We start from the raw sequence: 116667 nt of genomic DNA, 5'->3' as shown, positions 1-116667 counted from the left end.
CACTGCTTTCCCAGGCCACAAGCAGGGAGCTGGATGGGAAGTGGAGCTTCCGGGATTAGAACCGGCACCCATATGGGATCCTGGCGCGTTTAAGGTGAGGACTTTAACCTCTAGGCCACCGCACCAGGCCCAGAAGTCTTTTTAAGGAAACTGTCTTGGAGAAGCTTTGCTGTGAAGAAGATCATTTTTTTTTTTTTTTTTCAAGTGAATATGGGATCTGCAGGACCTCTACTGCGAGGTAGGGGCCTGAGGGAAAAGTGCTGTGGAGCCAAATGACCCAGAGCTAGGACCATGGAAACGCATGTAGTGGAATGAGGGTGTCCTGTCTGGGCAAGGGGATACCATATGTTACATTCATCAGGTGCTAAGCCCCGCGTGCTGGCTTAGTACCTGAAGTCCTTGCTTTGCATGCACCAGGATCCCATATGGGTGCTGGTTCTAATCCCAGCTGCTCCACTTCCCTTCCAGCTCCCTGCTTGTGGTCTGGGAAAGCAGTCGAGGACAACCCAAAGCCTTGATACCCTGCACCCGCGAGGGAGAATTGGAGGAGGTTCCTGGCTCCTAGCTTCAGATTGGCACAGCACCAGCCATTGCGGTCACTTGGGGAGTGAATCATCGGACAGGAGATCTTCCTCTCTGTCTCTCTTCTGTATATATCTGACTTTCCAATAAAAATAAAATAAAATAAAAAAGCTACATTCATTAGGTTTTGCTGTGGTTCTAGGCACTCATGGCCCTAGAGTCAGTCTAGGAATGTGGACCGGAGGAGGGCTCTAGGAGAGGAGCTGAACAGCGTGACAGCACTGGAAGCTCAGTTTGGGCACCAGGAATGAAAGGCTTGAGTACCCTGTGTGTGCCTAGCTCATGCCAGCTCACTCCTCAATTAATGACATCACACAGGAGTGATGAGACATGGGACTTCCAGATGGATCACCTGCTTGGGACCCGTGGTCATCATCTTCTCTATTCTGTGGACATGAGAAGCAAAACATCCACAGAAGCCTCCCAGGCAAGCATGGTTCCTGGGATCCTGGTCTCGGGGAGAGTGATTGGGATGATATCTTAGTCACTGGAACAGATGCACACCGCAGATCCAACTGGAATATTCCCACAGGCCAGAGTGTTGGCACATTCATCCTGGAAAGTGCTGAAGACACACTCTCACATTTCTTTTTCTTTTTTTAAAGACTTATTTATTTATTTGAAAGGCAGTGTGTGTGTGTGTAAGAGAGATGGAGTGATGTCTTCCATTCTCTGGTTCACTCCTCAAATCACTTGTCAGCCTCCAAGAGTTCATGATCTTTAGGAGTTCTTGGGATCTCTCTCCGAATTTTCACCCCTCCCATTTATCCCTTCCAGCTGGTGCTCAGAACCATTTCTGGAATCTTGGAGAGATGTATTTTTCCATACGCTTTATTCCTACAGTGCATCTGTAGTTTGAGTTAAAATAAGTTTCTGCCCTTATCACTGATGCTGCCGCGGTTGGGAATTTCTCCCCTTATCACAGCGGTGGCCCCTGAGTCTTCTTAACCTGACTGGCTGACAGGAAATTGTTAAAGCTTCACTACTGTGGCTGATAGAAGTGTCACGTGCATTTGTTGAAACTTATTTCAAAGCATCGCGTGGTTGTAAATTTCATTAAAAAGCTCAAGCTCCTAAACAAGTACAGAACTTAGTGGATGATATGCCTGCCAGAGTGTTTCGTGATGGAGTGTTCTAATGTTTGCCACTTACTTTGAAATGCATCAAAAGTAGAATGAATTTATAGCTATTCACTTCTGACTGTGAAGAAAAGAATTCAAACATTCTGTGTGTGGGATGGGTGGGAAGGGACAGAAACTGTCGATCAAAGGATGTACATTTATTTGAAAGGCAGTCACAGAGGAAGAGGAAGAGACAGAGAAGGAGATTTTTTCCATTTGCTGGTTTACTTCCCAAGTGACTACAATGGCTAGGGCTGGGCGAGCATGAAACTAGGAGCCTGAAACTCCATCCAGATCTCCCAAGCACTTGTGCCATCCTCTTGCTGTTTTTCCAGGCACATTAACAGGGAGCTGCATCAGAAGTGAAGTAGTTGGGACTCAAACTTGTACTGTGATAAGGGATGCTGGCATCAGAAGTGGTGGCTTGGACCCGGCACGATGGCTCAGTGGCTAAATCCTCATCCTGTATACCCGGGATCCCACATGGGCACCAGTTCATGTGCTGCCTGCTCCACTCCCCTTCCAGCTCCCTGCTTGTGCCCTGGGGAAGCAGAAGGAGGATGGCCCAAAGCCTTGGGACCCTGCAACTGTGTGGGAGACCCAGAAGAAGCTTGTGGCTCCTAGCTTCAGATCAGATAAGCTCCAGCTGTTGTGGCCACTTAGGAACTGAATGTGTAGATGGAAGATCTTTCTCTCTGCCTGTCCTTCTCTCTGTAAATCTTTCTTTTCAATAAAAACAAGTAAATCTTAAAAAAAAGAAATGGAGCCTTAACCACTGTATCACAATACTGACTCCAGTTCTATTTTTGATATCTAAACTTTTAAGATCTATTGCATAACATGGTGACAATTGTTTATAACAATTTATTTCTTTTTTGTTTTTGTTTATAGCAATTTAACATGTATTTCAAAAATTGTAAAGGTAATAGATTTCAAATGTTTGCACCATGAAAAACTAATAAGTATGTGAGGCAATGTTAATCAGTTTGATTTGATCATTCCATAATATATACATTCATCAAAACACTACATTGTATCTATAAATACATACAATTGTTATTTGCCAATTAATAAGCAAATAAACCTCTGGAGCACATATTAGCAGATTGACTTCACTTATTGGCTGACTTGTATTATCTCTTACTAAAACATTTATTTATTTATTTTCATGCCATTTTAAAGTTGGAGAGACGGCAGTGGGGTGCTCTTCCACATGTTGGTTCATTCTCCAAATGTCTGGAACTGCCAGAGATGGACCAGGATGAAACCAGGAACCCAGAACTCCATATAGGCCTACCTTGTTGGTGGCTGGAACCCATGTCATTAAGTTATCACCTGCTATCTCCTAGCAGGAAACTGAATGAGAAGTGGAGGGGCCAAGACTTGAACCAGGGATGCAGGTGCCCTAAAACCTTTACCTGATTTTTAGAAAGCAATAGTTATCAAATATTTTCCTCTTTCCGAAGAAGTACATGTGTTCAGAGACAAACACTCTGTGTTAAAGTTTCATTAGTCTTATTTTGTATTTATTCAAAAAGCGGGGGGATAAGAGAGATCTCTTCCATTTGCTGGTTCACTCAGCAAATGCCCCAAACAGCCAAGACTGGGTCAGGGCCAGAGCTGGGAGCTGGGAACACAATCCAGGTTTCTGCCGGACAGTGGCAGGAATCCAGCAACCTGAGCCATCCCTTGCTGCCTCTCAGGGCCTGCATTAGCAGGAAGCTGGAGTCAGGAGCTCTGATGTGAGAGGCAGGTGTCTCAACCACTAAACACCTGCTCGTAGACTCTGGATAAACATTGTGCATGTGAACCTGTGTCATGGTGCATTAATTTGAGATTGGTTTTATTCTTCCGTGCCTGGCTTTTTATTTTATTCATCTATCCTACTGAAAGCTTGTTATCAAATCTTTTCTCTTGCCACAAAGGTTTTAGTGCAAACCTCTTCCTCAAGGCGGGAGTGGGAGCTGCAGAGAGTGATGTTCCAGAGCACAGAGACAGGTGGCTGTACTGGCTGTGGCCCCAGGAGTGGAGCTGGCTCACTTTTATCAGAGCGTGTGACTTCTCTGCAGTTTCCTTCTTGCCATTTGAGCCATCAGGGATGGAGGAAGGGAGGCTCTGACTTTGGTCTAGAGACAAAACGGGAAGTACTTCTGCCAAAAGCATTTAATAGCTTAGAACAGAGTTCCATTAGCCCTTCTTGAAATGGGGCTTCTGTATGTAAGGATGTCTGGAGAATGGAAATGTAAACACAGAATCAGGCGGCTGAGCAGTAATGTGATTTTCAGCTCTTATCAGTGGACTCCATTGTCTTTGAGATGCTATTAAAAATGCATGCAGGATGTGAGGCAGATAAGTCCTATCAAAATTCAAGTTGGTCCCAAGTGACAGTGGCACTCAGCTTCTCTGGCCCTTCTGCCTCTGGCACTCAGAGCCTATGGCATCAGAGACTGCCCCTATGCTGCTGATGATTGCTGCTCCTTGAGGGGCACCTGCTGTGTGCCAGGCACCATGCCTTACATAAAAAGACACGTTGTTTTCACCTCACAACAACCAAGTGAAGGAACTTGCTAGTATCAGTCGCATTTTACAGATTAACAAGCTGAGAGAAGTGAAAGGACATGCTTAACACCAGTATGTGGTCTAGCGAGGATTTGAACCCAGGCAGGCTGGTTCCACAATCTATGCTGTTCAACACCAGGTTCCACTTACAGCCCTTCTGGGGTGTGTGTGTGTTTCAAACATGGAATTCTAGAAATCTTGGCTATTTGGTTTCCCACCTCTTAACAGATTATGAAGTGGGATTACAAGAAGCAAGTCTGTCCTCACATCTAGAAGACCTAGTGGTGCACAGGGTGATCCTCCGCCTAAGGACCAGCATCCCATAGGGACATTGGTTCATGTCCTGGCTGCTCCACTCCCCATCCAGCTTCCGGCCTAGGAAATCAGCGGAGGATGACCCAGGACCTTGGGACCCTGCACCCATTTGGAAAAGATGGAAGAAGTTCCTGGTTTCCAGCTTTGGATCAGCTCAGCTCTGGCCATTGAGGCTGTTTGGGGAGTGAATCAGCAGATGGAGACCTCTCCCTGTTTTTGTCCTCTCTGTAAAATCTGCCTTTGAAATCAAGATAAACAAATATTGGGGCGGGGGGGGGTGGCTTGGCAGCCAGCAGTGACAGAGGAGTTGTGAAATCTGTCAACACAGGTAAGCTGGGGCCTTGCAGGGTGTCAACCCTGCACATTTCAGATGTAGGAGCTGCCACACCGCAACATGGGCATCAGGAAGGATCAGGACTTAGGAAGACAACTGTGGGAGGCACATCAACTGTCCTCAGCACTCAATTTCCATTGTTCTCTAGGCCGTAAGACAACATGAGCCATAGCTGCTGTGTCTGTCTGACTCATGGGTGTGGCCATGTGACTTTGTGAGCGAGAACCGAAGTGAGAGGCACTGGCTTGCATGCGCTCTGTCCTTCTGGCTCTCCCTCTTTACCAGCTGCAATGTGGTCCTAGGAATCAGAGAGGGGTAACACCCAGGATGGCAGAGCTGCGGGATGGGAAGGGCTCAGGACTCTGGTCCTGTGGGAGCCTTGAGCTATTTATTCTTGTGACGCCACGTGTGAGAGAAATACACTTTCATGTTTCAGCCGCTTTAAATCTCTGTGTGGGGACTTAAAGAATTTCACAGGTACATGGAATCAATGGCTAGGCACATCAGGGGCCAGTGTTGTAATGTATCAAGTCAAGTTGCACCTGCAACATTGGGCATCCCATTTGGGTGCTGGTTTGCTTCATTTCCCAGCTGTTTCATTTCTATTGCAACTCCCCGCTAATGCTCCCAGGAAGGCAGGGGAGGATGGCCCAAGTATGTGGGCTCCTGCATCCATGTGGGAGACTGGAAAAAATACTCCTGGTTCCTGGCTTTGGCCCTGTGCAGTCTTAGTTGTTGTGGCTACCTGGGGATGAACAAGTGGATGGAAGATCTTTCTCTCTTTTTGTCTCTCTGTAACTTTGACTTTCAAGGAAATAAATATATATATAAAGGAATATGCACATTTCCCCGAGCTTTTTGAAGCCCCTCTTACCAGAGCAACCAAATGCACAAGCTGGTGAATGCATCCCAGGACATAAGAGAGTGGTTGTTTTGTTAGCAATGAAATATTAAAAAACAAAAAATTGGACAGATTTCAGTGACAAATAGATCTTGAGGCTTCACAGGGGCACCTTCATTTGGAGGTATCCATGGGACATTCCTTAATGATGGCAGAGGTAGGAGGAGGGGTACTTGAGATGGGGAAGCACAGGAATTCAACTCAGTTGCACAGGTGTCTATGGAAAGGCCACCGTGCACCAGGCAAGGCTGAGGAGCGTGCCCTCCGGAGCTCCCAGTCATGGGGCGTGGGGAGCAGTCCTCACTGGTGGAGACCAGGATTCCACAACATGGGTCAGGAAAATGGGGAAGTTAGAGAGGGAGTCTCTCTCTCTCTCACACACACAAACACACACACACACACACACACACACACACACACACACACACACAAATCTTCCATCTACTGGTACACTCCTCAAATGGCTGCAACAACCAGGGCTGGACCAGCTGAAGCCAGGGAGCTGGAACTCCATCTGGGTCTCCCACATGGGTGGCAAAAGCCCAAATAGTTGGGGCCCGCTACTGCTGCCTTCCCTGGCACACTGGCAGGGAGCTGGATGGGAAACATAGCAGCGGGAACTTGAACTTCACGCTGTTGTGATATGGGATGTTAGTGTCATGGTTGTGTTGCTTAAGGGAGGAGCATCGGTATTTTAGGGCAGCTGGAGCTGGAAGGCACAGGTGCAGGATCTTCCTTCTTGAGAACTAGAGACCCATGAAATACACTTGCTGAGCTTGCCCATTTCCTTCTTGCTCTAGGTTCTGGTGAATTCCAGAGTGGTCGTGTGCTCTATGGCACATGGGTTGGATCTGTCATCCAGGAATCAGAACCATCAGCTGATAGTGTCTCCTCTGCTACCTTCCGAAACCGTAGAGGTGGAGGTGGAGGAACAGTGGGGCCTGAAGTAAAATGAAGCAAGCAAAAGCCCTGGGCTCCACCCCTGGCCAGTGACAGACAGGTGGGCTTGTAACGGGCACGTTATCCAATGCAGGTATCAGTGCAGAGATGCTGTTCTCCTCACCCAAGCTGGCTGTGTGCAGTGATGAATGGGAGGCATTAGAGGGCACGTGGCCGACTGAGGGAAAGAAGCCAGGAATTAATTCCTGGGGTCCCGTCTCACAGAAATACGATGCCTAAAGGACACTTGGCAGGTACCCCCCCCCCCCATACAGTGGTGACTCAGGATGAGTTCAGGTTTGGGGAACTGGAGTAAAAGGGACAGAACACAGAGGAGAGGAGAGACCAGGCAGAGGAGAGTGTCAGGAGAGCTTTCTATTCCTGAAATGTGGTTGATGCTGGCTTCCTGGGGTCCCCCCACCAACTTTATGCCTTATTCCTGTAGTCTTCACAATGAAGATGTGGGACTGCTTTTGGCTGAGCCGTACCTCGAAGACAAAATCCAGCAGTGTGTGGTTATGGGCTTAAAAAAATAGTGTCTGAAATTACAGCTTAAGGAAAATTTCTTTCAGATTGTGTACATACACATAGATACACACATCTATATACATGGAAGAGGACACTTAAAAGGTTTATGGAAAGGGCTTGTGTTGTGTTGTAACAGGTTAAGACATTGCCTGTAGCACTGGCATCCTTGATGAGTGCTAGTTCAAGTCCTGGCTGCTCTACTTCACATCCAGCTCCCTGTTAATGCATCTAGAAAGAACAGTCGAACATGGTCCAACTGCCTGGACCCCTTCCAACCACATGGGAGACCTGGAAGAAGCTTCTGGTTCCTGGATTCAGCCTTGCTGAGCCCTGGCCATTGTGGCCATTTGGGGAGTGAACCAGTGGATGGAAAACTTTGTGTCTCTCCTTCTCTGTAACTTCACCTTTCAAATAAATAAGTAAATAAGGAACCAGAATGGGTTGAAGACCAGTTAAGAAAGGCTGCTGCTCCTGCCGGGGCAAGAGAGGAAAGGAGCGGTGCTGGCCCATGGACCTGCTGGTATGCGCGAAACCTGACACCAGGAGGGGGTCTGATGGAGGAATCTGAACAGTTTCTCTGACAGGACACAAACCCTACAAATAAGCACAGGAAGCATGGAGGTAAACAACCCAGAAGAGGCTATTTAAGGTGTCCCACTGGCATACATTTGGCTCGGGTTGGAGGCGGACCAGGCTGAGTCAGCTCGCATCATCCACTGGCAAGTCCGAGCGCTGGAGCTGTGTGGGGGCCTGGCCAGGTTAGGTTGCGATAAAAATAGCACATAACACAAAATGCCAAGGCGAGGCTGCCTGTGCCGGTTAGGAACGCAGCACCCAACAAGCACACTTCCCACTGGTTTAGGTGAGAGCTGAGTGTGTGAGGGGCAGAACCAGAATGGACTGCGATACTCATTGGTTCCAGTGGAGGTCGGGGCTGAGAATAGAACCAACCCAGCAGTTGCAACCACCAGCTGATTGGGGTGATAGACTATAGTGGGCACTGTGCTTACTAGTACATGTAGGAACCTGGTCTGGGAACACCTCAAAGTTTCTTTGGGGACTCCCTTAATCAGAATGGAGGAATCAGAACATTAACCAAGAAAAGATGGAAGATGGAGTAGATCAATCAACCACCTCAGCTATATGTTGGCAGCGAAATACTGGACAAGGGGAGACTCTGTGATAGACTATGTCAATCAGTGGACTCTGCACCAGCCTCATCGTACCTGGAGTGTTGCTGATGATATGCTGGAGCTTCTAATTGATTGGGATGACACTCTGCTGGCTCTGTCTTTAAACCAGAGAGGGCCTCTCTAAGAGGCCGTTGAACTTGACTGGACAATAGGATGCCGGACTCTATGTATGGTATATGCTTGCAATGAGGGAATCCCAACGGAACTTGAGCTGTGGTTATGCATCAAGATGGAGGAATCCACCATGGGGGGAGGGTTTGGAGTGGAGGGGGAAGAATCCTAGTACCTAAGGAATTGTGTCACGTAATACAATGTAATTAATGAATAAAGGGGAAAAAAAGATTTATTTTATTTTTATTGGAAAGGCAGATTACAGAGAGGAGAGACAGACAGGAAGATCCTCCGTCCGATGGTTCACTCCCCAAGTGAGCGCAATGACTGGAGCCAAGCCAATCCGAAGTCAAGAGCTCTTCCAGGTCTCCCACACAGGTGCAGGGTCCCAAGGTTTTGGGCCGTCCTCGACTGCTTTCCCAGGCCACAAGCAGGGAGCTGGATGTGAAGCAGAGCAGCTGGGATTAGAACCAGCGCCCATATGGGATCCCAGTGTGTTCAGGGCAAGGACTTTAACCACCACACTATCACGCCGGGTCCCAAATAAATAAGTAAACTTAAAAAAAGATGATAAAATAGAATAACAGTGAAAAGTTTGGAGGTTTGCAGAAGCAAAATTTGAATTGCAAATGAGGAGACCTCTACCAAGTGAAGTAGCACTGTCCCATTTATCCTAACAGATAAATAAGTTGAGGCATACATATTTTATATCCTGAACTGAGCACCCGAATTTTTAATCTCTCCCTGGCCAAATTAAAAAAAAAAACTGTGGAATTTCTTCCTGATGTTTTTGGGAGAACTAAATCAATAACCCAGTCTGCAGAGTTCTGATCCTGGGCCCTGTCTGTCCCTCCTTCATTTTCCATGCCCTTCCCCTGTGCCACTTTCTTCCCACGTTCATTTCTCTCATACTTTATTACTTACATTTCTGCCATGTAAAGATTTGTCATGGGAGTAACTGGTGGTGACAGGTGCACACAGGTGAATGCGCCAGGTAGATTTCCCCAGCAATATGGACTTTAGAATTTATTTACTTATTTTAATATAAAAACAAAACAGCCCACACCTGCTATCTTAACGACCTTAAAATCTGCGCTGATAGTGTTGTGCAGCCATCTCCACCAATTCTCTCCAGAAATCGTTCCTTAACCCAAACTCAATGAAGCTCGGTACCCCCTCAGCAGCCCCACCCTGCTCCCTGCCACCTGCACCTCTCAGCATTCCACCTCCTCTGGCTGTGAATTTGACCATTCCGGCTTCCTCACACACAGGTCTGGAGCTTGGGCTGTGAAAACAGCCTGGCTGTGACTCTGAGCGCCACACGCCCTGCGCCTCCTGTTTCTCTGCATTTGCCATGAGCGTGTGGCGTGTGAACACAGCCCCCAGCCCATTCTGGCAACTTGAAGAGTGTTGGCACGCGTGTTCCCTGGTTTTCCGACATCTGTGCGACACTCTGTGGTGTAATCCCTGCTTGGGTGTGGGACCTCGGTCTTCAAGTGTGAATCTGCACAGTTACCACTACAGCCAGCCGTGGCTTCCTTCTGCTTACGGAACCATCAACGGAAGCTACGTGGGCGGGTGCGTAAGAGTTCACACCTTCACTTGCTCAGCAGGAGTTCTCTCTAACTAAGCTGGCTTTATATCCAGAAGGGTGTCTGTTTTAACAAATGTGTTCCCGTGTTCAGTGCCGCCTCCTTCTCTCCATTCTCCTGCCCCTGCGTTTAGGTCTTATTTAGCTGAGTGAGGGAACTCCCATCTGGAATTTTGAAGGCCTCTGGAGAAAGGCAACAACAACATGTGGCTTAGGTAAGGGTCTTTCTGGAGGGTGAAAAAGCAGAACAGGAATTAGTTAAGGTGGAAGTGTGCTGGGGGAGCGTATCTGGGACCAAGTGTCCAGAACACAAGAGTGTGGAGGAAGTGGGCAGGGCGGGCAGCAGGTGCCTGGCCCTCCCCAAAGCCTGGCACTGAGCCCGACAGCTCTGCCATTACACATGGGCACTGCAAGGGTCTCAGGAGGGAGAGGAGACTTATGTGGATGTCATCTCTCAGCTCGGACAGCTGCATGCACCACTCACTTCCCCATGAGTGTGTGGGAGGAAGGAGCTGCTGAGGGCTCCCAGAAGTCAATGGATTGAATCCTTTCCCTCGACACCTCATAGCCTCCCCAGACTAGAGCTATGCATCCACACCCTGCACCTGCGACTCTGTTATCTGCCACCTGTGTGGAGGGAGTGTGTCCTGCCCCATGTTGGTCGGCTTAGTGAAGTGGCAGTGTGACAATGTCCTATGTTGCTTTGCGTGATCTCACCTGCTTTTGTCTGGTGCCACCTGATACAGGAAGAACAGGCCTCTGGGAGCTGCTGATTGGGGGAGGTGAGGAATCCGATTCCCGGAAGCAGATCTGAGCTGGGAATGTACCCCGGAGCCAGGTCCAGCTGACTTTCAGAGCCATCCGTGAGAAAACCCCCGTGTCGCAGGCCACTGTTGTAGGCAGCTTGTCTGGCAAAATGATTGTGGCATTCATCCTCTACTCACAAAGACAAAAATGCAGAGGGTTAAGTGAAGCCAATGGCTGATGTGTGAGTCGAAAGGAAGTGGTGGTAGGATCTGAGCACAGGGCAGGTTGAGAGGGATCTCTAAGAAGAACAAGATAGAGATAATGGGGGAGGGGAAGGAATAGTGCAGCAGCTCCCCCATTTGCTGGAGGGGGATGGGAGGAGGAGAGACACGCACATGCACATTGGGGAGCCCTGGGCCGCTCTGATGTCTCTGCTCAGTGCTCCTAGTGAGAAGAGACCTTTAATTGTTAGCAGAGTCCGGACTTCTCATTTCTGGGTCACCTGGGCTTGTGGTCACGTTCTATCAATGCTACAATGACAGAAAGCTGACGCCAAGGAGATCTAAGAACTGAACTCCACGGAGTGATGTTGGCACCATGAGCTGGGATGCTCCCTGCAGCATCTCTTATAGTCATTCTGCAGGGAGTCAGTGCTCCACAATAGAAACTGGAGGGGCTGTGCTAGAGTGTGGTAGGCTTTGCCAGGCCCCTGTGACCCTGGGGGAGTTGCTTAGCCTAAGGTTTGGAAACACTGGAGATCCAGGGAAGTTAGGAGGAGCAAGAGAAAGGGGCATCTGGCACAAGAGCTGACCCAAAGGGAAGCCCTCTGTGAATTAAATCAACAGCTGTGCTGCCCTTGATGCTGTTCAGCAGGAAATGGATATGCCATGCTTTTCCAAGACTAGAAATTCACTGAAATGTAGGAGGCTTTCCATGTGGGTGGTACCACCAAGCCTGGACACTCCTTGACAACACCCTGAGCAGAAGAAATTAGTCTCCTCATCTTTGGGACTTCAGCCCACACGAGCCAACCTGCTGGCCTTGATTTTCCTTTTCCTTAGGGAAGTCTGTTTTCTTGTAGAGAAAGGTGCAGACTGACTTGAAGGAGCAGCCAGCAGAGCCCAGCGGGAGCTGTGTCTCACCAGCAGCTCGGGCTGTGCACACACACGAACGTTCATGAGAAACAGAATTAAAAAGTAAGTTCAGGAGGGAGTGTTAAGGCACAACACATACAGCCACCATGTGGGAAGCCTGCATTTTATATCAGAGTGCTGGAGGTGAGTCCTGCCTCTGCTTTCAATCCAACCTTTTGCTAACATGCCTGGGAGGCAGCAGGTGATAACCCAGGTGCTTAGATTCTTGGCATCCACGTAGGAGACCCATGTGGAGTTCCTGGTTGCTGACTTCAGTTCTGGGTGTTGTGAGGCACTTGAGGAGTGAAACAATGGATGGAAGATATTTTCTCCCTCTGTCACTTTTCACTTATAAGTTTCACTGTGGTGCCGCAAACTCCGAAATCTGCACATAGCTTTTTCCACTATATGCATTTGCCATGAGCTTTGGAAGACCTCATGCATACACACATTTCAATATATATATTGTTTTGCACCAAAATAAACTTATCTTTTGGTTTCATGTTCCATGAACTTGCTGAAGTCTTTGTACTACTTTTTAGTTGACTCTCACCCCACCGCACGGGTGGGAGCCCCCTTGCTGTGCCTGTGGTTGTGAGATGGAGCGGGTGACCTCCATTCCCATCAGTAGAGGTGCTTTCAGCCAGACGGAGCTTGCCTTTCTCTTCCCAGTCTTCTGTAGAGGTTTGCTCCAGTTCTGCTTTGCCCTCTTCTGCTCCAAAGGAAAATTTCTGAGAGCCATGGGCTCCCTGCCCAGCCATTTCTGCCTTTTCCCTTGAGTCGGTGTACGCTTCCCCATGTGCTCACTAAAGCCAGCCCTTCTGGAGGCTCTCTGAGTGTCCCTGGTCCTGGTTCAAGCCCCAAGTGGAGAGACAGGACTCAGTAACCTCTTAGTGCAATGCAGGGTGAGCAGGGGTAATGGGTGACCCAGTGTAGGGTCTCTCCCACAGATTCCTCTAGTACCCGTTGCCGGAGGGGGTGATCCTACTGCCCACCATCCAGCCTCCCGGAGCACAAGAGACACACAGACGCAACAGGGGTTCCGTCTGAGCAGTTCTTCTTCTTCTTCTTTTTTTTTTTTTTTTGAAAGATTTATCTATTTTATCACAAAGTCAGATATACAGAGAGGAGGAGAGACAGAGAGGAAGATCTTCTGTCCAATGATTCACTCCCCAAGTGACTGCAACGGCTGGTGCTGTGCCGATCCGAAGCCGGGAACCAGGAACCTCTTCTGGGTCTCCCACGTGGGTGCAGGGCCCCAATGCATTGGGCCGTCCTCGACTGCTTTCCCAGGCCAGGGAGCTGGAGGGGAAGTGGAGCTGCCAGGATTAGAACTGGTGCCCATATGGGATCCCGGGGCGTGTTCAAGGCGAGGACTTTATCTGCTAGGTCATGCCGCTGGGCCCCGACTGAGCAGTTCTGATTTATTTGGGAAGTACAAATTCTTATATAGAGTAACGAACAGCCTCAGGCCAGGAATTCCAGGAGGGGAGAAAGTAGGAGCCAGTTGTCATCAGCATGATTGAGAAAGCCACCTCCCATAGGCCAGGGGTAGGTGAGCAAAATGGCCCTGGCCAATCAGTCTTTCTTTGAAACAAACGTCCAGGGCTCTCTCCTTGGCCGCCATCTTGCTTGCCACGTGTAACCAGTGACCTTGACTGTTAGTTGCCATCTTGTTGACTTAGTGACCTCTTCATCCTTTGAGCCCCATAACCCAGGTTCTTCTTGAAAGACTTTCCGCTCTTCAACATTGTGCAGAAATGAAAATCAGTTCTATGGCTTCCCCTCCTCACCCCTGCCTCAGGAGAACAGGCCACGTGCTGTTTAGTGCCTCTCGTTTCATGTTTGACCTTGTACTTCATTAGATAGCAGTCTTATAGGGAAATGCTCTTCATGACAAAACCACAGAGCTACCCGGACTTTTACATACAATTTATTATTTATTTTATTTGACAACCAAAGTGAGAGAGAGAAACAGTTTCCACCTGCCGGTTCCCTCCCTGAATGCTTGCAATGGCTGGAGGCTGGGTCAACTGAAAGCCAGGAGCTAGGGATTCAACCTAAATTTCCCACATGGGTCACAGGAACCAAACTACTTGTGTGCTGTCACTTGCTGCCACCAAGGGTCTACCTTAGTAGGAAACTGGAATTGGGAGTGGAGGTGGCATCCCAACATGGGCATCCTCATAGGCGGTGAACTGTTAGGTCAAATGTCCATTTCCGGTTATTGTCATTCTAAGTGATTGACAAGAAGTTACTCATTAATCACAACTTTGTGCAGTGTCTGTTACTATTACCCCTTCTTCTCCTCACCCCCCATTTACAGATGGGGAAACTGAGGCTCCTAAAGGCTGAAGCACTTGCCTTGGATGTATTGCCAGTAAGCAGGAGTGGCAAGTTCTACACTCAGGGTGAGCAGGCTCTGAAGCCTGCACTTGCACCTGCTACGTCATGATGCTTATCTTCACAGTATTAGCTGGCTTGAAGGCCAAAGCTACATTTCCTGACCTATTTTTTCTTTTTCTGGGAAAGTAACATGCACTCAGTAACCTCCAGAGATGTGGCAGCCTCTCCTGAACTTGCAGGAAGAGCCTAGCCTCCGCTGGCGATTGTTCTCAAGGGACGCTTTCTTAGCACCCCTTTGGATCCACCTAGGAGTCCAGATAACCATGATAGGCCACAGGAAGAGGCCTTTCCACATCTTAATCGTGGGCCGGCCTTTGCCCCTCTCAGCCAGCTTGAAGCCAATCTTACCCATTTCCCGCCTCCCCACCAGCTCTTTCCTCTTCAGCTCCCAGGCAATCTCATGGGCAATTACATCTGTTTTCCAAGACTTGGTGTCCTCAGGCTGCAAGTCTTCAAGTTGCCTTGGCCTGCTTTGTTTTCTCAGCTTCTCACAGGCAGCAGATGCCCATGGGCCTGGATGAGCCCTTCCTCTGCAGACAGCAGCCTTCCCTGCTGGTCTTTCTCCCTTAGCAAACTCAGCTCCATGGCAGCTCCGGGCTTCACGCTCCACCTGCCAGGTGACTGATGGGGAAGATGAAAGGGACCCATCACGCAGATGCAGGGTGGGGTTTTGGAAAAGCCACAAGGGGTGGGGCATTACTCCGGGCAGCATCTGGGAGGAAGCAGTTACAGGGCCCGGGTGTGCAGAGGGCTCCTGCAGGTGCTGTGACCTTAAGGACAGAGGCAAGACAACAGAGACCCTGGAGGAAGTGCCTGTCGTCACATGCCTTCCCCCTCTGCTTCGTCTGAGAGCTGGAGGGGGTTGCAGCCCCTGTGAGGCAGCCTCCCACACCTAGAACAGGATGGGGGATGATGGGGGGTGGGCCTGGAAGGTTCAGGAGTCCCTACCACTTTCACCTTGCCAATCTCTGATGCCAATCTCTGGCTCTGATATTCAAGGAATATCCAGCCACCTCACCTGAAACAATCTGCTCCCTTCCCGCTGTAGAGAATGGGCCTTTCACTCACATCCACAGGTGTGTGTGTGTGTGTGTGTGTGTGTGCGTGAGCGCGCCATAGACTGTGTGGTGGGCTATTTTTAAACCTTCACCCTGTAGTTCTGTGACTTTGAAGTTCAAATCCAAAGGGACTTTTGGGCTCCCAGGGAAGGGCATCCTCCCAGGCCCCTGCTTGGCAGTCCAGTCACCTTGGATGGGACTTGGAAGTAGCCTGGCAGGTACCGAGAGGACATATAGCTCTTCCTGTGGCTCAGGGCTCATATGAACAAGGCTCTGTGGCATTTCGGAGGGTCCACGCCTGGAGCCCACAGAGACTAGGAATGGGCTCCAGCTTTGTCAGCTACTTGTTGAGCCTAGACCCTCTTCCAGAAGTCTATTTTCCTTGTTAGTATGGGGGGATGACTCTAGGGGGCTGGTATTGTGGTACATCAGGTGAAGTTGCTGCCTGTGATGCTGGCATCTCGTACCTGAGGGCTGGTTGGCATCCCTGCTGCTTCACTTCCAACCTAGTTCCCTGCTAATACACCTGGGAAAACAGTGGAAAACGGTCCCTGTCCTTGGGCTACACCTTCCCATGTGGGAGACCTGGATGGAGTTCCTGGCTTCTGGCTTTAGCCTGGACAAGCCCTGGCTGTGGAGGACATTTGGGGAGAGAACTGGTACATGCCAGATCTCTCTCTCTCTCTCTCTCTCTCTCTCTCTCTCTGTCTTCCAAATACAAATTTAAAAATGCTGGAAACCGTGGGGATGATTCTAATAGCACTTTCTTGTGCAGTAGCTAAGACAGGTAATAGATGGGAAGGGATCGTGTTCTGCTTCCCCAGGAACCCCTGCACCCAGCACAGCGCCAGGGACACAGAAGGTGCTTGGTGTCTCCTGACTTGAACTGAGGGTAAGGCCCTTTGCAGAGCTGGGGCTGCTGCTGGTGGTTAATTCTGAGGCCGCTGAGCTGCGAGGCCCCCATCTTTGCTCGGTCTCTCCACCTGCCGGGCAGTTGTAGTCAGTCATTCACTCAACACCGCCTCCCAGCGGCCTCCTCGAGGTCCAGTGGTGTCAGTCTGGAGGCTGCAGCAGAAAACCAGGGATCGCGCTGAAGTTCCCATGTCTGGGCCTACACTGCCCCCTGGCGTGGTTTTATGGGATGAACCATTAAATGCAATCTGCTAGGCGACCTTTCCTTGACATTGGCTTGTTTGCAGGGCTGTGAGGGGACTTTGTGTGTTTAAGACTCCATTCTCTGTCCTCATCCTAGTGTAGCTTGCAGCTCTTGAGGCTTAGCAAACACAGCGATTTTCTATCAACATCTTGGGTCCCTCGGCTATCCAATGATGCCATCCTTCCAAGCTCAAGTTTCCCTCTGTGGCAGGCACTTTTTGAGGAACAGGCTAGAGTTTGTTTGCTACATTACCCCACCTCAGCTGTCTGGGCACCTCATTTTTATGACTTCTCCAGCTGCTCTCCATAGTCAAGGGTCACTGGAGGCTTTCCAGGCACCAATGAACCGGAACCAGCTGTCCCTAGCCATTGCCCCAGCAGCCCTGCAGTCCACCTGCTTGCCTCAGCCTGCCTCCCTGTCAGTCACTCTTTCCCAGAGCCAAATCTCCATGCTTGAGTGCAAAGTGTGGTCCTCCAGGGAAGAGCAGGAGTACTGGGGGGCTCAAGTCCAGGTCACCTTCCTTGAACTTTGCCCTGGAACCTGTTAGAAAGGCCTACCTTTTCACAGTTAAGCTGAATCACATGAAACTGCTGATATGCAATCTTGTTGGACTTTCAAAACAACCGTTTCATGTGCTTAGCAGTCACTGTTTAATTAGTACTTAATTAGCATGTAATTCTTCCTACCGAACCCCTGCATGTGCTAAGGTGATCTGGAGTCCCAAGTTTCCTGGGCTGCTCGGATCCAGGAGAGCCAGGCTCTGGGCATGTCAGGATCTGGGACTGATGAGGAAGTAGGGCCCTGCAGCTGGAGAGGTCTGGGACCACTCCCCCCGCTTTCCTATGCAGGTGTCACAGTGACCTCCAAATTGGGTTTGGGTTGAGGTCCACAGCCAGGGTCTCTGGTGAGGGAGACCTGGAGAAGCTTCTTTTCTCTGGAGTTCACCTTTCTGATGCTGTGACAGGTTTCTGGCCATTTCACAGGCTTTGTGGGGGTTGCATGCCATCATCCCCCACTCTCGTCTCTGTGGTCAAACACAGATGGTGGGCTGCTGAGCATGGAAAGCCCCAGGTACTTGCAGGCTGCACAGGAAGCTCTGTGATCCTAAATACCCCTTAGAGGGCTCCATGCCCACCCAGCCTCAGGAGTGCAGGCCTCTAAGACTTGTCCAAGGGATGAGCATTTACAACCCTGCAGCCTGGGATGCTGACCTCCTGCGTCAGAGTGCCTGGTCTAAGCCCTGCCTCCAGAGCTTTCTGATCATGAATATGCACCCTGAGAGACAGCAGGTGATAGCTCCACATTCACCTGAGAGGCTCAGATTGAGCTCCAAGATCCTTGGCTTCAGACTGGCACAGCCATGACTCTTGTGGCCATTTGGAGAGTGAGCCAGCAGGTGGGAGCTCACTTACTGTCTGTCTGTCTCTACTGTTCAAATATAACTAACTAACTAAATGGAAGGAAAAAAAAATTGCCCAAGGGTGGAGAACAAATTGGCCTGGGAGGCTTAAAGCTGCAGAGGACCAGAGGTTTATGACCCAGAGATGAAAGAACTCACTGGAAATGATAGTGTCCATTCCAGAATTTGCCCTCTTGCCTTGCAGTCACTTGGCCAACAGTCAGGGTCTTAACACTTTGGAGCCTGGGGAATGAAGAGGACCTGACTTTTAATCATTCATCCTTTCATCCATCCATCTGTCCATCCATTTGTCCACCTGCCCATCCACTCAATTATCCTCTCATGGAAACAAGTGTGTATTGAGTGCCTCTGTGTGCCAGACACTGTGTTAGGCGCTTACCCCAGAACAGTGAACAAAGGCAAAAACCACATGTCTTCCTGTCATTGCAAGCATCCTGTGTCAAGCCAGTGATAGCTGTGCTGTTGCCCAGCCAACAGTTCTGTGATTAAAGCTATTATCACTTCCATCACAGGAGAATTATGCAGAGAAAATGTGCATGTTTTGAAAAGATAACTGTAATCAGAGGAAATGCTCTGGATAAATTATTGAAAAGCCCAATACAAAATTGGGTGTGTAGTTAGATCTTGATTACACTAACATGCAAGTGAGTTGAAACAGAACAGGATGGAAACAGCCTTAAGGAAAGTGGCAAGTTGTAGTCTGCAAGATGCCCCATCTCCCAGGCCCTTCCTACAATCCGACCCTGGTCCTCCCGTGGGGAAGTGGGGCCTAGACGCCAGCTCCCTCAAGTGGAGACTTCAGAGGCAGTGCTGTTTCCACCTGCTGTTTCTGGGACGCTTGTGTTTGCACAGTCAACCCCAGTCATCTGAGATCTGGGGAAGCTGCAGCCCCCACCTGCTGCCTTAGCAGGATGAATCTCACACAGGAACAGTCTAGCCCAGCCAATACTCAAAATGCAGAGAATCATGGGTGTTGCTGTTGGAGCTACAGGGTCTGGGGTGGACTTGTTACACAGCAACACCCAGACACCTAAAACAAGTGCTTGATCTCTGGATTATCGTGGGATTATGTGTAGGAACAGTATTTTCAGTATTCCCCAGGATTTCCACAATGCTCATTTGCTATCTGTAATTTTTTAAAAAGTTTTATTTATTTCATTGGAAAGGCTGTACAATTATTTTAAATTAAAAAAGTAAGACACTTTTTTTTTGGTCACTTCACCAAGGGTGAAACTCAGTCTAATTATGAATTCAGGGACTTTGTTACAGGTGTAAGGATCTTATTAGCAAGGCTCAGGAAGTCACTGAAGATGTAGAGGATTTGAAAGATGCATCCCAGCTCTCCAGGTGACCTTGGGTAGGCCCTTGCTCAAAGTCAGCTTTCTATTTTGAAAAATGCAGCAGGCTGCTCGAGGAAGGTAACATCACCAGGGCGCCTGGCCCAGAAATGCCACACTGGAAGTAGCAGCTGAATCCTGTCCCATCAAGGCAGGTTATAAAACGGCACCTGCAAGCTTCGTGAAACGCATTCTTAGCTACTGGAGGCTCTGGGTCTAGCAATGAAAATTGCCTGCACAAGCATCCTAATTCTTAAAACAAACAAACAAACAAACAAACAGAACATTTAAGCTGCTTTTCAAGCGGTATTTGCACGAACACGGCAGGAACGCCTCTAGGGAGACTCCACCCTGCACTGACTGCCCAGGAGGCGCCCGAGGACGGTGCAATGAGTCCAGCCAGGTCGGGCAGGAGGCGGGCGCCCCGGACACCCCACCCCCCAAGCCCGGAGCTGGTGTCCCGGCAACCGCCGAACGCGTCTTGGCAACAGAGGCGGCTGGCGGGGGCAGCGGGGTGGCTGTGGCTGTCGGCACCTGGCATCAGGGCACCTGGCAGTGGTGCGTTGACCCGGGCGTGGCCCCTGGACATCACCTGGGGACCCAAGCGGGCCGAGGTGGAGAGCGCGGGGCCGCAGACCCGAGCGGGGAGGCCAGCCCGGCCTTGGCCTTGGCTGGGCGTGTGGATTGTCAGAGCTGGTTCTGACCGGCGCCTTGCCCACAGGGGTCTTTTTGTTTGTGTCTGCATTGCTTCCAACGTTTCACAGCAACACGTGCGGAGATGACACCACGGTCCCTGGAGACCTCCCATGGAGCTGCCAGCTCCTCTTGCGGCGGAGAGCTGGAGAAGATTCCAGAGTACAGGGACGCCGACAACACCAAGGAAAAGAGGAGATACAGTTGAGTTCCAAGAAAATGAGGCGGCCTGGGTGTGGATTTGGCGGGGGGAGCCTTGGTTTCGGATACACAGCAAGAACAGCTTGAAGCACAGTTTGTGTCTGTTAGCCCATTTGCGACCACACTCAGGACCACGTGGGATGTCTGTCCCAGAGGAGGTGGGAGCAGCGTCCTGCCCTGTCCAGTGCTTGCTTAACAACCTGGGAGGCTGGAATTTGACAGGAGTCTGCATTTGCAGAGCCACTTCTTTCCCGTCCCTTCCTGTCCCTTCTTATCCTTTTCTCATTGGCTCAGCTGTGAGTAGACTTGTTGCACTGTTTGTTAGATGGGCAGCCTGGGTAGAAATTATGAACACTCTAAGGAGAAAAAATTTTTTAAAGATTTATTTATTTATTTAAAGATTTATTTATTTTCACTGCAAAGTCAGATATACAGAGAGAAGGAGAGACAGAGGGCAAGATCTTCTGTCCAATGATTCACTCCCCAAGTGAGCTGCTACGGCCAGTGCTAACCCGATCCGAAGCCAGGAGCCCAGAGCTTCTCCTGGATCTCCCACGCGGGCGCAGGGTCCCAAGGCTTTGGGCCGTCCTCAACTGCTTTTTCAGGCCACAAGCAGGGAGCTGGATGGGAAGTGGAGCTGCCGGGATTAGAACCAGTGCCCACATGGGATCCCGGCGCATTCAAGGTGAGGATTTTAGCCACTAGGCTACCATGCTGGGCCCTAAGGAAAAACATTTTTAAATATTTATTTATTTTTATTGAAAAAGCAGATTTACAGGGAGAAGGAGAAACAGAGAAGCATCTCCCATCTGCTGGTTCTTTCCCTAAATGATTGCAATGGCTGAAGCTAAGTCAATCTGAAGCCAGGAAGCAGGAACTTTTTTCTGGGTCTGCCACACAGGTGTAACATCCCAAGACTTTAGGCTATCCTCGACTGCTTTCCCAGGCCACAAGCAGGGAGCTGGATGGGAAGTGGAGCTGCCGGGACACAAACCAGTGGCCAAAAGGGGTGCCTGGGCTTGAAGCAGGAGCCTTAGCCACTAAGGCAAGGGTCCCTAAGGCAACTGGACAAAGGTTGATAGCGCAAAAGGTGGAGTTTAAAATTTTGAAAAAACCATTTACTTGAGAGAGAGAGGGAGAGAGAGACACACACACACAGAGAAGCAGTGGCTTCATGCAGTGTCTGCAATGGCTGGAACTGAATGAAGCTGAAGCTGGGGGCTGGGAACTCCACCCGCGGCTTCCACGTGGGTGGCAGGGACCAATCCCTAGAGCTCTCTTCCCTACCTCTCTGCATTAGCAGGACTCTGGAGTCCAGGGCTGAGCCAGGATCACACCTAAGCACACTGGTATGGGACACAGCTGTCTTAGCCTCCAGGCCAAGCATTGCCCAGTCACAACTGGCACTTCTGGTTGAGGAGGCGGCTTGGTGCCCATCTGCCCATGGGGTAGTGTCACAGAGCAGAACCGCTACAGTCTCCCAGGGTGCCTCAGAGTGATTGGTGGTTTCCTGTTGCAGGTGGGTGGTCTGTGGGCCTCCGCAAGGGATTGTGGAATGTCCCATTTTTGTCCTGAAGGTTCTTAGCTTTGCTCCTGGTCTTCTGTAATGCACGTATATATGATCTTCGCAGGGTAAAGAGAGGAGGTGGGGATAATTCACGCTGGGCTATCAGCTGGGGCCAGAGAAGCTGGGGGAGTTGGAGTCTTTTAAGCCTCTTTGTGGGTCAGCAGGGAGCACGAGGTTCTGTGCTTGTAACTTGAAGCCCCAAGATCTTTCTACAGTTTCCACTTTGATCTTCAGTCAAGGATAAAATTTCTTTTTTTTTTTGTTTTTTTAAGGCTTATTTACTTTTATTGGAAAGGCCGATTTACAGAGAGAAAAGGAAAGAGCTGCATTGTGTTCCAGACTTCCAACCTCCTGCCTCAGGCTCTTACGGGCATTTAGGGAGTGAGTCAGTGCAGAGAGCTCATGCTCTGGCTGCCTACCTACCGGGCTCATATATATATATATATATATATATATATACACATATATATAAAAGGAAATGTAGTAGTTATGCTGAAGGTTTATTTATTTATTGGTAACAGAGATTGAGAAAGAAAGAGAAGTCTTCAACCCACTGTTTAAATCGTCAAATGTTGCAACAGCCAAGCTAAAGCCAGGAGCTAGGAACACAGTCTGGGTCTCCCACACCAGTGTCAGAGACCCTGCTGTGGAGCCATCACCTGTTGACCTGGAGAGTTCATTAGGGAGAAGCTGGAATGGGAGGCAGAACCCAAAACTAGGACAGGGACGTGGGGATGTGGGTGTCCCAAGTGATACCGGTGTCTTCCTTCCTTCCTTTTCTCTCTTTCTTTTTTCTTTCCTCCCTCCTTCCCCCCTCTTGTTCTCTCACTTTTGTTGTTTCTTTCCCTTTTTTAAAAAGCTTTTTAAAAAGAATTATTTATTTTTTATTGCAAAGTCAGATATACAGAGAGGAGGAGAGACAGAGAGGAAGATCTTTGGTCCAATGATTCACTCCCCAAGTGAGCCGCAATGGCCAGAGCTGAGCCGGCCAACACCAGGAGCCAGGAGCTTCTTCCAGGTCTCCCACATGGGTGCAGGGTCCTAAGGCTTTGGGTCGTCCTCGATTGCTTTCCCAGGTCACAAGCAGGGAGCTGGATGGGAAGCGGGGCCTCTGGGATTAGAATCAGTGCCCATATGGGATCCTGGCACTTTTAAAGCGAGAACTTTAGCCTCTAGGCCATCGCGCTGGGCCCTCTCTCTCTTTTTAAAGATTGATTTTGGGGCCCAGCGCAATAGTGTAGTGGCTAGAGTCCTCGCCTTGAACGCGCCAGGATCCCATATGGGTGCTGGTTCTAATAAAATTAAGATTTATTTTATTTTTATACCTTGGGGCACTCAAGCACCTTCTGGGATGCTGAGCAGACCTACAGTCCGGAAATCAGTGTATTTAGGAAGATCCTCATGTAACCAAGAATGCAAGGAACATGCAAGAAATGCCATTTGGAACATTCCCTGGGATATGCAGTAGGCCCAGGCGCAGAGAGGGCCAACTGACTGTGGGAAGTGTGAGAGGCTGGGATGAACCTGAATCTAGGGAGGAGCAGGAAAGGAGCAGCTCTGGGAGAGCAGAGGATGGGTCCCCAACAGTTAAGGAGGAACCACCCCAATACTCAACCACAAAATATGTCAACAGCTATAATTCACATAACACCCCCTAAGCACAATGCAGGACAATTAAAAATCCATAATAAAATAGCAGCCAAAACACATCCATAGGTTTGGGAATTCAAGCCACTAAATAATTTAGATAAAAGAAGAAAGCATAATGGAAAACTTGAGGTACTGAATAATCAGTGAACTCAGTACCGTATATAAAAATTTCTGGGACTCGAGCACAACCATGGAGACGTGCAATTTAAGCACACACACTGCATTTCACGGAATATAAGACCCCCATCAGTGCCAATAGCAGCATTTTTTTGTACCACAAAGGACACAGGCTGCCAACTAAAATATGACACAGTGCTTTATCAATAGAATTTTATTTTACATTTATCATGAATATTCCATTAGCCTTTCTTAGATGCAGATTTTAATCTCTGATATGCATATATAAAATATAAGCAAAATGAATTGGTTAAGGCATTTTTGAACCTGTTCACACTTGAAAGCCTAGTGACTGAGTCGGGCATTTGGCCCAGTGGTTCAGATATCACTTGGGGGCTCCTCTCAGGCCAATTCAAGCTTCAGCTGCTCCGCTTCCTATCCAGCTCCCTGCTTATGGCCTGGGAAAGCAGCAGAGGATGGGACCCTGCACCCTTGTGGGAGATTCAGAAAAAGCTCCTGGCTCCTGGCTCCTGGCTTCAGATCAGCTCAGCTGCAGCCACTGCGGCCTTTTGGAGAGTGCCCCTCTACCTCTCTGGATAAAAGCTCCCTTTCTCTGTATCTATCCTCTTTCCTCTGTAAAGCTGCCTTTAAAATAAAAATAAAAGGGGCCTGGCGCGGTAGCCTAGAGGCTAAAATCCTCACCTTGCATGCACCGGGATCCCATATGGGTGCCAATTCGAATTCCGGCGGCCCCATTTCCCATCCAGCTCCCTGCCTGTGGCCTGGGAAAGCAGTCGAGGACGGCCTAAAACCTTAGGACCCTGCACCCGTGTGGGAGACCCAGAAGAGGCTGGCTCCTGGCTCCTGGCTTCGTTGCGGCCACTTGGGGAGTGAATCATCAGATGGAAAACCTTCCTGTCTGTCTCTCCTCGTTTCTGTATATCTTTCTAATAAAAATAAATCTTTAAAAAATAAAAGTAAAATTTAAAAAGAAAGAAAAAACAAATAGGAAGGAAGGAAGCAAAAGAAAGCAAGAGAGAGAACAATGCACATGCAGACATGCAAGTACTTGAGGCATCGCCTGCTGCTTTCCCAGGTGCGTTAGCTGGACCAGAAGTGGAGCAGTCAGAAGTTGAAGCAGTACTCATATGGGATGCCCTTGCAAGTGATAACTTCACCCAGTACGCCACAACAAAGGGAGGGTAGTATAAAGGAGGGAAAGGGAGGAACAGGGGAGGAGAGGGTAGAGGAAAGGGGAGACAAGAGGAGCCAGGAGCTGCTTCTGGGTGTGGGGGCCCAAGGACTTGAGCATCCTCTGCTGCTTTCCCAGGCCACAAGCAGGGAGCTGGATGGGAAGTGGAGCTGCCGGGATTAGAACTGGTGCCCGTATGGGATGCCAGCGCCACAGGTAGAGGATTAGTCTGACATGCCACTGTGCAGGCCCTGTAATTTTCTTTTAAAAATATTTATATTTATTTTATTATTATTATTTTTTAATTTAAAAGAGATACAGAAAGAAGGAGAAGTAGAGGGAGAGAGATCTTCCATTTGTTGGTTTACTCTGCAAATGGCTGCAATGGCCAGAGCTAAACCGATTTGAAGCCAGGAACCAGGCTCTATCTCCCATGTAGGTACAGGGGCCCAAGTACCATGTAGGTACTTCCTCTGCTGCTTTTCCAGGCTGTAAACAGGGAGCTGGATTAGAAGTGGAATAGTCAGGACGCAAACTGATACCCATATAGGATGCTGGTGCCACAGACGAAGCTTAGCTTACCATACCACAGTGCAGGTCCCTCTTGCAATTTTTTTATGCCCAGAAGTTAACATTGTGTGTACTGAGCTGCTGTGTTCTACAAAATTATACCCAAAGTAATGCAATATTCATGAGTGGAAAAGGCACCCATCTATGGAAAATTAAGGGAGAACAGATGGAGTAAGGGGATTATTCATGGTGGGTGGGGGTAATGGCTACATTTCTCTGATGGTGTAGGAGATTAACATTAATATCCCATATATACTTGACATTAAAAAATTATTAATTTATTTAAAAGGCAGAGTTAGAGAGTGAGAAAGAGAGAGAGAGAATTATTCTCCCTCCTCTGGTTCACTCCCCAGGTAGTTGCAAAGGTCAGTGCTGAGTCACGCCAAAGCCATGAGTCAAGAGTTTCATCCAGGTCTCCAAACTGGATGCACAGACCCAAGTTCTTGGACCATCCTGGAAGTTGGATTGGAAGTGGAGCAGCCAATGGCTTTACCTACTGTGCCACAATGCCAGCCTGGCTATTTCCAATCCTGCAGTTAAGTGATGGTATCTGTATGTTGCAGGTGCCAACCATGGTGATTTCCTGCAATTGAAGGAGAGCCATTCCAGCACCCCTTCATCTGGCAGGAAGGCTGGCCCCTCATCTTGTGTTGAAGCAGATCTGAGCGGCAGCGAGCCTCCAAGTCTCCGCAGAGTGGTTGCTCACCTAAAGTAAGTCAGAACCTGGGAATGGGCTGTTGCTTACGGGGAAAGTTCTGTCCAAGATGCCAAGAGTCTGAGAGGTGGCATGAGCTGCTGGGCAAGAACATGGGCTCTGGAACTAGACTATCAGGTTCCAGTCCCTGCCCTGCTACTGGTGCATGGACACATTCTTATCTAGAAAGAAGGGATGCTGTTATAGAACTGCTGTAAGGATTTCACGGGTTAGCATGTATAAGGTGACTAAAGACTCCCTGGCATACAAGAAGTGCTGTGCAAACGCTTGAGTGAAGCTAAACTTTGCATCTTTTGAATACATAGGCACATACAGAAGTGCCAAACCGTGCAAGAAAAGCAAAGGAAAGAATGATCATGCTCAGTCACAGTCGGGGTGACAGTCACCCTCACCGAAGGGACAGCCCTGGTTCCTGGGGGCTGGCCAGGGTGGTCAGTGCTTTGTTCATTGACCTGCATGTCGACTTTATTGTTATTTGTGAAACTTTATTTCTACATCTTTCTGTCTGTTTCTTCCACAACAAAAACTTCTCAAAATGTTTGCTATAATGAAAGCCATTTCGGTTTATTACAGAAAAATTAGAAATATAGTGTTAGAAGCCAGTCGCATTGATTGCTGGTTAGTTTCTCAGATGCCTACAACAGCCTGGGCTTAGGCAGCCCAATGGTGAGTAGCCTGGGATTCAATCAGGGTTCTTCCAAGTACCCGAGCCTTCACCTGCTGCCTCCCAGGGTGTGCATTAGCAGGGAGCTGGAACCAGAAGAAGAATAAGAACTTGACATGGGAAGTGGGTGTCCCAAGTGACGTCTTCATTGCTGTTCCTGTCCCCTTCTTCCTTGAAAGTATATGATTTTATCAGTCCTACCTACATTGTAGGGTTTTTAGCAGGGAGCAGCCTAGACAAGCAATACGCAGTTATTTTAACAATATTCAAGGATAGGGCCTGGTGAAGAAGCCTAATACTAAAGTCTTTGCCTTGCAGGCACTGGGATCCCATATGGATGCTGGTTCATATCCTGGCTGCTCCATTTCCCTTCCAGCTCCTGCTTGTGGCCTAGGAAAGCAGCCAAAAATTGCCCAAAGCCTTGGACCCTGCACCTGTTTGGGAGATCCAGAAGAGGCTCCTGGCTTCTGGCTTCGGATCGGCTCAGTTTCGGCCATTGTAGCCACTTGGGGAGTGAATCAACGGATGGAAGATCTTCCTCTCTGCCTCTCCTCCTCTCTATATATCTGACTTTCCAATAAAAATAATTTTAAAAAAAGTATTCAAGGATAATAGTGATACAGTAGTGTGAAAAACAAACAAAGAAAGAGCCGAAGATTTGATCTCAGGACTCTACTTGAAGACTCTGTCCAAGGCCATCTGTCAGGGCTAAACAACTTAAACCAGAAGTGATCGCTTTTTCTATTGACACCACAGCAGTTTGTTGGGGGACATTTTCAACTGCCAGCAAATTCAAGTTCAGTGCTAAATATAGTGATTCATTGCTGTCATCATTTTAGCTTAGATTGTTTAAAAGATTTCTTTCTTTTTTTTATAAAATGTTTGAAAAGATTTATTTTTATTGCAAAGTCAGTTATACCGAGAGGAGGAGAGATAGAGAGGAAGATCTGCCATCCATTGATTCACTCCCCAAGTGACCGCAATGGCTAGAGCTGAGCCGAGCCAAAGCCAGGAGCCAGGAGCTTTTTCCGGGTCTCTTGAGTGGGCACAGGGTGCCAAGACTTTGGATCATTCTTGACTGCTTTCCCAGGCCACAAGCAGGGAGCTGGAAAGGAAGCGGGGCCTCTGGGATTAGAACCAGTGCCCATATGGGATCCTGGCACCTTCAAGACAAGGACTTTAGCCGCTAGGCCATTGCACTGGTCCCTGTGGTTTCATTTTTGTACCCTAGAGTTGCTGGACGTGCTTGAATCAGCCGAGCTGAAGGATGCCCTGCTTGCAGCCAGGTCATGTGTGCCTCTGTGCCTCACCTGTTTCACTAGCAGAGCATCTCAGACACACATGGACATGTGCTCCAGTTTGCGCCCATATGGGACAGAGAGAAACGTCCATCTGCTAGTTCACTCCCCAGGTGGCTGCAACAACCATAGCTGAGCCAATCTGAAACCAGGAGTGATTAGCTTCCTCTGGGTCTCCCACGTGGGTACAGGGTTCTTAGGCTTTGGGCCATCCTTGACTGTTCTCCCAGGTCACAAACAGAGAGCTGGATGGGAAGTGGAGTAACTGGGATACGAACTAACACCCATATGGGATCCCAGTGCATGCAAGGGGAGGACTTCAGCCACTTATTGAGCTGGGCTCTCAGTTTGTTTTTGATTGTTTCTTCTTCTCCGTGTATGTCATGCTTTTTAAAATTTACTTGTGATGGTTTTATTAAATATGCACTAGTTCTGGTCGCAGACTTACTGAAATGTCACTCATGCATTGGAGTTCTCCAGAGAGAGATGCATTTAACGGGATATGTGTGAGAGAGGGTGTACATACTAGGGGACTTGGTTCCCATGGCCTCTGAGGCTGAGAAGCCCCTGGCAGGCTTTCTTGTCTGTAAGAGTCCCTGGGATGCTGCAGGTGTGGTTCATCTCAAGTCCTGAGGCCTCTGAGCTGTAGGGGTCCTCTTGGTTCCAGACTGAAGTCCTAAAAACCTGGGGTAGGGTGGGAGAGAGCTGGACCTCAAGTCCAAGGGCCAGAAGGGGAGGCTGTCCAGAGCCAGGAGAGCAGGGGAAGGACATGCCTGTTCTCTCAGCCTTTCTTGTTCTATTCAAGCCCCGGCCAGTGCACTGGTGTCTGCCCACACTGAGGGCTGATCCTGCCTACTTCTTTCACCGACTCTCATACCAATCTCTGGGGACAAGCTCCCTGACACAGAGAAAAACAATGCTTTCCCAGTTCTCAAGATGCCCCTTATATTGATGCTTGAAATCAACCGTGACACCATGTCATTCCCCACTGGAAGAGAACAACTCAGTTGCTTTAGTAGATTTGCAGAGTTGTGCAGCTTTTGGCACAACCAATTTCAGAATATTCTCCCCATCCTAAAAAGGATGCTGTACCTATGAGCACTTACCTCCTCCATCTGCCTCATTGCCCCCAGACCTCGACAGCAGTTATTCCATTCCTGTCTCTACAGACCTACATTTCACACAGAATATTAATCCGTGGTCTCTGGTGCCTGACTTCCTTCACTTAGCACAGTGCCTTCAAGGTTCATTCACGTGGTGACACATATCAGTATCTTGTTCCTGTCCTAAAAATTGTGAAACACATGTAAGCTGGTGCTTGCCATTCTGTCCATTATCTAGTATATGATTCAGAGCCATTAATCCTACAATCTTGTGCAACAGTCACCATGATCTGTCTTAACAACATTTTCACATCCTCACAAAAACTGCACCCATAAGCAGTAACTCATCCTGCTCTGCTCTCCCTGGTCTTTGGTAACCTGTGTGTATGAATTGACCCATTCTACCTATGTCACGTAAGTGGAATCTTCCAGCATTGGTCCTTTGGTGGCTGGCTTATTTCATTCATGCTATAGTATTTTCAGAACTTCATTTCTTTTGATGGCTGAATGCTTCCCCATTGTTTGCATAGACCACATTTTATTCATTCATTCATCTGCTGACAGATGGGTTGTTTCCACTTTGGGCTGTTGTGAATAATGCTGCAATGACCATTCATATCAGTCTGTGTTTTCGTTTTTTTGAGGGATATTCTGAGGGGTTGAAGTGCTAGGTTATGATGAGCTGTGTTAAACTTTTTGAGGAATCATCCCCATGATTTTTTTCTTTTTAAATATTTATTTTTAGTTAGAAAAGCAGATTTATAGAGAGAAGGAAGGACCGAGAGAGAAAGATGTTCTATCTGCTGGTTCATTCTCCAAATAGTGGTCAGAACTGAGCTGATCTGAAGTCAGGAGCCAGGAGCTTCTTCTAGGTCTCTCACCTGGGCTGTCCTCCACTGCTTTCCCAGGCCGCAAGCAGGGAACTGGATGGGAAGTGGCTCCCATAGGGAATGCGCGCACTTGAAGATGGAGGATTAAGCTGTTGGCCCATCTCAGTTTTTCTTTTTCTTTCTTTTATTTTCCATTTCAGTTTTTTAACATGCATCTTTTGAATGTATTTCAGTTCCCCCACATTGTGAATAAAGAAACAGTACACCTGGACATTTTTTGGATATATTTTATTTTTATTTGAAAGGTAGAATCACAGAGAAAAGGAGAGACAGATAGAGATCATTCATCCACTGGTTCACTCCTCAGATGACCACAATGGCTGAATCTGGGCCAGTTCGAAGCCAGGAGCCAGGAGCTTCCTCCAGGTCTCCCACATAAGCGCTGGGGCCCAGCACGTGGACCATCCTCTGCTGTTCTCCCAGGCCATTAGAAGGGAGGTAGATGGAAAGTGGAGTAGCCAGGACTCATATTGGTTTCCATATGGGATGCCAGCACTACAGGTGGAGGCTTAGCTTGCTATGCTACACTATGCTAGTTCCCCAGAGAGATTTTTGTGAAAGAAAATATCTATTTATTTATTTGGAAGGTGTTTAAGAAGAGAGAAGGTGAACAAGAGAGAGCGCATGTATAAGCTTCCATCCTCTGATTCACTCCCCAAACAGCAAATTGGCTGCAATGGCCGGAGCTAGGCCAAGTTGAAGCTAGGAGTCAGAACCCAGGAGTTTCTTCCAGGTCTTCCATAGGGTGACAGGAGCCCAGATTCTTGGGGAATCTTCTGCTGTTTTCCTAGGCACATTAGCAGGAAGCTGCATTGGAAGTAGAGTAGCTAGGACTTGAACTTGGTACTCATATGGGATGCTGGCATTGCTGGTGGCAGCTTTACCCACTATACTGCAACACCAGCCCTCTTTAGGAATTTTTATAGGGAAGTAGGTGCAGTGCCCAAAGGTGAGGGTGATTTTGGGATGAGACACGTTAGACCAGGTTCTGTCAGTCTGTGTCCGTGGAAGACTCCAAGCCTTATGCTTTCTTTCCAGTATTGCTGCAGCTTTGGATGGGAAATCCTCCTCCTCACTTTCTGACCACTCCTCTGAAGTCTCATTGTCTGAGGGCCAGCAGGATAACCCTCCTGAGGAATTGAGCCTGCTCAAGTTGCAGACAAGTGAGTAACACTGGGCCCTCCTCACAGGCTCCTGTGCCCCGGAGTCTTTATGGAAATCTACTATCCTGTTGGCCACCGTCTCTGAGGTCCTACAAATACCAGGCCCTGGACATGCTTCCTCTTTAATTCCTTTGCTGGGAAAGTGCCTTTATGTAAAAACCCGAGGAACACTGAATAAAACAGAGGAGCACATCTCAATGTTGTGAGTGCATTCTAAGACATGCATCCTCAATCCATCTCAGTGTTGTGTGAACATCCTAGAGTGCACTTACACCAGCTAAGATGGCTGCAGCATCACTAATCATATGGGGCCATTGTTGTGTATGTGGTCCCTTGTCAAGTGGACTGTTGTAATAAGGTACACGGCTATACAAGTGTGAAAATCACATGGAGGTCTAGTGTCACAACCCGCTCTCCAAGATTCTTTAATATCCTCCATGAATAACTTCTTTTCCCAGAATTTTGAAATGTACATGTGTATATTCAGATATTTAACTAGTCATTCATTTGGTCTGTGATAAGCCACACAGGTGATTATCATGCAGGGGTTGGGAGTATTTTTCCTACCGAGGACCATTTGGATGTTTGTAACATCATTCATGGGCTGTACAGAATTGTCAACTTAGAAATCAGCCTGCTAGATATTTACTGAATTGCAAGTCCCACATGCATTTGCCTTTGCAGGGCCAGACCAGATGATTCTATGGGCCCTGTATGGCTGGTGGTCTGATGTTCCCCATCCCTGTATGGATCTGGGAAATACCTGTTGCCTAGTGAGCTGGCAGCTGTTGCAATGCAGTGCAGCTCACACTTCTCAGCAGCTTGTATGATGCTGCACTACTGGTCATATCAGAGTATGGCCGATACAACTGTGTGCTGTAATGGGGACTCAACCATGGTAATAACTACCATGTCACTAGTTTATGTATTTATCATACCATCTATACTTTTGTCTACTTTTTAGTTTGTTTTAAGCGTATTTATTTATTTTTACTTGAAAGAATTACACAGAGATTTCTAACCACTGATTCACTCCCCAAGTCGCTGCAATGACCAAAGCTAGACTGGTCTGAAGCTGGGAGCCAGGAAGTTTTTCTGGGTCTCCCATGTGGGTACAAGTTCCCAAGCACTTGAGCCATCTCCCACTGTTTTCCCAGGCCACAGGCATGGAGCTGGATTGAAAGTGGAGCCACTGCAACTAGAACTGGTGCACATATGGGATGCTGGTGCCACAGGTGGGGAATTAGCCTGTTATGCCACCGTGATGGCCCCTAAACTTTTTTTTCAATATTTATTTATTTTTATTAGAAAAATTCTCTGAGAGGCAGAGAGAAAGATCTTCCATGTGCTGTTTCACGCCCCAAATGACTGCAGTGGCCTAAGCTGAGCCAATCTTTAGCCAGGAGCCAGGAGCCAAGAACCAGGGACCAGGAGCCTCTTCTGGGTCTCCCACGTGAATGTGTAGGGACCCAAGGACTGAACCCATCCTCTGCTGCTTTCCCAGGCCACAAGCAGGGTATGGATGTGAGGTAGAGCAACTGCGACTTGAACTAGTGCTCATATGAGATGCTGACACTTGAAGGTGGAGGATTAGTCTATTCAGTCACAGTGCCACCTCTGCCCCTAAACTTTAAAAAATATATATATGTTTATTATTTATTTGAAAGCAAAGTTACAGAGGGAGATAAAGGGAGAGAGAGGGAAAGCTCTTGCATCCATTGGTTCACTCCCCAAACAACTGTAATGTCCAGGGTTGGGCCAGGGTTAAACCAGTAAACAGGAACTCTATCCAGGTCTACTACCTGGGTGCAGGGGCCAAGCTCTTGGGCCATCTTTCACTGCTTTCCAAGGTGCATTAACAGGGAGCTGGATCGGAAGTGGAGCAGCAAGCACTTGGAGAAGCACGCATAGGAGCAGCACCTATATGCAATGCTGACATCACAAGTGGCAGCCCAACTCACTATCCCACCATGATGGTGCTTTTCATCATTATGTTAGAGTGCACTTCTACTTAAATGAAAAGGCCGTTTTCTGTAAAATAGTCAGCCATGTTACAGTGGCAGCAGCTTCATCCATCTCATGTGTACATCGAGAGGCCACATCATGAAGTAGGTGTTTTGTGTAGTGAGTTAAACTGCCAGTTGTGAAGCCAGCATCTCATATTGGAGTACTAGTTTGTGTTCTGACTGCTCCACTTCCAATCTAGCTTCCTACTGCAGCACCTGGGAAGACAGCAGATGAAGATGGCCTGGGTGCTTGGGACCCAGCTGGGGGAATGAGAGATCTGGAATGAGTTCTAGGCTCCTGACTTTGACCTGGTCCATCCCTGGCTGTTGCAGGCATTTGGGGAGTGAACCAATAGATGGGATCTCTCTCTCTCTGTTAACCATTCTGTGTTTCAAAAATCCTTCAAAACAAAAAGAAACCCACAATGATCCTGTACTATCTAGGTTTGTGAAAGTCACCTGTGATATTCACTTAGTGATGGAATGACCTATTAAAGGATTACTCAGAATATCCATGTTGTAAAGTGGTATGTGGCTGTGTTTATACATACATATACATTACATGTATTTGTATGTTTAACAATGTGCATTACATATATGTAATAAATGCATTGTAGTATATAAATTGTTCTTATTGTTCTTATTCAACAGTAAGTAGATCTACTTACTTTGATCTACTGGCCTAATATAGACCTACTCATTCCATAGAGAAGAAAACTGAGGTTTGGAGAGATTTAGTCACTTATACATGTAAGCATAGCCAGAAAGTTAAGAGGTAGGGTTAGAACACAAACTTGCTTACCTGTAATATCAGTTTCTTCTTGGCCACCCCAGATCTTGGGTGTTCCTCAAGCAAGCCTAGAGCTGCAAGAGGATTTTTTTTTCTTGTTTCAAATCACCTCTTTCAGGGTGGGTATTTAGCCAAGGGGTGCCCATGCCCACAGCCTGCACCTAAGTGCTAGGGTTCAAGTCCAGTCTCCAGCTCTTAATCCAGCTTCCTGTTACTATAGATGCTACAAAGCAGCAGGTGATAGTTCACGTTGTTAGGTTCCTGTTCACCATGGGGGGCCACCTGGAAGGAGTTTCCAGCTCCTGCTTTCAATTCTGACCCAGTCCCTGCCGTTTTAGATCTTTGGGAAATGGACCAGTGGCTAGGAGTGAGCTACCCCCCACCCTTTTTGGGCCTCTTCAATAATTAAATACAAATAAATAAATAAATAAATAACATCCTCACTAGCAATTTTACAGGGCAAGTGTCGAGGTCGGGAGAGGTGCAGAAGCTAGCCTGAGCTCTCACCGGCTGGCGTGCTTTGGTCCTTATCTCCGTGCATGTGTCCCCGCGTCATTGTCAGGCGTGTGTGTGCTCTGTCACTGCCGACACCAGGCTCCATCTGGTCAAGGGGCGTTCTGTTTTTGTGTTTTTTTCCACACAGTTCTCAGAGGGAAGGTTAAATCACAGTGCTTGTGAGATTTTTGTGAGCTTCCCAACCCATACTTCACTTCCACGTGTAACTTTGCTTTTGTTTTTGAAGGAGGTGCGTAAAAGGGTTACCCAGGCTGCTTGGACGGCTGCCCTCCCACGTTTTTCCTTTTGTGGAAGGTGGAGTTGTCCTACACGTGGCTAGAGTCCTGCTGCCAGATCCTGCTTGAGGCGGGGAGGGGGGCGGTTCTTGTCCGCATTGTGTCAGAGGCCGGAAGAGGTGCTCACGGGATTTCTGCTGTCTTCCAGAGGATGGGCAGCGTCCTGAATGGACATTCTACCCCAGGCTTAGCAGCAACATCCACACCTACCACGTGGGAAAGCAGTGCCGGTTCAACGGTGTCTTCCTCGGCAACAGGAGGTCATGCTCAGAGAGGAGAGTGGACAAGTGCCTGGGGAGAAAAAAATATGGTATAGCCAACTCACTCCTTACTCCTAGGTTCCAACTGTGTGGTGCCAGGTTCTGCAGCCCTCTGGGGTCCTCCCGTCTCCCTCATGTGGCCAAGAAGGCAAGAGAAAGAAGGGGCTTGCTTGGCAGCCTACACATTTGGCAGAGAACTCTTGGCATATGCTGATCCACATTGCCGCTTTTCTCTCAATTTCATAAAATGCTAATGTGACATTTATGTCATCAGATAAATTCTCTCAGATATTTATTAATAGAAGCCTTCATTCAAGTCTGAGGAAAATCACTTAATGTTTCCATTGGATGCCATCTGTCATCTACCTTGAAGTGTGTTTTATATTCCTCACTAGGAAAACATTCCCTCAACTTCAGCCTGAAATGCCTGTGGCTATTTTATGGTTTATTTTAATAAAACAAATGAGGGCCCAGCACAATGGCTTGTTTCTAAATCCTCACGTTGTAAGTCCTGGGATCCCAGATGAGCATCAGTTCCTATCCTGGCTGCTCCAGCTCCCTGCTTATGGCCTGGGAACGCTGTAGAAAATGGGACCCCTTTGTCCATGTAGCACAACCAAAGAATCTCCTGGCCCCTGGCTTCAGATCAGCTCAGCTTTGATGGTTGCGGCCACTTGGGGAGCGAACCAATAGATGGGAGATCTTTCTGTCTCTCCTTCTTTCTGTAAATCTGCCTTTCAAATAAGAAGGAATCTTTTTAAATTTTAGATGATGTTAACATAGTTGATCAGCGTGGGAAGGATCCAGGGTTAGGGAAAGTGGGTGTGATCACCCTGTCTAAATTCTCTGCCTCATCTTCCTGTTTCTGAGGGTAAGGGAGGGGATAAAGGGCAAAGTTGCACATAGACTCCCAATGCCCCAGTACCCAGGGGATGGGGAATGACCACTTGAGATCGACCCAGGGTCCCAAAGTGGCACAAGCTCTGAGGGTTCTGCCAAGGTGGTTTTGATAGTTCTGAAATGTTGTTAATCTCGCCAATCCAAGGATGAGGGAACACTTTCAGTGTCAATTAGCTGACATGGTCGACCTTAGTCTCCATTTGCCCAGATATTTGCTGTCATCATTTGACTGGGATAGTTAACTGATTTGTTCTGCCCTCCTTCCTCTGGCATGGTACAGATGTCCTCTACAGGCCTCAGTGGGCTGCCACATCCTCCGTGTGGATCTGGGCCAGCTATCTACTACTTTGTCTTTTCCACTGAGGAGGACCAGTTCTTGCAAGTAGTCCAAGGACCTCAGTCAGACGACCCAGGCCCCACTGATCCCCAACCTCAGGTCTCATGGACCTGGTACCCACCCTCAGGCAGGTCAAGGACTCCAGCCAGTTGATTAAAAAAAAGAAAGACAACTGAGATGAATAGCTGATTTGAGAGTTCAGACAATTAATGAAAAATGCATATTTTGAAAAAAAAACCACTATGCCTGGGTTTGGCAGTTTTGGTATCAAAATAAGCTGAACATTTTCATTTTTGTCATCTTTTTATTTGTTTATTTTCATTTTTCATTTTTTAATTTGGAGTCAGTGCCTGGTGATTTGGTTGCTGCTGTGGTCTTTCTGCTTTTTCCTTGTTGAGTAGTATGGCTAGGGGTACAGTAAGCCTGAGACTACAAAGTGGATTGAAATTATGTTTTTGTAAAAATTAAAGAAAAGAAAGGAAGGAGAAAGATTGCGAGAGGGAAGAGAAGGAAGGAAAGTATGGTTACCTTAGAATTGTACCAGTGAAATACATGACATTTCTTTAATAAAAATTAAATTTTGGGGAATCCTGTGCTGTGGTGTAGTATGCTAAACTTCCACCTATATCGCTGGCATCCCATATATTTGCCAGTTTGAGTCCTGGCCATTCCACTTTTTTCCCCAGCTTCCTGCTACTGTTCCTTGGAAAGCAGAAGGGGATAGCTGAAGTGTTTGGGCCCCTGCACCCACATGGGAGACTCAGAAGAAGTTTCTGGCTCCTGGCTTTGGATTGGCTCAGTTCTGGCCATTGCAGCCAGTTGGGGAGTGAATCAATGGATGGAAGAGCTTCCTCTCTGTCTCTCCTCTCTGTATATCTGACTTTCCAATAAAAGTCAAATAAATCTTTTTTTTTTTTTTAAAGAAAAATGTGGTCGATAATTTTTTTTTTTTTAAAGATTTATTTTTATTACAAAGTCAGATATACAGAGAGGAGGAGAGACAGAGAGGAAGCTCTTCCATCCGATGATTCACTCCCCAAGTGAGCCGCAATGGGCCGGTGCGTGCCGATCCGAAGCCAGGAACCTGGAACCTCTTCTGGGTCCCCCACGTGGGTGCAGGGTCCCAATGCATTGGGCCGTCCTCAACTGCTTTCCCAGGCCACAGGCAGGGAGCTGGATGGGAAGTGGAGCTGCCGGGATTAGACCCGGCGCCCATATGGGATCCCGGGGCGTTGAAGGCGAGGATTTAAGCCGCTAGGCCACGCCGCCGGGCCCGGTCGATAAATTTCTAATCATGCAAAGTTCGGGTGATTAGCATGTAATGAAACCTGATGGGCTCCTGCACTTCGTTTCAGTAACCATCAGCAGGGAGCTACTCATGGTTCATTGTTACCCCTCCCCTTAGGAACTATTTTAAAGTAGATTCCAAGCACTATTGTCATTTTATCTTCAAATATATCATGATACACTTCTAATGTAACATTACTTTTATTTAGATAAGCATAAGAGCACATCACGGTGCTATAGCTTTAAAACATTAACAAGCAGGGTATTGTTTGAGTTAGTAGCAGTCAAGACATCTGTGTGCTCTGTCAAGGGCCTGGGTTCCATCCCTGCCTCTCACTGCTGCTGCTGGCTTCACACTAAGGCAGACTCTGGGAGGCAGGCAGGCGCCTGGCATCTGTGTGGAAAACCTGGTTGACTTCCCAGCTTTTGGCTTTAGGCCAGACGAACTGTTATGGGTTTTCAGGAAGTGAAGCAGAGGATGGATCTCTCTGTCTCTTAAACATATTTTTTAAAATGAAAAAATTCACAATTTTTTTAGAGCATTAAAAATTCCAGTGGGTGTTTAAATGTCCTATCATCTCATAAGTGCCGTAATTCAATAAATTAGGCTCCAAATAGATTCTTCTCACTGAAATTAGTTACTGTGTCTAAGCATATATATTTTTCACATACAGGTTCCCCTCCCTGGTTTTTTTGTTTGTTTGTTTGTTTGGAGAAGCAGCCTGATTGTTATCCTGTAGGGTCTAACATGGCTGGGACTTTGTTGATTGTATTTCTTGATGCCATTGGTCAGGTTCCTCTTCCTAGGACTCACCTATGAACTGCAGTTGGATGCATAGGCTTGATTGGTTGTAGGTGATGTACACAGGGCTTTTTTTTTTTTTTTTTCTTTTAAGGCTTATTTATGCATTTGAAAGGTAGAGTTAGAGAAGGAAATATACACAACACAGAGAAAGACACAGAGATCTTCAGTTTGCTGGTTCACTCTCCAAAAGACTACAACAGCCAGGGCCCGGCGGCATGGCCTAGCGGTTAAAGTCCTCGCCTTGAACGCCCCGGGATCCCATATGGGCGCCGGTTCTTATCCTGGCAGCTCCGCTTCCCATCCAGCTCCCTGCTTGTGGCCTGGGAAAGCAGTCGAGGACGGCCCAATGCTTTGGGACCCTGCACCCACATTGGAGACCAGGAAGAGGTTCCTGGTTCCTGGCTTTGGATCGGCACAGCACCGGCCATTGCGCTCACTTGGGGAGTGAATCATCGGATGGAAGATCTTCCTCTCTGTCTCTCCTCCTCTCTGTATATCTGACTTTGTAATAAAATAAAGAAATCTTTTATATATATCTACAACAGCCAGAGTTGAACTGCCCAAAGTCAGGAGCCTCTTCTGGTTCTCCCAAGTGGGTGCAGGGGCCATCCTCCTTTGCTTTGCTAGGCACTTTAGCAGGGAGGTATATAGGAAGTAGAGCCCTTTGGGACTTGAACTGGTGTCCATATGGGATGCTGGTGCTGTAGGTGGTAACTTTGCCTGCTATGCCACAGCACCAGCTTCTACATTGGCTTCTTTAGACATCAAATGTGGTCTGTTCGCCATTCCTCCTGTTCTTGGTCTCAGTGGAGCACCTGTACTGTTAAGCTTGATACTGAACCCCTCCTGCTTTGTCACATCCTCACACTCTGCTTCTGTTATCTGTTGGAAAAGATGAAAAGGCAGGCTCAAGACCTGCCAGCCAGCTGGCATTTTGAATTGGAATGCAACAGGTTTATCACAGAAGAGTTAATCAAAATAAATGGAAAAAGGTGTGAGGGAAGAATCCCACATTCCACACTGGAGTGGCTGCGTTTGATTCCCAGAACGGCTCCTGATGTCAGCTTCCTGCTAATAGGCACCCTGGGAGGTCGCAGTCAAGGCTCTGGTGGTTGGCTCCCTGCCACCCAGGTGAGACGTTTGGCTTGAGTTCCCAGGTTCTGGGTTTGGCTCAGCCCAGTAAGGCCATTTGTGGGCATGTGGGGAGTGAACTAGTGGATGGGCACTCACTGTCGCTAACTCTGTTTCTCATTGTTGCTCACTGTGTGTCTCTGCCTCTCAAGGAAAAAACAAAAAGAATTGAGGGACATTGGTTCAGTCCTGATTTCAGGTAGTACTCTCACTGCTGGCATGTCTTGAGTGCCAGTTAATGTCCTCAGCCCAATCTCATGATGCCTCTGCAAAGTAGCCCTTTGGAAGAAACAGTTTAGAAATGAGGCTACTAAACCTTAGGAGGTAAAATAAATAGTTCAAAAAGCACAGAGCCAGAAATTGCTGAATTGCATTTGCACTTAGGTGTGATTAGCACCAAAGGCCAAACCCTTCTTTCCACTTCTTGCTGTCTCCCCACCTCCGAGCCCCACTTGTCAGTGCTTTGGTTTGGAATTCAGATGAGAGGATCATTCTGTCATGGCTGCATTGAGGCTGCCGCACCACGTGCTGGCTGTAGTTGAGTCAGTTTTCACTGCATGTAATGGTTAATAGGAAATTTAGGTACAGAGTCCCAGTTATTGAAAGATACAGGTAACAAATTAAATCTTCGAGTAACTCAAATTCCCAGCTTTTATGTGGATGGTTTTTTCATTTTAGTGAGGTTTGGATAGATAGCAGCTTATATGAGGATGTTTTCTGTTGCTGTAACAAAATACCCCAAATTGAGGGTTTTGTTTTATTGTTTAAAAAGACTTACTTATTTTTATTGGAAAGGCAGATTTACAGAGAGAAGGAGAGACAGATTTTCCATGTGCTGGTTCATTCCCCATGTAACTGCAACAGCTGGAGCTAAACTAATCCAAAGTCAAGAAGCAGGAGCCTCCTGCAGGTTTCTCATGTGGGTGCAGAGTCCCAAGCACTTGGGCCATCCTCCTCTGCTTTCCCAGGCAATAATCTGGGAGCTGGATGGGACATGGAGCAGCTGGAATACAACCTGGAGCCCATATCTTATGTTGATGCTTGAAGGTGGAGGGTTAGCCTGTTGAGTCACAGCACCAGCCCCCAAACTGAGGAATTCTTAAAGAAATTGATGTAGCTCACAGTTTTGGGAATTGAGGCACCCTGATCTGTTTGGCATTGTGGGTACTGTTGAATTAAGTCATATCCAAATAAGCCTTGAGGAATGGACATTTGATATACTGATTAAGACACTTCTTGGGGACTGCTGAATTTCATTTGACAGGCCTGGATTCGAGTCCTGGATTCATTTCTATTTCCAGATGATTGCTAATATGCATCCTGAGAGGTAGCAGGTGACAGCTCAAGTTGTTGAGTCCTTGCTACTGACATGGGAGACCCAGATTGAGTTCTTGGCTCCTGGCTTGGGCTTCATCCAGATCTGGCTGTTGTGGACATTTGGGGGAGTGAACCAGTAGATGAGAGATCTCTGTCTCTCTTCTTTTCAAAGAAAACAAAACATTTAAAAATATTTATCATTTTTTTTTATTGGAAAGGCAGATTCACAGAGAGAAGGAGAGACAGAGAGAAAAGGTCTTTTGTCCGCTGGTTCACTCCTCAAGTGTCTGCGATGACCAGAGTTGAGCTGATCGAAAAGCCAGGAGCCAGGAGGGAGAGTGCACTGTTGATTAGATTTGGGGCCAAGAAGGGGGTTGTGCCTCCAGCTGTGTGTTCTGGCTTCTGAGCTCAAGGGTGGTCACTCTCCTAATCCAGGCTTGTTCTCTGGGAGATGATGCATCAGATGTATGGGTTGAAATGACCATCCCCTGCCAGGCTGCTTCCTCTTGCACTCCTATGATTAGTCTCTTGTTCTCAGGGCATTGGTGGGGTGGAGCTGGGTGTTAGGACCTGGACTGAAGAAGCAGGCCGGGCTTGGCAGTAGACTTTCTCCTGACCACTCTTCACCGGGGAGGGACCTGCTCTTGCTGCTGCACAGCCCCCACTCTAAAAACAGGAGCAGGATGCTGGTCGCCTGATTTCCTCCTGGACCTGGTCAAAGCCCCAGGTACAGCTTACAGTCAACGTGTGCTAAAACTCAGGATGGAAATGCTTTTGAAGTCAGGGATCTTTCAAACCATTGCTAAGATTCTTCTGATTCACCTTATGTGTATTTTAAACATAGCACCCCATTTGAACCTACACCAATGTCCCAAGCAAAGGGTTTCGAGTGATTTTGTTTTCAAATGTTTCCCACAGATATTGATTCCAGAAATGGAATTCCCAAGTTGACTCCGGGGGATAACCCATACATGTACCCAGAACAGAGTAAAGACTTCCACAAAGCAGGATCAACTCTTCCACCAGTCAACTTTTCAATGTAAATGTCTTTGGTAGTATCCTGGAGTTATACAAGTAGCCTTAAAGGAATTATGTCTCTACTAGGTACAAAATTGAAGAAGCAGTAGGTCTCAACAAAGCATGATTGGAGAAAATTCCTTAAAAAGTTTGTCTTTAGTGAGTATGCACAGATGCATGTGTGTGGCTGAAATTATACACAGGATCTTAATTTAAAAAAAAAGCCATTGTTAATTTTGTACCTGTTTATCTCACCACAAATTTGAAGGCTTGAATTTTCATACCAAAGCAGATTGTTGGGTGGTGACTGTTATGTGGGCTGATGTAAACTTGGAGAGGAGAATAGGAGTATCGTTACAAGAAAAGTAGATGGTTTTTATATTTAAAATATGCTTTTAAGAGAGTAGCCAAATGACATGTAATGATTTGATTAAAAATGATGAAAGTAATAAGAGTAATGGCTATTAGAATTTTGAAGTCTGCTTGAAAATCAAAACCAGAAAATAGGACACTTTATTGCTCAAATAAGATATTGATCTTCATGCTGTAGAAGCCACACCAAGTTAATGATTGCCTTTTCTGTTTTTCAGAGTCCCTTATGTAAAGAAATTTGATACCTTTATTCCACTTGAGCCTCTTCCACAATTTCCCAAGTGAGTCCTCTCAGTATGTTTTATCAAGTATTCAATATTTTCTCTTGTCCTGAAGCCTATGGACAGACAACCAACACTTAGGGATCCTTTGAATCATGTGACTATGGATTCCAGCATTTGGAATGAAACAGATAAGACTGGGGACTATCAGCTGCCCTGTGCTAGGCTAGGTTGTACATGAAAAGAGAGTTTACATGGGGCAGAAAGATAGAGAAGCTAGGAGTTTGTTGGAAAAGTAAGGCACATAGTTAGAAGTGAGCATGTAGACTGTTGTTTGGATGTACACCTCCCACATTCAGATATATGGATTCCTGGCTCTTGCTCTGGACTCCAGCTTCCTGTTAATGCACACCCTGGGAGGCAGCAGTGACGAGTCAAATGATTCAAATTTTGTCCTTCTGCCACCCACATGGCAGCAAGTAGACACCTGCAGAGTGAAACAGCCTATGGGAGAGTAGCTCTCTCTCTGAAATGGACACATACTTATATAATTACATCCATGAATAGTAGTTTGGAGCAGCAGAAGACCAGCAGAACATGGCTGTAACTGAGGGAGAGCATCTTTCTTCTAACTTCATATTTAAATTTTTTTTAAGATTTATTTTTAAATTTTCTATTGGAAAGTCAGATATACAGAGGAGAGGAGAGACAGAGAGGAAGATCTTTCATCTGATGATTCACTCCCCAAGTGACTGAAACAGCTAGAGCTGAGCGGATCTGAAGCCAGGAGCCAGGAACTTTTTCTGGATCTCCCACAAGGGTGCAGGGTCCCAAGGTTTTGGACCGTCCTCGACTGCTTTCCCAGGCCACAGGCAGGGAGCTGGAAAGGAAGCTCAGAACATGAGCTGGTGCCCATACGGGATCCTGGTGCTGCAGGGCGAGGACTTTAGTTGCTAGGCTACCGTTCTGGCCTATTTGACTTCATACTTTTGCTCAGCTGTGTTCTGAACTTATTTACCAAAGCAATTACTGGCTAGAAAGAGACCCTCCCCTCCCTCTGTTCTTTCCTTTCTCTCTTGTAGACCAGCATGTTCCGTTCTGAGCCACTAATAGAAACTTGAGACCTTTCCTTAGGGAAGAGTCACCCTGGTGAGATCTTGTCTACTCAAATACTTCAGGAGACACACAAGTTCTGGTTTTCATTTCTGTTGCTGCATTTACCGCTTAACTGTTTTCTAGATTCATTGTTTTGTTCTGCAGCACTTAATTTGTTCACCTCACCTGATGACTTCTGTGCTCCCATTTTTAAGCTCTGGAAATTTCATTTGATTTTTTTTTGAACTAGAAACTTTTTTTTAATCAGTCAGTTTTACAGAGAGAAGGGAAGACAGAGAGAAAGATCTTCCTTCTGTTGGTTACTCCCCAAGTGGCTGCAACAGCAGGGAGCTGGATGGGAAGTAGAGTAGGCAGGATAAGAACCAGTGCCCATATGGCATCCTGGAGCATGCAAGATGAGGATTTAGCCACTAGGCTATTGTGCCAGGCCCCATTTTTCTAATCTTTTACTTCTTTCTTCACTGTTTTAGTGTTTCCTTTAAATACTTGAACTCATTGATGATAACTGTTTTAACATTTTTTGTTTGCTAACTATATTATGATCTCTCATTTTTGGATTTGTTTCAACTGACTGAATTTTCTCCTGATTGTGGGTCACATTTTCCTGCTTTTGAACATGTCTAGAAATTTCTATTTGGATACTGGAAATTATAATTTTATGCCACTAAGGGTCTACATTTTATTGTCCTCTTTCAAAAAATGAGTGTCAGGTTTTGTTGTAGCGGTGATCAAGTTATTTGCAGTTTGGTTTGAACTTTTTGAGGTTTGTTTTTAAGCTGTGTTGAAGAATTTTCAAAGTAGCCTTTACTCCAGAAAAGTTTAATCCTGCTACTGAAAGTGTGACCCTTTCGAGGTCTCCATCAAATGTCTTGAGTGACCAATAAGGAGTTCTCTCTTTAATTTGTGGGAACTCAAATGACTTTTAGCCCTTTGAAAACCCTGGAAATCATCCAGTTCTACTTTCCAGTCACCCTTTTGCCTGCTATTATTTTATATCTATATCTGATATAGTTGTATCCTATAAATGTGTCTCAGTATTCAACTAGGACTCAGCAGGAGTGTTATGCTGATTTCTGAAGTGTATTTTCTCTGTGGTTCTTTCTCCAGAACTCTGCCCTATAGCTTTAGCCCACTGAGACCACCTGGACTCTGGATTCTGCTCTTAAAATTTGGAAAGCACACTGTGTTCTGCCAGGGACAGCTCATCCCCACTGTATAGCCTTGAATGTGCTGAGGCTGGGTGACCACAGGGCTCTCTGCCTGCCTTTTCTCCAGGAAAATCCTGTGCTGTCTGTTGCCTTCTGTCTGAAGATGGTTGTGCCAGATGTTGTGAATTAGTCATGACAGTAAATCTCATCCATACTGCTCCTTGTGGCTGGAAGCCAGATTCCTGGCTGCCTATGAATAACAAATGTAGGTTTTCCTTTTCCCGAATTATTTACTGAATCCATTTTATTCATGTGCATTACTCTCATTAAAATAATTCACATCTTTATTTCTTTTGGAAATCACAGTAACAGCTGGAGAGGGAGAGAGATCCAGAGTACTAGATCATGCATGGTTCACAGAGCCCTGAGAGCAGGAGCCCTGGAAGACAGACTGCCCCTCCCCCCTGCAGTTGTGATGTTGCAGAATGAGCCCCCACCAGGGTGAGGTGTCTCAGAAGATAAGATGGGAGGCAGGGTAAGAAACATTCCAGCCTCTCTTTTCCACCTTTTAATCTTCTGCTGGTGCCTTCCCTTAGCCAAGCCCAACTCAAACCAAGAGGCAGGCAGCAAGCAGCCAAGGCTATGCCAGCTGCAGGGTCATATCCTCCTGGCAGAGAAGGGCAGAAAAGCAATCTGGGCAGGGCAAATGCTCAACTGACGGGACATGGGATTACGGGATAATGGGGATATGGGATAACGGGGATACGGGATAACGGGAATGGGGTCTTTTTTTTGGAAACGGGTCTCCCGGACTGGGGGACTTGTTACTTTTGGAGCTTGCAGAGCTTCATCCACCGACAGTGCTTATAAACTTAGCCTCGGTCAGGTTAACACTCAGTGCCCGCTTCTCCCCACAGCTTGCCTTTTTGTGTGAAGGAGAAGGCCAACAATCTGAAGAATGAGATAACAGAAGTTGAAGAGCTTGATAACTGGCAGCCGGCGGTGTCCTTAGTCCACAGTGTGTTTCCTTCTGGTGAGTTAAGGAATCTTCCAGAAATAGCAGAAATCCTGGACAAGTACAGGAAGACAGGACTTTGAAAGGCTTTGCGATACTGAGGAGAAGATGGGAGGCCTCTCTGGGGGTGGAGGTGTCATCTGTTTTGAGATGGTGCCCTGGGTAGAGGCTGTGCGTCCAAGCTCAAAATATGTTGAGAGAGAACTCTTGGTCTTGTGATGAAACGTACCTTCCTTCCTTTCTTTTTTTTTTTAAAGATATATTTAGTTTTATTGTAAAGTAAGATATATAGAAAGGAGGAGAGACAGAGAGGAAGATCTTCCGTCTGCTGATTCACTCTCCAAGTGGCTGCAATGGCTGGAGCTATGCCAGTCTGAAGCCAGGAGCCCAGAGCCTTTTCTTCTGGGTCTCCCACATGGGTGCAGGGTCCCAAGACTTTGGGCTGTCTGTGGCTGCTTTCCCAGGCCACAAGCAGGTAGCCAGATGGGAAGTGGGGATGCCAGGATTAGTACTAGCACTGATATGGGATCCCAGTGCATGCAAAGCGAGGACTTTAGCTGCTAGGCTACCACGCCAGGCCCAATGAAACACACCTTAACTCTGTGCCTCTACCCATAGGTACTTCAGACTTTCCAAGATAATTCTGAGCTTCAGCAGGAACTACAGGGATGTATTGACCACACTTGGCTGGCCTCCTGCAATCAATGGTTTTTGACAGTTTGATTATTAGTAATCAAAAGCTTGATTCAGATGAGGAATGCTGTGCTTTCTTTTTTTAGCGTTATATTTTGAAAAGATTTACGCTTACAGGAAAGTTGGGAGAAGACCCTATAGCACGCCTGTCCCTCACTTAGGTGTAGGTGTTAACATTGGTTCAGAGCTCTTCTTTATCTCACATCCTGTTATTTCATGGAACTGTTTGGGGGTGAGTGTTGGCTGCTGTAACCCTTTACTCTACAAACCTGCCTACATCAGGTGGGTCCCCCAAGATCAAGGGTATCCTCTAGCAACTGCAATATAACTATCAAATTCATGGAACTTAATATTGACACAATACTAACAATGTGTAGTTAGCCTGTGTTCAGTATTGTCCAGCTATATTTTGTTTCTAAGGTTGCCTTCAAATTCGCGGTCAAATGCAGATGCCCCGCAGATATTTGGGTCTGTTTGGGCTGCTGTAACAAACTATCATCAACTGAGTGTACTTTAAAAGAAGCTTATTTATTTAACTTTTGATCTGCTTGAAAAGCAGAGTGACACAGGGAAAGAGAGAGATCTTCCATCAGCTAGTTCACTCTCCAAACACCCAGAACCACTGGGGCTGGCCCAGGCTGAAGCCAGGAGCTGCTTGGGTTGTAGGGATCCAAGTGCTTGAACCATCAGCTGTTGCTTCCCAGGGTGTGCATTAACTGCAAGCTGGATCCAAAGCAGAGGCAAGAGTTGATCCCAGGTACTCTGATATGAGCTATGGGCATTTCAAATGGCAAAATAACCCATTGTGCCCCAATGCTCACCCCAATGTGTTGTCTTATTCACAATAGGAATTAATTTTTCATAGTCCTGGAGGTGTAAAAGCTCAAGCTCATTATGTATCAAATTTGGTGTTTTATTCTGACATCCATAGAGGGTGTCAAATTCTTGCTGTGTTTCACACAGTGAAAGGGAAAACAAGTTCTTTGGGCACTGATCTCACTCCTGGGAGGGGCTCTTTCATTTCCCAAATACCCACTGCAATCAGTGTTGGGCCACAATGAAGCAAGGAGCCTGGAGCTTTCTGGGTCCCCCAAGTGTGTGCACCTCCCAGGGTGCACATTAAGCAAAGTGAAGCCTCGAACCCAGGCAGTCTGTGATACAGGCATCCCAAGGAGCATCTTAACTGCTACACCAAACACATGCCCCTGGAATATTTTTTGTTTGTTTGTTTGTGCTATGTAGGATTCTTCATGATCCATCCATGAAGGTGTCTACAGTTGACATTTTATATATTTAAGTAGTAGACACACAAAGTTAACGTTTTGGAAGATTTGTCGGTAGCCTTCTCTGTTTTTTTTTTTTCTCTGAATGATTTTGCTTTACTTTCTTGCCTGGATTTTACTGGGAGTAGGTTTGGGCCTTGTGCCCTAGGGGCGGGAGAATTAGCACAATTGTATGGTGATGCTAACCCTGGGAGTGGTCAGGCACAGCTGCCAGTGGTGGACACTGTGTTCTCTGCTGGTTAGTCTGAAGACACAGATGAGTTCAGAATAAATCCTGAATCCTGAAGGGGAACATACAATCTGCCTGTTCAAGCGTAACTTGACAGTTCATATCAACTGGTTATACAATGCATGTCTTTAAGGGGGTACAATTCACATCCCGGAGGTGGTAGATTTTTCTTCTGGTATAATGTTCTGTTTAGAAAACATTAGTATTCTGTGACAATCTCCCCAGAGGTGGCAGTAAAATAGCTTAAGGGGCATCTTTCTCAAGTTGACATAAAATTGGCATGTGGCATAGAGGTAACCCTGCATTGGGAAGGAGAAACCATTATCATGGACTCTTGAGATATTAGCTCTGAAACGGCATTGAGAAAGGACTGGACTTGATAGAACTCTTGCTTACAAGTAACAGAAACTCAGTTCCAAATGTATGAAGCCTGAAAGAGAATCAACCACTGAAGGGTAATGAAGGTGGGACTCAGGAATGCACTGGGATCCAGGGACATACACGGTAGAGAGCTACCTCTGTTTCTCTACATGTTCCAATCTGCTCTTCCCAATGTACCTGAGACTGACTTTTTTCTCTTATGTACTTGATCTTATGTACAGATGGCAGTACATAACACCTGGGTGCCACATATGGGTCACCTGGCAGAGGTTCAGTGGTCAGCAGAAACTGATCTCTTTCAGTTTGCAGGGTCAACCTACCTGGAGACAAGACTTAATGGATTCAGCCCTGATCGGATCAATCAGATGGCTGGAGTATGTCTACATGTATGCATGTGTGTTTATGTATATGAGATCATAGCCATGGCAACATAATGGATATTGGTGGTGGAGGGGGCATGAGATAATAGCCACACATCATACAGGGGAGCACTGCAAAAAGAGGTCCTCCTAGAAAATGGCTATCTCCAGTCACGCCTCCAGCTGACAACAGAGAAAGGAGTCTAGATCTTGGATGGCCAACTCTGTGTGCTCTCCATAATTCTAGCTGGAGAGTGGAGTGGGGTTAGCTCAAGTTTAGTGTGTAAAGAGTCTAAAATGAAATAGTTCCTGCTAGACAGAAAGGAGAGCTTTTGTTGATGGGGGTGGGGATGGAGTTGAGCCATGTTTTAGAGGTAAAATTAAAAGAAAAAAGATACAGAATGGGGCAAGAAGGATGAGGAAGGATTGAGGATGGCTTTAAGTCACTGGGGACATGTGAGCTCTGATGAGCTGGCAGTCTGAGTTGACTGAAGAGAACAGCAGATGGGAAGAGAGGAGTCAGGACTTCTGCGTGATGACACTTTAGATGTCTGTCCCAACACAAGTTGATCACCTCATCAAACAAGCCACAGTCCCTGGAAACCCCTGCCAGTGTCACATGGGTGGCATCATTTCTGACAAGCAGAGACTCAGGTGTACACCATACCTCCTCTGAGGCTTTTTTTTTTTTTAAGATTTATTTATTTTATTACAAAGTCAGATATACAGAGAGGAGGAGAGACAGATAGGAAGATCTTCCATCCGATGATTCACTCCCCAAGTGAGCCGCAATGGCCTGTGAGCGCTGATCCAAAGCCAGGAACCTGGAACCTCTTCCGGGTCTCCCATGCGGGTGCAGGGTCTCAAAGCTTTGGGCTGTCCTCGTCTGCTTTCCCAGGCCACAAGCAGGGAGCTGGATGGGAACAGGGCTGCCGGGATTAGAACCGGCACCCATATGGGATCCCGGGGCTTTCAAGGTGAGGACTTTAGCCGCTAGGCCACGCCGCCGGGCCCTCCTCTGAGGCTTTTGTACTTTGGTGGATGTGCCCTCTAAAATGACACACATCAGAAAGCTCGACTTCATTAACTATTTCAAAGTGTAAATGGAAAGAACTACTGTATATTACAAGTTGGTTGTTACCTCTTTTCTAACTGTTGTTGAATATATTGTCAGAAAAATGGGCTGAGTTTGGTCCTTAGGTCAGTGAAATAGGAATACCAAGTGAAGTAAGCTGTTGATTTTTGGGGGAGCAGAGGGTCCTAACAGAGATTTGGATTCTCCTGAACTCACACCGAGACTCATCATGTGCATGTACTGACAGCACGGTCTTGTCCTGCTCTCAACATGGGCACAAAGGACTCAGTGCAGTCATGAAGCTTCAGGTCAGGGAGCAAATAGCTAAGAGTTCTGGAAGCAGAGGCCTTCCCTTTCATCCTCCCATTACCTCACTGATCCAGGGCTGGCAGCAGCAACATTTGCAAGATGGGCCAAATGGTTGTCTGCAGATCTGGCTTCTGCCTAGTCCAGTGACGATGCAACTCACACACTGCAATTCAAGAGCTGAGATGCCAGAAGAGGAATTTGTTCAGGTCACTGGAAGTGCACGTTGAAATGCACGAAAAAGATCACAGTATGCCAGTGTGGCCCACGCAGTCCTTCCAAACATGGTTCCAGATCTTAGGAAGATCTGAAAACGGTTCCCAAGAAAGGGATTGGGAAACAGCAAGACTGTCAGAAGCTGAACACACAGGCCAACTGCATGCTGGGAATTATGACAGAAATAAATATTTGACTAAAGGCACAAACTGTAGAGTGTAGTCACCTGTGAGCCTCATGTGAGCCAGATCAGGGAAGATCCAGGCTTGGTTGACTGTTCCTACTGGTGCAAGCATAAATCAGAATGGCTGAGGGTTGGTTGGGTTTTGCCACAGCATCAGATGGCAGATGATGGCACTGGGGGCCAATTCTGTCAAGTAAAACTGCAGAACCACCCAGAAAGTTCATGATCTGGGAGTGGGCCCAGGAGGGAAATAGTGGGCACCTCCCTCTTGGGTTATCACTCCCACTGGAGTGCATGAAAACTGGGGCGGACCTGGTTGGACAGAAAGACACCTATCAGTATGTGCGTGGGCTGGATAGTGGGCCTGGTTGGATTGAACTAGGCTTCAAAACCCATTGACATGTAGAAGAGCTGAATGGGATGTGGGACAGACTGGACTAGTCTGCTGTACATATTGGCAAGCACGGGAACCAGGGCAGGGGGCGGGCCTGGTGGGGGTTATTGCAGGTCACTCCTACTAACTGCAGCTCTCACTGGTTTATGTGAGGGTCGAGTGTGTGCTGGGCTGGACCCATTGATTCCAGTGGAAGACGGCTGGAAACAGAACTGACCCAGCAATTGCAACCACCAGCTGTTGGGGGCGATGGACTGTACCAGGCCCTGTACTGGCAAGCACACACAAGAATCTGGTCTGGGATCACCTCAGACAAAGTTCCTTTTGGGATCTCCCTAACTGAACTGCCAGACTCAGAACCCCAACCATGAAGAGAAGTGCAGGTTCCATGGTCTGCCATCAAGTGCAAGTGTCAAAGCTGAGCCTCCTCAGAGGCTCAGACAGAACAGTGGACAGCATACCCAGGTACACCTGGAGGTTATGACAGTCCATCAGAACCTGCAGAGGACACCTGGTAACACAACAGAGGACAGAGGAGATAACAAATCAATCAACTACCCCAGCCATGTGTTGGCAATGAAAATCTGGGCAAACGGAGACTCTAAGATGAACTATGTCAACCAGTGGATTTTGCAGTGATTTCATCGTGCTTGAATGGCAAGATTGGGAGCAATTCATAACTGTTGAATTATCAAAACCACTTGAGCAGGATCCTCAGAGCATGCTCCACATCAGGGACCTGGGATGGGTGCGAGGCTGGGTGGGGCTTCTCCCTTTATCTCTCCCTTTACCCCAGTTACAGAAAATTTTTAAAAAAGCAATAATGTGGAAACAATGAGCTTTTTTTTTTTAGATTTATTTATTTTATTACAAAGTCAGATATACAGAGAGGAGGAGAGACAGAGGAAGATCTTCCATCCGATAATTCACTCCCCAAGTGAGCACAATGGCCGGTGCTGCGCCGATCTGAAGCCAGGAACGAGGAACCTTTTCCAGGTCTCCCACATGGGTGCAGGGTCCCAAAGCTCTGGGCTGTCCTTGTCTGCTTTCCCAGGCCACAAGCAGGGAGCTGGATGGGAAGTGGAGTTGCCGGGATTAGAACCGGCGCCCACATGGGATCCTGGGGCATTCAAGGTGAGGACCTCAGCTGCTAGGCCACGCCGCTGGGTCCGGAAACAATGGTCTTACCCACTTTCCTGTAGCCTTTGACCCTTTATGCCCTAATCAACTACGTAAAGATTGTAAAAAATAAAGGGGGGAGAAGTTTAAAAAATGTAGAATGCAGTCATTTTAAGAAAAAATATACACCTGGGGCCCGGTATATCTTCATGCATTAACTCAATATTCTAATACTTCCCAGAATTGACGTTAGAGAAATGTTCTGAAATGCTGCAAAAATAAACAACAAAGTCTGAATAACTCAGAAGTGGGGTGGCAGAGGACTTGGCTGACAACGCCTACCTAAGGTTAGGTTTGTTTTGTCGCAACTAAGTCTGCCCCTCAGAATTGCTGGAGTAGTTAGCTCCACTGTTCAGGGTTCGAGTTTGTCTGACCACACACCGGCCGGTGGCTAGCATGGACGCTCGTTATTGTAACCTCACAGACTGGAGTGCGAAGAATGGAAACGTCCCGGTGGGTCTGGGCGGGCTCCCCGGGGATGGCGGAGCTGGCGTGGCCTCCGCTTTTGGGGTACAGACCCTGTGCTCGGCTTGGGATCTCCGTTAGTTCTTAACGGGAGACTCCTAGCGGGCGGGACTCTTGTTATTATTCTATTTCACAGGTCGGGACTTACAGCAGTAAACAAGTGTTCTTTTTTTGTTTGTTTCTTTCCCCCTTCCTGATCAGTTCCTACTAGCGACACGCTTCATCAAGCGTTCACCACCGCCAGGTAGGCACGAACGGACGCCAAGGCCGCGGCCACTCACGCCCGCCGGCATCTCGCGAGAGCCGCGGCGCCCTGCAGCCCGACTCGGACATGCGCACCGCGCTCCGGCCGCCGCCGCTGGATGGTTTTCCGTCAGTCTCGGAGCGCCGGAGCCTGGAGGAAGCCCTGCTTTCCGCGCAGCCACCCAAGATCTCGCGAGATTCTCCGCCTCGCCACCGCCTCCCTCCTCCTCCTCCTCGCGCCTGCGCAGATCTCCTCAAAGCAGAAGGTCGTGCTTGGAGGAAGTGGCTTGCTTTTGGTCCCGTGACCGGAGCGCCGTTACTACTTTTCTGAATCTCCCCTCGGCCGTTTGCCGGGACAGTCCATCGCCAAGATGCCTCGAATTATGATCAAGGGAGGCGTGTGGAGAAACACCGAGGTGAGCCTTTTTTTCCCGCCGTCCGGTGCCCTCCGCCCCCTCCCGCGGCTGGTGCGCAGGCGCGCGCACCGAGGCCGGGCGGCCGAGCTGGATATCCTGCGGGGTGTGCGCCCTGCGGGGTTTGCGCCCTTCGGGCCGCTGCCCGGAGCTCCGCCGAGTGCGGCTCGAGCGGTCCCCGGACCTGGCAGCTGCGCCCCGAGCTCGCCGACGGGCACTCGTCAGGCCCCGGCGAGCGTTGGCTGCTTCGAGGACGCGCCCCCCCTTCCTGTCCCCGAGGTCCTCACTGTGTGGCAGGAGAACTGGGACATCCACAAGACGTGATCTTCTGGGACCCTTCCTCCCTCAGCTCCTGCCCCCTCTCTGATGCTCGAAACTAAAGAAGTTGTTGCGGCCACAAGTTTAGTTTTGACTTCCCTGCAGAGGGAAGCGGCCGGTTCTAGGAGTCGGGGCAGGGAGGCATGGCCTGTGCGCCCTCCTGACAGATCCCAACGTCTGGCTGTTAGTTTTTCCCGTCTCTCCCGCGCTTGCTGGGATAGAAGCCAGATGGGGCAGACTGCCGCGGGTCGCGTCTGCTTCCAGCAATGTGGTGTGGATGGTGCCGTTGGTGAGCCAGAAGGGGAGCGGGATAGGAAGGAGATTTCCTTGCCTGGTGTGTTCAGACTGCGTGCACCCCGCAAGGAAGTCAGAGTTCATCTTAGGTTTGCACGCTCCGTGATTTTCTGCAGCTGTTCCTCCGTGCAGTGCTTGTGTCCTGCTGGGCATCCTCCTCTGCTGGTTCAGAAACCCTGGGTGGTGTGAAGGGGGTCGTTGCTGGGTCATCCCATGAGATGTGGCCAAGGGTGGCCATCTCATAACTTGTTGCAAGTGTCACCTCCTTTGGGGGTGAATTTGGCAAGTTGTTTTTTTTTTTTCTCACACTCTGAGGCTCCTGTGAAGGTTAAATGAATTAATCCACTTGAGACCTTTAGAACAGGAGCATGGTGGCAGTTTGAGCAAGTGCTAGTTGCTGTTTACCTCCGCAGGCAGCTCTGCAGGGGGACCAGGTCTTGCTGTCAGCTCTGCAGGGGGACCAGGTCTTGTCTGTGGGGCCCTGGCTGGTACCTGAAGTAGGTTGTCTGCCATGTGTTTGCGGGCTGAATCTTGGAGGGTGGATAGCTGCAGTGTATCTATCCTTGGTTGGAAATGTGGTCACTGCGTGATGTTTCAGAAGGAACTAGGCTGCTTGAATCGGGCCAATTGACTTCTAAGGGAAAGACTACAACATCAAGGGGGAGTCCTGTGCAGTGGTCAGATCTGCTAGCTGGAGAGTGGAGTGAGGTTAGCTCAAGTTCAGTGTGAAAGAGTCTAAAAGTGAAATGGCGTAGGTGCCTTTATGTGTGCCTCTAGCATCCCCTAGCTTACCAGGCTGTGCTGGGATTGATACATTCCATGTTGGGATGGCAGCGCTGGGGAAATAGTATTGGGAGTCTGGAGATAGTTGGCTGGCAAGTGAGGGAGAAATGTTTGATTCTCAGGTTAGACCTGAGTTGTGGATTCTTGGGTCATAGTGGGGTGGAAGGAAACGCCATGCTTAAATTGGAGGTAGGACATGTGAACTGGAGAATGGTTTCATCTTGCTTCTGGAATTCTCAGTATGTGCAATTTAATTCTCTTGCTCCAAGTACACAAGACCTAGTGCAAGGTAGGTGTTCAGAAAGTGTGTTTTGAATGTGTGTAAATGGTTGAGCTGCAATTGCTTGAAGAAAGGTGACAGCCACACTTTGGAGAATATTTTTTGATATTTTTTGAATATTTTTTGTCCTGAGTAGGGTTTTTCAGCTGAGGCTGTTCCCACTTCCATTTTGTTCGGTATATGTTTAAGGGAAAGGTAAAATGTGTTAAGGGGGAGCCCGGCGCGATAGTGTAGTGGTTAAAGTCCTCGCCTTGAACGCGCCAGGGTCCCATATGGTTGCCAGTTCTAATCCTGGCAGCCCTGCTTCCCATCCAGCTCCCTGCTTGTGACCTGGGAAAGCAGTTGAGGACGGCCCAAAGCCTTGGGACCCTGCACCCACGTGGGAGACCTGGAAGAAGCTCCTGGCTCCTGGGTTTGGATTGGTGCAGTACCGGCTGTTGCGGCTGTTTGGGGAGTGAATCATTAGACGGAAGATCTTCCTCTCTGTCTCTCCTCCTCTCTGTATATCTTCCTTTCCAATAAAAATAAATAAATCTAAAAAAAAAATGTTAAGGGATTTCCTAGTTTCTTGCATTTGACTGGTTGCTTGCTTTTTATCATTATGGTCAATGAGGGTTTTTTTTTTTAGTTTAAAAAATTTTTCATTTCTTTGATATTGAAATAATTTGAAAATTAAAGATTTTTGTGCTTGGGCTGTAGAGTGATGGGGGCGGCAGAAGTTAGCTTCTGTTTACTGACTCGTTCCCCACATGGCTTTGCTTGTGCTAGGAACTCCATTTGAGTCTCCCTCCTAGGTGGTGGCAGGGACCCCCGCTCCAGAGCAGCCTGCACTGCGCTGCTGGGTGCATTTGTCAACTGGATTAGAAACAGAGCACTTGGCAGTTGGACAGGCACTTGGAGATACAGGATGCCAGGCTCGCAAATAGCAGCTTAATCTGTTGTGCCACAATACTTATTTATGTCTTTGAAAAGTGGAAGGACATAGAATGGTCTTCCATTCTCTGGTTCCCTTCAGATGGCTGTTAACCAGGTTTGGGCCAGCCTGAAACCAGGAGCCAGGAACTCCATCCAGGTCTCCCATGTGAATGATAGGCACTCGATACTTGAGCCTTTGTCCATTGTTTTTCCCAGGCTTATTAGCAAGAAGCTGGAGTGGACGTGGAGCAGCCAGGATTTAAATGAGCATTCCTGTGCAGGATGATGTGGGATGGAGGGAAGACAAATGGGTCTTTAACCTGGTGTGCCACAATGTCAGGCCCAGTTCATTATTCTTTCACTTGAAAGACAAATCATGAGCTCTCATTTGCTGATCTACTCCCCAGATGCCCACAGGGGCTTGGGCTGGGCAAGGGCCAGGATCAGGAGATGGCGTGCTGTGCAGGTTTCCCATGTGTTTGACTGGAACTGAGTTAACTTGAACCATTACTACTGCCTTCTGGATCTGCATTGGCAGGAAAACAGAGCCAGGGGCCAGAGTGAGGACTTGAATCCAGATACTCAGATGGTGAATGCATCTTAACTGCTAGGCTCAACACCTGTGCTTTTGAAAAAACTGAGTGTGTATGTTTATCCCTCCAGCAACCCTTTGAGAGTTAATTTAGATTTTGTTTTTGCTCACTTGAAATATTTTGATGGTATGTGCTTTTTTTTCTTTGACAATTTTTTTTTTTTTTTAGGATGAAATACTGAAAGCAGCGGTAATGAAATATGGGAAAAATCAGTGGTCTAGGATTGCCTCGCTGCTGCATAGAAAATCAGCAAAGCAGTGCAAAGCCAGATGGTATGTGCCGGAGAAAAAATGGGGGAAAATTGCCTTTATGGTGCGAGGATGTGTTCATCCTTCGAAATATACCAAAGGAAACAGATGTGCTAGGGCAGAGTGTGGAAATTTGAATTTTTGATGTCACTGCTTCTGGTGTGATGGTCTGTTCTCCCTAGCATGCCCATGTTTGCTGCCAGTTGGAGATGATAACACTTGGTCCTGACTGGCGAAGATGTGAGGCCCCATCTAAATGAGTTGATGTATTTGAGAGTGTTTTTGAAGCATAAAATCTGTTAGGGACAGATGAGCCTCACTTATAAATAAGTGGTGTTTCGAAAGTTTATAAAAATATGATGTTTATAATGATAAAGAATGGGTTAATTTTCTAGGCAAGCATATAGTAGTTGTTTGTTTATAGCAGGATTGAAAAAAAATGTATTTGCTACTCTAAGCCATGACATAAGCCAACAGTATACCTATGGTGTCACATTTTAAATCAGAGGACACATTAAAGTATTTACATGTAGTTCTTGGCATGAGTGATTTGGTCTCAGCCCCAACCCATCGGTGCTCTGGGCATACTCTGGTTGTAAACAGTGACCTGATTTTTCAGACCTCAGTGTAGGGCTAAAGAGCAGAATGTAGGGTTTGAATTCCAAAAAGGAGGATGGTTCCCACACTGAAGAAGGGCTTCTAACTTGTTTCTTTTACTGGCACTTTAACACCAGGCCAGTCTTTGATAGTATTCACATTATGCTTGCCAACTTCTCATCCAGCTGAGTAGACTAACTGGAAAAGATGGTTTGAATGGGGCTTTAAGAAAGATAGTGGATATTTACTTAAGTTAAAAGTAGAAGTAAATGGTAGTTGAGAAAGAAGACATATGATTAGTTTCAGTTAAGTTCTTAAAGCATAGCCAGTTTTACATAATTAAAATATAGTAGACTAGAGAGATGGGCTTCTTAGGTAGTGTAAGGTTAACCAAGCAATGAATATTCTGTTGTCACAGAGAATAGCTGGAGTAATTGAAGGATGAGGGCATGTGTTTTTCAGACATATTTGTGCTAGTGAGTGGTTAGAGTATGAAATGATATCTTTTTAATAGGTATGAGTGGCTAGATCCAAGCATTAAGAAAACAGAATGGTCCAGAGAAGAAGAGGAAAAACTCCTACACTTGGCTAAGTTGATGCCGACTCAGTGGAGGACCATTGCTCCAATCATCGGAAGAACTGCGGCCCAGTGCTTAGAACATTATGAATTTCTCCTGTAAGTGAACCTTCAGAAGTGATGAGAAATATGTGTGTGTTCTGAATGAGGTTCAACAAACCTTTAGCATTTCTTGTCTTTAAGCTTTTAATTGTGGGTATAAATAAAGACCAAAGATCGAAAGTGTATTCCAGATCTCATATGGTAGGTCAGAAGTATGTCTTCTGTTACATGCATTTTAAAAGAATTTTTAAAAAAATTATAGATACTATGTGTTTATAGAAAATCTGGGAAAGCTAAGTGCTGGGTGAAGCGTTTTGATTCTTAGGGCATTTTTTATTAGCATGGCTGTGCTGTATTTGTGTTTAAGAGACTCTTACAAGGAATCGAAACACTTCAGTAGAGAATGTTAATTTCAGATGAGGCAAGACTAGAAATGCTTTATTTTGTAAATATCCAGTGGGGATATTTTTTTGGAAAAAAAAAAAATGCCAGTGCAAGGAAGGCTGGTAATATAATATGAAATAGTACAATATTGTAGCTGATTCAATCTGAGCTTTCTTCTAGGGATAAAACTGCTCAAAGAGACAATGAAGAAGAAACAACAGACGACCCACGAAAACTTAAACCCGGAGAAATAGACCCAAATCCAGAAACAAAACCAGCACGACCTGATCCAATTGATATGGATGAGGGTAAGGATGTGCTTGGGAAGAGTTTGTTTTATTAGTACCTATTAACTCAGCAGGCCTATTTTTAATTTTTCAGCTCTCTTTTGAGTCCTGACTTTTTGAGTCCAAATTCTATCAGCAGTTCTTACTTTAAGTATCTTTCTGTGTGGGTCCAATTTTCCTATTGTAGATGACCAGCTGTTTTGAACACTGCTCCTTTATCTTCTACTTCTTCAAATGCTTAATAAATTAAGCAGTGTAATGCCACTGGGCGTGTTTTCCAGAAGCTAGAGTTAGCTCTTGAGTTTCCTGATCATCATTCTCCTTCCACAGAGAGGCAACAATTCAGGAGATTGGCCCTCACTCCTCCTATTAACTACTTGTTTGACTTTAGGCAGGTCATTTAACCTCTGAGATGGCAACCCTGCAGGATTGTGATGGAGACTTAATGATGATTCGATGAGGCATTCAATCAAGAATCAGAGAAATTGGATTTTAAACCCATGCCTGCCACTTATTAGCTATTTGACCTTAGGCAAGTCACAAAATTTCTGAGCTTTGATACCTTTTCCTGTCAACTGGACAATGATACCTGCTTTTCCTTATGTGATTGTTGAGAACACTAAATGGATATTGAGAGGTTGCTTTGTTTTGTTTTTATTGGAAAGTCAGATATACAGAGAGGAGAGACAGAAAGATCTTCCACCTGCTGGTTCACTTCCCAAATGAATGCAGTGGTTGGAGCTGGGCTGATCTGAAGCCAGGGGATAAGAGGTTCTTCTGGGTCTCTCACGTGGGTATAGGATCACAAGGACCTGGTCCATCTTCCACTGCTTTCCCCGTCCATAATCAGGGAGCTGGATGTGAAGTAGAGCAACTGGGACATGAGTGGGCACCCATATGGGATGCTGATACTTGCAGGTAGAGGATTAGCCAATTGAGCCAATGCGTTGGCACTGGCTATTGAGTTTTTTTTTTTTTTTTTAATTATTTTTTTTTTTGTGTGTATCGTTTGGATATTGAGTTTTTAAAAAAGTTTGAAGCTCTGGCCATTGCGCCCGCTTAAGGAGTGAATCAGTGGACAGAAGATCTTCCTCTGTCTCTTCTCCTCTCTGTGTATCTGACTTTGCAATAAAAATAAATAAATCTTTAAAAAAAACAACTTTTCTTTTTTTAAAGTTTTTTTTTTTTTTTATTTATTTTAAAGGCAGAGTTACAAAGAGAGAGGGCCGGGCACAGAGATCTTGTGTCTTTTGGCTCAGTCCAGATGGCTGTAGTGGTTAGAGCTGAGCCTGGCCAAAGCCAGGAGTTTCATCCAGGTTTCCCTTCTGGATGGTAGGGACCCAGACACTTGGGCCATCTTCAGCTGCTTTTCTCAAGCCATTAACAGGCAGTTGGATTAAATGTGGAGCAGCAGGATGCTGGCATTACAGGCCATGACTCCTTACTTTGCTACAACACAGACCCCTTGTGGAACATTCCAAAATGCCAATACCTAGGCCCGCACTACAAATAGTGACTCATCGTGTCTGGAGGTGAGAAGGGGGTTGTGGTAGAGATGAGGGAGGGGGGTTGTGGTAAGGGAGGCCAGTGTTTTGGAATCTGGGTCATTTTAAGACTTATGTGATTTCATTGGACAGCCTTGCATAGGAATTGGTCTAAGGCATTAGGAATAGCATTTAGTATCCTGGAGAGCTGTGGAAAATATGCTGGAGGAAATATTTATGAGAAAAGATTTTCTAATGAGAATGAGCCGTTCTGCATAGTTGTTATGTTTCATAATTTGTACTGTACCAGTTAGTTGATGATGGGTGGAGGATACAGTGATTAGGGCTGCCGTGTACTAAATACTTGCTATGTGGTTTATGTATTTCATTGTACTGAGTACTTCTCAACATCCCTGACAAGTAGGAATTGTTATTCCAGTCTTAGAGGGGAGCATGCTCAGGGAGTAAGGTCACATAGCTTGCAGATGGTGGGCCTGATTTTTATCCTGTTCTTTGGCTTCAAACCTTAGGCTATTTCTATTATGCTATTCTATGTAATGAGTATATTTAAGAAATAGGGCTCATCTGTTACATGCCTGCTGTTGGAGAACTCAGTTTTTCTTCTCTTTATTTTTGCAGATGAACTTGAGATGCTTTCTGAAGCCAGAGCTCGTCTAGCTAATACTCAGGGAAAGAAGGCCAAGAGGAAAGCCAGAGAGAAACAGTTGGAAGAAGCAAGGTATGATTGTCTCCATCCATGTTCAACATTAGTTTATGTGTCCAAAGGCCCAAGAAAACTGTGTGCTTTATCAGCCAAACCTCTTGGGTGAATAATAATTGGAAGGATTCAATTTTTATTTTGGTAGTATTTCTTAGCTTCCTCATTACTCTGAAAATGCTGCTTAGAACAAACACTTCACTTGATCCTGGCCAAAAGGCCAAGAAGCAATAGAACAAAAACTTCTTTTTTTTTTTGAGATTTATTTATTTTTATTGGAAAGGCAGATATACAGAGAGGAGGAGAGACAGACAGGGAGATCTTCCGTCTGATGGGTCACTCCCCAAGCGGCCGCAATGGCTGGAACTGAGCCAATCCAAAGCCAGGAGCCAGGAGCTTTTTCCGGGTCTCCCTCACGTGGGTGCAGTGTCCCAATGCATTGGGCCGTCCTCAACTGCTTTCCCAGGCCATAAGCAGGGAGCTGGATGGGAAGCAGGGCTACCGGAATTAGAACTGGTGCACATATGGGATCCCAGCGTGTGCAAGGCAGTGACTCTAACCTCTAAGCTGCTGCACCGGGCCCTAAGCTATTTTTTAAGCATTTATTTATTTTTATTTGAAAGGCAGTTTCACAGAAAGAAGTGGAGGCAGAAAGGAAAAGATCCTCCATTCGCTGGTTCACTCACCCAAATGGCTGCAACAGCTACAGCTGAGCTGATCTGGAGCCAGGAGTGTCTTCTGGGTCTCCCACACAGATGCATGGTCCCTAGGCTTTGGGCCATCTTTTACTGCCTTATCAAGCAATAAGCAGAGAGCTGGATTGGAAGTGGAGCAGTTGGGATATGAACTAGTGCTCATATGGGATACCAGCATGTGAAGTTGTGAGGATTAGCCTGTTAAGTTGTGTTGTATATTCACCTTGGCTGGATGTGATGTACAGTGCAGGGTTATTTATTTAAAGGAATTGTTTAATTGTAGATATGTTTTGTAACTCAAAGCATTTTTGTTGATAATATTTTTTTAAGGTTAAAAAATTATTTGAAAGACAGAGTTACAGAGAGAGTAGGAAAGACAAGAGATTTTTCATGTGCTGGTTCGCTCTGTAGGTGGCTGTGATGACTGGGACTGTGCTAGGCCAAAGCCAAAGCCGCTTCCAGGCTTTCCTGCATGGGAGCAGGGGCTCAGGTACTTGGGCTGTCTTCTGCTGCTTTCCCAGGCACATGAGCAGGGAGATGGGTGGGGTATGGCGCAATCGGGGATGATGTGGGATGCCAGCCCTGCAGGCAAACTTTAAACCTACTGTACCACAATGCTGGCCCTAAAATAATTACTTTTCATTTAATGCTGTTAAAACTTTGATTTTAGGACCCGGTTGATAGAATGCTTTATTTTTTTTTTAAGATTTATTTATTTATTTTTATTACAAAGTCAGATATACAGAGAGGAGGAGAAATAGAGAGGAAGATCTTCCATCTGATGATTCACCCCCCAAGTGACCACAACTGCTGGTGCTGTGCCGATCCGAAGCCGGGAACCAGGAACCTCCTCCGGGTCTCCCACACGGTGCAGGATCCCAAAGCATTGGGCTGTCCTCGACTGCTTTCCCAGGCCACAAGCAGGGAGCTGGATGGGAAGTGGAGCTGCCGGGATTAGAACCGGCGCCCATATGGGATCCTGGGGCATTCAAGGCGAGGACTTTATCTGCTAGGCCACACCGCTGGGCCCCAGTTTTTCAACATTTTGAGATATATTCCAGGCCTTTCTGTCAGCATGGATGTGCTCCTATGTGCGTGAGGGTCCTTTAATCAGTACCTGCAGCACCAGCATCCTCTGTGGGTTCCGTTTCAAGTCTGGGCTGCTTTACTTAGGATCCAGCTCCCATTCATGTGCCTGGGAGAGCAGCAGAGGCTGGCCCAGCGCTTTGTAACCAGTACCCACGGGGGACACCCCCAGGTTCCTGGCTCCTGGCTGTGGCCTGGTCCAGCCCTAGCCTTTGTGACCCTTAGGGGAGGAGATCAGTAGTAGAAGACTGTCTTTCCCTCTCTCTGGGTAACTTGGCCTTCCAAAAAAAAAAAAAGGTGATTGACAAATGGAATCAAATGTTTTGTTCAGAAAATTTTTGAAGCCCACATGATTTTATTTTTCATCATACACATTTCCATGATCTTTTTGAGGACCAGATGCGTGTGTGTAGCGCTAAGAGATAGAAGTCAGTGTGTGTGTATGAAGTCAGATGTATTCTGAGATTCCGTCTAGGTGTTGGCTTACTACTTTTAAGAATTTCTCCTGTCCTTGACCTTCAACAATCTTCATGCTCTGTGTGTGTATTTTTGTTGGTCTTGAACTTATTTGATCATCCTAGATGTGGAGATTGATGTTTCTCAATGATTTGGAGAATTTCCTGCCATTTTATCTTTGAATATTTTCTTTTTCTTTCTTTTTTTCTTTTTTTCTTTTTTTTAAAGATTTATTTATTTTTATTGGAAAGGCAGATATACAGAGAGGAGGAAGATCTTCTGTCCGATGGGTCATTCCCCAAGTGGCTGCAATGGCTAGAGCTGAGCCAATCCGAACCCAGGAGCCAGGAACTTCCTCCAGGTCTCCCACACAGGTGCAGGGTCCCAAGGCTTTGGGCCGTCCTCAACTGCTTTCCCAGGCCACAAGCAGGGAGCTGGATGGGAAGTGGAGCTGCCGGGATTAGTACTGGTGCCCATATGGGATCCCAGTGTGTTTAAGGCGAGTTTAACCACTACACTATCATGCCAGGCCCTTATTTTGCTTTCTTTTCTCCTTTCTTTTGGGTATTTGAGTTAGACATATTGCTGTGCTTAAAGGTGCTGTACTTAACTTTGAGGCACTGTTCACATTCCTTTTTTTCTGTATTCTTTTGATTGCAAAATTTGATCTCTTTGCAAATTTTCTGTATCTTAGTTTGAAGCCACTAATTGTGTCATTTCAGTGAAGTTTTTGCTTCAATTTTGTATCTTATTGTGGAAAAAAGTTTTTTATTTGAAACGCAGAGTTAGAGATCTTCCACCCTCTTTCACTTCCTGAATGACCCAGAGGTCAGAGCTAGACCTGTTCAAAGGAAAGCTGCTCTTCCTGGTCTCCCTTGTGGGTCCAGGGGTCCAGGTGCTTGACCTATCCTCCACATGAGTAGGGAGCTGAATTAAAAGTAGAAGTAGAGCGGTGAGAACTTGAACCAGCACCCATTGTGGAATGCTGGCTTTGCCGGCATGCCACGGTGCCAGCCCCCAAAACAAACTTATTTGTTTATTTGTAAGGGATGTGGGGTGCAGTGGGAAAAAGCGAAGGAGAGTGAGAGAGCTTAATTTTCTGGTTCACTCACCAAATGGCTGCAATGATCAGGGCTGAACTGAACCAAAGCTAGGTGCCAGACATTCTATTCAGGTCTTCAAGTGGGCATCAGGGATCCCAGAATTGGGCTGTCTTCTGCTGCTTCGCAGGCACAGTAGCAGTGAAGCGTATCAGATGTGGAACAGTGAAAATGCAAATCAGCACTCTGATACGGGATGCTGGCATTACACAAGGTAGCTTAGTTTGCTGCACCACAACACTGGCCCCAGCAAACATGTTTTGATTTCCATTTTGCCTTGGACTCTTCTTGAAGTACTTCCTGTTTATTGGTAGGTATGTGTTTGTTTATTTGAAAGAGTGACAGGAGTTTGGGGATAGAAGAAGGTCAACTACCTACTGATTGATTCTTCGAATGCCCACAGCAGCTATGGTCAGGCCAGGTTGAATCCAGGACCGAGGAGCTCCACCCAGGTTTCCCACATGGGTGGCAGGGTACGTCTCCTACCTTCTAGACTCATTAGCATGAGAGCTGGATTGGAAGCAGAATTGAGACTTAAAGCCAGGCACTGTGGTCATCCCAATCTGTACTTAACCCACTACATGTCAACACCCACTCCTGTGTAGAATTTTTATATGTTGCTCTGTAAACTCTTTGCACAGCACGTCTCGGGCCTCTTTGCATGCTAATTAGAATAGATTTAAAGCCTTTCTTTCTTTTTTTTTTTAAGATTTATTTATTTTTATTACAAAGTCAGATATACAGAGAGGAGGAGAAATAGAGAGGAAGATCTTCCATCTGATGATTCACTCCCCAAGTGAGCTACAACGGCCGGTGCTGCGCCGATCCGAAGCCGGGAACCAGGAACCTCTTCTAGGTCTCCCATGTGGGTGCAGTGTCCCAAAGCTTTGGGCCATCCACAACTGCTTTCCCAGGCCACAAGCAGGGAGCTGGATGGGAAGTAGAGCTGCCGGAATTAGAACCGGCGCCCATATGGGATCCTGGGGCATTCAAGGCGAGGACTTTAGCTGCTAGGCCACGCCGCCGGGCCCGATTTAAAGCCTTTCTTTTTTTTTTTTTTTTTTAAAGATTTATTCATTTTATTACAGCCAGATATACACAGAGGAGGAGAGACAGAGAGGAAGATCTTCCGTCCGATGATTCACTCCCCAAGTGAGCCGCAACGGGCCGGTGCGCGCCGATCCGATGCCGGGAACCTGGAACCTCTTCCTGGTCTCCCACGTGGGTGCAGTGTCCCAGTGCATTGGGCCGTCCTCAACTGCTTTCCCAGGCCACAAGCAGGGAGCTGGATGGGAAGTGGAGCTGCCGGGATTAGAACCGGCGCCCATATGGGATCCCGGGGCTTTCAAGGTGAGGACTTTAGCCGCTAGGCCACACCGCCGGGCCCTTAAAGCCTTTCTTAAGGATGTATTAATGGTTGCTGCATAGTATCTAATCTTATACCTCTTGAGTTAACTTATTTATTATTGAAGGGACAAGTGTTTAGCACAGTGATTGACTCTTGGTATACCTGCATCCCGCATTGAAGTGCCTTGAGTGGCAGGTGATGCCTCATGCACTTGGGTGTCTGGCACCTGCATAGACTACTGGCTTCATCCACAGCTGTAGCAGGCATTTGGTGGAGTGAACCAGTAAGTAGATCTGTGCCAGTTTCTTTGTTTTTGCCTTCCAAATAAAAATAAATAAGAAATTTAGAATTCCTACTGATGTATGTTTAGATTGTGTTGATTTATCTACGAAAGGAAGGGTGCTAGATGTCTTATAGTTAGGTCATTTCCTTGTGTTTCTGTTTGTTTCTTTAGGTTAAACCTTGATGAATGATATTACTAGCTTAAAAAGATAATCCATGAAAAACTTCTGGCTTTTAAGATGTAGTTCCAAATTCTCTTTGGGAAACTATACCAATTTATGTTCCTATCATCAGTGCAGAAGACTGTGTCCTTCTGTGCCTTTGCCATTAAAAAAGCCAAAAGTATATAGTGTTAATTAGAAATGCATAAATGGTTTTTGTTAATTAAATTTGTGATTCTTTAATCTTTATTTAAATAAAGCTTTTGTTATTTAGTTTGCATTTTTAAATTTTTGAGCTATTTATTTCCTTTTGCTCTTTGCTTGGAGGGCATTTTTTAAAAAAGATTTATTTATTTTTATTGGAAATACAGATATACAGAGAGGAAGGTCCTCTATCTGTTGATTCACTCCCCAAGTGGCCGCAATGGCCGGAGCTGAGCCAATCTGAAGCCAGTCTTCTTCTAGGTCTCCCACATGGGTGCAGGGTCCCAAGGCTTTGGGCTCTCCTCTGCTGCTTTCCCGGGCTACAGGCAGAGAGCTGGATGGGAAGCAGGGCTGCTAGAATACAAACTGGTGCCCATATGGGATCCCAGCACCTGCACGTCGAGGACTCCAGCCACCAGGCTACATCATCAGGCCCGTTTGGAGGGCAGGGACTGTCTACGGCCATACCACGCTGAACATGCCCGAGCTCATCTGGAGGGCAGGGACTGATAGAGCTCTCGTTGGCTGGTTCTCTCCCCAGCCTCCTACCGTGACTGAGGCTGGGCTAGGTTGCTACTGGGAGCCAGGAATCTAATCTAGGCCTCCAGTTTGGTGGCATGGTCCCAGTTACTTGGGTCATCACCTGCTGCCTCATAGGGTGTAAATTAGCAGACAGCCAGAATTAGGAACAACACTGGAGTTTGAACCCAGCTATTCTAATACGGATTAGATGTAAGTATCCCAAACCAGTATTTTTTAGGGGGTGTGGGTAAGATATGTTTTTCATTTATTTGAAAGGCAGAATGATGGGAAGAGAGACAGAGATCTTCCATCCTTTGATTTCACTGCCAAGTGACTGCATCAGCTGAATCTGGTGGCTGAAGAACCCAGAACTTGTTTACCCGTGTGGGTGCTGGGGTCCAGGTGCGTGCACCATCCTCTGCTGTGTTCCCACGCACATTAGTGGGAAGCTGGTTTGGAAGCAAGGAGTTGGAACTCAAACCAGCACTCAAATACGGGGTGCTTGCAAGCAAATGTTGGCTTAACTGCTGTACCACAGTGCTGTAACCCGCCAGCCAGCATTGTACCTGTCCAAACACCTGGACTACAGCGCATGAAAAACAAGCAACTTTTCATGGACTTTTAGCATTCCTAATATTAATTGTCTTTTAATTTTCATTTAGGATTTTTTTTCTAGTGCTATAGAGTTATAGAGTTTAAATCTCACAGCTGCTAATCTAATTCTTGACATTTATTTAAATTACACTTAGTAAGCACATTCCTATCTAGAGATAAGTTTTATGATAGTTCCTTCTGATTTTTCTTTTTGTATTATTTTGTATATACCTACTTTGTTTACCTTTAAAACTAGAATTTATTCTGAAATGCTGTGAGCTGAGGAGTTAAAGAAATCCTTCTGTCTGAAGTGACCAGATGGTTTATGAATGTTAGTGAATCCTCCCTGACCCGTGCGACTTTGTGTTCTTGTTCAGGCGTCTTGCTGCCCTCCAAAAAAGGAGAGAACTGCGTGCAGCTGGCATAGAAATTCAGAAGAAAAGAAAGAAGAAGAGAGGAGTTGATTATAATGCTGAAATTCCGTTTGAGAAAAAGCCTGCACTTGGTTTTTATGACACTTCTGAGGAGAACTACCAGGCTCTTGATGCAGATTTCAGGAAGCTGAGGCAACAGGATCTGGACGGAGAGCTGAGATCGTAAGCTGCTGTTCTGACATGGGAGGTGGAAAGATAGAATAGAAATTCTGTGAAGGACCACCTGATATCTTTGTCGGAGCCAGAAGTTTGTTCTTTAGCAGAGGGCAGCCTTCGTGTACTTTTACTATGGGTTCATCTTTCTGAGAAAACTAGTGACCTTGGCTATCATGTTTTTAGGTCCTGCATACTGTTTGTGGCTCTTGAATTGTAGTGTTTGGTTCTGAGTGGACTATTCCCTCACCGAGTCACATTTTACCACATACGTATGTGTTCAACAGACAGCTGTTTTACTAAGAACCTGAAGGAATCTGTTGTCACAATCAAGTGATTTCTTTCGTGCGGTAGGGAGAGGATCATTTCTAGTGGAAAATTTTACCCTGGTTTTAATCAAAGTTAAAGGAAAAAAAATGACTAGTGCATTCTTGAATATTTTCATTTGATTGGGATAGATAAGCATATTATAACTTTTTTTATCTTAGAAGTTAGAAGTTTTTTTTTTTTACTGTTTTATTTGTTTGAAAATCAGAGCTCTAGAGAGGGAGGGGGAGCGAAGAGGAAGGAAGAGAGGAAAAAAAGAGAGGTCTTTATCCACTGGTTCATTCACCACATGGCCACAACAGCCCCTGTGTCAGGCTGAAGCCAGGAGCCAGGAGTTTCTTCTGGGTCTCACGTGGCTGCAGGGGCCCAAGGAGTTGGGCCCATCCTTCACTGCTTTCTTAGGTCATTAGCAGGAACTGGATCTAAAAGTAGAGCAGCTGGGACTCAAGCTGGCACTCACATATGATGCTGGCACTGCAGGCAGCGGCTTAACTAGATATGCCATAGTGCTGGCCATGAAGGTTTTTCATATTGTCAAAAGCTTTTAGGATTTCTTTAAAACTTACATGTGAATATTGTGGGATGAGCATTTTATGATCATCAAGGAGTTTTTTTAGCTTCCTATTTGCTTGATGCCTTTGCGTGTCTATTGACATGAAGTGTTGCTAGCCAAACGTGTTAGTCACTGTAAATTAGGATTTTCTGGAATCTACTCCCTTGTATTTATTTGTCAAATCACGATCTTGCTTTAGATATGCTGGAGAGGAAAACGAGTCATTTGGAAGTAATAGACTGGGTAGAGGGAAAGAAAGACACTGAGAAGAAGGCGAGGAAGGTGCCCTAGCTGTGGGCCTTTTTAAAGCCCTCAGTGTCATCTACTTACGTAATAGTAGGAAACAACTGAATATGTATTTAGTTATTGGAAATGGGACTTTTTTTTGAAGTGCGTGAATATTTATGACTTTAGTTGTTTTTGCTTATTTATAACTTACAATTGCTTCTTCTACCTTGACCCATGACAGTGAAAAAGAGGGAAGAGATAGAAAAAAAGACAAACAGCATTTGAAAAGGAAAAAAGAATCTGATTTGCCATCAGCTATTCTTCAAACTAGTGGTGTTTCTGAATTTACTAAGAAGAGAAGCAAATTAGTACTTCCTGCACCTCAGGTAATCTGAAAAGTTTTTCATTGTGTGAATGTATATGCATGCACCATTTATTCAGCAAGCTTTTGAGGGTCAATGTACTACTCTTGTGTTAGATGGCTTTTAGAAATTTGTAGTCTTAGGGATGAACCACAGATCTAGGATGATGAATAAGCAGCAGGTTTTCATCAGGTGTTAGCCAGTCAGTGGCAGCTCCTAGCCATGGGTCGGCAGGCGGGGCGCCCGGCCTCTGCAGCTGACAGTATGCTTTGGCTTTGTGGACATGAAGCGCCTTTCTCTTGGGATTGTTTTGTGTGCCTTGCTTCTCTTTTTGAAACAATGGCTGTGAAATCAGTGTGGGAGTTGTGGAGAAGAAATACAAACATTCCCTTACTCAGTATAATTTAGTCTTTAGTCCTTTGTCTTAATTATAGTTGGTTAGAAACATGGAAACTTGGAATAAATGCTTGTTTTGTTTTGAGTGCTACAGCTCTGTAGAGTCAAACAGGTTTAGTGGGACACAGGCAAGGACTTGAGAAACCAAAAGGGTTTCTTTTTCAAATAAGTGTGTTTGTTGTCAACACAGGAGTCTTGGACATAAACTGGTTTTATCACATGCTGCTTTTTCAGTAGTGATATTTCTGAAGTTGAAATTTTGCATATCTCTTTTAGTATCCCTTAAGATATTTATTTTGGCAAAATTACTAAGATAACACCTTTAGATTTTTCTAGGATTTGTGATTTCATGTACTCGCTTTGTTATTTTAATTGACTTTCAGTCTTTTTTGCGCTAATACTGATATGATAAATCTATAAAAATATTTTATTTATATTTGAAAGATAGATTTTACAGAGAGAGGGAGAGTTGGAGAGGGAAAGATCTTTCATCCACTGGCTTACTCCCCAAATGGCTGCAGTGGCTAGAGCTGACGTGATCTGATTCAGGAGCCTGGAGCTTCTTCTGGAGCTCCCATTTGGGAGCAGGGGCACAAGGAGTTGAGCCATCCTTTCGTGCTTTCTTAGGCCATAAGCAGAAAGCTGGATCAGAAGTGGAGCAGTCAGGACTAGAACTGGTGCCGGTATGGGATGCCAGCATCAACAGGTGGAGGATTAGCCTGTTGAGCCCTGATAAATAGTTTTGTTTAACCACTATTATTTTATGTCATTTTAAAAAAGATTTCCTTGTGTGTGGGGAGAATAGATTATTTATTTGAAAGTCATAGTTACAGAGAGAGAGAGAGAGAAAACTCTTCCATTTGCTGGTTTATACCTCGGATAGCCACAGTGGCCAACAGTAGGCCAGGTTGGAGTCAGGAGCTTCCTTTATTTGTTTTCTGTAGGTGGCAGTGAACCAGCACTTGGGCAGCCACCTGCTGCTTTCCCAGGTGCATTAGCAAGGAGCTGGATAGGAAGCAGAGCAGCCAGAACTCAAGCTGTTCCATTGGGGAAAGCTGATGTTGGAGGCTTTCATGTTTTGTGCCACAACTCAGGCCCTTGTTTCATGTTCTTGGCACATTAATTTGAGAAAACTTTGGCATGGAAGTATCAGGAGTTTTTTTCACTATCTTTGTTTATTTGAAAGAGTTGGAGACAGAGAGATATCTTCATCTGAAGATTCACTACCCAGATGACAGCATCAGCTGGGCCTGGACCATGGTGAAGCCAGGAGCTTTACCCAGGTCTTCATGTGCGTACAGGGGCCCTAGGACTTGAGCCGTCTTTTGTTGCTTTCCCAGACATGTTAGTAGGGTGCTGGATTGGAAGTGAAGCAGTTGGGACTCGGAACTGGCACCCCTATGAGATGCTGGCACTACAGGCAGTGGTTTAACCTGCTGTAACACAATGCTAGCTCCTTCGTCACACTTTTTGAAATTTCATTATGGAAATTTTTAGTGCTACACGAAGGTGAGTAGTGCTAGGAACCCCTGTGTATTCATCATACAGCTTCAATAATAACTCTTCCTAGAATATGAACATTTAAGCTAATTGATTCTTGATTAAAATGTTGCTTATTGTGACCACTGTGTCTTGTTAGATTTCAGATGCAGAACTCCAAGAAGTTGTAAAAGTAGGCCAGGCAAGTGAAATTGCCCGTCAGACTGCTGAGGAATCTGGCATAACCAACTCTGCTTCCAGTACTCTGCTGTCTGAATATAATGTCACCAACAACAGCATCGCTCTGAGAACACCGCGGACTCCAGCGTCCCAGGACAGAATTCTGCAGGTAAGGTGTCCAGTTACTAGAGTGGGCCTTCCATTTTGTCTGTGGTCCTTAGAAGGCTCATGAAGATCACCCAGCGGCTTGATTAGTTTGAGATTGGGTCCTGAAGTCATAGACCCTGGAGTGTCTCTTTGGTAGAGAAGTAAAGTGACTTGCAGACTGTTCAGATGATTTAATTCCTGCATTCATGAATTCAAAGCTGTTGGAGGCCAGCCCTTTGGTATTGTCAGTAAAGTTTAGCATGTATGTTTTAAAATTTCATGTCACCTACAGTCTTGGAAAGAAATCAGGTGTGTAGTCAGTGAGATTTAGAACTTTCTTGCATTTCTATACTTAGGCTGGCAAAGTGCCAACAGTACAGCTTCCCTGTCTGCTTAACACATCGGATAGACACAGCTCTGTGTGCCGGGTGTGTGCATGCCAAAATATGCACGCCTACAAAACCCTGCTGAGAAGTTTAGCAGCCTCGCATCTCATTTCCTCTTCTCTGATGATCAGAAATACAATTTTAAGGCTTTGATTCACAGTAAAATTTTTGATTCAGGAGCTATAATTGCCTAAGGCTTAGTAACAAAAATAGTTATATCTGTCATTGCTTCATTTGTGGAAACATCAATTAACAACTCTTTATTTTATTCCTTTATTGTGAGAGTGCATGTTACTGGGTGTTTTTTTTTCTTTTTTTGAAGATTTATTCATTTTATTACAGCCAGATATACACAGAGGAGGAGAGACAGAGAGGAAGATCTTCCATCCGATGATTCACTCCCCAAGTGAGCCTCAACGGGCCGGTGCGCGCCGATCCGAAGCCGGGAACCTGGAATCTCTTCCTGGTCTCCCACACGGGTGCAGTGTCCCAGTGCATTGGGCCGTCCTGGACTGCTTTCCCAGGCCACAAGCAGGGAGCTGGATGGGAAGTGGAGCTGCCGGGATTAGAACCGGCGCCCATATGGGATCCCGGGGCTTTCAAGGCGAGGACTTTAGCCGCTAGGCCACGCCACCGGGCCCATTACTGGGTGATTTTTGTCACGTTTTAGGCATTGTTGGTTTTTCCACATAAAATTTGGACATTGTCGCATCTGCTGTGTCATGCATGCACACATTTTGTGTTACACCATCTTCTACTACAGTTAGAACGTATCCTTGATTAGCTTTAATTTTGGTTAGTTTTACGTTCGTGATTTGCCTTAGGACTCTATTCCCAATTAATTGCTGAGCCATGATGTGGCTTGCAGTTTGAGTAAGCTACACAAGTACGTGTTGTTGTTTGTGTGTGTGCTCTATATAGCATTGTACTGTGCTTTGTAAGTAGATGTTTTATTTTGCTGCAAATTTTTTTGATTATTTGGCACCAGTCAACATCAGATTTTATGGACTCTTAGTCTTCATTTGATTAGGCTTACCTATTCTTAATTTTTTTTTTTTTTTTTTTTTATTTTTAATATCAACTTGAACGGCAGAGCAACAGAGAGAAAGGCAGGTGGAGGTCTCTCATCCAGTGGTTCACTTGGCTGCAATAGTTAAATCCTGGGCAGGCCAAGGCCAGGAGCTCCCCAGGAGCCAGAAACCCCCATCTAGATCTCCCAGTGGATGGCAGGGGCTCACAGGAGCTATCCTGTTCTACTGGATCCAAAGTGAAGCTCTGACAGGTGATAAGGGAATGCCAGCATCTCAAGCAGTGGCTTAACCCATTTGAAGAACTCTTTCCCAGAACTACTGCCCGAATGCTTGTTAATTTCCTTTCGCTGCACTCTAGACATTCCCGTGGATGTATTTTTGTGTTCTCATGTTAGCGTTCTTGCTTCACTCTCTTGTTGATGAATGTATCTTCAGTAGCTTTTGCAGAAAGGGTTCATGGAGGTGGTATTTTCTTTTGTTTAATTTTGTAATTGACATCTTCAACATTTCATTATTGATAGACACTTTTTGTAGACTTATTTTTAATACTCTGCATGTTTGTAAACCTCTTAATTTGATTAATAGTGTAATAGGTTATAGAATCCCGGATTAAAATGGTGTTCAGTTTTTGAAGGTAACACTTCAAGATCTTTTGGCTTCCACTGTTGCTGTTGCGACCTTCTGTGCTGTTTAGGTAGTTTATAGGAAACCGAAGTTTTTCCTTCCTGTGGATGTTGGTATGATCTCTTGTGTTCCATGCATGTTTTTGGTGTAGGCTCTTTTTTTTTTAATGTGCTGTGCAAGGTACTTGGTGGATTTTTTTTTTTCTAAAGATTTATTTGTTTTAAAGTCAGAGTTGGCCAAGATTGGGCCAGGTCTGTGCCAAGTGCTGGAAATTCATCTGGTCCTCAGGGACCCAAGCAATTGGATTGTATTCTGGCACTTTTTTTTTGGCTGCTTGCCGGGAACTGGATTGGATGTGGTGCAGCTGGAATATGAAGCAGCATCTATATGGATGCTGGCATAGAAGACGGCAGCTTTATTCACCGTGCCACAATACCAGCCCTGTCTAGAAAATTGTTTTAAATTTAAAAAAAAAAAAAAAAAAGAATTTAATTCTCCCTTTTCATTGATCTCGTATGTTTTCTTTTGCTCTCTAGTTTTTTTGTTACTGATTTTTTTTTTTTTTTGGTTTATTGTTAGGAGATTCTGTCACTTTTTTCTTTGTTCAGTTTTTTAAATTTTTGTTGTATCATTGTATATGCATTAGTTCTAGGCGCTTTTTAGAAAAATATGTGCAATATTTTCTTTGTTGCCTCATTTTTTTTTCTTTTTTTTTTAATTATATTTTTGACAATCTTCACATAGTTAATTACAGTAAAAAGGTTCAGGGGCTATAGGGAAGTGGGTAAGACTATTATGTCCATATTGTTCCCTTCATGTATCTAGGGTAAAGGGGGATATTGAGGGAGAAGCCCCACCCAGTTTCCCACCTACCCCAAGTCCTGGATGTGGGACATGCGCTGAGATACTTGCTCAAGTGGTTCTAATAGTTCATCAGTTATGAATCGCTGCCAATCCTGCCACTCCCAGCTCGGTGAGGTCGTTGAAGAGTCCATCACAAAGTCTCCATTTGCCCAGTATTTCGCTGCCAAGATATAGCTGAGGTGGTTGATTGACTTGTTCTTTCTTCTGTCTTCTCTTGGCTAGGGTTCTGAGTCCAGCATGTTGCCTCATTCCTAAGTCCTGTATATCTTTTACTTTGAAATTATTATTATTATTTGCTCTCTGTGTGTAAGTTTTTTGTTTGTTTTCTGTTTTTTTTTTTTTTATTTTTTAAATAATGATTGCATGGTTGATTAGGGTGGGAAAGATTGAGGTTTAGGGAAAATTGGGTGAATTCATTGCTTCCAAATTTGCTATTTCTTCTTGTTCCTGGAGGAGGGGAGAAACAAAAGGGGAAACCATTCATGGCTTTCCATGTGTCCCAGTACACAGGGATGAGGAACTGCCACCTCATATCAACCCAGAGTCTTAATGTATACATATTCCAAGGGGTCTAAGTGGTTTGTAGAGTTCTGAAATGCTGCTGATTTCACCTATCTGAGGATGATGTCACCCTCCCAATGTCCATTGGCTCCATTCACTGAGATTTTTTGCTGTCATCGTTTGTTTGGGGTAGTTGTCTAGTTCTATTCTCTTTCTGCTGCAGCACCAAATGTGCTGCCATATTCTCCTTTTACAACAGGGCCTGTGTCCACTGCTTCTGTTTTTTCATTAAGTAGGACATGTTCTTGCAGGCAAGTCCCAGGCATCCCAAGCATTGCTGGATCCCCCACCCCTGGGGCCCGCAAACTCAGCACCCACATAGTAGGTGGGCCCCAGGTCCCAGGTCAGGTGACTCAAGCCCTGCTGAGCCCCCGCCTCTGGGGCTCCTGAACCCAACACCCACCTGGTAGGTGCGCCCTGGGACCCTGGCCAGGAGACCCAAGCCCTGCCAGATCCCTCACCCCAGGATTCACAAAACCAGCATCCACCTAAAGGCAGGCCCCAGAATCTGGGCCAAGTGACCCAAACCCCACTGATTCCCCCATCCCCGAGGCTCAGGAACTTATCCCCCACCACATTGGTGGGCCCCATGACCTGAGCCAAGCTACCCGAGCCCTGTCAGATCCCCTGTTCCTGGGACTCACGTACCCAGCTCCCACTGGACCCAGGCTGGCATGACTCACCTCACCTCAATGTTGGCAGTCTTAATGTGCAACCTGGCCTAATCTAGTCTGCTCCCTGTTCCAGCTTCTACTGGTGGGTGCTGCAGCCTATCCCAGCCCAGCCTGATTGCTGTCCCAGTACTAATGTGAACTGGCTGGTGGTGCAGCCTGATCTGGCTCCTCCTGCTCCCTTCCCTGGTTCTCAGATCTGCTAGTGGGTGTTATGTGCGGGCCCAGACTGTCTGTCCCCAGACCTGACCCATATGTATGCCGGTGGGTACTGTAACCTGGCATGGTCTGGGCTGCTCCTTACCTTGCTTCTTGCGCAGCTCCTGCAGGGGTTGAGTCTCAATGAAGGAGTTTCCCAGGCTCTTGCATTGAGTCTCCTCTCAGTGACAGTTCTCACGCACAACCATTGGGTCGTTGGCCCAGGTTGACTTTGTCCACCTCCTTTTCTGACACGAACAGTGGCCTTGCTCAGCCAGCCACACCCATTCTGGTTCTTGTTGGTTGTTGCAGCCCAGAGTTACCTGGTCCATGCCCAGACACAGCTTTCAGATGGTTAAGCAGGAGTCATCACCTATTGCTTGTTCTACACCCAAACTGGCTTTCACAAACACCAGTGGGGACTATAGTCAAGCCCAATCTGTCAGTGCACTGTCCCAGTGCACACCCGCGTCAGTGCAGGCTGTAGCCATATACAGCTATGCCTGCTGCCCTCAATCCTCTCGTTCTCACCAGTGGGAACCCCAACTCAGCTGGCACGCCCCCTTAGCTCCCCAGCCTGGCCTGACCCCATCTGTAGTTCTTGGGTGAGCCAGCAGAGATTGCAGTTCCACAGGGGTGAGCCCACATTGCTTCCACAGATTCTGATATTAGACCCAGTTCTCTCACTCTTGTTCTCCCCTCCAAACCACTTTGGTGTCAGTCCCCTGCATGCATACACATGTCAAGGACTTATCTGTGGAAATCCTTTAGCTGTAATTCCTAACCTGGGCTTAAAACCCACAGGTCAACTCCAACTGCCACCTGTGTAATCTTATCATCCCCCTGTAAATCAAGACTCTCTAATCATGAGGGTGTTCCCCCAGGCAGCCCGAGGACCTTCACCCAGCACCTTTCGCACCCAGGCCCAAGCCACACGGCCTGGCTGTAGACACCTGTATTGGTTAAAAAAGCTAACTTCCAGGATGGGGTGGTCCTGGAGGCCCGCTGAGCTTCCTTCCCCCCAGGGAGCCAGTGTGCTCAGCTGTATGTACCTGCACCGGGTGTTGTTCTGTTTTTCATATTGAATGTTTTCTCAGGTGTCTGGTGATCTTCGGCTTTATTAAGAACATTTGGGGGGCATTTGAAACTGACTGCATAATCCTTGGATGTGGGCTGGACTCCTTGACTGCCTGGCCTCCCCGGAGACTGATCTGGCTAGGATGTTTCCTTTGGAGAATTCTTTTTACCTATTTGTTTTAAAGATTTATTTTTATTTAAAAGGCATAGTTACAGAGAAGACAGACAGAGATATCTTCTACCTACTGACCCATTCCCCAAATGGCTACAACAGCCTAAGCTGAGCCATGGCTGAAGCTGAACTGATCTGAAGCTGAACTGATCTGAAGCCAGAAGTTAGGAGCTTCTTCCCGGTCTCCCATGTAGGTGCCGGAGCCCAAGGACTTGGGCCGTCCTCTGCTGCTTTCCAATGGAGCAGTGGACATGAACCAGCTCCCATATGATGCTGGTGCCACAGTGTAGCATTAACCCCCTATGCCATGGAACCGGCCCCTGTGGAATTCTTGGTGTCAGTATTTCCAGATTTTTTCTGTAAGGTTGATCAGATTCCTCCAAGTAGTCATTTCAGTTTCCTGCCTACAGAGCATAAACCTGGTCAGCTTTCTGCTAGCCTGGTTAGGCAGAAAGGCTGCAGAGCCCCAGACAGTAAAGATTCTTTTATAACTCCTCTTTGTGTTTGCACAGATTTTGTTTTATATTATGACTCACTTTTTTTCTTTCCTTTCTGTGGTTTGTTGAAATCTCACTAAATTTTTACACACTAGTTATTAGCTGATTCAGGGCTTTTTATATAAAAAAAATTGTTTGAATTAAGGAGAATTTTATGTGTGGGCTTTCTGTGTACATGTCTCCAATGGCCCTGAGTGCACCAGGCTGAACCCAGGAGGTGAGACTTCAGCCCATGTCTCTCGGTTGAGTGGAGGGATCCCATCCATTTCAGCTGTCACTCCCTGCCTGTTTGCATTGCCAGGAAGCCAGAATCAGAACCCAGTCACTGCTATCCCAAATGTCCAACCCCAACTCTCGAGACTTTGAGGAGGTTTGGACACAAGGTTTAACAAGTAAAAAGTAAAATCGCATTTTAGATGTTTTTAAAAACAGTCCTGTGGCTTTCTGTTGATGCTCTTGGACCTTGGAGTATGAGTCAGGAGTGTATTTCATGGTGTTGAAGGCCAGATAAAGTGTCAGGTAGCCTGTTTAGCTAGGGAAAGAGAAAAGCTAACTACCTTCAGAGGGAATCTAGAGGGACCAACAGCCCAGAATAAGGACAAGATCCACTTAAATATATAAAGCTTATTACTAACGGGGACAGTAATAATTGTAGTTTTGTAAGAATGCTGTATCCCCCCCTTCCCTGGTGATCTTGGGGTGATATGGGTACTTGCAAGTGCAGAACCCCACAGGATGTGCCTTCCTGGTTGTGTCCCTTGTCTGCATCTAAGCCTCACCGTCTCCTCTTTTCTGAGAGGTAGAAATATCTGTCCTTTCCCCATTTTCTCACGTGAAGAGTTTTACTGTTATCTCTCACCTCCTGATACAGTTACAGGGTGCATTAGTCATGGGTCAACTAGAGAACAAACCATTGTGACGGTCACAGAAGAGTTTGTCACAGTGGTTACACACAGTTGTGTGAAAGCTATGGAGTAAAGGTCTGAAAAGGAGAGTTAGAGGATTGGAGAAAGCCATCAACTCCCCCCTACTGTGGTGAAGTGACTTGGAGTTTGTATAGAAATCTGGAAGTTTAGAGCAAAGCAGACTGGTACAGAAGTTTTTGGAGGATTTTCAAAAGTCTTGTTTAAAAAAGATTTATGTATTTGAAAGAGTTACACAGAAAGAGACAAAAATCTTTCATCCTTGACTTGATGGAGCCAAAGGCCAGAACTGATACAGGCACTCCATCTGGGTCTCCTGTATGGGTGGCACAGACACTTGAACCATCTTTGGCTGTTTTCCCAGGACATTATCAGGGAAAGTGAAGTAGCCAGAAGTTGAACCTGTACCTTTTGGGGATGCCAAAGTCACAGGCTGTGTTTTACTTACTATAAAACTATGCACGCCCCTCTTTTAAAAAAGAATGACAGAGACAGGCAGGGATGGTGGAGGAGATCTTGTATTTGCTGGTTCACTCCCAAAATGGGCAGGAGTCAGTAAATCCATCTTGGCAGGGACCCAAGCACTTTGTTGCCTTCCTGGGTACATGAACAAGGAGGTCAATCAGGAACAGAGCTACCAGGACTGGAACTGATACTCAAATGTGGGGTATTGGCTGTGTGAGTGGCAGTGTAACCCTCTGTGCTGCACTGCCTGCTTAGTGTGGTGGTGGATGGCTGCTGTTGCTGTGAGTTGATAATTGGATGTCTAGTGATGGCCCCACAGTTGGCTTTAAAGGAGGAGAACTGGACACGGCACAGGGAAATAGAAGGAGTCGCTGAAACTTAGCAGCTCCTGCGTGTCTGACTGCCTTTAACAGATTACATACCTTCAGAGTGCAGCACTTGCAGCTTCACCTCTGCTTTTACTTCTAGCTGTTTTTCACTTTTACTTCTAGCTCTGTTCTACACTTTTTTTAAAAGATTCACTTATTTTACTTGAAAGAATGAGAGAGAGAGAAAAAAAAAGAGAGAGGTCTTCCATTTGGTGGTTCACCCCCAAGTGGCTGCAAGAAGCACAGCTGGCCCAGTCTGAGCTGAGAGGCAGGAGCTTCTTCTGAGTGTGATGTAGTTCAGGAGCCCAAGCACTTGGACCATCCTCTGCTGCTTTCCCAGGTCATTAGCAGGGAACTGGATCAGAAGTAGAGCACTGGGACTAAAACAAGTGCCTATATGGGATGCTCCCTTTTTGGGGGTTATTTTTGGGGAGGTGTTAAGTGTGGCAGTTTATAGTTAGCATGTCTGTAATATTGGCACTTATGATTGGCTATAATTACAGCTATTCTGCCCTTTGATCCTTATTTCTCTTAGGCAAAGTTCTAGGCTTGCATGAGCTGCTTTTCAGAAAGTATTTTGTACTTGGAATAGCAAAAAAGAACATGAAAAAAATCTTCATAAAGATCTACAGAATAATAGAATAAATCTTGTATTTTCATTTTATCTCAAAACTTGGTAGCTTAATACATTTTAATGTGCTCATGATTTCTGTGGGTCTGAAACGCATATAGGTCATGGAATGAGTGGCTTGTCTGCTCTGTGATGTTCAGGGCCTCAAAAATGCTTGGCACTTGACAGTGGCTTTATTTTTGGGTGCTTCATCTTGTTGTGAAATTGGTGCTGGCTGGTGGTTGAGTCTTCAGTCTGTCCATATGGCTTGGGCTTTCTTACAACATGTTGCCTTGAGAGAAGGTAAGTTCTTATAAGATAGCTCAGGCTACAGAGGGCAGCTAAGTTCTTATACGAAAGCCCAGGTTGCAGTTTGAATATTGTACTGTGTGATTTGGGAAGCTGTATTGGTTTTTCTAAATGAGCCTTGAAAGTCAAACAGTAACTTTTGCTGTGCTCTGTTGGCTGTAGTTGAATCACAAACCAATGCAGATTCAAGGGAGAGGAGACACAAATTTTCTGCCTTTTGAGGGAAGGAGCATCAAACTTGGGCTGTGAGAAAAACATAAAGCATGACAGATAACAGTTGGGACCATCTTTGGGAAATGGTCTCCCGTGGAGTCCAAGTTGGGAATTGAGTTTGTAGTTGCAAGGGTAGCAGTGAGGACAGGGTTATAGTGGAGGACTGAAATGAGTGTGGTAAAGCCTGCTTAAGAGATGAGGCAAGCCTTTGGAAGGCACCTCTGCCCGTGTGTGTGGTGAAGTGGACAGATACTTGGGAATCAGGGGATAATCAGTGATGAAGCCAGTCTAAAATCTGAATGGACATTTGGCCTAATTCACATTGGGAAATTTGGGTTCTTAGCTATTTTATAATTGTAAAGGGATTTGGCACAGACAGCAGAAGCTTTTAGATAATGGCAATTTCATACATGAGGTGACGACAGCATGCCTTGACATATAACTTTCTCCAGATCATCTGATGTGATGTGCGAGGTAGACAGAAGGATGCAAGTGCTGAAATCTGCCAAGGTCCAGTGTTCATTTTTGTCTTGATTTTCATTGAGAAAATGTGTAAGAATTCTTTTTAAAGGTCTATGTTGTAGGAACAGAAGGGAGGATTCTGCTAGCCTGCTTAACCGTGAAACATACTTTTTTGCCTTCTTGCTCTTCAGGAAGCCCAGAACCTCATGGCCTTGACCAATGTGGACACCCCATTAAAAGGTGGACTTAACACTCCACTGCATGAGAGTGACTTTTCCGGTGTGACGCCTCAGCGACAGGTGGTTCAGACTCCAAACACAGTTCTGTCAACTCCGTTCAGGTATTGGGAGTTCACACGTTTAGTATTTCAGAAAGAGTCCCAGTCCTTGGACAACACGTGTCTGCCTTAGTAATGTGACAGAGAACAGAAGTTAATGTTCAGCTAATGTTCTTTTTTTACTTATGTTAATAAATAACACAGTAGTAGCCAGGAAATAATTAACTACTGTGAAGCTTCCTTCTTTTTTCAAAGTCAGATGCTGTCACTTTATTTCTGAATATTTCGTATTTTCTTTTTTTGAAGATTTATTTTTATTGAAAGGGCAGGTTTACAACCAGAAGAAGAGACAAGGAATGATCTTCTGTTTGCTAGTTCACTCCCCAAATGGCCTCAGTGGATGGAGCTGAGCCGATCCGAAGCCAGGAGCTTCTTCCTGTTCTTCTCTACAGGGTGCCAAGGTTTTTGGCCATCTTTGCTGCTTTCCCAGGCCACAGGCAGGGAGCTGGATGGGAAGTGAAGCCGCTGAAACACAAACTGGCCACCTGTGGCATGCTGGCGCTAAAAGGGGGAGGATTAGCCAGTTGAGCCATCATGCTGGTTCCTTCATAATTGATTTTTTTAAAAATTGTTTATTACTGGAAAGTCAGGTTTACAGACAGAAGGGGATGCAGAGAGAAAGATTTTCCATCTGTTGGTTCACTCCTCAAGTAGCTGCAAAGGCCTGAGATGAGCCGTTCTGAAACCAAGAGTTAATAGTTTCTTCTAGTTCTCCTAGGGTCCCAAGGGTTATCCTCAGCTGCTTTCCCAGGATACAAGCAGGGAGCTGGAAGGGAAATGAAGCAGTCAGGATACAAATGGGCACCTGTCTGGGGTCCCAGTGCATGCAAGATGAGAACTTTAGCTACTAGGTTATTGTGCCAGGCCCTCATATTTGATTTTTAAAGAGAAAATGGATTCATGTTTAGTATCAGCTTGTTGAATTAATTTTACTTATGTGTTACTCTTGCATCCCGCAACATTTTTTTATGGGAAATTTTTTTTTTTAAAGATTTATTCAGTTCATTACAAAGTCAGATATACAGAGAGGAGGAGAGACAGAGGAAGATCTTCCGTCGGATGATTCACTCCCCAAGTGAGCCTCAGCGGGCCGGTGCTGTGCCGATCCGAAGCCGGGAACCAGGAACCTCTTCTGGGTCTCCCACACGGGTGCAGGGTCCCAAGGCTTTGGGCCGTCCTCGACTGCTTTCCCAGGCCACAAGCAGGGAGCTGGATGGGAAGTGGAGCTGCCGGGATTAGAACTGGCGCCCATATGGGATCCCGGGGCGTTGAAGGCGAGGACTTTATCTGCTAGGCAACACCGCCGGGCCCTTTTTATGGGAAATTTGAAAGAGAAACTGAAAGAATGGTAAAGTGAACATCCATAGACTCCCTATCTAGCTTTTGTAATTGTTAAAATTTTATTATGTTTGCTTTATCATTTACTTATCCATCAGTCCATCTTATTTTCTAAGGAATTTTAAAGTAATTTGCAGGTATTATTTCATGAACACTTCCACATGCACATCAGCAATTCAAATTTCAGTGCTTATTTGAAGTCTTTTTGTTTTAAGCTATTGTTTTTTAAAAATTTCTGACAAGTATAGTAGAAGCAAGTTGTATTAAAATGGAATTTAAATTTTTAAAGGCCGGAAATATTTGGTGTTTAATTGTTAGGATTTATCCTCCCACTGGTTGTTGAGTCTCCCAAGCTGTTCAGACTATAAAAGCTATACATGACAGCAGAATGAAAGGGATAGGCAGCCAATCCTTACCAACATTTTAACAGTTCTTGGGAGGCTTGGAAGAAAACCTAATTCCTCTTTTCCTGTTATGTCTTGTCTCTCAGCTAGAGTGTAAGCTCCTTGGGGCAGGTACCATATCTTATATGGCAACACCTCACCTATTCCAGATCAGCCATCTGGTAGCACCACCAGTCTGGAGTGCAGCCAAGAGGCAGGAAGTAAACAATGACCAAAAAAAACGGCTTTGAGTAGTTGTAAGTGGCTGCAAGTCTATGGGCTTTATTACTAGGGGAGTCTCTTAGCCTTCACTTTAAGCTTGCATATATTTAGATGTGCTTATAAAGTGTGATATTTGCTGTCCAAGCAAAATGTAAAGGGGTGAACTGTTTAATGTATGCACCGATGATAGTGGTGTGGAAGCATTGTAATAGGGAGGGCGGAGACAAATGTTAAAATGAAGATACAGAATCCAGAACAAGTCATCTGGGGCCACTGAATGTGCTGCTGGCCTTCTTACCTTGTGCATGTTTTTAGCCTCAGTAATGTGACAAGAAGTAAGTTTGGTGAGTCTAGATTAGGATGATGAGCCAATGTCAGATGTGATAACTAGAAGTCAGAAAAAAACCAGGGCAGTACTGTAAAATACTGCTTGTAAATTTTATACCAGCTGCAGTAGACTTAAAAACAAGGTAGAATTTCAGCAGTCTTTATTTTTTCTGCATCCCCTGTAAAGTAGCTTTTATGAAAAACATTGGAAAGCACAATGTAAATATAAATGATCTTTTTATTAATTGGGAGTTTTGCTTTTCTAGGACTCCTTCTAACGGAGCTGAAGGACTGACTCCCCGGAGTGGAACAACTCCCAAACCTGTTGTTAATTCCACCCCTGGGAGAACCCCTCTTCGAGACAAGTTGAACATTAACCCAGAGGATGGAATGGCTGACTACAGCGACCCTTCTTATGTGAAGCAGATGGTAAATAATAATTCCCTATTAATACACTGAAAAAATCTCTTGTGTGCCAAATTAAAAATTTCCTGCATTACTGTGTATCGCCTATACCTTAAGAAGCTGTATAGCTGTTGGTACTGTAAAAGAACAGTGATTACAAGACTTGGTGAGAAAGTGAAACCTTTGGGCTCATCAGCCAACTTTTTCTTTTTTTTTTCTTTTCTTTTTTTTTATTTATTTATTATTTTTAATTCATTAATTACATTGTATTATGTGACACAGTTTCATAGGTACTTGGATTCTCCCCACCCCTCCCCAAACCCTCCCACCATGGTGGATTCCTCCACCTTGTTGCATAACCACAGTTCAAGTTCGGAGCCAACTTTTTCTTATTCTTTATGTATTTGGGAACATTGGTGGTAAAAATAATGCTCTTGGAATCTTTAGGATTTTACCTTTTAATCGTTTATTAATTAATAGTTCTCTGTTGAATGATAAATTTATTCTAATATTTTTCTATGTCTACACACAAGTTTTTAGTATTAAGTAATTCATAGATTTTGAGCTTTCAGTTCCTCTGTTGAGACAGCCCAGATCTGGAGCCGACACAATGGCTCAAGTCACTAATTCGCCACCTGCAAGCACTAGCATCCCATATGGGTGCCAGTTCGTGTCCCACTGTTCTTTCCATCCAACTCACTGCTTATGGCCTGGGAAAGCAGTGCAGGATGGCTCCAGACCTTGGGACCCTGCACCTGCTAGGAGACCCAGAAGAGGCTCCTGGCTCCTGGGTTTGTATTGGCTTAGCTCCAGCCATTGTGGCCCTTTGGAGAATGAACCAGTGGATGAAAGATCTTTCTGTTTTCTTAATAAATCTGCCTTTCTGATACAAATAAATAAGCCCCTTTAAAAAAAAAGACAACTTAGATTTTAAGTTAAATTGGTTTGTTGATTTCAGTATAATTTTTCTTGTGTATATTTTGCAAGGTGATATAGAGAGCACATTAAAAAATTACAGTTTTTGCTTATGCTCATGTTACTGCCTTTCTTCATAATTGCTCGTTATCTGATACCATGAGAGATCTAGTTTCATGTACAGATTTGGTTAATTTATAATTTATAAAAAGATTTTTCTTTCATCTGCTTAAAAGAGCAACTGAGAAAGGGAGACAGCTTGTATCCACCGACACAGGGAATGCCCATAATAGCCTTGGCTGGGCCAGGCTGTTGCCAGGAACCTCAACTGGCCGTCTTCTGCTTTCCCCGTGCATTAGCAGGGTGCTGGATTGGAAGTGGAGTAGCCAGGACTCAAACTGTCATCATACATAAGCCACAGGTAGTGGCTTAACCCATTTTGCCTCAATTCTGTGCCCTGTGCTTTGTCTGAAGTAGCTTATATCATGAGAAGATGAATAATGTGAAACTAAATGAAAAGGAATTGTGATACTAGAGGAACATAAGCCTTTTTTATAGGACCAACATGCCTGAGGCTAGTGAAAGAAAGTAGTGGTCACATTTCTTGGTGTCAGGAAAGCCTTCACTGAGAAGGTATGTTCAGAAGGAAGATGAGAGTAGTGCCAGATGGAGGCCACAGCCTTGAATCATAAATTGTGTTTGTGCATAGCAGCTCCTCTGAGCCTCACGTCTAGCACACAGGTAAGGAGTAGCAAGTGATGGGGCTAGAAAGGTGAGCCACAATGTACTGGGGAATACTGGGGAACCAGATAGTTCTCTGGAATATGTGAACTTTTTCTTCCTCCTGCCCTCCTTTCCTTCCCTCCATCCCCTCCCTCATTCCTTCTTTGCCTTCTTCCTTTTGTTCTTTTTAATATTTATTTATTTTTCTTTGAAAAGCAGATTTACAGAGAGAAGGAAAGACAGGTCTCCATCCTTGGTTTACTAGTAAGATAGCTGCAGTAGCCAGAGTTGAATGATTTGAAGCCTGGAGCTAGCTATGCATTAAATTTCTGTTAAAAACAGACACACAGATTCAGGCATCTTTCAGGCTAGGTTTTATTATTCCAAGGGCGGATGCATTTTTCAACTTGTTTTTTTTTAATTTGTTATTAAATTTCATTGTAAAAAATTAGTTCTTCAAGTGGCCTACATCATGGTATAGTGAATAAAACCACCATCTGTGTTGTTGGCATCCCAAATATGCACTGGTTTGTGTCTTAGTTGTTCCATCGCTAACCCAGTTCCCATCTAATGGCCTAGGAAAAGCAGTGAAAGGTGGGCCAAGTGCTTGGGTCCCTGCCTGTCACAGGGGAGACCTAGATGAAGCTTCTGGCTTTGCTTGGCCCAGCTCTGGCCATTCTAGTCATCTGAGGAGTGAACCAGTAGATGGAGGATCTTTCTCTTGGTCTCCTTCTGTCTCTGTAACTCTGAATTTCAAATAAATAAATAAATGTTAAGAACAAAGAAATGCGTTTCTTCAAATGATAATTCTAATTTTTCCCCTGTGCCTACAGAGATTGTTTTCATACCTTCTGTTAGAATATTCATAAGTATCTGCATTGATCACAAATCAACGTTTATTGTTTTGGTTTTACATTTTAGAGGCAAAGAGAGAGAGCGCATACTCCCATTTGCTAGTTTATTGCTCACATTCTTATTGATGACAGGGAGCTAGGAATTCAGTCTAAGTCTCCATGTAGATATCAGGAACCTGATTACTTGAGCTTTTGTTGCTGCCTCCCAGGGTCCATGTTGGCAGGAAGCTGGAATTAGGAGTGAGATTTGGGAATGAGGCCCTCATGATCCGATGTAGGATGTGGGCATCCTAACTGGGTTCTTTTTTTTTTTTAAAGATTTATTTATTTTGTTACAAAGTCAGATATACAGAGAGGAGGAGAGACAGAGAGGAAGATCTTCCGTCCGATGATTCACTCCCCAAGTGAGCCGCAACGGGCCTGTGCGTGCCGATCCGATGCCGGGAACCAGGGACCTCTTCCAGGTCTCCCACATGGGTGCAGGGTCCCAAAGCATTGGGCTGTCCTCAACTGCTTTCCCAGGCCAAAAGCAGGGAGCTGGATGGGAAGTAGAGCTGCTGGGATTAGAACCGGCACCCATATGGGATCCCGGGGCTTTCAAGGCGAGAACTTTAGCTGCTAGGCCACGCCGCCGGGCCCCCTAACTGGGTTCTTAACTGCCAGGCCATATTGCTGCCCTGTAGGTCAAACTTGTGGTTAAGGTAGAAAAGAAAGGACGGTAGAAAAGAACCAAAATACTTGTCTCAGTTCTGACAGTAAGGATCATTTTCTAGAATTAATGTTAGGCTTTTTTTTGTTTTAAGGAAGTCTGATAAAATGTTGTTAAATGTGTAACGCATGAATTGAGGGGAACCAATTTTTTTTCTACAGGAAAGAGAATCTCGTGAGCATCTCCGTTTAGGGTTGTTGGGCCTTCCTGCCCCTAAGAATGATTTTGAAATTGTTCTACCAGAAAATGCTGAGAAGGAGCTGGAGGAGCGGGAAGTAGACGATGCTTATATTGAAGATGCTGCTGATGTGGATGCCCGAAAGCAGGTGGGTAACTCCTGGGAGGAAGTGTGAGTTGGGCTGAAGGCTCTGCTGGCTTCACAAATGAAGAACAGGGTCTTCTACTTAAAGTTTTTTTTTTTTTTTTAATATCTTGAAGTATCCAAAAAATCAGTGAGTGACTCACATCTTGGGTTGGTTGAGTACATGATTTTAAACCTGTGCAAACTAATAAAGAACGGATTTGGAAGTTACAAAGGGTGTCAGAATAGTTTAATATATCTTACAGTTAGTTACATCTTCATTTGCTTGTAATAGCCTAAGCAGTGTAAATTAGGGAGATAGTAACCCCACTTTAGCACTTAGGAAACCGTCAGAGGATTTAGCTCTCCGAGCTGATACGGCTGGTGAGAGGTGGCTCCTGAAGTACAGCTGAGATTCTGTGATTTCTTTCAGTAAATCCTTATAAGTTCAGGGGATTAGAATGAGAACTGTCAGTGAGAATTACATTTATTCTAGAAATGGCATGAAATTTTATTGTGTTACCATGTTTGTAATTGAAAGATCAGGAAACATTGTCTAGCTTTGAATTGAAAGTCAATAGCTTTTGGTGAAAGAGAAAAGTTGTATTGAGGGAATCTTAAATTTAGGATTCGTATTTAGATAAGAGTTTATTTGGTGGATGCAGCCATGTAAATTTGGAGAATGCTTTGGTAGACATTGAAGGTTCCTAGTTTTTATGAGAATGAGTAGTTTCTGTTGCTTAACTTTATCTTCCTATAAAATTAAACAGATTTCCACAGTATTAGCTCTTGAATGTGTCTGATCCTACAGACTGGAGCATCTTCAGCTTTATTGAGAAGTGTTAACTGTTGTATAGCTGCAGTAATGGATATAAAAATCACTTTTTAGGCCATTCGAGATGCAGAGCGTGCAAAAGAAATGAAGCGAATGCACAAAGCTGTCCAGAAAGATCTGCCAAGACCATCAGAAGTAAGTGCTAGCATTTCTGGCTTAGGAAGTTTTAAATTTCTCTTTATAGGATTGATATTTTTATGAAACAGAATTTCATCTTCCATTCTTTAAAATGCAGCACTGGGAGTGGGAGTAGGGAGCATTTAGCCTAGTGGTTAAGATGTCTGTCCTGTTTTGGGGAACATGGGTTTGATACCTAATACAGACTCTGGGAGGCAGTGGTGATAGCTTAAGCAGTTGGGTTTCTGCCATTCATGAGACCCGCTAATGTGGAAGACCTGAATTGAGTTCCCAGTTCGGCTTTGTGCCAGCCCACTCCCTGCTATCATGGGCATTTGAAGAGTGAATCATAAGACAGAGGTGGAACTGTCTCTTTCTCTAGCATTCTTCCTTCTCCCCTCCTCTCCCCTTTGTCTTGATCTCAAATACATTTTGGAAAAGTAAATTTTTGTAAAGGGTTATTTGTTTTTATTTGAAAGTCAGATATGCAAGTGGAAGGAGAGACAGAAAGCTCTTCTGTCTGCTGGTTCACTCCCCAGGTGACCACAGTGGCAGAGCTAAGCTGATGTGAAGCCAGGAGCTTCTTCTGAGTCTCCCTCGTTGGTGTAGGGTCCCAAGGCTTTGGGCCATCTTCTGCTGCTTTCCTAGGCTACAAGCAGGGAGCTAGATGGGAAGTTGAGCAGCGGGGACCCAAATCAGCCCCTGCATGGGATCCTGGCAGTTGCAAGGTGAGGATTTAGCCACTAGGCTATCATATTGGTCCTAGGAAAGTAAAGAAATTTAAATGTTTACTGTTACCAGTAAGAATTGCAAAGGAAAAATAGGTTGTTTCTGAAAATGTGAATCTTGCAGATTTATTCATGTTGCAGCTGGCAATAACAGTTTGGAGTAATGTGTTTGGTAATTGTACTTGTTTTACAATTTTAGGTAAATGAAACTATTTTAAGACCCTTAAATGTAGAACCACCTCTGACAGACTTACAGAAAAGCGAAGAACTAATCAAAAAAGAAATGATTACAATGCTCCATTATGATCTTCTCCATCACCCTTATGAACCATCTGGGAATAAAAAAGGCAAAACTGTAGGATTTGGTACTAATAATTCAGAGCACATTACCTATCTGGAACATAATCCTTATGAAAAGTTCTCCAAAGAAGAGCTGAAAAAGGTATGTGGAGCAGGAATATTTCTTCCAGGAGATTTAAATGTTTGTTTAGATGCTGTGTATCATGAACAGATACGTACGTAATTTGCCACACTGATATAAATTATATACAGTCGAAACATATGGTTTTAGGAGCTACGTGCTCATAGTGTTAGGAGAAGAACATGCTTTAAGTGCCCCTTCCCTCATGCTCAGCAATGAACATTGATCAGGTAAACAAGTACAATGGTGGCAGGGTGTTGTTTCCTGAGTGTTTGGCTTGATTGACGTTTGCTACAGTTGCCATTCTCTGTTCATCTCTGCTGTCTCTGAATAGAATATAATGCCTTTAATACATAGAGCTCACTTTCTCAATTATTTAGACTAATATTAAAGGTCATTGATATTTAGGTACTCCTTAAGGTATACTGGGGTTATGTCCTAATCAGCTCACTGTAAGTCGGAAGTAATGTTAAGTCGGAAATGCTGAACGTGACAACTTAGCAATGCAGTTTGCTGTGGATTACTGGGTAGTTAAGTACTGATCACACGGCTAACTGGGTGCTCCAGCTTTTGCTGTATTCAGCATTGTGAGGTTATAATGCATGTCTTTAGCCCAGGAAAAGATGAAAAAAAGAAAAATGTGAAGTGGAATATCCACTGGGTTCCTGTTGGCTTTTGTACCATTGTAAAGCTAAAGAGTTGAACCATTGCCAAGTGAGGACTGTCTGAATTAAAGGTATTTGTAAATTTAAGGTTTTTTTAAAATTTTGTTTCTTTTTATTATTATCATTTTATGATACATTTCCATAGGTCCTGGAATTTCCCTTATCCCCTCCCCAATTCCCTCTCCCCTCACTGATTTTCCCTGTATTATTACTATAGTATAGTTCTTCATACACAGTCCATCATTGCGGGCATGGACAATGGCAGAGAGTCCAGCATTCTGTTGTCAAGATATAGTTAACAGTTTCATTGAGAGTCCATCTTTGAAAATAGAAATGCATACTGCATTGTATTCTCACATCTGGATGTGATAGTCTCCATTACACAGTTACTATACATCCTCTTAAATGAAAAGCCACAATACAAAATCAACAGCAGGAAGGAACAAAAAAGAAATTAACAATACCATGAAGTTAAATAACATGCTACTGAATGACTAATGTGACACTGAAGAAATGAAAAAGAAAATCAAGAACCTTCTTGAAGAAAATGATGCTACTGTATGATCTATGAGTCACTGAAGAATTTAATCAGAAGAAAGTTTTTTTTTTTTTTTTAAGATTTATTATTATTGGAAAGTCGGATATGCAGAGAGGAGGAGAGACAGAGAGGATTATCTTCCATCCAATGTTTCACTCCCCAAGTGAGCCACAATGGGCCGGTGTGCGCCAATCCAATGCCGGGAACCAGGAACCTCTTTCAGGTCTCCCACACGGTGCAGGGTCCCAAAGCTTTGGGCCGTCCTCAACTGCTTTCCCAGGCCACAAGCAGGGAGCTGGATGGGAAGTGGAGCTGCCGGGATTAGAACCGGCGCCCATATGGGATCCCGGTGCGTTCAAGGCGAGGACTTTAGCTGCTAGGCCTCGCCGCCGGGCCCCAGAAGAAAGTGTTTTGAAGAGATGAAACTAAAACAAAAAAAAGTCAAAATCCATGAGATAAAGTTTCCGGTGATCTTTGGTGAAAGGTGTCTCCTGTAGGCAATAAATAGATGGGTTTTAGTTTTATTTTTATTTATTTATTTTTTTAAAGATTTATTTTTATTACAAAGTCAGATATACAGAGAGGAGGAGAGACAGAGAGGAAGATCTTCCGTCCGATGATTCACTCCCCAAGTGAGCCGCAACAGGCCGGTGCATGCCGATCCAAGGACGGGAACCAGGAACCTCTTCCTGGTCTCCCACGTGGGTGCAGTGTCCCAGTGCATTGGGCCGTCCTCAACTGCTTTCCCAGGCCACAAGCAGGGAGCTGGATGGGAAGTGGAGCTGCCGGGATTAGAACCGGCGCCCGAATGGGATCCCAGCGCGTTCAAGGCGAGGACTTTAGCTGCTAGGCCACGCCGCCGGGCCCGGGTTTTATTTTTTAATGCAGTGTACTAATCTATGACATTTGATTGATGATATTCAGGGTTAATGTGAATGGGTGGTAATTTGGTCCTATCATTTTAGCAATGGTTTGTTCATTGATTGAGTCTTCTGTCATTTTACTGGAATGTTCTTCACATTTGCCTTTCGTTTTGTTTGGTGCTATTCCTCTTCTCTATCAAGAGAACATGTTTAAGTATCAATTGTAGGGCAGGTTTGGAAGTGGCATATTGTTTTAACTTTTCTTTACTGTGGAAAAATTTTACTTCATTTTCACAAAGTTTTGCTGGGTACGTTATCCTGGGCTGACAGTTTTTTACTTTTAGAATCTGGAATATATCACTCCATTCTCTTCTGACCTGTAGTTTCCTGTGAGAGGTCTCCTGTGAGTTTAATTGGCATTCCTTTATATGTCAGTTGATTTGTAAATTTAAGTTTTCACTCATTTAGAAAAGGGAAATAATTTGTGCTAAATATATCTATCCCACAACTTGTTTTGTTGCATAAAGAAATGAACGCTTTCTTAAGGTTTATCTCTTCTGTATGCACTTTCCTTTTTCTGCTGGGACAGAGCAAAAAGCTATGATTATGTGCTGGAAATCTTTACACTGGTTGAAAGAAATATAGTCAGTTCCACAGTTGTCCACTGTGGTTGGAGTGTCCCCTCCAACCATTGTGGCAGGGTTAAGATGCAGGCATTTAGGAAATGATTCACTCAGGGGCTTTGCCCTCAGGTGCAGGTTAATGCCTCATCTTGGGAGTAAGTGACTTGAGAGTGATTTCTTCTCATGCCCACCCTCTCACTGACGCCCTCCCCCATGTTAGGGAACAAGGAGTAGGCCCCTTCTAGACAGACACCTTTGATCTTGAACTTCCTGACCTCCAAACTGCTTCCAGAAAGAAGCAATTACATTAAAAGTTTTTTTTCTTCAGCCCTTAGCCCTGAGGGGCAGTGTTAGACCCATTGATTTGGAATGGGCTGTTTCAAACTTGGGAGAAAACCAGACTTCTTCCCTTTCTTCTCCTGAGCAGTTTTCCTCTCTGCCCCCTCTCAGTTTCTCATCATTTGTTTTCCTCATTGCCTGAGCAGTACTACCTCACAGAATCCTTAGACAGTGCAGAGGGGAAGGAGGGTTTCAGTTTACATTTGAACATTTTGCCCCTGAATTTTGAGGAACCTAGTTAGTTTTTTGCAGTAGAGAAACTGACATCTGTGAAGTGCCTGCTCTGTGGGAAGTACCTTTAATCGCTTGTGGCTGATAATCGGGCTACAAAATTATTGCCTGTAGTTTTCTCGTTTTAGAGTGAAAATATGAGAAAAGGAATTTAGGAAACAAGTTTTCCTCAATTGATTATACAAATGAGATTTGAAATGAGGGTCACACCCACTGCTGCTTCGGAGGCTCTATTGGGAGACACTCTAACGCAGTTTGGGAAGTATTCTAAGTATTTTTTTGAATTATTTGAAACTAAGTAGTTTAGATATTGTCTTCTATTTTGTATGCTTATAATAGATGTTCTTGCTGTTAAATAAAATGGGGGTAGCTGTTTACTTTGCAGATTCATTATGAACATTTGAAAGATAAGCTCTGATCTCCTAGACTGCCTGAGCTTATGCTGTGAATTGTTTGAGTGAAATTCATTTCTTTTAATAAAGTGTTAAATTTTTAGTAAGTACATTAAAATGAGCTGGTTTCTACTATTTCCTTTTAGAAGATATTGCTTGATGCATTCATTCTCTTCTATACGTGATTATTAAGTTAAAAAAGTGTTTTTGGTTTGCTGGTCATTTGTCTTAATTTTCTGCATTTTGATAGTATTTTCCTCTTCCAGTTTTAGCAAAAAATTAAAAGCCTTCCGTAATGCACAAAAGGTGGTTGCCAGTTTTTCGTGATCCATGACGTGTAGGGTTAGAAAGGGTTCATACTGCCTGCTCACAGAGGTTCACACTGCTCAGGTGGAGCTAGGCTCTCTACAGTTTATCCATAACTGTAGGTATTATCTACATTCATTTTACAGATGAAACAGGCTAACAGAAATTAATCAGGTTCAGGCATTCATCTAAATGATACAGTTATGATTGGAAGTCAGGTCTGTGCAAGTCCATGCCTGTTGTTCTGCCATCCTGAATCTTTTATTTGGTAGCGAACTAAAGGTGATTTGTGAACCATTATATGATTTGTGCCTTCAGTCTCATTCTCTGACTGTGTCAGAAGCATTTCTTCAGGATGAGGAAAAAGGTGTTTGAAAGCTGCCTGGTTTCCCTTCACACCCTGAGTGTCAGGTGGGATGGGAGATTGGAAGGAGCATAGCCAAGCCTTGCTGTCGTCCAGCTGGGGTCCTGCCTCTCCTGCTCGCTAACCATGTGGCCTCGAACAAGCCATTTAATCTGAGCCTCAACTTCAGCAGCTTTACAGTGAGGTTGATGTTGGCTATTTTGGGATAATGTGCATTCCTGGCACGTAGTAGTTACCTTAGAAATGGTAGCTACTATTACAATAAACAATAATTGAAAACAAAGAATGTTTTGACTGTTGGGGAAAACATGGCTGCTTGACCTTTTAAAATTAATCTGCATGAACTTACAGGCTTCGTGATTCATTTTTCTTTTATATGGTTCCTGCCTTCCAGAAAGTAACCAGCCAACCAGCTCTTTTTGTCTTTGACTCAAGTATGGAGGAGAAACAAAAACTAGCAATTTTAGGCTCTCTGGTGATGGCAGGTATTTGTATTGCTGCTCACTGACTGGAATCATTCTTATGAACAGGCCCAGGATGTTCTGGTGCAGGAGATGGAAGTGGTGAAACAAGGCATGAGCCATGGAGAACTCTCAAGTGAGGCTTACAACCAGGTGTGGGAAGAATGCTACAGCCAAGTTTTGTATCTTCCTGGGCAGAGCCGCTACACCCGGGCCAATCTAGCTAGCAAAAAGGACAGAATCGAATCACTTGAAAAGAGGCTTGAGGTTAGTACTCTTAAAATTTCAGTTTAAATGTACCCTGCTTGAAATTGTGCACCAAATAGTGCCTCTTACAAGAACTGCACAGAACTAGACCTAAGGTAAGTGCTGGCTTTTAATTCTTGGGGAACACTGCCCTGAGGTGTTTGATCTTTGTTCACTGGTTTTTCAGCTTGTTGGTCTTCATGACTGAAGAATGCCCTACAGGTTGGTCCACAGTCAGTCAGAACCTTGCAGCTGCAAGTCACAAGCAGCTGAGACATTAACACCAGTCACTCCGAACAATGTAGATCAAAAATGAAAGGGTTTTTCTTGAATGAGGAGACAGTGCCAAAGAATTTTCTTGTTATGCTCAAGAAGGCGCTTGTACAAAATTGGACACTTGACCGTTCATCTGGTTTTATGATTGCATTGGAGAGAGAACTCAGCTGCATTGCCTTAACAGTAGCTTCCGTGATTTCCGGTGTCTGAAAACGTTGACACGTACAAGAAGCAGTTTCATGGCATGTGATTTCTTTATTTAGTATGCATGTCTTGAATTCCAGAATATGTATAGGCATTTTGTCAGTGGTTTGTAAATCTAGGTTCACAGACCACCAGACTGCCTTGTGGCTTCTTTATTTTATTTATTTTTAATTTTTAAAATTTATTTTGAAAGATTTATTTTTATTGGAAAGACGGATAATACAGAGAGGAGGAAACACAGAGAGGAAGAAACACAGAGAGGAAGATCTTCCATCTAATGATTCACTCCCCAAGTGACTACAACAGCTGGAGTGAGCCAATCCAAAGCCAGGAGCCAGGAGCCTCCTCCGGGTCTCCCACACGGTGCAGGGTCCCAAAGCTTTGGGCCGTCCTCAACTGCATTCCCACGCCACAGGCAGGGAGCTGGGTAGGAAGCGGGGCTGCTGGGATTGGAACAGGTGCCCATATGGATTCTGGCGCATTCAAGGCGAGGACTTTAACCGCTACGCTATCGCGCTGGGCCCGTGAATTCTTAATAATGGCTTTGTATGGGAAGTTTCTGAGACTGATATAAGATGGGTAGGAGAAGTACGGACTTCAGGCAGCTGTGTTCAAAAAGTGGTCTCAGTTTTCTGTTTTATGTTGTTACCAGTTTACAGAGAACAGAGTTGAAAGTTTGCTAAAATAGAAATGGTAAAATCACTTGAGGTGGTTATGGAAATGAGCAAGAAGAAGCAATGTATTTTTTTCTTCTTTAATTTATTTGAAAGACACAGTGACAAAGAGCTTCCATTTGCTGGTTCATTCCCCAAATGTCCACAGTTGGCTGGGGCTGGGCAAGGCTGAAGTCAAAGAGCCAGGAATTCTACCTGGGTCTCCTATGTGGATGGGTTACTTGGGTTATTGTCTGCTACTTCCTACATGCCTTAGAGAGTGGATTGGGAGTGGAGGAGGGACACAATGCCAGGCAGTCTGATTATGGGATGCAGGTATTCCAAACCCCAGTTTAACCTGCTGCACCGCAGTTTCTGCTCTAGCAGTATCTTAGTTTGAAAGTTGCTCTGGGGCCCAGCACAGTAGCCTAGTGGCTAAAGTCTTTGCGTTGCACGTGCCAGGATCCCATATGGGTGCGGGTTCATGTCCCAGCAGTCCCATTTCCCATCCAGCTCCCTGCTTGTGGCCCAAAGCCTTGGGACCCTGCTCCCGCGTGGTAGACCCGGAAGAAGCTCCTGGCACCTGGCTTCGGATCGGTGCAGCTCCAGCCATTGTGGCCACTTGAATAATTCAGTGGACGGAAGATCTTCCTCTGTCTTTCCTCCTTTCTGTTTATATCTGCCTTTCCAATTTAAAAAAAAAAATCTTTTTTTGAAAAAAAAGGAAAGTTAGTTTGAGTCTGTTTGACCTTTATGGTTACAAGTGTAGGCATCTAATGGTTAATTGCATGAACTTCTTTTGTCTCTCTTTTTTTCCATCTTTGCAATTAGTGGGAAATGGAATGTTTCTGAAGTACTACTCCTCTTGGAAAATTTTTGCATTTCAATGCTGCTGGTTACTTTAGTTGTATGATCAACTTCCAGCAGGGTGTGCTATTGCTCTGTGTTTTGGTTCTGAGTTAAAGTTGGCAAAAATAGAACTTCAGTGGTTAAATTTTAAGTTGTATTTTCTGTTGTGTAGGCTCCATTTCTTATAAGTGGTAGTTAGCACTGTAATTCTGATCTAAGATCAGCAGCATAATTGATTGGAAAGCTGTTTGGAAAGCTCTCTTGTAACATTTATATATAAATACTTAGGTCTCACTTAAGTTTGAAAATCTTCTCATTTGATGTAGGTAAACTTTTTCTGCCCCAAATGGTAAGAACATTTTGTGCTGTTTAAAATTTAAAGAAACTTTTTTCTCTAAATCTCATTTACTTTGTTGGAGTACTAACTTTCATGACAGCAAATAAATGTGTCATGAAGTGAGTGGTGCCATAAAGTACAGTAATTTTTATTTCTGTATTGAATTGGTCTTGTGAGTTTTGAAGGGAAAAATACAGAAAGGACCACTGCTGTTCTTTTGGAGATTTATTTGGGTCGTTTATGAGCAACCATTAAAAACATGTGGTTCTCTTTGTTCAGTTCAGTACCAGGAACTGAAATCTTCCGTTGAACTATTTTTGTTGAAGGATTGGTGATTTTGGAAAAATATTCATGAAACAGTCTGAAGTAATTTTTCTTTTTTTGACTCCTGGATAACTTAACTTTATTGTTTACTCGGCTAGTTAGTTTTAAAGAATACTTAATCAAATCCTTTAATTTAGTAAAAGTATCCTTATTTCAAATGAAAGTTCATTAAATCTTTAAAAAGAAGAAAAGCAGCCCAGAGACCCAAACAAACAAATCCCCCATTTTATTTGTATCCATCCCTAATTCAGAACTAGATTTCTCATCGCTTTAGAAGACACAGTTTTACTGGTTTGAAAGACATAAATATTTTATTTCAATTGTGGTAATTCTTTCATCATTTCAGTTGATTGCTAAATTATAAACATTATTCAAAGTTTGTTGTGGGGAAGGAACTCCAGTTATATTGTATAAACTAAACACTATACTGAAATTATCCTTTCCACTCCTAGGCTCAGGGAGATATGCTGTTCTGTGCAAGCACAGTGCACCGTGACTGCCAGTGTGTTTGGCTTTTGCTGCCATGAACTTTAGAACAGTGAGTCTAAATTATGGCCCCATCACAGCCTATCAAGCAAGATGAGATCCAGCTTTGTCGTGGCTGGTGTCTTTTCAATGGATTAAAAAAATATGCCCTGAGGTTTATTTTAGAGGTAGTCTTGGAGCTATTATTCATGATTAATATTTGAAACTTTAGCGCTTAACTGAAAATCCTTGAAATACTAATTCAAGACTAGCAGAACCATCTCCGATTTTGGGTAAAATGTGGTAGGGACTGTGTGTGTGCTAGCAGTCTGTTAAGTAAATAAAATCATAATGTAGTTGTAGATCAGAAGTAAGTGGGAAAGATTTTTGAATTGTAACCAAGTCTGCGTTCTGTTCTGCTTTGGGAGCAGAATTAACTTTCAAACCTTTGTGTGTTCCAATAGGCAATGATGGCACACAGAAGTGGCTGCTAATATGAGAAGAGGATAGTTCCGCAAGCACAGCATGTTGCGGATGTCCTAACAAGGTGGCAGGAAAGCTTGTGGTTTAGTAGCTCCTAAAGGCATTTCAGACATACTGTGGGAGAGCAGAGTGATTGCTGTTCAGTAGTGAGACCCCGATCAGTGAGAAAAGCTATTTCCTGTTCATTTTCATGTTTTCCTTTAAGAAGTATGATTGTAAGACTGTAGGAAATTTTTCACTGAATGGCTAGAAATAAAAGAGCTTCATGTTTACTTGTCACATTCAGTGCGTATCACTGGTCATCTGCTGGAGGCAGGACACTGTTCTTGACCTTGAACGCACAGCTGGGACTGGGTTAGATGAGCTCTCTGCTCTGTGGGCTTTGGTTATCTGCAGAATGCTGACTGTGGAGAACCTTGTTTTCTGACATTGCCAGATAAATGAGTCATTACTGTAATTGGGAGGTGCAAATAGAATTTGAAGTGCTCTAATTTGTTTCCACTTTAAGTGGAAATAGGAAATCATCTGAAGACATAATTATTTTGAGTGAAATAATTTCCAGTAGGTACAAAAGCAAAATGAGAAGTCTGAATTTAGTCCTGCCATTAAATTTAATAGTATTTGAAATAGTATCTAAGCTGCTATGCTGAGCAAGTTTGGCTGGAAAGTAGATTTTGTCATGTTCACTATAAAATGGAAAGGCTTTCCTTAGAGGTAGAAACTGGGTTCAAAAGTAATACTTTTCTCCCTCTATTTTACTGGCACAGTGTGTGGAGTCAAGAAATATTATGTAATGTTGACTTTCTTGGAAATAAAAGTAATTTAAGAACACAGATAACGCCAAAGTCTTTCTCAGTGTGTTTGGAATCTCTTTTTAGCACCTTTGGTTTTCCTGAGGGTCTATTCTAATGACTGTGTAATAGATCCTAGTTTCTCAGTGATTTTCATTATAAAGTCAGATATTTTTACATAGGAAGAGGTCCTCAGTAGTTCGAAAGAGTGAGAATTTAGTGAGATGATTCTGGGCAGAATGTGGTGCATTTTACTTTCAGGCCTCTCAGAGTGATGCTGTGGAGGAGAGGCGTTGGCAGGCCTGGGGATTAATCCTGTTCCCAAATTCTGTATTCCGTTGTGATCCTTAAAAAATGTGACAGGTTTCTTAGTTGTCTCTAGCAACTGTAGGAATCTGCTTAGTCCAATCGTGTTTTCATAATTCTGTCTCATCGTAGAATTTTTTTGTTTTCATGGTTATGTCTCAGCATAGACTTTCTCTTGTAGTCTGTTTTATTCCTTAACACGTGTCGATGTCAGGGGTTGTCAGTTGCTTTGTTATTGTGTTACTGTCCTTGGAAAGGTTTTTGGTAAGCTGTCACTCACTGGTTAGCTTGCTTTGCATGGGTGTTATCTGATGATAATTAACTATTTATTTATTTATTAGTATTTTTTAAAGATTTATTTTATTTTTATTGGAAAGTCAGATATACAGAGAGAAAGGTCTTCCATCCAATGATTCACTGCCCAAGTGACCGCAACAGCTGGAGCTGCACCGATCCAAAACCAGGAGCTTGGAACTTCTTCCAGGTCTCCCACATGGGTGCAGAGTCCCAAGGGTTTGGGCCGTCCTCGACTGCATTCCCAGGCCACAGGCAGGGAGCTGGATGGGAAGCGGGACCACGGGGATTAGAACCGCGCCCATATGGGATCCTGGTGCGTTCAAGGCGAGAACTTTAGCCGCTAGGCCACGCCACCGGGCCCTGCATCTTTACTTGTAGAGGTTGCATTGCCAAATGAGGCCGAACTGCCATTGACTTTCTTTACTTTGCGTATTAAGCCTGTTTTTCCAGTGGCATAAGATAATATCCTGGGCCTTCAGGCAAGAGTAAGTAAGGGATGCTCTTGATGTTTGCCAACTCCCCAGTAACAGACTTCAACTGAAGACGGTATTAGAGACCATAGGATAATGTGTTTATTTTGGAATTACTTAAGCTTGGTAACCTTCTCAAGCTCACTGAGCTTGAAAGTAACAATCACACTTTTATAAGTCCCATACAGCTCCCTATTGTAATGACCCAGGGAAACACTTACGGTTCCACTGATTCATCTCCTGGGGACCATCAGTTTTCCATTGGTCTCTGGCCAATCTTTTTGAGACAGTTTCTCTTCTATGCGTTACAAAAAATAACATTTGTAGGAGTTTCTCTAAAAATAATACCTGTACTTTGTAGAGAATTTAAAAGAAATAGAAAAAATAAAGACGAAAAGAAACCAGCCTTCCAGACACCATCACCCTAACCATGGGCATGCACATGTGGCTTGACAGGTTGCCACACGCTCACACACACTCATGGTTCTTGTCTTTTTTTGTATTTGTGAGTGAAGGGAGGAAGGTGCTTACAGTTGGGATCTCTGTATAATTAACAGAAGAGCATTACAAATAGGACTGAATGCGAGAGAAAAGTGATTATTGGCTTCCATTTAAAGTCTGTGGCTACGACTAGCTTGATAGTCTCCAAACGAAATGCCTGTTACGTTTTATTCAGTTTGTGTTCAGTGTTGTTATCTGCTGTAAAAATTTTTGGGAGATGCTTGTTTTCCTTTCGCTTTACTGCTTATTAAGAATAAAAGAATTAGGGATTTTAATATATAAACAGGAAAGTACAAGGTTTTCTCAGGTATCAGGTAAGATTTTTGTGTTAGAGGTTATTGTCTGTGTTGGAAAGAATGATGAGTGGATCCATTTGTTCCATCTTGTTTGTGTGTGTCTGGGAGCTGTCTGGTGGCAATAAGCCATTCGCTCCTACAGCTTGAATTTCTCCAGGCAGATTTATAATTTTAGACAGAGGACACTCAGTGTGTTGGTGGTGATGTGTCCTAATGTGTGGACTTTGAGGTGAGACACAGTGGAGTAACTTCATCACTTAGTGGTTGTGTGGCCTAGGGACCAGTTACTTCTTTGCATCTTAAATTTCCTTACCTATAAAATGTAGGTGAATAGTAGTTTTTGTTGAATGGAAATATGAATTTGAGAATGTAAGATTAAATATGATACTGTTTGTCAAGAGGACAACAGGTTTTAGTAAGTGGGAGTTGTAAGTGTATATCACTGTTAAGAGTTAGCCAAACTGGGGCCCAGCGGCGTGGCCTAGTGGCTAAAATCCTCACCTTGCACAGATGCCAGGATCCCATATGGGCGCTGGTTCTATTCCCAGCAGCTCCACTTCCCATCCAGCTGCCTGCCTGTAGCCTGGGAAAGCAGTCGAGGACGGTCCAAAGCCCTGGGACTCTGCACCTGTGTGGGAGAGCTAGAAGAGACTCCTGGCTCCTGGCTTCAGATAGGCTCAGCTCTGGCCATTGTGGCCACTTGGGGAGTGAATCAGCAGACAGAAGATCTTCGTCTCCTCCATCTCTCCTCTTTTCTGCATATTTGACTTTCCAATAAAAAATAAATAAATCTTTAAAGAGTTAGCTAAACTGGATTAAGCTTGCTTTAATACTGTGTTGTTTGAAGATAGAACTTAATCTTGAAAAACAGGGTAGCTGCTTTTATATTCTTTGAGTTTTGATGAACATGAGAAATTTGAGACATGGGTAGGTTTTAAGAGAAAGATTGTTATTCTGAGTGAGGCTTGAAGCTCAGATTTTGGTCATTTTCAATGATTTTTGCATCATTGTGTATTTTAATATTTCATATATATATTTTGGTGTGTTAAAATAGTTGATGAACTTGTAAATTTTAATGTCTTCATTACATTTCATTAAATTGGTGTTTTCCAAATGTATTAATTGGGACCTTCCGTGTCTTCTCAGATAAACAGGGGTCACATGACCACAGAAGCCAAGAGAGCTGCAAAGATGGAAAAGAAGATGAAAATTTTGCTTGGGGGTTACCAGTCACGTGCTATGGGGCTTATGAAACAATTGAATGATTTGTGGGACCAAATTGAGCAGGCACATTTGGAGTTACGCACTTTTGAAGAACTGAAGAAACACGAAGATTCTGCCATTCCCCGGAGATTAGAGGTACCTGTGTATTCCCTCATCAGAGCATTGTTTGCCAAATCTTACTGGAGCTTTCCTTTTCCCCTGCTGATGTACAGGCCAGTTCTGAAGTTGATCCTGGCAGGTTTTATCCAGTGATAGCCCAAAGCTTCTTGACTATCTAGAATGGCCTGTGTGTAGATGGGTAGAGCAGCGAGTGGTTGACACACACCGAGTTTATTCCCTGTACAAGTTTTCTGTTTGGTGTCTAGATCGACTTTGGAATGGAGTAACTAACCCTTGCAATTTGTGCCTTTGAAGCTTAATTGCATTCCATTTTTTTGTAGCTCTGTCAGTGGAAGATAAACTGTCTTCTTGTATTGTAATGTTAGGAATCTGGGAATGAAGTTAGTCATTCTACAACATTAATTGCTTTGGCCAGGTTTAGGGTGCTGGACATCCCATGCTTGTTAGAGAGTGAACAGGGTCTGTGGAAGGGTATCTGTGGGGAACTGATAAGAAGAACTTTTTTATTTGGGGTGGAACAGATTTTACAAGATTCAAATCAAATAACCGGGCCCGGCGGTGTGGCCTAGTGGCTAAAGTCCTCGCCTTGAGTGTGCTGGGATCCCATAAGGGCACCAGTACTAATCCCGGCAGCTTCACTTCCCATCCAGCTCCCTGCTTGTGGCCTAGGAAAGCAGTCGAGGACAGCTCAAAGCTTTGGGACCCTGTACCCGTGTGGGAGACCCGGAGGAGGTTCCAGGTTCCCGGCTTCGGATCAGCACAGCACCAGCTGTTGTGGTCACTTGGGGAGTGAATCATTGGACAGAAGATCTTCCTCTCTGTCTCTCCTCCTCTCGGTATATCTGACTTTGTAATAAAAATAAATAAATCTTTAAAAAAAATCAAATAACCAAGTCAGGGAGTGGCTGCAGTACTGGTTTTGTAATGACAGTGTCTTCTGTGTTTCTCTCTTTGTGTGTGTGACCTCCTAAGAAGGTGACAAAACACTGCAAGGTGTTTTTGATTTTCAGTGTACTTACATATGAAATCATTACTCAATGTTCTGATCTCTTCCAGTGTCTAAAAGAAGATGTTCAGCGACAACAGGAAAGAGAAAAGGAACTTCAGCATAGATACGCTGATCTGCTGCTGGAGAAAGAGACTTTAAAGTCAAAATTCTGAAGTGTCGTCTCTGTCACAGAAAGGATTTGTTGCTGGTTTTCATACTCTGCAAGGCTGAAACTGATGTTTATCTTCATTGACAAATATACCCACCATCTGTGGTCCTAGGGCTGTTTATTTTAAATGATGCTCTTCTACATTCTGTGTTAAAGACTAACTCCACAGGAGGGATGAGGGTTTAAATTATTAAGATGATTATTATTGACCACTGTCATATTTGCAAAAACGTTTTTAGTTTTGGCCTTTAATTTAAAAAGCCTGACTCTAAAGTGCTGCCTGTGTGCAAACTCTTAAATAAAAACAAAATATAAAAAATTAAGAATGTAGCCCTTTGTTTGACATAGTTAGGCCCTTAGAGTGCAAACAAGCTGGGTACTCTGTCATGGTAATCTGCACCTCTTGGCAACTCAGAGTGATGATCTAGTGTCACGAGTCCTGTAAGAGGTCATTTCTCTGTATACTGACAAGATTCACTTGCTAATACCTCAGTTTTTTTAAACTTTGATTTAGGGAAGATCACTTGTCTATTGCTACTTACACACTTGAACAATTAGGATTTAAGATTTAATTTTTGTTGACTTTTTTGACAAAGGCATTTTTACATTTTCAATGAGACTGTCAGAGCTTATTAAAAATCTGCATTTTAGCTCAGCATATCATTCATGTAAGTGTAGAATTAGGGGAATAGGCAGAAATGGGGAGATCTAATTTTTTAACAATTCGTATAAAATGGTTAAGTACAGTATCTGTTGGCTACAGACTCATTCTAGGCTCTAGATGTGTTGGGCTTACCAGAGAAGCTTATCCTGTTTAGAATATTAGTGACTAAAGGGAGGGGAGGGGAGGTTCATTCATTTCAATCAGCAGCTACTTAGTGAATACGTGCGCTGTGCCAAGGACTTGGTGACAAAGCTTTCAATAGGATCTCTTGGTTCCTGTTTGTGGAACCTGAGCTTTGCTGAGAGAATGACAGATAATTAAATCTAGATGTTAGTGGAGTGATTTGCATATTTTACACTTCAGGTGCTAGAGATGAACAGGTTTTTTTTTTTTTTTTTTTAAGATTTATTCATTTTATTACAGCCTGATATACACAGAGGAGGAGAGACAGAGAGGAAGATCTTCCGTCCGATGATTCACTCCCCAAGTGAGCCGCAATGGGCCGATGCTGCGCCGATCCGAAGCCGGGAACCTGGAACCTCTTCCGGGTCTCCCACGTGGGTGCAGTGTCCCAATGCACTGGGCCGTCCTCGACTGCTTTCCCAGGCCACAAGCAGGGAGCTGGATGGGAAGTGGAGCTGCCGGGAGTAGAACTGGCATCCATATGGGATCCCGGGGCTTTCAAGGCGAGGACTTTAGCCGCTAGGCCACACTGCCGGACCCATGAACAGGTATTTTTAAAGTTTGTGCTTTGTGATGGTCACTAGTAGGGGTGGTTGCTACACAGGCAGAGAAAAGTGTTGTCATGACTTTCAGATTCTACTTAGAAACTTACAGTAGGATGTTAGGAGCCCATGACTAGGTGGATTGGGTGAACAAAAAAATCTCTTAAAGGGGTGACATTTAAAAGTAAAATGATTGATGTTTTAGAAGGAGCCATTCTTGCGAGAGGCAAGGAAAGAACAAGCAGGTAGAGAAAAAATACCTAGCCCAGAGCCTTTTTTGCTGTGTTTAAGGAGCAATAAAGAATAGTTAGGCTAGAGAGAAGAATGGCTTGTTGTAGTGGTAGGGTCTCAAATAGAAGATTGTGCATGGTAAGAAAGTTTAATTTTACTTTAAGTATGATAGGAAGCTACAACATTCTAAGCAAAAGGGTGACAGGTTAGCTTTGACTTGGAAGCATCACTGTGACCATAGCATGTGTTGATTGCCAGGCAGCTAGGGCAGGCGGTGAATCTGAGCGCCTGACAGTAATCCAGATCACCTATTAACTCAAACTCATGTCCGAGCAGTGCTGGTGAAGTTGGTAGTTTTCAAAGGTACCTCCAGTCTTATGAGTCCAAAAAAGTGAAAATATCCTATTTGGTCACTTAATTCTAGTATTTTTTCCATTAATTTCTTCTGGCTTTTCTAGAAAATACTTTAATGTCATCTATGAATATTGAAAGCATTTTTTTTTCCTTAATGTTTTTATTGCATGCTTTGTTGGTAAGTTTAGAACAATGCTTGCTTCGGGAACACATATACTAAAATTGGAACGATAAGTTTAGAACAGTGTTAAGTATAAGTGATGATGGCAGACATGCTTGTTTTTTGGATCATAAAGGAACTCTGCATAGTGTTTTAAGCTGGCTGTATTGACTTAGAAAGGTGGTGCCTATTTTTAGTTTTTTTAGAATTTTCAATTATAAATGGCTCTGGTATCCTATCACATACACTTTCTGAGCATCTGTTAAGATGGTCATGTGGTTTTCCTTGTTATGTTAGTGACTCAGTTTCTTAAGTCATCTTTGGACTTTGGAAATCAGGTAGATTGACATTTGTGTTTTATGTAGTCTTGAATTACTTGGAATTAAAATAAGTGGTCTAATAATATTAATAAAGACTAATTTTATCCTCAATTTGAAGTAATGCACAGATTTATAGCCTAAAAAAAATAGTACCAAGAATTGGTAACTTTTACAACTGGCAGTCTCAGTGCCTTATGAACTCACCCCTTTGCCGCATAAGCAGATGACAGACATGCATCACCCTTGTCAGGGTCCCGTGGAGCGCAGGCTTCCTCAGCACCCATCGCCCTGCGTGTGTTCGGCAACCATGTGAACCGGTGTCTGTTGCTCGTGGCCTCTCAGAAAGCCACTGAGTGGGCGGATTAAAACAAGCACTGCAAACCATGTCCGAGACGAAACCAGCAGCATCCTGAGGGAGCGTCCTGGGGTAGGACAGAAGCCACTGTCAGACTACCATGTTCTGCTGGGGTAGGACAGAAGCCACTGTCGGGCTACCATGCAGCCCAGCTATGTTTCCCCCTGGAAACCTACTTCTGAAATGCAAATTCCCAACTGATATTTTGGAATTTGATTTGCCGAACTTTTATTTAGGAAGTTCCCATTTTTTTATTTGTTTGAGATAAGACTTCTGGGCTGTTGCACAAATTTTGACTCTGAGATTTTACTAACTCTAAAGCAAATAGAACTATATTTTTCTGTGCATGAAGCAGTTATGGCATAGGAATGATTTGTTGCATGACGTGTTAAAAGACTGCTTGTAAAATGTTCAAATTCAGAGTCCTTTTGGGAAATAATTAGGTAATTGTCAGTTTCGTTTGTGCTTGTTATGGTGTATGATTTTTAAACTTAAGTAAATTTAAACTTAAATTTTTTACAACATGTTTCTCCTTTCATGTTTGTTTATTAAATTTATATTTTCCAGAATATTTTTAATTTTGTGAAATTCAACATGTTAGAGAATTTTAATAGGAATCTTTAATGTTGCCATTGCTGAGGTCTAGGAAACATCTTCAGTTCTTTTTGTACTTGATTAGACTTTAGTAACATCTTTCAAAAAATGGTTTATCACTGGTGGTTTTGTGTTAAAATGTCTTGGTATCTCTTTTTGCATTTATTCTTTATTTTCTCTAGATTTATTTTCCTCTTTTTGAGTCTGATGTCTTTTGTTTGTATACAAATGAGTATGTCAAAAGCTTTTGAGTTACGTATGTTACCATCTCATACATTTTAATGTTTTATAAGAGCTTTATTAGAGTTTATCAATGTGTTTTAATCTTTTGGTTCAATAATTATTAATATCTTAAAATTTTTCTGGTTGGTTGGCTTATTTTCTAAGTGTTTTTGTTGTTTTTGCTTATGGGGCTTTTTAGCTCATGAAAAGAGAATATAGTTTGTGTAGTTCATGTTTTTAGGATTTATTGAAGTTTTGAAACCTCGCATCTGTTACTGTTGTAGGTGTGAAGGTTTATTCAGTTTGAATGAGAAAGGTTAAATGTATATCTCTTTAACCTGTTATATTATTCAAATCAGATTTTCTTATTTGTGCTTATAAATATCATAGGAAAATGTGGATGTCTTAAAGTCCCCTGTATAGTTACTGCAATTTTCTTTGTGTGGAACTTGTGCTTTGTATATTTTGGGACTTCTGCTTAGTATAGAAATGTTTGTGTCCATAATGTACAATTCATAAAGAATACTTAGTGATCTAGAGTTACTGTTTTTGTTCTTTTGATGCTTTTTGCCTTAAATTTTACTTTCTTTGATATTTGAATGTTATTCTTTTTTTGTTTATATTTGCTTGATAAATTTCTCTTTTAAAAATGTCCTTTTAATTTTATGTAGTTTTTAGTTGCCTCTTAAACAGCATATTTCGTTTGATTTGATATTTCAATCCATCTGAAGAGTCTTTGCATTTTAATAGGGGCTAGTCTATTTGCTTTTATGTTAATTACTGACTTCAGTCTTTTGTGATTGATTTATGCTTTCTCACAGATTTCTCTATTTCCTAAATGGACTGTAATTTCCTGACTTTAATTTTCTTAGTGATTTAGAAAGTATACATCCTCTTTTAAATTTTATGAATAATTATGGTATTATTCAGAGTTTAGGATCCATTCAGGAGAAAGAAACCACATCAGTAATTTGAACAAGCAAGACTTAAATGGATAATTATTGACTAATAATGAGGGATTAAGTACTAATAGGGCAGCAGCATGTCTAAAGAATACAAGACACATTTAATATTTAAAAAAAAATAGCAGGTGTAGGGAAATGCTGCTGCCTGTAGGGGGTAGACAGGGTGGGGGGCAGGCCTGAGGAAGGAATGGCCTTGGAAGAGCTGCTTCCTCTTCCCCTGGCGCTGAGTCTGCCGTCCTTGAAGGGCTTGTGCGGAGAGAAGCTTCCAGAGGCCCCATAGCCTGGAGTGCTGAGCAGAATGCCAGGGAAACCTGCAAGGTTGCCGGGTGCTGCTGGAGCCTGGGGGACACTCTGCTGGGTACCTGTGCAGCTCTGGAGGGTTCGGGGCCATTGGGTCTGTTGCTTCTTTCTGACCACAGAAGCCTTCTGCTACCAAGGCAGCCATGTGCCCTCGGGGCCTCAGTAGGAGCAGGAAGGAAACCCCTAAGATCCAGAAGTGAAGCCCCTTCCCCTTGCAGGACCCGTCAGGGCCTGGTAGTGTGTCCCTCAGAGTTCCTATGTTGGAACCTTAATTTCCAGTGCAGCCATGTTGAGAAGCTGACTTCAGATCCTGAAGTCTCCGCCCCCATCAGTGAGTTAATGGTAATTACCCAGGGGGTAGATTCCTGATAAAAGGACAAGTTCAGTCCTTCCCTCTCCTGCGTATGCTGTCTTGCCATTCTGTTTTCTGCCACAGGTGACCAGCAGGATGCCCTTGCCCTTGGACCCTCTTGTCTAAAGAACTGTAAGAAATAAATCCCTTCTCTTTGTAAATTGCCCAGTCTTTTATGAGAGTGGCACTAAATGATGGTCTGAGGTAGCAAAGTAGCAGCAATGTTTCTAGATTCCAACCTCTGTCTCACAAAGCAGGTTAGAAGGTGAGTTTGGCACAGGAACCATTGTTTTTAAGCTCACATGTCAGTCCAGAGTTTTCTGGAGTCTCGAGCAAAGAATGGAGCAGTTCCTTTACACCATGTGTGATCATGGGGACTGTTGGTAAATGTCTTGGGTTCATCTCCAGGGTGTGCATCCTGCTGCACCTGTGAAGGCTGCTTCTCATCTGATCGTTGTCCCTGAGGGCCTATCTTTTTTTTTTTTTAAGATTTATTCATTGATTTTTACAAAGTCAGATATACAGAGAGGAGGAGAGACAGAGAGGAAGATCTTCTGTCCAATGATTCACTCCCCAAGTGAGCGCAATGGCCGGTGCTGTGCCGATCCGAAACCGGGAACCAGGAACCTCTTCCGGGTCTCCCACGCGGGTGCAGGGTCCCAAAGCTTTGGGCCGTCCTCGACTGCTTTCCCAGGCCACAAGCAGGGAGCTGGATGGGAAGTGGAGCTGCCGGGAGTAGAACTGGCGCCCATATGGGATCCTGGGGCGTGTTCAAGGTGAGGACTTTATCTGCTAGGCGACACCTCCTGCCCGAAGGCCTATCTTTAAATTTGCATCCTATTTTTTCATTTCTGTCTTGTCTATTGGACCTTATTTGTGGAAAGTGTTTCCTTCCTCATTTTTCTGTCTGTGGTCCTTTGTTTTTTCTTTGAATTTTTTTTTTAATTCCACATTTGCCCCAAGAGATAAGGCCAACAAATGTAATTCAGACAATATTATCTCTTTAAAAATTCATTCTTGAGGAGTGTGTGCCTTCGTGTGTGTGTGATTTCTTTATAAATTTATATTCTGATAGTGACAGCTAGAATGCATTTGAGTTTGGGGATTTTCTTATTCTTTACATAAAAACATCATCTAAAGACCCCTGAATAGCACTGAGAACACAGCTAGACGATAAGCTATCCCCACGAGGGAACCAGGTGGAGTAGGGGAAACACTCCCGTGGGCTGTTGGTATCTGGGCTGTGGCAGTGAGGCGTCTGGGAGACACACCCAGAGGAGGACTTGGAAGTAGCCAGCAGGCCTTCTCTGGCCATGGCCTTGTCCACCTGAACAGCGGCTGAAACCAGAAGAGGGTTTGCCCACTCCCAGGGGTGTGGGCGTGGAAGGATTGAAAGTTATGGTTAGTCACCTCTGTGATTAATGGGTTAACTCTTTTGGAAGGGCTGGAGTATTTCAAAAGTCTTGTTTGGTCTAAAGGAAAGATTTTTTTTGTCTTTGAAAAAGGTATAGTGACTTAGGTATTAGAATTACCAGCCAGAACACATTTGTTAGCATGTCATGTAGACCTGTTTTGTTGAGTGTGGTAGCTGCTGACCACATGTGGTTGTTGAGTGCTTGTAACATGGCTGGGTCAGACAGAAATGAGCTATTAGATATGAAATACTGAATCTTGGGGCCCTTAGTGTGAAAAAAGAAGCAGATAAGTGGTATTTATATTGCTTACATGTTGAAATGAAAGTACTTTGGATATATTGGATTAAGTGAAATGTTTCTTGAAGTTAAATTCACCTGCTTTTTACTTTTGTGGCTAGTAGATTTAAAATTACACATGTGGCTTGTGCTCTGTTTCTGCACAGCATGATTCTAATGTTTTTTTTTTTTTTAAGATTTATTTATTTTTATTGGAAAGTCAGATTTGCAGAAAAGAGGAGAGATAGAAAGATCTCTCTGCTGGTTCACTCCCCAAGTGGCTGCAATGACCAGAGCTGAGGTGATTTGAATCAAGGAGCCAGGAGCTTCTTCCAAGGTCTCCCATGCAAGCGCGGGGTCTCAAGGATTTGGACCATCCTCTATTGCTTTCCCAGGCTACAAGCAGGGAGCTGGATGGGAGGTGGAGAACCTGGGACATGAACTGTGTACATATGGGATCCTGGTGGTTGCAAGGTGAGGATTTAGCCATTAGACTATTGTACCAGGCCCAGTGTTACTGATTCCTAATTCCCCACCCTGATGAATTTAGTCCTCTTGAATGTATTGAAACTTGTTTTATGGGTCAGCATATGGTATTTCGTGGTGAATATTCCTTCTTCATTTGAAAATCATGCATATTTTGCAGGCTGTACTCTTCAGCAAGAATACCAATTAGGCCAGGATGTTGATCAAATTCAAATCTCCCAAGTTCTCAGTTACTTTTTCTCTGCTTGTTCTGTAAGGCACTGAGAGGTGTTTTGAAATCACCAGCCCTCTTTCTTTTCTACTTTTCACCTCTGTATCTTTCAAAAAAAAAATTTTTTTTTTTAAATTTATGTGAAAGGCAGAGGGAGCTCTGTTTTCTGTCCACTGGTTCACTCTCCCCAAATGGGCTCAACAGTTGGGTTGGCTCAGGCCCAAACCAGGGTCTGGATCTCAGTTTAGGTCACCCATGTAGGTCATGTGAGCTGTCATTTGCTGTCTCCTGGGATCCGGAGCAGGCGATGAACCCAGGCTGAGCAGCAAGGTGTGCAGGCATCTCAACAAGTGACTTCACTGCTGGGCCAAGTGCTGGCCCCTGGCGTGGTTTTTGCCGTGTCATTACACTTCAGGCTCCAGGTTACTCCATAGGTTACTCAGGATATGTTCTCATTTAAAATGACCGTTCCTTCTGTCCTCTTCATTTTGTATAAACTCTATTGCAGTTTACCACTTTTCTTTTGCATGTTTTCCTTTGTTAGTCTTTTCCAGTACATGTTTTAATTTGAAATACTGCTATTTAGTGATTCTACCTATTTTTAAACATACTTCCTCCCTGATCATGTGCTCATTTCCCTTTACTCCCCAAGCCTGTGTGGCGTGTGTAGGTGCTGGAATGTCCTTCAGTGCTAATGAAGTCTGCTATTTCTGGCTTGGTTTCTGTGGATTGATCTTTCACCTGGTTCTTTCCCAACTCTCCTTTCTAGAACTTACCAAGGATGGTACACACTGAGGATGGTTGTGTTTTGTTCACAGTTGACTTGGTAGCTAAGTCCATTGGAGGTGTGTTGGGAAGCACACTGCTGCTAAGCCTGGGCTAGTGTGCATCTGCAGCTGCCCTCACACACAGCTGCAGAACTAAGAAATTGCAGCAAGAGACCCTGTGGCCCACAGACCCGAGAGACTCGAGAGCCAGGACTCTTACAGAAAAATTGCCTGTCCTTGTTCTAGGAAATGTTGCTTGCTGTTTTAAAATGAAGTGACAAGCAAGCATCTTCCCTGTCTTCATTTCTAATGCAGTACGTATCAGTAGGTGTGACCTTTCACTCCAAACAGTAGTTTGCTCGGAGTGCTCAGATGTTAGGACATGTCACAGGGGTGAAAGGAGCATCTTGTGGGTATCTTGTCTCCCATCAGCCCTGTGGCTTCCGTGCCTTTGGGCCCACCCACTTTGCCCAAGAAGGGATGGTGATGGCTGTGTCTGTGTGCATTGAGTCTCTGTCCTCTTTAATCTTGGATTCCAAGCCTTTTCAGTTTGAATAAGCTGCAGAAGTGACCAGTTGGATCTTGTTTGGGTGTTTAGTGGTGTCTTTTCTGTCTTAATCCTGGAGGTGTGTGCGAGACACATGGAAACCTTAAGCAGTTACTGTACTAAGATCACAGGCAGCCCAAGTTTGAGTGGTGCTCAACTGAGTCCAGACCATACCAGAATGCTTAATGATTTCCTGTCTACTTCATCTAATAAACCTGTGGGACCACTACCCTGAAAACTGGCTCAAACTGAAAGCGTAGAGGAATCTACCCTTTGGTTCATAAATAAATTGCAAAGTGTCTTCCTGCCTTGGAGTGTATCTTACACTAGCACCTTTGCAGCTCACTTCATGAAAGAGCAGTTAGCAGTTGTCATTCTTTCCCACTAAGCACCCTCTGGGTCAACTGCCCACCTTGGACTGTGGAGAGCATTATTGCTATGATTTTGCCTGGCAGAGAGACAGAACTCTTCCAACTGTTGGTTCACTCTGCAAATATTCCAGGCAAGCCAGGAGCATGGAATTCCATCTGGGTCTCCCACACGGTGGCAGATGTTAGCTTTTATTGCCACAAACCCAAAAGTCAGATGCAGCAGGTCACAAGGAGGTGCCCATGGAGAGAAAGGGGAGCAGAGAGAGAAGCAGTATGGAGAGAGACTGCTCCTTGGTGGGACACAACCCGGGATCACTTCCACATGGAAGCCAGAAGCTTCCTCTGTGTCTCCCCCGTGCAGGTGCAGGGTTCCAAGGCTTTGGGTCATCCTCAACTGCTTTCCCAGGCCACAGGCAGGGAGTTGGATGGGAAGTGGGGTCTCCAGGATATGAACCGGTGCCCATATGGGATCCCAGTGTGTGCAAGGCGAGGACTTTAGCCACTAGGCTACTGTGCCAGGCACTTTCGATGATTTTTTGAAGATATTTGAACATTGAGACTTGTGGATGCCTGCCCCCCCATCTCCTTGTTTGTACAGTATTGATTTAACGTTCTTGACGTGAACTGGGATAATAAAATCTTGTGTATTGGGGAGCTGGAGTATGAATAGAGTTGAATCTCAGTTGGTGGCCAGATGGATGTAAATCCAGGGGCCGCATCTCGCTGCACTGTTGGGTCATGGAGAGGAAGCACCCAGAAAACCATCTGCGGAAAGCACCTGAGTAAGGGTCTGGGGAGAGTGTAGGAGTTCTGCCTTCAGAATTTGAAAACAACCTGAGGGACTGACATCATGCTCAACTGGCCAATTCCCCATCTCCAAGCCCTGGCATCCCATATGAGTGCCGGTTCATGTTCCGGCTGCTCCATTTCCCATCCAGCTCCCTGGTTGTGGCTTGGGAAAGCAGTGGAGGACTGTCCAAAGCCTGGGGACTGAACCCACAGGAGAGATCCAGAAGAAGCTCCTGGCTTTGGGTCGGCTCAGCTCTGGTCATTGCAGCCATTTGGGAAGTGAATCAGCAGATGAGAGACCTTTAGCTTACATGAGTGAGCTCATGTGGCTTTTGTTTACTTGGAACCAAACAAGGTCAAGGTGGGAAACTTCAGAGGGTACGAAGGATAATTTACAGCAGACAGGGGTGACAGACTTCTGGAGGCCAGGTTGGGAGTGAGCAGAGTGGCAAGGGAATCTCGAGGCAGCGCAGCAATGGCGCTGAACGTAACAGTGACAGGAATAAGAGGTGTTAAGGCGTGACACCACCTTGTGAGTAGTTGAGAACAGGAAGCATTGCAGATGCCATCCACAGTTCCTGCCCCCAGGGGGGATGCAGGAAGAATATATATATGTATTTTTTTAAAGATTTATTTATTCTTATTACAAAGTCAGATATACAGAGAGGAGAGACAGAGAGGAAGATCTTCTGTCCAATGATTCACTCCCCAAGTGAGCACAACGGCCGGTGCTGTGCCGATCCGAAGCTGGGAACCTGGAACCTCTTCCGGGTCTCCCACTCGGGTGCAGGGTCCCAAAGCTTTGGGCCGTCCTCGACTGCTTTCCCAGGCCACAAGCAGGGAACTGGATGGGAAGTGGAGCTGCCAGAATTAGAACCGGCGCCCATATGGGATCCTGGGGCGTTCAAGGCAAGGATTTTAGCCAGTAGGCCACGCTGCCGGGCCCGTGGGAGATTATATTTTTAACATCTCCTTTGTTAGTGTCTTTGGTCTTCGGTTCTAAAATCTGGATGGTTGTGGCAACTTCAGGAAGGTCTGTTAATCAGGTTGGCTCCAAGATACTCACTTTAAGAGAAGCCCAGCCTTTGACCAACAGGGTGTTGCTGGGAATGCGAGTGTGACAGACAGCTAGTCACTAAATGTGGCTGAGCCGAGCGGGCTCTGTGAACCTCGGGGCACCAGGACCTGGAACCTCACTGCACCTGTGGTTGCAGCATTCCCGAGGCCCTGCTGAGGGGGAATGTGCATATAGCATGATTCCACTGGCGATGTGCATGCTTGGGAAAACAACCCTGCTGGAACCTCACTCAGGAGCTGCCTGGCCTATGAAGAAGCAGCTTGTGTTTCTCGTGGTTGCCCCTGCTCTTGAGAAGGCTTGATTAATATTCTCCCTGCAGAGGCCTTCCTGCCCTTTCTTTTTTGCTTGTTAGATTAACAATTTGTCCGTTCTTTGGGAGCAGGGAAAAAAGCCTTCTCAAAACATGGCCTGAAGCTCATGGGGCCTGTGTCACAACTTACCCAAGCCAACCTGATACTGATTTAATTTTCCTGCAAGGTCCACTCCAAAGGGTTTTTGGAGAAGTAATTTTCTGACATCTTTGGATAGGCCATTTGTTGTAGTCCAAGACCTTCTCCCCAGCGGGGTTTGCAACCATAACTGGAATGAGAAAGCTGTGTTATTAGAAATAATATTTGGTCCCAGAAAACTCTGGAGAAGCTGAGTGCGAGGGGAAATGCAGAAGGGGTGTGGGGCTTAGAGTGAGGGAGAGGGGAACAGGGGCTCTTGCTGTGGCCCCAGTTCTCGTTTCTGAGCTTTGCCAAAGAAGCAGACAAACCCAAAAGAAAGCCAAGGTCAGAGAGCCACAGGTTTTTCTAGAGCTGCGCTGGTCCAGTCTGAGAGCCGCTGGGGATGGGCAGTCATTAAAGTTCAGATTAAGTTTAAATAAGATTAAATATTCACGTTCTCTGTCACGCTAGCCGCCCTTCCATCATCATGAAGCATTCTATTGGATTGCACTGTTTTAAAGTCATGTAGGCTATAGACATTGGTTACTAAAGTCTAGTGATGTGTTTCTAGTTCAGAATTGTGCTGCGTATGCTGAAAAGGAGTTCGCAAAACCTAGTACGGGGAGCTTCCCAAGGTAGATGAATCAGTGCATCTTTCTGCTCTGCAATGCTTTGAAAGCAGCTGATAATCCAGTCAACTTCTGCAGAGCTGACCGGAAGCAGTGAGCCACACACCAAGTGCAAAGGCAGAAAACCCAGCCTCATGGTTTGTTGGTGCCATGGGGTAGTCCTCTGGGCCTGTACTAAGACAGTGCCTAACAGGGAGCTGGTGGGTGGGTGAGAAGTTGCAATTGTGCTTTGCCCATGAGACTTCGAAGATGGAAATCTCTGTGAATTGTTACTCAGGTCAATAAAACAGCAATCAAAGGCAACAACAGCAAAAGGGACCCTGCTGTCTCCCCACACTTCTGATGTGCGTGCGTCACAATGAGGAGGAAGGGTGAATGGGGCAAGTAGTTTCCTTTGACAGGATTAGGATATGAGCTGATACAAGCTGAATACCGCTTATGATGCTTGGCTAGTTTGGAACTAACCTGGATGCAGACTGTTTTACATAACAAAATTTTAGTTTGGTAACTCAAAAAAAAATGTTTTTTTTTTTTTAAATACAAAGGTATTTACATTCTTAAATAGATCCATATTTTATGTGAGAGAGGATTCTTTTTCTGTGTAAATGTCAAAGTACTTGTTAGTGCTGTTGATTGGTTCTTGAAGTAAAACAGCATCTAAGACTTGGTTTTTGCAAGTGTATTTCAGTGTAGCTCAAGCTAGGTTGAGATTATATCTTTTTTTAAAGATGTACTTCTTTTTCTTTTTTTTTTTTTTTTAAAGATTTATTCATTTTATTACAGCCAGATATACACAGAGGAGGAGAGACAGAGAGGAAGATCTTCCATCCGATGATTCACTCCCCAAGTGAGCCGCAACGGGCCGATGCGCGCCGATCCGATACCGGGAACCTGGAACCTCTTCCGGGTCTCCCACGCGGGTGCAGTGTCCCAAAGCATTGGGCCGTCCTCAACTGCTTTCCCAGGCCACAAGCAGGGAGCTGGATGGGAAGTAGAGCTGCCGGGATTAGAACCGGCGCCCATATGGGATCCCGGGGCTTTCAAGGCGAGGACTTTAGCCGCTAGACCACGCCGCCGGGCCCTTTCTTTTTTTTTTAAATTTAATTTTGTGACACAGTTTCGTAGGCTCTGGGATTCCCTCAACCCTTCCCTGTGCCCTCCCCCCATGGTGGATTCCTCCACATTAT

General features: G+C 45.0%; 2 protein-coding genes across 6 annotated transcripts; both read left to right on the top strand.

Annotated features, from left to right (window-relative positions):
- The first annotated feature begins 19392 nt into the window (after positions 1–19392).
- On the top strand, positions 19393–52856 carry SPATS1 (spermatogenesis associated serine rich 1). 4 transcript variants are annotated; one of them, XM_058662438.1, is made up of 9 exons: positions 19397–20045; positions 20153–20327; positions 25985–26132; positions 31130–31254; positions 34990–35151; positions 41797–41917; positions 42486–42548; positions 45670–45785; positions 52733–52856. In XM_058662438.1, the coding sequence occupies exons 1-9, from the start codon at positions 19821–19823 to the stop codon at positions 52777–52779; spliced, it is 1182 nt and encodes a 393-aa protein (XP_058518421.1). In that variant the 5' UTR covers positions 19397–19820; the 3' UTR covers positions 52780–52856. The 4 variants fall into 4 exon arrangements, with proteins under 4 accessions (XP_058518425.1, XP_058518421.1, XP_058518420.1 ...); XM_004590526.3 differs by lacking the exon at positions 52733–52856 and adding an exon at positions 46386–46525 and having other exon boundaries at positions 19398–20045; XM_058662437.1 differs by lacking the exon at positions 52733–52856 and having other exon boundaries at positions 45670–45914.
- A 193-nt stretch (positions 52857–53049) lies between these two features.
- Positions 53050–103567, top strand: CDC5L (cell division cycle 5 like). Of its 2 annotated transcripts, XM_058662367.1 has the most exons (16): positions 53050–53190; positions 56539–56642; positions 57730–57891; positions 58399–58526; positions 60629–60728; positions 67533–67751; positions 69092–69236; positions 71248–71436; positions 81037–81185; positions 83719–83881; positions 87220–87384; positions 88249–88329; positions 89239–89481; positions 94312–94509; positions 101887–102099; positions 103141–103567. In XM_058662367.1, the coding sequence occupies exons 1-16, from the start codon at positions 53146–53148 to the stop codon at positions 103243–103245; spliced, it is 2409 nt and encodes an 802-aa protein (XP_058518350.1). In that variant the 5' UTR covers positions 53050–53145; the 3' UTR covers positions 103246–103567. The 2 variants fall into 2 exon arrangements, with proteins under 2 accessions (XP_058518350.1, XP_058518355.1); XM_058662372.1 differs by lacking the exons at positions 53050–53190; positions 56539–56642; positions 57730–57891 and adding an exon at positions 58897–59037.
- Positions 103568–116667: the final 13100 nt, after the last annotated feature.

This window comes from Ochotona princeps, chromosome 1 (assembly GCF_030435755.1).
Source record: "Ochotona princeps isolate mOchPri1 chromosome 1, mOchPri1.hap1, whole genome shotgun sequence".
NCBI classification, from domain to species: domain Eukaryota; kingdom Metazoa; phylum Chordata; class Mammalia; order Lagomorpha; family Ochotonidae; genus Ochotona; species Ochotona princeps.
The sequence above is the reverse complement of the archived record's forward strand: the minus strand, read 5'-3'. Positions and strand labels throughout refer to the sequence as shown.

Coding starts and splice junctions, on each gene's coding strand:
- SPATS1 (XM_058662437.1), top strand. CDS start 19,821: ATGAGTCCAGCCAGGTCGGGCAGGAGGCGGGCGCCCCGGACACCCCAC. Junction 41,918..42,485: donor CCACCAGTCAACTTTTCAAT/GTAAATGTCTTT, acceptor TCTGTTTTTCAG/AGTCCCTTATGTAAAGAAAT. Junction 42,549..45,669: donor CCTCTTCCACAATTTCCCAA/GTGAGTCCTCTC, acceptor TTCTCCCCACAG/CTTGCCTTTTTGTGTGAAGG.
- CDC5L (XM_058662367.1), top strand. CDS start 53,146: ATGCCTCGAATTATGATCAAGGGAGGCGTGTGGAGAAACACCGAG. Junction 60,729..67,532: donor AAACAGTTGGAAGAAGCAAG/GTATGATTGTCT, acceptor GTTCTTGTTCAG/GCGTCTTGCTGCCCTCCAAA. Junction 69,237..71,247: donor TAGTACTTCCTGCACCTCAG/GTAATCTGAAAA, acceptor GTGTCTTGTTAG/ATTTCAGATGCAGAACTCCA.